This window comes from Cnephaeus nilssonii, assembly GCF_951640355.1.
Source record: "Cnephaeus nilssonii genome assembly, chromosome: 7".
NCBI classification, from domain to species: Eukaryota; Metazoa; Chordata; class Mammalia; order Chiroptera; family Vespertilionidae; genus Cnephaeus; species Cnephaeus nilssonii.
Window position 1 is genome coordinate 80,808,788 of NC_137078.1, and position 144,179 is coordinate 80,952,966.

Sequence of the window (144,179 nt, forward strand, 5' to 3'; positions counted from 1 at the left end):
CTTGATCATAGATTATTAGACAGGTGTAGGTTTAGGTTTGTCCTAAACTGGGCAAATCAGGTGTTTCCTTTCCTTTTCTTTTCTTTTTTCTTTTCTTTCCTTTTCTTCTCTTTTCTTTTTTATTGATTTCAGAGAGGAAGGGAGAGAGAGAGAGAGAGAGAGAGAGAGAGAGAGAGAGAGAGAGAGAGAGAAACATCAATGATGAGAGAGAATTATTGATCGACTGCCTCCTGCACGCCCCCTACTGGGGATCAAGCCCATAACCCAGGCATGTGCCCTTGACCACAATAGAACCCGAGACCCTTCAGTCCACAGGCTGATGCTCTATCCACTGAGCCAAACCAGCTAGGGCCAATCAAGTGTTTTCTAACTTCATGTGCACTGGGGAAGCCATAATAGTGTATGAGTAGTGTATGTGGGAACAGAGGAAGCCAGTTTGATGAGAGAAAAATGGAGCAGTCATGTAGAAAAATGTAAGGCAAGAAATAGTGGGGCCCTAAGAAACAACAACGGGGGAAGTTGCTGCTGCAGATTTTCTAGTCCCAGCACCTATTGACTATACTTGTCCAGTGGGGTTCAGTGAGTTTCTCCTGTGTCCTTTCAATATAAATAACCCTTTATTAATTTGGCTTGGGCGCATTACTGTTCCTTGCTGCCAAATAGCCCTCTTCCTAGAACAGATCTCAAGTGCACAACTTCTACTTTAACTTAAAAAAAAAAAAAGCCTAATGTAAAGATTGACACGTTAAGGGGAACAATTATTAAAAACTGAATTAGAAACTATTTGGCCATGGAATAGGTCTTTCAGAGTGTTTCCAAATTAGCATCTGCACACCGAACATATCCTTGAGGTAGAGCATCATTCATTCATTCATTCATTCATTAAAAAATATTTAGTAAATAACAAGTAACACTATGTCCCAGGTACCATACTCCATACAGGGACACAAAGAAGCAATATAAACAAAGTCTCTGCTTATAGGAGCTTGCGTTCTGTTGGGATCACTTTTATATATATATATATATATGTGTGTGTATATATATATATATATATATATATATATATATATAGATATAGATATAGACATATAGTGAACATAATAGTAGTATTAAAGAATTGAAACACATTTGATTTAAACACATTAATCAAACAATTTAAATTTATAAATAAAACCTAATATGTCTTAGGAGCTGTTATACACTCTCTTTATCTATTAATCAACTCATTTAATTACTACATCACCCTTCTGAGGCAGACTATTATTATCTCTGTTTTTCAAATTAGAAAATTGAGGCACAGAGAAGTTAAGTAACCTGCCTAAGGTCACACAGTTGTTAAGTGGTAGAGCTAGGATTTGAAATCAGTCTGCCTGGTGCCATGAATAAAATCCTAAGTCAGGGATGGATCTGCATCAGTTGTCCTGGTCTCATCTGGAGGGCCAGGAAGCTACACAGATCTAAACAGTCACTAAGAATAAAAAGCCTCATCAGACATCTCTGAAGCTAGAGCAGGGCACAGAATGAGGACCCAGGGTACTGGAAAGTAGCCCTGGCCACTGCCTGTCCCACCTCAGGTTCTGCACAGCCATCTGAACACCCCCAGACCTGCCAGCCTGCTGAGCTCTGTAGGGAGATTCCTGCCAGATCACTCACATGGACAGCTGCTTGTCAAATGCCTCAAACAGAGGGCCAGCCAGCCCAGGACCTGCATCTCCTGACTGTGCTCTCGGTTCTTTCTTTTCCAGAGTATTCATAACCAGCTACTCTGGTATAAGGGTTTTCTCACATCCATGCCTTCCTTATCAGCCCCTGACCTGACTGCACCGTTTCCCACTGGAGGATGCTAACCGTCCCCCGCCCCCTGCCCAATTCTCCCACCTCACAATGGCTGCAACAACTTTGCTAAAACACATATCTGATTATGTCATGCTCTTGCCTTAAAAACAATGGCTCCCTGTAAGATGTTACCATTAGGGGAAATTGGGTGAAGGATATCTTGAAACTCTTAGCACTACTTTGCAACTTTTCTGTACATCTAAAATTATTTCAAAAGGTAATGGCTCGTCACACTCTTTACGCTGATATCCAAGATCCCCTGGCAAACCCCTGCTTCCCTCTGCCTTCCCACCGTTCCTTGAGGACGCCATTGTGTTGGAAATCTCAATACCATTCATTACATTGAAGAATGCTCTTCTTCACACCCTTAGCTTTCCATCCCGTCAGCCTGGTGAGCTCTTAGCCAATTGTTTTCATTTATCAAACATTTAGGTAGTACTATGTGTTACTATGTATGTAGTGCCAGTGCTATGTTCTAAGCATTTTACAAACATTAACTCGTGTAATCTTTACAGCAACCTCATAAGGGAAGTACTATTAATAGCCTATTTTATAGATGGGGGAACGGAGGCACCGAGAAATTAAGTAACATGCTCCAAATCACATGGAGTTTGTATTTTAACCTAGGCACTGTGGATCCAGACTTTATGCTCTTAGCCAGTACACTCTGCTGCCTTTTCAGCTCTCAGACTTCAGCTCAAATGTCACCTCCTATGGAAGCCTTCCTTGACTCCTTTCCCACAGTTACTCTTTTCCCCCACTGTCAGATCCCATAGCTTTTTGTTCATTTATTCATTCATCAAAACATTTATTGAGCACTCACTATAGTTTATCATTTTATAGACATTGGGAATCTATCCATCTACAACAGTCTGCAGGATCCTATTTGGGAAATCCTCTCTCTCTCTCTCTCTCTCTCTCTCTCTCTCTCTCTCTCTCTCTTCCTGTGGAGTACTCCTTCAAGGTGTTAAGCTTTCTAACTCCTTTACAATCTTGCACAGAATCTGGCATGCACTTTGTCTTTAGTAAATGTGTCTTGCAGAAATAAATGAATCCTTATCAAGAATGGTGATGACAGTAATGATAATGTTAACCATTCAGATGAATCTGCTGTGTGACTGAGACAGTGTGGGCCAGGGGCCAGGTACATCGTCACAGTCGAGCCCCAGGCCAGGAGGCTCCTCGGGAGATGACAAGTACCTTCTGCATGTAGACCAAGCCGTTGTTGTCACTGCGATTATTTCTACCATTAGTGTTGGTGTTATGCGACAGTATGGCAGGTGCCAGCAGCAAGCTGGCCCGCCACACTTCCTCATGGCAGGAGAAGCATCAGGGAAGCAAATGCTCTTAGAAGACGAGCAGCAGGGAGGATGGGCTTTCAGCCTGGAGTCTCCGCAGTCCGAACATCAGTTCTGGGTGGTTGGGTCAGGACATATTTGCATTTTACTCCTGTCTCTAGGTATATCAGAGAGTGGGGACGTAGCAGAGGAGTGCTATGGAGCAGGAATCAGATTAAAGAGCCCTGATCAAGTGGACTTACCAGCTTTCCTTGGATCAAAGCCTGAAGGGTGATGAGGTAATTAGGGGTGGGCTTCAGGTGGAAGTTGAATTTGGGATGAGAATGGGAGTGGGACAGATAAGGCAGGTCTTAGCCTGGTTGTGAACTTCTTTTTAGTCCCACACCCTGGGAGGAGCACACCAGGCTTCCTCATTCTGTATAATCTCCTCGGGAACCAGAAGTCAGGTGGCACAAATGATACTTCAGATGTTAGTGTAGAATCCTCCTACATTCTCTATGACTTTTCCTAAAGGACCCTGGAATCACAATCTTAAACGCTTACATGTTTTTTAGGCCATTAAAATTCTCCAGAAGTCATTAGGTCCATTCGCCTGCCTCTGGGCAAGAGGTTGAAACAATTCTAGATGGTAAATAGCAATTGTTTGCCAGTGATGCGCTTGGTGCAGTCAGTTTCAGACTGTACAAAGCAGCAACAGATCTCTGATCATGAACCACTTCAATTCTACTGGTGCTGAGTCAGCTCCTGTGGGACCTACAAGCAGAGTTATGTGTTTGGCTATCAGCAGATAATGACCATCCTGGTCTCTGGGGGTAATGAAACTGAGTATCAAAAAAAGACACCCTGACCGGTTTGGCTCAGTGGATAGAGCGTTGGCCTGCGGACTGAAAGGTCCCAGGTTCAATTCTGGTCAAGGGCATGTACCTTGGTTGTGGGCACATCCCCAGTAGGAGGTGTGCAGGAGGCAGCTGATCGATATTTCTCTCTCATCAATGTTTCTAACTCTCTATCCCTCTCTCTTCCTCTCTGTAAAAAATCAATAAAATATATTTTTTTAAAAAGTTGAGCATCTTGGTTATGGTCTCTCAAGTGGTAAGGGGTAGAGCCAGGGTTCTAACTCAGGCTTGTTTTGTTTCTAAATACAAGCTTTCTTTCTTTTCTTTTTTTAAAATATATTTTATTGATTTTTTACAAAGAGAAAGGGAGAGGGATAAAGAGTTAGGAACATCAATGAGAGAGAAACATCCCCTACTGGGGATGTGCCTGCAACCAAGGTACATGCCCTTGACTGGAATCGAACCCGGGACCCTTCAGTCCACAGGCTGATGCTCTATCCACTGAGCCAAACCGGTCAGGTCTCCAAATACAAGCTTTTATTTTTATTTTTATTTTTGGCTGATTCCTGTGGCTAGGACTTCCAATACTATGTTGAATAGAAATGGTGATAGTGGCATCCTTGACTTGTTCCTGATCTTAGAGGAAATGCTTTCAGCTCTTTACCATTGAGTATATTAGGTGTGGGGTTGTCATATATAACCTTTATTATACTGAGATATGTTCTTTATATACCCACTTTGTTGAGAGTTTTTATCATAAAAAGATGTTGAATTTTGTCAATTTTTTTTCTCCATCTATTGATATGATCATATGATTTTTACCCTTTATTTTTTTAATGTGATGTTGATTTATGAATGTTGGCCCATCCTTGAATCCCTGGAATAAATCCAAGTTGGTCATGTGTATAATTCTTTTAATGTATTGTTAAATCCAGTTTGCTAATATTTTGTTGAGAATTTTTGCATCTATGTTTATTATCAATGATATTGCCCTGTAATTTTATTTTTTGTAATGTCTTTGTCTGATTTGGGTATTAAGGTAATGATGGCTTCTTAGGATGAGTTTGGAAGTGTCCCTTACTCTTCAATATTTTGAATTAGTTTAAAACAAATAGGTATTGATTTTTCTTTAAATGTTTGGTAGAATTCAACTGTGAAATTGTCTGATCCTGTATGGTTGGAAGGTTTTTTTAAAAAATTATTATTGTTTCAATTTCATTGCTAGTAATCAGTCTGTTTAGATCATCTATTTCTTCCTGGTTCAGCTTTGGACTGCAATATGCATCTAGAAATTTATCTATTTCTTCTTAAATTTGTTGGCATATAATTGTTCATAGTATTCTTTAATGATTCTTTGTATTTCTGTGGTGTCACTTGTAACTTCTCTTGATACTTTTATTTATGTGGGCTCTCTTATTTCTTGATGAGTTTGGCTAAAGGTTTGTCAACTTTGTTTATCTTTTCAAACAACCAGCTCTTAGTTTTATTGGTATTTTAACTTCTATTTTGTTTATTTTCACTTGGATCTTAGTTATTTCCCTCCTCTGTTTACTTTGGGTTTTGTTTCTTCTTCTTTTTCTAGTTCCTTTAGGTTTAGAGTTAGATTGTTTATTTGGGATTTTTCTTGTTTCTTGAGGTAGGCCTATATAGCTATGAACTTCCCTCTTGGAACTGCTTTTACTGCATTCCATACATTCCTAGGATCATTTTTGCTACCAATTATTTGAGGTTGAATTTCCTAGAGGCAGAACCAAAATGAGAATGTTTACTCAAGTCATTTACCTGAGGAGTGTTCTTAGGAGAAAGGGAATAACAGAAGCAAGAGGGTTCTCTCAGAAACAATGATTCTCTCTCATCATTGATGTTCGAGGGGGTGGGGGGAGCTAAGAAAGAATGTGGTCTTGGCTGGAGATTGCTTTAGATTGACCCCTGGGAAAACTCTAGAGAACAAACTATCCCATTTTAGGTTAAGGAAATAGACCTTTTATCCTTTGTCAACCAGTCATTGGCTGGGGGTGGGTGTAGGTACATAGCCTCCCAGGCAAGGATGCCTCCCATGTGGTTGAGGAGATGCCTCCCATGTGGTTTATTCTTTGGTGAAATAAACAACTGTGAGTTATTGACCAACATTTATAGCAGCTGAGGGATAGCAAATACCTCACTTAGGTAACAGGGATATGAGCAAGGCATCAACCGTATCCAATACATTAACATCCCTGAATATTTAGGGATGAGCTTCGGATCTCTAGTCTAACAGTGTCCCAACCCTGTTGTTTAAGCTCACAGGGTCTTGTGAGTGTGAGCTGCGCTGATGCTTCTATGTCAAGCTTGAGTTTGGGAGTCTTGACAAATCTGGTAGCCTCCCATATTATGGCCATGATCTCTAGATACACTACAGTCATTCTTCTTTAAAAAAAAACAACACACATTGATTTCAGAAAGAGGAAGAGAGAGCGAAAGAGAGATTGAAATATCAATGATGAGAGAGGATCATTGATCAGCTGCCTCCTGCACGCCCCCCACTGGGGATCAAGGTCGCAACCACGGCATGTGCCCCTGACTGGAATCGAACCCAGGACCCTCCAGTCCACAGGCCAATGCTCTATCCACTGAGCTAAACCAGCTAGGGATATAGTCATTTTTCATTAAGATACTTTCAAACTCTCCAAGGTCATGAAGCATTAGGATATGGCCCTTTTGCTCACAAAACCAACCAAGAGAAATACAAAGCAAATCTCTCTTCTGAAGGTCCCTTTTATAAATAAAGAAATTGAGGCTTAATGATTTTTACACCAAGGTTGCAATAGGTAGAGCTGGAACCAGAGTTAGGGGTTAATTTGCAGGCCTCCTACGACATTAGGGTCAGCAAATTATAGCTCATGGGCCAAACCCATTTCTTCCCTCCCCTCATACCTACTTTTGTTTTATTAGAATATAGAAATGGTCATTTGTTTATGTATTGGCTATGGTTGCCTTTGCACACAATGGCATCATTGAGTAGCTGTGACAGACATGGTATGGACTGAAAAGCCAAAAGTATTTATTATCAGGCCTTTTAAAGAAAAAAATTTGACTGGGCATGCTATTTCTGGAACCTCCACACACTTTCTAATTCTAAGGGTCAGTTATCCCAACACTTTAAGTGGAAGAGGAATTCTCCCTGATTCCTAGTGAGATAGCACAAGTTGAGTGTTGAAAACCCATTTTCTTCTATATTAACAAGAAGTTAAGAGAATATCTGGTGTAACTTAGCTAGAGGGAATTTCAAAAGAGTCCTGGAGAACAACCAGCTTAAAAGATCCTCAAGCCCGGCTGGTGTGGCTCAGTGGTTTAGGGTTGACCTATGAACCAGGTCACTTCTATAATATTTGTGTGTGTGTGTAGTATAACTATGTACATTTTGCAATTAAAAAAACACACAAATACAGAATGACAGAGGAAGAAGGAGGGAGGGAGGAGAGGGAGAGAGAGGGAAAAAAAAAACTTGAGAGACTTCTTTCCCAGTGGTGTTTAAGAAAAGGATTTCTAAGATGATGGATGCATCTGTGTTCATAGTGGGATGGTTGACTTAATGACCTCCTTGCCCCTGGCATCCATCCTATGATAGATGGGCTACCCCAAACTCCTCAGGGTCTCTGTTCCTTCATGGGCAGAGAGCTGGAAGAAACATTCAGAATAGAGTAAGGGCTACAAATTTCTACAGAAGCAAATGAACTGCATAGTTGCATTTGATATATAATTGAAATTGTGTTTCCATTTCTCAGGAAGCTAGTATAGCCAGTATGAAGACTGAATTGTGGATGTCAGAAACTAATCATGGAATATTTCAGCTTTTTCCAGGGTGGCTGCAAGATATAAAGGAATGGCTGTGTGTTTTCTTATTTTAAAAAATGAGTAATACTGAACATTGTAAAACAGACAAACAATACAGATGTATATAAAATAAAAAGTGAAAGCCCTCTCTTCTAATCACTCTTAGTAGAGGTAACAACTGCATATAATTTGAGGTTGGAACATCTGTAAATATATATTTTCCATTCATATTCATATATATGTGTGGGGACTTTTATTTTGTTAATCCTCACCCGAGGATATTTTTCCAATGATTTTTAGAGAGAGTGAAAGACAGAGAGAAATAGCGATGTGAGTGAAACACATTGATTGGTTGCCTCCTGTACGTGCTGACCAGGGCCCAGGCAGGGGAGGAACCTGCAACCAAAGTACATGCCCTTGACCAGAATCGAACCCGGGACCCTTTGGTCTGCAGGCTGACGCTTTATCCACTGAGCCAAACCGGCTAGGGCTGGGTTTTTAAATAAAAAAAAAAAAAAAACACACGGCATCATGCTACACATAGGAATGCATTTTCATTTTCACTTAATATATCTGGGCCACATAGAATTTAGATTGATTTTATTCTTTTTAATGGCTCCATAATATTCCATTGCATGAGTGTACAAAATGTATGTAACAATTTCTTCACTTATGGACATTTCAGTTGGTGCTCACCCTTATTTGCTGTTGCTCTGCTGCAATGAATATCTCTGCATACAAATATTTGGGTATTTGTGCATATATTTGTGTAGGACACATATAAAAGTTATGTACATTTACCTTTTTAAAAATATCCACTTGACCTCTATAAAAAGATCATGACACAATAAAAATAAAGTGTTTTTTTTAAAAAAAGGTCATGACAATTTATATTCTTACCATCAATTTACAATTTCTCAGTGTTTTTTATGTCTCATGTTACTAATTACCAATGAGGTTGCAGATCTTTTCATATTTCTTGTTTATTTGTGTTGCTTCTTTTGTGAATTGCCACTTAAACATTGTGCTATCTTTCCCCCATTGATTTGTAAGAATGCCTTTTAAGTTATAGATATTAACTATTTCATATGTTGAAACAATCTGAGTTCATATTTATGTTTTAACATTATGATGACTTTTATCAGAGAGACTTTATGTAGCCATATTGCCAATCTTTTCCTGTTTCTGGGACCCCTGTCATGCTTATAAACTAAGGTGACCAGATGTTCTGCTTTTGGCGGGACAGTCCCGATTTTTAACAATTTGTCCCGCGTCCCGCGGCGTTTTAAAAAAGTCCCGATTTTTGGAAAGAATGCACGACAAGCTAGGGAATGGCGGGAGAACGGGAAGGGAATATACGGTTTTCGGCGGCTATGTGGCTATTTAGCCAGGATATGAGTTTTATATTATTTTTGTTAATTTTATAATGTTAAACTTTAATAATAACAAATAATTGTTGAGAACTGATTATCGAGAACTGCTTATCAAAGTTCTCATTGTTGATCAGTTGTTAGAATTCGACCACCATTGTTTGGACTTAATGAACAATGGCATTTTTTGGGATTGGCAATGACGAAAACATTTTGTAACTGTCTCTCAGACGATACACATCGTACTGCGTGCTAGTAAGCTAGTTAAACAAGTGATGTCATTACAAATCAGCTATTCAGGTAATTTAGGTAAGTAATTTACTTATTTATTTCATAAATACATAAATTTTCTTGAATTTAGCAGACAGTACTCGTATTATTTATATTTTATAGTGGCGGCAATAAGTCTAGCGCCGGCCTTGAAAGTGACACTTATGACTTACGTAATGGCAAATTCAGAGGAAAAATAATACAAGTTAGTATTGTTATTATTTAGAAAGAAATATAGGATTAAAATAATTTTTAAAATATAGTTACTTTATAACAATCAAGTTAATTTAATTTATAAACTAACAATAAAATATGTTCATGTAATTATGTACCTACTTACTGTGTTTTTAAGCAATAGGTATATGATAATTTATAACATAATTTTAAATTATTTGTTTTAGATTTTTAACATAATGAGTAAGAAAAGAGGATGCAAATTCAACGATGATCTAAAAAATAAATTTCCTTTTATTAAAAAAAACAAAAGCGATTACAATATAGACCAAATTTTTAATCAAGATTCCCCCCACCCCCACCCGTTTGGCTCAGTGGATAGAGCGTGGGCCTGCGGACTCAAGGGTCCCAGGTTGGATTCTGGTCAAGGGCAAGTACCTTGGTTGGGGGCACATCCCCAGTAGGGGGTGTGCAAGAGGCAGCTGATCGATGTTTCTAACTCTCTATCCCTCTCTCTTCCTCTCTGTAAAAAAATCAATAAAATATATATATAACACCCCCCCCCCCTCCCCCCGGTCAATGGTGTCCTGCTTTACCAATGTTAAAATCTGGTCACCTTATTATAAACACATGTCACTTCCAAAGATTATCAAATTATTCTTTCTTCCTCCATTGCTTTTATGATTTTAGTCTTTATTCTTATATATTTAACTCAACCATATTTTACTTCTGTGAAAGTCGTAAATAGGGCTACTGTCAAGTTTGTTTTTCTCCAATCTGATTTGTAGGAAAGGGGTTTGGGGAGGTATTTTACCAAGCAACAGCCATCTAGGAACACACGCCTTTTTGGCGTTCACATGTGCTCGGCACTTTGCATCTAGTGTGTGACTTAATCTTCAAGCGAATTTTAAACTCAATTTATAATGAAAGGAACTGGCCCTACATAACGCAAATGCCTGCACAGCCGGCATCGCAAAGCCCTCCCAGGCAAAGGTCGGGACCAGAGCACGGGGTTGAGTAGCCTGACGCCACGCCCACTTCCAAACGCTCGCGATAGTTTTACGTCATCCGAGAGCGCCGGTAGCCGGGGCAGTCGCGCGGCCTGCGTAAAGTGAAACTGCGGTCCTTGGTGCTGTCTCACCGGTGAGGCAGAGGAGCCGGCGAGTCCCGCGTCCGGTTGAGCCTCCGCCTCCAGCCCCCGGCCCTCCGCCACCATGGAGTACCTCATCGGCATACAGGGCCCCGACTACGTGCTTGTCGCCTCCGACCGGGTGGCCGCTAGCAATATTGTCCAGATGAAGGACGGTGAGAGGAGGCGGGGGAGGCCCGGCCGGGCCTGGGTGTAGGGGCATCCGGGAGGAAGTTCGCGGGGTGTTGGGTGAATACAAGGGAGGTCCGGGAGCTGGAACCCTGCCTGTCCTGATCACCACTTGCTTACTTTTTAGAATTAGGAGACTGGCAGACAAGCGTAGGGCCTTAACATTCGCTCCTCCCAGGCCTCCTTGGTCAGTGCTTTGCTCTGGCCTTCCCTGAAAGCGCTCATGGCGAGAGTTGCCTAAGGGAATTCCGTTTTTAAGTTTTTAGCACCTGCCGAGCACCAGGCTCCCGAGACCCAGAAATTACTGATGTCGCTGCTAATGAGGTTAGTTTGCTGGCAGCATGAGGTGGGATCATGGGCAGCGTGAGACTGCGGGACTGGAAACTTGGCATTTCTCTTTTGCTGCCTGTATCCTCCTGTGTCTCAGCTCAGATCTTCCTTTTCCAGTTTTCCTGGACACTAGCTGTCGCGTTTTTCTTATATTTAAGTAGTTGCTGGAGCTCGGAGACTAGAGCCCTGTTGCTTTACTTTATGACTGCCTAAGTTATTTCGCAGTGCCCCGATTTCCTCATCTGTTAAATCAGGGAGCATTTGAGATCTTGCTTCCTGGCAATTGTGGTCAGTTTGGCAGAAACAAACTCATAAAAATCTGTTAAATCACAAGCTTGTTGGGAGGATTGCGTGAAAAAGTTTTGTGCAAATGCTTAGCACAATAACAAATACTTGGTAGTAATAACACTAAGCACTTATGTATCAGGTGCTGTTTTAAGTGATTTCCATTAATTTCATGTAACCTTTTAAGATAAACACTATTATATTACAGTTTAACAAGGGACTCAGATATGTGTATAAATAATCATAGCACAAGCTAGAACTGTATGCTGCATAAGAAAAGTGCAATCAAACTTCTGAGGTAGAGCAGCGATAGAGGAGATTGTTTTTAGGTAATCCAGAGTAAGAAGAGATCTTTCTGGTTCTAGAGATTAGGGAAAGCTTTGAGGGCAGATAATATTTCATCTTGGGTTTAAAGAATGAAAAATTACTAAATCTGTGGTTTCCTGAAGTATGTGAACAAAGGGTAAAAAAGTGTCCATCACTGCTTTTTTTTTTTTTTTAACTCTAGAACACTGGCTGGCATTCTTTTTCTTTTTCTTTTAATACATTTTATTGATTTTTTTTTAAAGAGAGGAAGGGAGAGGGATAGAGGGTTAGAAACATCGATCAGCTGCCTCCTGCACATCCCCCACTGGGGATGTGCCCGCAACAAAGGTACATGCCCTTGACTGGAATCGAACCTGGGACCCTTGAGTCCGCAGGCCGATGCTCTATCCACTGACCCAAACCGGTCAGAGCGTCCATCACTGCTTTTGTAAGTGACAGGCATTTGATTGTCAGATTGTCATCACTTGGGGTGATGGAAAGAACCATGAGGGACTCTGCTTGATTTTTGGTCTTTCTGAAGAAGAGAGAGATCTGAAAGTGGTTTGTTAAACATCTATTTTATAAATTGTTCCTCAAGTCAAATTACACTATATAAAATTGCATAACTAGTTTATAGAAGTTATATTTGTAAACCATCCTTCCCAAGGGAATAAATTTGTTTTGAGAGTAAGTCTGTCCATTATTTTGACTACTAAGACCTTTGGCATACAAGTGATGTTAGCATGAAGTAGTGTCTAAATAGAACAATAACTAAGTTAGTACCTTTACAGGTTTCTGGTTTTGTTTTTTGTTTTTTAATATATTTTTATTGGTTTCAGAGAGGAAGGGAGAGGGAGAGAGATAGAAACATCAATGATGAGAGAGAATTATTGACTGGCTGCCTCCTGCATGTCCCCTACTGGGGATCGAGCCCACAACCTGGGCATGTGCCCTTGACTGGAATCAAACCAGGGAACCTTCAGCTGATGCTCTATCCACTAAGCCAAACCAGCCAGGGCTACAGGTTTCTGTTTTATTACAATGTATATTAAATCACATTGAAAAGTAGAATGTGCTTTAACCTAATTTACTAGTATATACACAGTACTTCTAGGTGTTATAAGGGATGCAACGTATTAGATATAATCCATAGAGTGGTCTAAGACATTAAGAAAGCAAGGAAATAGCCCTGGCCATAGTGGCTGAGTTTAAGCTTTGTCCCATGCACCCAGAGGTCGAAGGGTTCTGTTGATTCCCAGTCTGGGCACATGCCTATGTTGTAGGCTCCATCCCTAGTAGGGGATGTGCAGGAGGCAGCTGATCAATGATTCTCATCATTGATGTTTCTATCTCTCTCTTTCCCCTGCCCCTTCTCCCTCTCTTGCTAAAATCAATGAAAACATATTAAAAAAGAAGAAAACAAGGAACTAAATACAAGATGATTTTGTATGATAGAAGATATCACTAGTAAGTTTTAGGTTAGGTTTTTTTTCCTTTTAAAATTTTATTTATTAAATTTATTGGGATGACATTTGTCAACACGAACATACAGGTTTTAGGTGTGGGTTTCTAAGTTACAAGATCTGTATTTTACACTGTATGCCCACCACCCATTAGGTTAGTTTTTAAATTGATGATTTTGGGAATAAGTCCTACAGGTATTCAAAGAAAAGAAAGATCACTGCAGTGTGGAAGAAAAGTGAATTTGAGTTAATTCTTTAAAAATATTTAGAAATAATTGCAGTCAACTCACTGTCTAATTTTCCATATGGTCTTTTCTGATAATAACATTTTTTTTGTGTGTTATCCCTGGCCAGTGTGGCTCAGTTGGTTGGAGCATTGTCCCATACACAGAATGGTCTCATAGTCTGGGCACATAGCCGGGCTATAGGTTCCATCTGATCGATGTTTCTCTCACATTGATAATTCTCTCTCTCTTTCTCCCTTTCCCTCTAAAATCAATGTTTTGGAATTGGCATGTGGACTTTCCCCTATTTTCATTTCATGAAGAAATTCTTTCCTTTTTAATCCTTACCTGGGGATATTTTTTTCCATTGATTTATAGAGAGAGTGGAAGGGAAGGGGGGGTAGAGAGAGAAACATCGATGTGTCTCACATTGATTGGTTGCCTCCTGCATGCATCCCAGCCGGGGCCAGGGAACCGGCAACCAAGGTACAGGCCCTTGACTGGGAATAGAAACCGAGACCCTTCAGTCTTGGGCTGACACTCTAACCACTGAGCCAAACCGGCCAGGGCTCATGAAGAAATTTGTGTAGGGTAGGCAAGAATGCTGAAAATGAATAATATTTTGGAATTATTTTTCTTCCAAGTATAAAATGAGAATGATACTTCCAGTTTTCCCAGAGAGTACTTGCTTATTAATGTGGCCTAATTCTTTAATTTGGTTATATGCCACATTTCATGTCTCTCTCCTGGCCTATATAGAATTGTTCAGAGTATTCCAACCCACACAGAATTTTCTTTTTTTCTGAATTACTATTGCATGTATAATCGAACTACATTGTGTAACACTGAATTTAATAATATTGTACATGTACAGTTTTCCCACCTATGAGTTAGGTCAACAGTCACCAACAGGTGGTCCGCGAAGTCTGAAAGGTTGGCAACCACTGTGTTAGGTAGCAGAAAGCAATAGTGTTACCATTTTGCATGCTTGGAAACCATTTGCCCAATTTTAGAGTGCCCAGCCCAGATTATAACTAAGTTCAACTGAGTTCTAGTCCAGTTGGCTTTCCACAGAATTGTACATCGATGTTCATTTTGTTGTCAAGTTGTTTCACATATATGGATCTTGTAAGTTCTTTAAGGACCAGAAATTCCCTAGAGCTACATAGGCTGTTTTCTGCACAACTCAGGGAGCTATTAGCATCTATCACTTTTGTTTTTATGTCTCCCTTCACTACTCACTAGACAGGCAATAGGTGTTTAAAAACATTTTTGGCCTTGTATTATGTTCATTTCAGAGTTGAACAGCTTTAGCATTTTAGCCTAGAATTTTAGCATCCTATATAATAAAGAGGTAATATGCAAATTAACCCTCACACCATAACGCCGTCACAAGATGGTGGTGCGCACAGTGGGGGTAGGGCCAGCTGCTCTATGCGCCTGCAGCCACAGTTCCCACGGCCCCGCGGGGGTGGGGGGTGGGAGGCCCGGCGGCTGCTCTGCATGGCCTCCACTGGGGTGACCAGGCCAGCAGGGGAGGGCAGTTGGGGGCAATCGGGCCAGCAGGGGAGCAGTTAGGCATCAATCAGGCCGGCAGGGGAGCAGTTAGGGGGTGATCAGGCTGGCAGGCAAAAACGGTTAGAGGCAATCAGGCAGGCAGGCAAGCGGTTAGGAGCCAGCAGTCCCGGATTGTGAATCGGACATCCCCTGAGGGGTCCCAGATTGGAGAGGGTGCAGGCTGGGCTGAGGGACATCCCCCCGTACACGAATTTCGTGCCCCGGGCCTCTAGTCTATAATAATAAAAGTGTAATATGCTAATTAGATCAGACAGCCGAACGACCTTCTGGATGAAGCCGGGACTACAAGGGCTGAGTCCCTTGTACAAATTTCGTGCATCGGGCCTCTAGTTTCTTCATAAATGCTTTGTAAACAAGTTTCCCTCCAAAAAAAATAAGAACAGCTTTTTTTCTCACTATGAAAATAGTGCAGACTTGTTAAGTAACTAGAGGCCCGGTGCACAAAATTTGTGCATGGGGGGGTGTGTGTCCCTTAGCCTGGCCTATGCCCTCTCGTAATCCAGAACCCCTCGGTTTAGGGTCCCTAGGCCTGGCCAGTGATCAGGGCCTATCGGGGCTTTCCTTCCCCCAGCTGCCAGCAGCTGGCCCCTCCCCTGCCATTGCCATCTGTGTGGTGCTGTCCCTCCTTACCCTCCCCCCCGCCACCAGTTGCCTCCCTCTGCGGGCGACAGGCATGGGGTGCGATCACTTGCCTGGCCTGGGCCTCCCTCTGCGGGGCGATTGCTGGCTGGCCCCACACACCCGCCAGAGCGTCGCTGGCCGGTGGCCTGGGCCTCCCTCTGCGGGGTGATCAGTTATGGAACCCCCCCCATCAATCACCCCACAGAGGGTGACCTGCGCCTCTCTCTGCAGGGCGATGGTGGGGCCCCTGACCAATCGCATCACACCCACCTTGGTTGGCCTGGCACCAGTGCATGTCACAGCGTGGTTGTCTGGAAGATTGTCAGGATGATTGTTCTGCTGTTTGGTCATTTGGTCAATTTGCATATTATGCTTTTATTATTATAGATATTTTCTTACAAAAATGATACGTATTAAATATAGTCAGTTTAGGAAATACTGATAAGCAAATAAGGAAATAAAAATTGACCATACTTTTGCTACTAGCAAGAACTTAGATGCCAGTGACATCTAATACTTTTCTGGTCCTTTTTCTTTGCATAGATAATACAGCTATAGGTAAAAATTTTTTCTTTTTTAAAAAGTTTGCAAACTAACAGTCTTTAAATCTGTAGTCTGTAACAAAAGAAAAATGTGTTTGTTTAGGAGTTTCAAAGCAATTTGATATTGTCTACAAGCACTGGGTGTGAGTGTGTGTGTGTTTGCAAGGTTTAAGCCATATTACTGGTATCCACAACTCAAACACTTGCAGTAAAGTACTATATTTGACTGTAGCATTTTGTTCTTTAAATCCTATTAAGGGATTTTGACATTTTAGAAGCTTTCAAACAGGAAACATGTCTCCCAGGGAAGATTATTCAGCACTATTTGAAAAATGAAAAGTGAAAGTGAGAGTTAAGATAGGGAGATTTAAGCTTTTTCTGAAGCTGCGGACTGAATATGGAGTTTTCTTCCTTAGGCACTAATTGCTATCTGAATATTTATCTAATCTGAATGAGTCTGGTTCACCTAGATAAGATTAGAGTATTGGAATTTTTGTGGTGTTTTAAAATAGCTTAGTGTTGCAATATTTTTTAGAATTTTTGCTTTGGCAATCATTTTAATTTTCTCTTTGCTTTGGAAATGGAGGTGGTTTACTTTTTAAGGTGATTTATTTTTTTCTTGAGGTGGCTCCTTAATTTTAATTGTAGTACCAGTTCTTTTCATATATGCTTTTGTATGTGTAAATATAATAACTAACATTTGTATTTGTAGAGACATTTTAAGGCTTTGTAATTATGAGCCTAAAAATAGTGGCCCTTGGCTTGTGATTCCTTCAGTTTCTTTGATTGATTCTGTTCTTTGCATTTCAAATGCCTTTAAATGTTTTTAACTATATTTTTAATTGTCAGCTTTCATATATAGTCACCATCTGAAATTGACAATTAATAAAATATACTGGTGGTTATAACATGGAGAGGGGAAGTGATTAATACGGTTGCCCATGAAAGTCTTCTAAAACCAGTGATTAGTCAAATTATTCAATGCAGTAATTGATAAATGTTTATATATTGCTCTATAATAGTAAATTTCTGATAAGGTAATTTCTAATACTGTGTTTTTCTTTGAGCAGATCATGACAAGATGTTTAAGATGAGTGAAAAAATCTTACTCCTATGTGTTGGAGAGGCTGGAGACACTGTACAGTTTGCAGAATACATTCAGAAAAATGTGCAACTTTATAAGATGCGAAATGGTGGGTAACACTTAGAAAGTAGCTTTGGTTGGTTTGTTTTTAACTTTGAACTGAATATTCTCTACTGGCAGTTCTACTCATGAGCAGACCAATGTGGTCATAGGTTTATTTGAGTCTTCCTATTTTTGAAACCTTACTTTTAGACTCTTCTTCAGATTGTAAAGATTTTCTATAAAAATTCAGAAAAAGGAACCATTATAATTATTTTCCTTATCTCTAAAATGGAATTGTAATATTAATGAATAGTATGTATGAAAATGCTTTGTAAACTTAAAGCTCTATGTAATTTTAGGAGTTTTACTATGTCATAAAAGAGTCCTGCCTTGCCTCTTCAGCATGTTTTTGTCTAGGAAGATAATTACGTTTTTTGTGAGATGTTTTGTGAGTTCTCTCTGGGGCTAATGAACTTTTATCTACTAGGAAAGCCCTCCTATCAAATAGTATTAGCCACTAGTCCTTTGATCCAGGAACATTTATAGTGACACTTTAGCAGAAAGAATCTTACTACCAGTTACTTACTTCACAGTTCAATAACACTTTATACACAGCACTGGTATAATGTGAAGCTGTGAAGGGACTTAATTTCAATATAATTGTATGACTAGATATCCATTCGTGTAGTTTTTTAGGCAGCAAATTTAACATCATGTATTCAATTCATAAATATTTTTGAGGGCCTCATCTATGTTAAACATTCTGCCTAGTACCACAGAGAGTTCAAAGATGAATAAGGCTCAGTCCCCACCAGTCAGGAACCTAAAGCATATGTACTTAGGTTTAAGCAAGTAGAATCTTGTAAGAATTATTTTTTAGTGGTTCTACTTTATGCCTACATGGCAGGTGAAGGATGCCAATAGTGTTTCTGAACTACAGTAGTTACAACAGTACTTAACTGTCTATCCTGGAAGAGGGAGGAACAGTAAACAAGAGTTGAGAGAGTTGTTTGTTACATAGGTTTTAGGGTCTGAAGTCTGAGTAATACAAAAATCACGTGTGGTTAAAATTTAAATTCTTTAAACGCTTAAATTACCTGTCAAGTATAGTTTTGTGTATGTCACCTTACATAGTAATTCTTATGCATATTAAAGTTTAAGAACTGAGCTAAAATAAGGGAAAGAGAAAAATCTGTATGCTGTGGTCAGACATCAAACTTTTCTGCCTTTAAGGTAACTGTCAAATCCTTAATTGTGTTTAGGGGATTAGGTGGAGAATTGGAAAGTATTCCTGCTTGTCCAGAGTTGCTTCCATTATGATTTAATATGAACTAATAGATTTGTGAGGATGAAATTTATTAATGTATGTGAAAGATCCTAGCATAGACCCTGAAACATAACTGTTCAGTAAATATTTGTTAGAATTTTAATCTAAATCTTCCTGGTATGACACTGTTGTTTAAAATGTTGTGGAGAATAATCTAATCACATGCTGAAATTGAACCCAGGACCCTTTAGTCTGAGGGTAGATGCTCTATCCACTGAGCCGCCTAGCTGGTTTGGCTCAGTGGGTAGAGTGTTGGCCCTCAGACTGAAGGGTCCTGGGTTTGATTTTAGTCAAGGGCACATACTTCAGTTGCAGGCTCCATCCCCTGCCCTGGTTAGAGAGCGTGTGGGAAATAACCAATCGATGTGTCTCTCTCACATTGATGTTTCTCTCTGTCTCTCTCCCTTCCACTCTCTCTAAAAATATCCAGTGAGGCCCTGGCCGGCTTGGCTCAGTGGATAGAGCATCAGCCTGCGGACTGAAGGGTCCCAGGTTCGATTCCGGCCAAGGGCACATGCCTGGGTTGCGTGCTTGATCCCCAGTGGGGGGCGTGCAGGAGGCAGCCGATCGATGATTCTCTCTCATCATTGATGTTTCTATCTCTCTCTCCTTCTCCCTTCCTCTCTGAAATCAATAAAGAAATATATATATTTAAAAAATAAATAAATAAATAAATAAAAATATCCAGTGAGGATATTTTTTTAACAACAACAAAAAATTTGGCATCTCAAGACCTCTTTCTTGTTTTTTTTCAACACCTATGTATTTGTACTTTTTTTCCTGCTACAGAGGAAACCACAGTCTGTTGATAAATAAATAGCTTAAGCAAGCTAGAATAGTTAAATGTCACCTTGGTTCTGTTTTGTATCCAAGAATTATGAATCAGCTATTTCACAACTGTTAGATGGGGAAAGGGATAAGAAGTAAGATTGTACTCCTTATTCTGTGTACTTTATATATTCTCGAGTGTACAAAGGGTGGTAGACTGTAAGAGTAGGAGTAGTGGAATGATTTGGGGTACTGTTATTCCTTCTGCTTTACTTTAAGTATGACTATTTATCTCTTGTACCAGGTTATGAATTGTCTCCCACAGCAGCAGCTAATTTCACACGCCGAAACCTGGCTGACTGTCTTCGGAGTCGGGTAAGCAATGTAGCAGGCAGCCTGGATAAGAGCAGAAAAATCTTCTGTGCTTCTTTTATATTCCATTATATATGAGTAGGACTTTTGCCATTTTTTGGCTTTCCTGAGCCCTTCCCATTGCTACTCATTCATTATTTAGTCTTTGTGGATTTGTTTTCTCTTTCTATGTGGTTGCTAATTAAAGCCTAGAGAGCAAATATAGCCCAGAGAATTTGGATGGTGCACACTGACATGAAGTCCTGTGATAGCTTTTTAAAATTCTTTTATTTTTTTAAAATATGGTTTTATTGATTTTAGAGAGAGAGAAACATCATTTGGCTGCCTCCTACGTGCCCCCTACTGGGGATCGAGCCCCAAACCCAGGCACAACCTGGGCTTGTGCCCTGACCAGGAATCGAACCAGCAACCTCTTGGTGTATGGGATAATGTCCAAACCACTGAGCCAAATGGGCCGGGCTTAAAATTTTCAAAGTATTTTTATAGCAAATCATGTTGCTTAATTCCTGTGGTTGAAGATCCCCACATGTTAGTAGAGGTGAAATCTTAAAAATAATAATGGAAATTTTATCTTGAGGTTGTCTGTGTCTTTCTATGACTATTCTTGACAAAGCACACAGAATTGTTCCTCCTTGCTTATTCTGGCCTTGTTGCTATCTCATAGTTATCTTTGTTCCATCGATAGCATGTTAAAAGATGCAATATTAAGTTAGGGATTGAATGTATTAAAGTTTTTGCAGGATGTGCCAGGAAAGTTCATATGATTGCTAAAGGTGTGCATTATTTCCTTCCCACAGGGACTAAGTGAATGGAGCCTTACCATGTGACCTTACCCCCTGTGCCTATTTACTCAGCTATGAAATCGAGATAACTTCCTAACCCCACAGGAGTGCTAGGAAAATGAATGCTTATATCATAATATTTAACATTCATATGACTTTTGCCCAAAGCATTTTGCTTAATAATTTAATCTGTTCGATATTCCACTGAGATATATAGTGGCTAATTCTCTATCACTGATACGGAATGAAAGGTACAAAGTGGCAAAGGGACTAGCTCCAGGTCACATAGTGCTGGCAAAGCTACGCTAATGGTGCCATAATTACTTGACTGTTCTGCCTTAATCAGCTCCTTAGTTTTTCAGTAGTGTTTCTAAAAAATTGGTGCTGTTCATATTTTTTATTAACAGTTTTAGCTTTATCTGCTCTTGCTTAAGCTGAGTTATGACAGAAATCTAAACAAGTACACATGTTATTTTTTTTTAAGTTAACTTTATTACAGATCTGTAAAGCAGTTTATTTTCTAGTGCCTAATAATACTGGATTGAGAACTTCTCAATAATAGAACTTTTTCTCAGTGCTAGCTTTGATCAAGGGATTTGTGCGATACGAAGGATCATAAAGTTTAAAGAGAAGCCAGAGACATGATGGATTGGGAGGAGGAGATAATTTTATATACTTTTGTTTTATCTGGGTGAAAGGTCAGTGGCCTTTTCTTAGTCACTCGTTCATGAGAAAGGAAAATGGGTCAGATATGACTTTTTTTGCTACCCAGAAGTTCCTATAAAATTCAATAGGGTATGCTATGGCTTTCTGTGTAAAATATTCCTCTGACTTGTCAGGCAGAACTGGAATAAGAATTCCAGCTTTGGGCACAATAAATACTTTTCATAAATGCTGCACATTAAGTGAATTAAGCTTCTTTTAGAATTAAGATAAGAGTGGTGATGTGCTTCATGCAAATGTAGTGAATCCAGTTAATCTCCTAGCAGAAATGTTTGATGTCTTAACAAACAAATATTCTATATAGGCAGTGACATAGGGCTCTAGTAAATGTTGACTACCTCTGCCTTGCGTTTCTAGGTCCAATCCCTGCTCCCCCACACTTATCAAAATAGGTTATTTGTTCTAAAATATGAGTTTATGGTTTAGTAATTTTGTTCTGGGGAGAAAGGTGATGATAGTTTTTCAGTCTTCCTGATAAGTGCAAAGTCATTAGATTTGGTACATTTACACGGTCACACCAGTTAGGACATTAGATTTATTTTAGCATGCATAACTTTGTCTCTATAGCTGAAATTGTTAGATTTCCAGTTAGTCATGTGTGTGTTTGGTGGTATTTGGTTGGGAGGACATTTATTTATCATAGAGTACATAATCTTATGTAAACTGGTTCTTTAAGAGGAAATCAGGTTAGCATGGTAGTTAAGTGTAGTCTCTGGAATTAGACTCCCTGAGTTTAAATCTTTGCTCACTGACTTGCTGACTGAGTGTCCTTGGACCGGTGCAAAGCTTAATTTTCCTACTTAAAATATAATAGCACTACTTCATAGAATTATTATAAATATTAAGTGGGATAATCATGCAAAGCTGTTAGCATAGTATATAGCATATACATCTAATTAATAAATCACTTGCTTTTATGCTGCTGCTGTTGTTTGGCTGAAGAAGCAATTTAATAGCTATAAGTTAGTTTCCTATGGGAGGTTCTTTGTTGTGCTATTTCAGTTGAACTGATCTGCTAGTTAAGAGAGGGCTATAAAAAAATTATTGATGCCCTGGCCAGTTTGGCTCTGTGGATAGAGCATCAGCCTGCGGACTGTAGGGTCCGGGGTTCGATTCAGGTCAAGGGCATATGCCCGGGTTGCAGGCTCAATCCCTAGTGGGGGAGCCTGCAGGAGGCAGCTGATCAATGATTCTCTTTCATCATTGATGTTTCCATCTCTCTCTCCCTCTCTCTTCCTCTCTGAAATCAATAAAAAAATATATTTTTAAAATTACTGATATTGATAGAGAAAATAGAAATAAACCAACATTGATAATCTATTATGTGCTAGGCTTTGTTTTAGATCTACTCAGTCCAGTGTGGTAACAAATAGTCATATGTGGTTATTTATATTTAAAATAATTAAAGTTAAATAATATTTAAAATTCACTTCCTAGGTGAGGGTTTCCTGAATTTTGAGTGAGAGGTAAACTTTTGTTTCTATAAAAAAGTATTTGTTCCTCAGTTACATTAGCCACTTTTCAAGTACGCAATAACCATATGTGGCTAATGGCTACCATATTAGACATTGAAGATAGAGAGCATTTTTGTCATCATTCTCTTGAACAGTGCTATTCTAAATAGTTATATTTGTGATCTTATGTAATGCTTATTATTACACCGTAAAATGAGTATAATTCTCATTTTACTTACAAGAATACTAAAGCTGGTTAGTAGAGAGGTTAAATATTTCTCTTATGTGTCCAGGTATATCAAAGGCACAAAAGGCTGAGAGGTAGGATTCTAACTTCAAATACCATACTCTTTTATACTCTCTTCTATATTAGTTATTGAACTAATGTTTGTGCATTTGGGAAAACATAAAATGTTCAGTTCTATTAAAATGCCAAGCTCTCCATATAGGATTATGTAGATAAGGTATAGATATGTACTCATTGTAGGTATTCAATAAATTTGGTAAATAAATGTCATCCAATTACGTTCCCATATACCACTGGAAGTATTATTATGCATTCATATACTGGAAGAGAATTTTATTAACGTGTTCTTAATGAATGGATGTTACTTCATGAAAGAATTACAGATCTGAGATCAGCAGGAAGAGATGAAAAAAAGACAGATTTCAGGGAAACATCAAGAGTCTTCAGTTTAGTTTTTATTTAAATGCATGTGTACATTTAAGTTGGTCGTCTCCTGGTTAGACCCTAAAGAGCAGGAAAAGCGCTAATTAGACTTTTGCTATGGGTTTGACTCCCCAATTTTGAATATTTATGAGGCTTTTTTGAGCATGGATTTTAAAGGCAAATATGCCAGATTCCAATCTCTTCTCTGATTCGTACTATTTGTATGATCTTGAATAATTATGTTTGCTGAGTTTCACTTTTTTTATCTGTTAAGAAGGAAGGGGTGATCAAATGTGGCAAATTAGGAGAACTGAGAATTAACCATTGGTTTAATAAAATATATTTGGAATGAGTGAATGATACCTCCTTGGAAATATAGTAGATATTTAATAAGTGACTCCATCATTTAAGAACTGCTGTTTGGGTTTTTAACAGGATTATTTTGAGAATTTTGTGATGACTTATAGGGATAGTTCACACGAGGCTTGTTTAAATTCTCCTTATGATTTGATTATTTGGCTATAAAAGGGAGAGTGATAAGCAATGGAGCCATTTGTTGCTTGAAATGAATTATGTGGCATGTTTGGTATAGCCCATCTTAATGCCTTAAAATGTTCTGTTATTATTTACCAAGATCTCTATTTTACATATGTGGAGACTGATATATGAACCAGTGAAATCTAATATCCTTGGGGAATGTCATGTTGGGGCAAGGCTTAGAGCAGTGATTTTCAACCTTTTTCATCTCGTGGCACACACAAACTAATTACTAAAATTCTGCGGCACACCAAAAAATATAATTTTTGCTGATCTGACAGAAAAAATAGATATACTTTTGATTCTTTCACACTGAATGGTTATTGTTGTGTTGACTGTTGTCATTCTTTAATTTGACAATCTAAAGGAAAAGAGGTCCGTGCCTCTGACTAAATAGTTAGTTAGTGCATGTTGTACAACTTCTTTCAGCACACAGTGTGCCTCTTGGGGCACACCAGTTGAATATTGCTGGCTTAGAGCAGAATGGTGGCCTCCATTGTGTGTAATCTTCAGGGCTTTCCTACTGCTACTCACTGGCCAAAGTATTTTCATAGCACTTTTTCTGAAGTGCGTGGTGAGCCTTTAGTAATTTGTCTTTTTGTAGGTCTATACTTGTAAATGATTAGTAAGTAAACAATAGAAATAATACGTTGGAAAAACATACCCAGCCTCATATAGTGGTTTTCAAATTTTATTCAATGAAGCTGCCTCAGGAATCTCACCAAGGAAGGCCAGTGTGGCAAAACTTTAGTTCTGCTTCATATATATCAACTCAACTGGTATCTATTTTATGTGTTGGGATTCCGTTCATGATTTTATTTGAAAAAGTGGCTTCACTATCCCCTTAGTGAAAGGGAAAGAATATGTAGGAAAAAATTTCAGGTATAATTCATTTCCAGAAGTGACCATGATTTGTCCCAGGACTCTGGCCTGAATTTAAGTGTGTTTGGTCTAGTTCAGTGGTCGGCAAACTGCGGCTCACGAGCCACGGTTTGCCGCTCTTTTGACTAACGAGTTTGCCGACCACTGGTCTAGTTAATAGGCATGTATATTGTGCTCCTGTCCTGGAAGAATCCTATTGTTTTGAACCTTCTATTCTGACCATTAGAGTTATCGTCCTCTTGCCTTTGGTGGCTGGCACAAAGACATCATCTATTTATATTGATATAGTGAGGTCATGTGACCTTATGAACAGATGGCCCAGGTGAAACCTTGACTTTTTAGGTCTTGTCCCCTAAATATGGCCAGCTTTTGTTACATGTGATTAAAATGTCACTAACAAGGGTAATTTCACATGCTGTTTGGCAAATGTGGTTAGCAGGATGTGACATGACACAGCACTGCCTTCTTCCTCCAAGTGCCATCTCCCTTGAGGCCTTATCTCCCCTACTCGCCCCTCTCTCACCCATGCCCAAGCTTGCCTTCCAGCTCACCTGCTCCAGATGGGCGGCACAGTGGGAGGACACTGGCAAAGGCAGATGTGTTTATTTTCCGGAGACAAAAAGTTGTGCTGCCGCAGATGGCAGTGCCTTGAAGCAAATGGCAGCCTTTGACACTGCTGCCACATAGCCTGGGCATCTTGACAGACAGAGCTGGCTTACTTTTGGTGATGGGGAAATTGAAAAAAGAAAATCAAGATGCTCATCATAAAACTCATGGAATTTAGTACAAATAGCAGTTCTATTAGTCCTGGAGAGCAATTTTCTTTTCCATGAGATTGCAATTAGTATTTTTACAAAGGGCCAAAAGTTATATGTCTGTTAATTATTTTTGTCTCCCAGCCCTAATAGGACATAAAGTAAAAACCGAAAACATATGGCTATGTTTAGGTGGGTATTCAATGATATTGCAAAAACACTTGTGCATCCCAGGTCACAGGAGTCTCTTAGGATTGGCGGTAGGTCATGTCTGCCCCATTGGAGATATTTATATTATCCAAAGCCCAGGAACAAATGTGCCTTGAAATTGAGATGCCTTAATTACTATGACAATACTTTATGTTTATAGTGTTTTTCTACCAAGAAGAATAAGAATTCTGATAGCTGCCCTTTTTAAGCAGTTTGCTTATACTGTCATTAGGGCTTGACATAGTCAATTAGGAAGATAAAGACTTAGATATTGAATCATTATACTTACTAGTCTCTCTCCTAAGAAAAAATGGCTTAAGAAGATTCTTCTTTGAAAGTTACTGGCTTTATCAGGAAACCTTTTATTTCCTTCTTTTTAAAAAGTATGTGCTGTTTTTCCCAGCCCTAGTGCTGATAGAGTTAGGAGTTTGCAGGTGTAAAGTCCTCCCCCTCCCCTTCCCCATCTCTCTCCAGGGGGTTATATGTGAGAAGGTGTTGCTTTCTCACTCAGAGAGCATATATGTGCTACCCTGTTGGATGCCTGCTGTGAGCAGAGAGAACCCCTGTTCTGGTTGAATGGAATGATGCTATTGGGTGGCTGGGATTATGCAACCCCATAATGCCAAGTATCCACTTAAAGCATCTTTCCTACCCACAGTGGAGGTAGAGCAATATAGGTAATTGGTCTAAATTTGTGTTCTTTTGAAACTTGTGTCTTGAAAATTATATGATTTCTTATCATGGTATGGGTTAAGCCAGGAGCAGCAAAGTACTGTGTTTGCTTAGTAAAAACCCAAGGATATGTTCTTATTGATTTTTAGAGAGAGAGGAAGGGAGAGAGAAACATCAATGTGAGAGAGAGAAAAACATCTATTGGTTGCCTCCCATATGTGCCCCGACTGGGTTAGGTTTGTGCCCTAAATGGGAATCATCCTGAAACCTTTCAGTATACGGGATGACACTCTTAACCAGCTGAGCCACCTGGCCAGGGTAACATGCTTTTATTTCTTAAACTAGAGGCCTGGTGCACGAAATTCATGCACTGGGGGGGGGGGTCCCTCAGCCCAGCCTGCACCCTCTCCAATCTGGAACCCCTCAGGGGATGTCTGACTGCCTGATTGGACCCTAACCCTCTCCCAACCGCTCGCCTGCCTGATTGCCCCTAACCACTTCTGCCTGCAGGCCTGGTTCCCCCCCCCCAACAGCCCTCCCCTGCCAGCCTGGTCGCCCCCAACTGCCCTCCCCTGCTGGCTTGTTCGCCCCCAACTGCCCTCCCTTGCCAGCCATCTTGTGGCGGCAATCTCGTGACCACATGGACCAGCTGTCAGTAAGGCAAAGATGAAACAAAAGGGAAAACTGAAAGCGCAGACCAAGGGGTTTTGTAAGAGAATGTGTTAGGGTTAGGCACAGTGGTTTTCTAATGATATTTGGAGCAGGGTCAAATAGTCCTTCTCCGAGACTCCTACTCCTAATTTTTAATCTGTTTTAACTGGTAGGGTACTACATACAAATCAGGACTCTACTGATTGAATAACAGACATAGATAAATATCTTTGTATAGTTTTTATTATATAGCTAACATCCAAAATAAAATAGTTTGTTAAATGCAGCTGAGGTTTTTAGGGGAATGGTAAGAGATTGAAACTAGAGAGGTAGTCCACGTTATGAAAACTTTAATGAAAAAGCTTTATGCTAACCCTGGCCGGTTTTCTCAGTGGTGAGAGCATTGGCCCATGGACTGAAGATTCATGGGTTCTATTTCAGTTCACGGTCCTACCTCAGTTGCAGGCACAATTCTTGGCCGGGTTGGGTTGCATGCAGGAGGCAACCAATCAATGTGAGATCAGTGTTTCTCTCTTTTTGTCTCTCCCACTCCCTTCCATTCTCTCTAAAAATCAATAGAATAGAAATTTAATTTTCTATTAAATGCCTGGGTGAAGATTAACAAAAAAGAAAAAGCTTTATGCTAAAAGCAGTGGGGCTCTGGAAACTTGTTGGCTATGAGGGGTTAACATCAAACGAAATTTAGTTAGACCATTGGCTGCTCTTTGGTAGAGCTTTTGGGGAAAGAAGCAGGGAGACCAACGAGGAGCTTCCATGTCCATTGAAAAAGCAGGAGTAACTTGTGTTGGACCTAGGCTGCTGGTGGGGGGAGCACTGTGTTCTAATAGAGGGTATCCTTAAATAGCCTTCTCCCCAAAATTTCCTTAATACTCTTTTATCTAGTTGCTATGGACATCTGAAACATATACAATCATATATAGTCTTATTTTTCCCAGCAGATTTATTTACTTGTTTGCTTATTTTTATCCTCACCTGAGGGTATGTTTTTATTGCTTTTACTGGTAGAGAAAGAGGAAGGGAGAGAAACATCGATCGGTTGTTTCCCTGTACCAGTATGTGCCCCAATAGGGACTGAACTTGCAACTTAGGAATGTGTCCTGCCCAGGAATTGAACCCACAACCTTTTTGGTGCCTGGGACAATGCTCTAATCCAGCGGTCGCCAACCTTTTGGACCTCATGGACCACCAGTGGTCCGGGGGACCACCAGTTGGCGACTGCTGCTCTAACCAATTGAGCCAACTGGCCAGGGCAGCAGACTCATTTATTAACTCAGGGAGATGCATCAGCTCTGATGTTCAACATTAATAGATACTCATGGGCATGTTTAGGATGTATAAGTTAATATATGCCTTGTGTACAAAGCATGTCTTCTGCACTTGAATTTTTGAGAACTGCCTTAAAGGTATATGGAATCTTACATTTTCCCTGGAAACTGCCAGCTCATTAAAAAAAATAATTCAAGTGGCCTTGTTGCAGACATGGTGTTGTTGGTTTTGCCATTGCACAATCAGCAATTTTATTTTGATGTTATTTGGAGAAAGCAGTATTTTTGATTAGCAAGTAAAATTAATGTAGAAAACAAATACTGTGTTAACTAGTTGGTATAATAAGGCATCTGTGCCATGTTGCATTTCAACTCATTAAATTTCTAAACTTCTAATTACAATAAGATTACAACTTTAATAGGAGAACATTCAAACTTGGGGTTAGTCATGGCTTTAGAGAAGTAAAATTTAAAGAAATTTTGGAATTATTGAAGGGGAACTCTAAAATTTAGTTTTGCTAAAAATGGAAATATATACAATATTTATTTATTTATTTTTGCTCCTAAAATTCAGATTCAGTTGACATTTATTGGTCACCTATTACTTACTAGGCCATCATCCAGGAACTTTTAACACAGGGAGCGTTTTTAATTTTTCACAGCTATCAGGCAAGCAGTGTTATCTCTTACATTCAGGTGGGCACTTGAGGCTCCAAGGCCAGGTCACTACCACAGGTAACACAAATATCCTATATAATAAAAGCGTAATATGCAGATCGACCAAACAGCAGAATGACCCGTCGCTATGGCGTGCACTGACCAGCAGGGGGCAGACAATTCAGAAGCTGCCCCCTGGTGGTCAGTGCGCTCCCACAGGGGGAGCGCCGCTCAGTCAGAAGCTGGGCTCATGGCTGGTGAGTGCAGTGGTGGTAAGGAGCAAGGACTGCAAGAGCCCTGGACAGAGAGGGATGTTTGACTGCCGGCTTAGGCCCGATCCCCCCTGGGGGGACATCCAGCAGGTGGACATCCCCCGAGGGGTCCTGGACTGTGAGAGGGTGCAGTCCAGACTGAGGGACACCCCCCAGTAAATTGATAAGGGCCTAGCTGGTTTGGCTCAATGGATAGAGTGTCGGCCTGCAGACTGAAAGGTCCCGGGTTCGATTCTGGTCAAAGGCACGTGCCCGGGCTGTGGGCTTGATCCCCAGTGAGGGTTGTGCAGGAGACAGCTGATCAATGATTCTATGATCAAATTCTCATCATTGATGTTTCTATTTCTCTCTCCCTCTCCCTTCCTCTCTGAAATCAATAAAAATACATTTTTTAAAAAGCGATAAAGGCACATTTGATCTCAGATCTTCATGGTTTTGTTTTGTTTTGTTTTGTTTTTCCCCACAAAAACACATGCCTATCTAACAACTTACGGCATCTAAAAATCATAGGTTATTCAAATAATTTAAAGGGTGTTTTTTAAATTTTTTAAAATGTTTTTTATTGATTTCAGAGAGGAAGGGAGAGGGAGAGAGACATAGAAACATCAATGATGATAATTTGCCTCATGAACATTGGATCGAGTCCGAAACCCCGGACATGTGCCCTGACCAGGAATCAAACCATGACCTCCTGGTTCATGGGTTGATGGTCAACCACTGAGCTACACTGGCCAGGCTAAAAGGTGTTTTAACTTTAAAGTTTAGAATGTTGGTTGTAAAAAAATAAATGAATGAATGAACAAAAACAAAATTTGGTTGTAAATGCAGGAACATTCCTGCGCTTAAGTTCAAGAACGCAATCATTATAAGAATTTTTGCCAGTGTGTTAAGCAAAAACATTTGAACATAAGTTAATCATTATTAAAGAAAAATGAAGACTATTTTTACATTATGATTTTTGTATCTGCCAACATCAGATATACTAAATATACTTTCAGAGTATGACCTAAGGTAGAGAAAAGAAAGGGGAAACCTTGGTTAGACAGTCTCACTTTCCGAGTAATGTTTCTTTTATTTTGTCTTGGGGTTTGATAATGAAAGGTTTGCTTTGTTTGAGACACATTTGCTTCCTCTTTTTCTCAATTTAGTGTGAGAATTTATAAACATGGGCCAGTTTGGTTTTTAGTGCTACAAAAGATAAATGTATCTGAAACAGGAGAGAGAAAGAAAAGCCAGACAGTTGGTTTAACTTAACTTCCTTGTTGTGAAGTTCAGTATAGTTTTCCAATCCCGATCAGTCACAGAATTAATAGGAAAATGTTTTCACCTTCCAACTTCATAGCTCACTATTTCAGACTTAGAGGGCAGCCTTTCTGCTTCATCTGTCTTCTTTCACTTCTTCACCTGCTCTCTCTCCAGTCCTACCTCTCACCTTTCTCACTCACAATCTCCTCTTCATACCAAATCACTTGCACTTCCCCTAACCTGCTGTGGTTCTCTCTAGTATTTGTGCCTTTGTCCATTCCACCACTTTGCTGATCATTCTCCCCTAAATATACTTCCACATTTCCTAGTGGCATTCTTCAGGGACACTTTCTCTGTACTTTCCCACACACATACATCACCCTCAGTTTTGTGTTCTCATGACAATCTAGGAATACCTCTGAAGTTTTCTTCACTGCCTTCCACATGTAAACATAGGAATGTGTGTTTGTGTAAATGAAACTTTTATTTTTTTTTTGTTAACATTTATTGATTGTTATTTATTAAATTCTTCTAAAAGAGATATTTTTATCAGCCCCATTTTCCTGATGAGGAGATGGAGGCACAGACAAAACAACCAAGTTCCCAGCTGGTAAGTGGAAGGGCTAGGATTCGAACCTTGCAGGCTGAGTCCAAAGCCAGAGATCTCTGTGCTGCATCAAATCTCTGCTAGAAACAGGGAGCTTTAGGAGGGGCACAACAGGGCACGGTGGGAACTGTCACAAATAGTGACTGGATTCTACCTTCCTTAGCTAATAGCCTTCCCACTTCCCTCAGGGTAAAAGTCCAGAAGGCCACAAGGCCCTGCATGACCCCTCCCTGCCCTCACCTCCTCCCTGTCTTCACCTCACTCACTCAGTTCCATCCAACCACATAGGGCCCACTGTTTCTCCAATATCCCAGGCACAGTCCAACCTCAAGGCCTTTGCACTGGCTGCTCCCTCCACCTGAAACCTTTTAAAAAAAAAAAAATTCAGCATTTGGAAAACAAAACACTTCTGTGGGCTGATTGCTGTCCGAAGGAGGGCAGTTTGCGAGGCCACAGAGGGCTTGGTAGTAAATAGTAAATGAAACTTTTTTTAAAAAAATATATATTTTATTGATTTTTTACAGAGAGGAAGAGAGAGGGATAGAGAGTTAGAAACATCGATGAGAGAGAAACATCGATCAGCTGCCTCCCGCACACCCCCCACTGGGGATGTGCCCGCAACCAAGGTACATGCCCCCGACCGGAATCGAACCTGGGACCCTTGAGTCCGCAGGCCGACGCTCTATCCACTGAGCCAAACCGGTTTCGGCAGTAAATGAAACTTTTTAATTGGCTGACTCTTCATTCAGACTCATGATTGCGGCTGTACACTGTTTTCTCTTTTCAGGTACCTCTGGACAGCTCAACTTAAGCTCATTTGGGCCACAAGTTTTTTCATTTGCTCTACCACTTTTCCCCTTATTGAGATTTCTTTTAACAACTCTTTCTCCCTTATCCTCTAGTCTACTAATTAGTAATTCCTGTCAGTTCTATCTTCTGATATTTCATGTCTTCCCCTCTATCCTTACTGCTTCTGCAGTGTTCTAAGACATGAAAAAAGGCTTGGATTGGCAGGAGGATGGGAATAGTTTTCACTGGCTTCTCCATGGATTATAGACTGAAGTTCAACTTTTTTAGGAAGCCAATGCCAGTATTCGTCAGTTCCTCTCATTACATTTCCTCTCCGCTTGCTGCTGGAATTCACTAGGTATACATGTCCCATATTCATCACTACCCAGATAGTCCATGTTTCTCTGTTTATTGGCCTTCACATATGCTGTTTCTTTCATCTGGTATCCTTTGTACCCTGTCTGCCTTGTGAGCTCCTTCCAGATTCAGGCTTCCATCTTCATCACCTGGCATAATGCTTCTCAGAGTAAATGCCAAATAACATTTATTGAATCTATAATATATTCACACTAGTGGCCAGGTGCACAAAATTCGTGCACATAAAGGGGAATTAATTAGAGGAAATATTTTAATATTACTATTTGCCCTTTCTCTATAATTGAAGTGTCAGAGATGAAAGAAAATTAGTAAAATGTATATGAAAATTTTCCTCCTGTCAGAGTCTGGGGCAAGCCACGGGACCTAGAGTCAAGTCCCCGCCCACCACCCGCACATGCTTCGAAAATGCAGGAGACCCAGACCCGTCTGGCCCCACCCCCATTGGGTGAGACCCAGACCCGGCCGGCCCCACCTCCGTCAAGCCCCTGTGGGCAGGGGGCACAACCTCAGGTCCCCCAGCTCAGTGCCAGGTGGGGGACGCAGCCTCAGGTCCCTCAGCCTGGCGCCAGGTGGCGGGGGGCGCAGTCTCAGGTCCCCAGTCAAGCCCTGCTGGGTCGGGGGTGCAGCCTGAGGTTCCCCAGCCTGGCACTGGGGTGGGGGGCATGGCCTGAGGTCCCACAGAGGGCTTGGTAGTAAATAGTAAATGAAACTATTTAGTAAACATCAAGCCCTGTGGGGCTGGGGGTGCAACTTGAGGTCTCTCACCCTGGCCAGGCGCCATGCAGCTTTAGGTCCCTGTTGTTCGGTCATGACATTACGACATCCTTGCTAATTTGCATATTTATTATATATATAGATTCCAAATGCAAACTGAAATTGACTGGGGCATCTGTCCATTTCATAGTCTCAAATCTTGCATGACTTGGTTGAAGCCTTTTATAAACTGTACATTTATACTTAAGGCATAGTCATTGTTATTAGGGGGAAAAAAAGGATTGCTGATTTCCTTTAAAAAGGCTGTGTCAAAGAGGATACAAATGATGCTGTATTGCTTAGGCATTAGGGATAGATAGTTCTTCCCCAGCCCTATCTCCATCCAGAAAACCATAATCTTTTTTTTTTTAATATATTTTATTGATTTTTTACAGAGAGGAAGGGAGAGGGATAGAATGTTAGAAACATCAGTGAGAGAGAAACATCGATCGGCTGCCTCCTGCACACCTCCCACTGGGGATGTGCCCACAATCCAGGTACACGCCCTTGACCGGAATCGAACCTCTGGGACCTTTCAGTCCGCAGGCCGACACTCTATCCATTGAGCCAAACCAGTTAGGGCAAGAGAACCATAATCTTTTAGAGCTAGTAAAGGTACTTGCTAAATCAAGTTGGATGTTGCTGAAATCTTTGAGATCTTTTTGTTTGAAATGGTGAACATTGCAAGTTATATCATCAAACCCACCTAAAGCAAATAGCTAGTAAATTCTGCTTGTTATTGGAAACTAGGGGCCCAGTACACAAATTCATGCACCTTGAAAGGAGCTGTGAGCCACGAGGCTGTGGTGGGCACAGAGGCAGGTCTCGGCCCATCCTCTGCACCCCAGCCCGACCCCTCCCGCCGTGGCCCCAGGTCCCCTGTCTGCCGGCAGCCCCGCTCCCACTCCTCCGTTCCCACACGCTGATGGCGTTGGCCCTGCTTGCACCTGCTGACAGCATGAAGCAATTGGAGCCGGCGCCAGCAGCGGGTGCCGGCCCGATCGACCCTCAGCAGCAAGGGGAGGTGGAGAAGACCTGAGAGGTGATTGGGGCTGGTAGCTGCACCAGCAGCAGGTGTGAGCGCTGGGCGGGACCACGGCCCATGGGAGCAAAGAATTTTCAGTAACCGACACCCCGCCTTGGTCCGACACCCCCGCTCACCTGCTCTACCATCCTGCCGCGGCCGACGCCCAGCATGTTCTGCGTGACCCCTGGTGGTCAGCGTACGTAATAGCAACTGGTTGTTCAGTTGTTCTGCTGTTCGGTCTATTTGCATATTAGGGTTTTATATATATAGATAAACTCTTGATTTAGAGTTCAGAGCCCAGTATAAGAAGATAATAATTCATCCATCTTATTTGTTAATGAAGTTGAAATTTTGGGCACTGCAGAGCAGTTAAGGGGTTGGTATCTATTTATCATCACATGTATTTATTGAGTACCTCCTATATATCTTACATAGTTTTAGACCCTTTAGACCAGCAGTCACCAACCTTTTGGACCACATGGACCACCAGTGTTCCACGGTCCACTGGTTGGTGACTGCTGCTCCAAAGGTTTTCTTAAACCAGCAGTTGCCAACCTTTTGGACCTCACGGACCACTGGTTGGTGACCGCTGCTTTAGAGAAGTTATAATGGTCTGGTGTTAAACCTGCCCTTTTTAAACTTAAGATATTATTGGTCACATAAGATGTAATGCATGACATGGAGAACAATAGATGCTGGTATGCAAAGTAGTACATTCTGAAATATTTGAGTGTGAAACTGACATTTACATATTGAATCATATTTTCACACTAATTTCCATTTTGTAGAGGCAGCATGGTTTTCTAGAAAAGCACACAAGACTTGGAATCAGGAAGTCTGAATTCTGATACTGACTGTAACACTAATTAGCTGTGTAGTTTAGGGCAAGTCATTGTCTCTTCTTTGAGCTGAGTCCCCACATTTGTGAAAGAGATGTTAGATAAACCATTTGAGCTTTTAGGTCTCTCCTATCCATGAGCTGCATTTTTGTGAAATATTCTCAGTGGCAAAGATCGAATTTTAGGCTGCATTAAAAGAAATAGCAGGCACTTCCCTTCAAAGCCCAGTCTTTGTTTAGTGTATTTAGAAGCCTATTTATTAAAACACTGTCATCACTATATAAGTCCTTTGTCCCATTAATAGTTCTGCATCTCCTTCCAAATTACTGTCCCTCCAGGTATGGAAGTATGCTTCACATACTGCTTAATGTTCCAAGGTGCAGCACATTGCAAAAGAAGCTGCACTGTTTTCCAAGGCACCTCTCAGCAATGTCGTTCTATTCAATTAGAGGTGGCAAAGGCTGGCCCGGCTCCAAAGGAAGACTGTCAATTCCTCTCTTTTTCTGTGTCCACGCTCAGCAGGATGCTTCCTCACGCCCACTTCTCTCCCCCTTGCTGTGACTTTGGCTTCCGCCAGATGTCACACTGCTGCTTGTCACCACCCAGATTCTCATCAGTGATTTTGTTGTTTCAGTGTATTTATCACAACTGTTTTCTTTAGCTGTAAAATTTATGGAATTTCACACTCTTCTTAATCACTACAGTGTTTCTTTTTCATGAAAGAGGAAATATGCAAGGAGTTGGAGGGAAAAGTTTCATTTAACTTAAGGAAAGTTTACATGTGTGTCCCATGTACATTTCCCATTCCTGAATGTAAGTAAGTGTACACCTCCCATTCCTGAATGTACAAGAGAACCTTGTACACCTCCCATTCCTGAATGTACAAGAAGTACAAATTGGTGGTTACAAAACAGTCACAGGGATGTAAAGTACAGCATAGGGAATATAGTCAATAATATTGTTGTGTACAGAGTAGAACTGAGCTCTCAAGTTTACAGAGTAGAACTGAGCTCAGTTCTGCAGAGCTCAGAGGTACTTGGGAAGTCCATTGCAATCCGAGAGAAGTGCATAAAAGATGTGTTTATTGGCTGATTCCCCTGACTTAAATCATATTCCTTTTAGCAGCCAAAAAAAGGTGAATAATTTTATCTGCCCTCTGTGGAACATCTTCATAATCTTATTATCTATTTAGACCTGTTAAATAATGTAGTAAGATCCTAAAAATAATGATGTTGGTAGTAATGATGGTAACGATAACTAGTTATATTATTAGTATATAACAAGCATTACATAGAGCACTTTATATTTATTTATTTAAACCTTGCCATATTCCTATAATGATGCACACTGTTTTGCTTTGTGTTTTTTATTGATTACTGGTTCAATTTAATTAGTAATTATCTGTCTGTGCAGATTTTCTATTCATGATTTAATTTTGAAAGTTTATATGTTTCTGGGAATTTATCCATTTCTTCCAGGTTGTCCAAGTAGTTAGCATATAATGTTTTTATTTTATTTTAATTTTTCATTTGCAGTATATATTCAGTATTGTATTAATTTCAGGTGTAGAGCATAGCAGTGCTCGACAAACTGCGGCTTGCGAGCCACATGCGGCTCTTTGGCCCCTGAGTTTTTAGCAAAGGCCAGCTTAGGAGTACCCTAATTAAGTTAATAACAATATACCTACCTATATAGTTTAAGTTTAAAAAATTTGGCTCTCAAAAGAAATTTCAATCGTAGTACTGTTGATATTTGGCTCTGTTGACTAATGAGTTTGCCAACCACTGGCATAGTGGTTAGACAATCATATCTTTTACAAAGTGTTCCCCCTGATATTTCCAGTACCCACCTGGCAGCATACATAGTTATTACAATATTATTGACTATATTCCCTATGCTGTACTTTACATCCCTGTGACTATTTTGTAACCACCAATTTGTGCTTCTTAATCCCTTCACCTTTTTCACCCATCCTCCAACCCCCTCCTCCTGGCAACTATCTGATGTACTCTGTTTTTATCCTGTTGTATAGATGAAGAAGATCTTAAAATGACTTAAAGCTCTCCACTTTAAAAATAAGTTTATGTCATGTATTTTTTTAAGGGAGGAAAAGATACAACATTTGTCTAGGTTATTTTTTCCCCCACTTGTAAAGAGGGAAAATTTGATGGTACCTTATTTTAGAAGCTAAAATTCATTTTGAATACTCAGGATGGTTCATTTAAAAAATTTTTTTTTAATTTTTTTTTAGTATATCAGATACAACTTTAAGCATGTTGGTATTTGTACTGTGAACTGTTCCATGTTTTCAATGAAAACACTAAAAATGAGAGATTAGGTTAAGTGACTAACTTTTCTAAAGCCACACATCTGGTAATAGAGCCAAATTTCAAATTCAGCGTCTAATTCTGCAGTGTAGCCCAGCTGTTTCTTCGGAGATATTTATTTATGTTCTTATTTAATTCTAAATGCTTGACCTGTATCCTAAATTTTTCTTTACTTAGCAGCCCATGTTAAAGGGAGGTAGAAAGAGAAGAACACAAAAGTCTAGCAAAAAGCAACTATATTTGTACATTCAGAGAGAGGCTGGCCTTTGATTTAAACTTGAACCAGTTCTCAAAAGTAGGACTTGTCACTTTCTGACATTTGTTTAGTGGTTTTTTTAATTTTTCCACTTGTGATACTAGGCATTAACTACATATATATATTAAAACACATATAGTGCATTCTGGTATGATTATTATTCATTCAACAAATATTTATTGAGCATACACTATATGCTTATACATCCTTGAACAAGCCAGACATAGTCCTGCCTTCATGGAGCTTATAATTTGTATAAATATTTGAATAGATAGGTTGTGTCTTAAACATACTAAGTATTTCCCTAAACATACCACGAACAGTCACATGTGTTGTATGTTGTAAGACTAGCACAAAATTGAATGTTTTGGAATTTGTCTCATTCCAAGAAAACACTAATGAATCAGGAGTATAACAATCAAAAATCCATAACTATGGCTTAATCACTTGGAATGTCATGATTCTTAGAGGAGCAAGCGAACGACAGTACACAACACTTTATTTGAAATTTTAAAAAACTAGTGTGAACCAGGGATCTTTGATGGAGCATTGTCAGAAGAATTTCAGAAACTGCAAGTTGTTACACAGATGTATTGATTTAATTAGTCTAGATAACACCATTTATTTATGCTTAAGCATCTCACACATGCAAAAGTTGGTAATTCGAAGTCACACAATAATTTGTGAGTTATCTTCTGTACCACGTGTTGTAGCTTCTGAATACCAACTTTGACAAGTGTGTGTGTCAGATACTTAAGCATAAATAAATGATATTATATAGAACAATTAAGCAATAGAGTTTGCTTTAGGAATTCTGTTGACATAATTTATATATATAAAAGCCTAAGCAACTGTTACGACCGGAATGACCGGTTGACCAGTCACTATGATGCGCACTGACCACCAGGGAGCAGATGCTCAACATAGGAGCTGCCCCCTGGTGGTCAGTGTGTTCCCACAGCGGGAGCCAGCTCACAGCTAGCGAGTGGAGCAGTGGCACCCAGCCCCAGCTTGGGGTTTCGCCTGGCCACCTGCCGCTTAGCACACGGCTACATCCCTCGTACCCTATAAGCCTGCAGTTACAACCTCCAGAGAACTGTTGAAGCGAAGCACAGATACTCAGAGTAACCAGAACAAGCCTAATATCACCGCCGGGCTCCTGGAACTCTACCTCAGGCATCGAGATCAAATCTCATCCCTTACCGATTGCCCTGGAGCTACAGAGGAAGACAGCAATATAACAAGGTGGCAACTGACAATCAGGGTAAAAGTAAAAAAGAGATGGATCTGAAGGGTGGGGGCATGGTCAACAGAGCACCCCCGCCCCCCAAGATCCCTAACTTAGTATTATTCACCTCGGAGTGTCTCTTATCCGGCTCCAAGCGTCGGAAAGCATCCAGCATGGCCCAAGGCATCCACCAGGGACGTCCTGGCGGGCAAGGCCTGACCCTGGCAGCAGAAGGGACATTTGGAAATATTTTTTCAGGAAGCTGCGGGGAGGAAGACAAACTCCCCATGCAACTTCCCAGCGGCTCACAGGGACGTGGAAACTCCCCAGGCACACTAGCATGGGCTCCCAATTTCCTTTCAGTGTGCACGAATGCATGCACCAGGCCATTAGTTTCATATAAAATCTTTTGGTGGTGACTTTTTAAATGACATTGTTTTAAACACAGTGTAATCTAATAATAGTATGGGCAAGATCCTCATTGGAGACAGGACATATCTGGGTTCTGCTAGTTAGGCCTCTTTGGATATCTGGGTGGATTCTTAACATGCCATTGCATCTTGATAAAATTATTTTGGTTAAGCATACAATGGATGTTCTGGCCAGTGAATGAAGAAGAGTAGAGTTATCCTTTTAGCAAAAAGATGGACTTACTTTGTGATAGTTATTTTGTGAGTGTATTATTAAATCTCTTGGGGAGAGAAACCTGTTAGAATACTCTCTCTGTCTCTCTCCCCTCTTCCCCCACCTCCTTCTCCCTCTCTCTCTTCTCTCTGTCTCTTCCTCACTGCTTCCCTCTCTCCTTTGCTATTCTAATTTTACCTACAAGAATACCAAGGTATTTTGTTTGCCTCATTTTGTAGTATTGTTTTCACACTTTAAAAATGCTATTAATTATACTGTATATATATTTTTTCTTTAATTTAAACAGTTTTGCTGTTTAAAGTGGTAAGCTGTCAAAAGGAAATAGCTAATATACTAGGAATTTAGGTAGCATCTTTTCTTCCAAAGTTTGTGATACTTCATTTCTATTATTTGTTCTCACCATACTCCCTAGAAGATAGAAAGGGGAAAGATTAATTAACCCAGTTTTACACATAAGGAAACAGAAGCTCATAGGGGTTAAGTGTCTTACCCCTAAGGTCATATGTACTCAAAACATAGTCACAGAATGCAGCAGAGAATTCCAGAGCCTGGCAGAGTGTAGCACACTACCCACTGGGAAATGTGATAGGCAGGTAATTATTTTCTCAGAAGACTTGACTACTGCTGGTCAATTCTTACTCCTTGGAGATTATCAGCCATCTTATCCTCAAGGCAGAAACTTGTTTGCAGGTTAGATCTACTCTATAATCTTGGGGAGATGTTACTTAGCACAACTGGCTTGGAATTTCAAGTAAAATAATATGTTTTCATGTGTTCTAACATGGGTTTCTTCAGGCTGCCAAGTGCCCATGTTAACCAGTGTTCAAAGAATGTAAGATGTCACTTTTATGACCATTAGCTGTTATTACTTTACTAGAGGCCCAGTGCACAAAATTTGTGCACGGGTAGGGTTCCTAGGCCTGGCCGGCAATCAGGGCCGATCTGTGGGGCGACCAGCGGGACAATTGGGGGGGCCCCCACTGGCACCCGCCTTGGCCGGCCTGATGTTGCCCGTTCACTGGCCCCACCCCCCAACCTCCCCGCCACCACTGGCACCCACCTTGGCTGGCCTTTGGGCTGGGGGCAGCTCCTGCGCTGAGTGTCTTCCCCCTGGTGCTCAGTGCGGGTCATAGTGACCGGTCATTCTGCCATTCAGTCAGTTTGCATATTAGGCTTTTATTATATAGGATGCTGTATGATAGCGGGGCATAAAGGTATTCAATTTCATTTAAGGTGCTCTTAATTGAATACATAAGTTTAAGGATGAGCACATAACCTTGGGCAAGGCCTGCTCACTGAGGCAAATGCAAGAGGGAAAACACATTTTGCAGAGAAAAAGGAAGCTATGTAAGATAAGAGTTATGCTGCTGATGCCTGGGGGTATAGGCAGGCTGAATTTAACATGGAAAATGGCCCAGCTGGTGTAGAAAAGAAATAATCCACTTGGACATGAAGAACAAAGCAGACTTAGTCAAGGTTCTCTATAGGAATTTGCATTCTTAGACTTGCAGGTAAAACAAAGAAAGATACCTAAAAAACAAAACAAAAACAGAGAAAGGAGATCTATAAATCCAAGTTATAGTTACTTTTTATTTGTCTCATTGATAAAAATTACTTCTTTTATCTTAGGGGAATGTTAGATAAACATTAGCTAGAAAAATATTAGCATTTCACCTAACTCTACAGTTCTTCTATGTTTTTTAAATTATTATTCATGTACTTCCATTATTATTGTCTGCATTAAAAGTTTAGTGATTTAACCTAAACATTTGAGACCTACTATCCTTCCCCTGCCCAATAATTGTTTCTAATAGAAGGGCATACTGTTAACCACTTAAGATTTGGGTTCAGGTGCTAGGCCTGAGCCTGTTTATTTAGGATGATGTGGTTTGACACTCTCAGAATTGTGTTTGTTGGTTTCACCCATTAGGAGAGACACGAGAACACCCATGCTTTGCCTTTGAAATGCTTTTGTAACAGGTTCTGGTCCATAGGCTTTAAGAAAGCAGCTTTTTCATGTACCTGAAAGTGCTCCATGTGTTCTTCTGTTCCAAGAAGACAAGTGGACCTCTTACCACATTCTGTGTCCTTTAGGGTTCTCTAAATTTTACGGTTTACTTGGTTGCTGCTATTTTTTTATTCATCAAGACTTAGAATGTTCCCGTTTGTCATAGGAAGCGATGTTGGTGTTACTCCTTTGATGATCACTTTGCCATGTCTTTCTTTTGCAGACCCCATATCATGTCAACCTCCTCCTAGCTGGCTACGATGAGCATGAGGGTCCAGCACTCTACTACATGGACTACCTGGCAGCCTTGGCCAAGGCCCCTTTTGCAGCCCATGGCTATGGTGCCTTCCTGACTCTCAGTATCCTGGACCGATACTACACACCAAGTAAGTTCCAGCAATCTAGGTAGGGAAACATAGCAGAGCTCTGTCCTCAGCTGCTTCCTGATTTTGTGCACTACCCCATGGAGTTGGGTGGCCAGGGCTTAAATAGAGGAGAGATCCTAAGAAGTAATGCCCTCTCGAAGCTGCTTTCTCCTGTGGGTCAGTACACTTACTGAAAAGCTGATAAAAGTCCCTCTTGAGCTTATGAGGATGAACAGGTTCCCCAGCATGACACCTGAGGATTTCTTTGTTTCAATGTCAGAGCTTTTGAAGGCCATAAGTCTAGGCCCTTCCCTTGGTTCTTATCACTTAATTAGTGACCCACTGCACAAAATTCGTGCACATTTAAAGGGAATTAATTAGAGGAAATATTTTAATATTGCTGTTTGCCCTTTCTCTATAATAGAAGTGTCAGAGATGAAAGAAAATTAGTAAAATGTATATGAAAATCTTCCTCCTGTCAGATTCTGGGGCGCGCCACGGGAACCAGAGTCAAGTCCCCGCCCACCCACGTGCGCCTCGAAATTGTGCCAGACCTGGCCGGCCTCACCCCCATTGGGCTAGATCCAGACCTGGCTGGCCCCACCCCTAGATCCAGGTCGCCTGGCCCCGTGCTGGGGCAGGGGGCGTGGCCTCAGGGCCCCTGGCCTGGTGTCAGGGCCAGGGAAACAGCCTGAGGTCCCCCGGCCCGGTGCTGGGGAAGGGGGCGCTGCCTGAGGTCCCCTGTCAAGCCCTACTGGGAGTGGGGGTGCAGCCTGAGGTCCCCCAGCCTGGCGCCAGGGCTGGGGGTGTGGCTTGAGGTCCCCTGTCAAGCTCCACCAGGCGGGGGGCGCAGCCTCAGGTCCCTGCTAATTGCTTGTTAAGGCTCATTACGGGAACTTGTCCTCCACTATAGGCACAGCCATCTGTGTTACCAAATCCCTGCCTCTGCTGTGGGTACGGCCATCTTGTTATGGTGTGATGGTCAAATTGCATATTTCCTCTTTATTAGATAGGATGGCTGCCCCCTCCTGCAAGATAAAGCTGGCTCTCTACTTGTCAATAAATTGTCAACTTGACAAAGCCTCTGACATAGAGATGCTTTTGCGCTAAGTTCTAACTTCTTTTTTTTTTTTAATTTAATAAATCTTTATTGTTCAGATTATTACAATTGTTCCTCTTTTTTCCCCATAGCTCCCCTCTACCCAGTTCCCACCCCACCCTCTGCCCTTACCCACCCCCCCCACTGTCCTCATCCATAGGTGTACAATTTTTGTCCAGTCTCTTCCCGCACCCCCCACACCCCTTTCCCCCCAAGAATTGTCACTCCAATCCCTTTCTATGCCCCTGATTCTTATTATATTCACCAGTTTATTCTGTTCATCAGATTTTTTATTTACTTGATTTTTAGATTCACTTGTTGATATGTATTTGTGGTTCATAATTTTTATCTTTCCCTTTTTCTTCTTCTTCCTCTTCTTAGAGAATACCTTTCAGCATTTCATATAATCCTGGTTTGGTGGTGATGAACTCCCTTTAGCTTTTTCTTATCTGTGAAGCTCTTTATCTGACCTTCAATTCTGAATGATAGCTTTGCTGGGTAATCTTGCTATTCATCACCTTGAATATTTCTTGCCACTCCCTTCTGGCCTGCATAGTTTCTGTTGAAAAATCAGCTGACAGTTGTATGGGTGCTCCCTTGTAGGAAATTAACTGTTTTTCTCTTGCTGCTTTTAATATTCTCTCTTTGTCTTTTGCTCTTGGCATTTTAATTATGATGTGTCTTGGTGTGGTCCTCTTTGGATTCCTTTTGTTTGGGGTTCTCTGCGCTTCCTGGACTTGTAAGTCTATTTCTTTCATCAGGTGGGGGAAGTTTTCTGTCATTATTTCTTCAAATAGGTTTTCAGTATCTTGCTCTCTCTCTTCTTCTGGCACCCCCATAATTCAGATGTTGGTATGCTTGAGGTTGTCCCAGAGGCTCATTACACTATCTTCATATTTTTGGATTCTTTTTTCTTTTTGCTTTTCCAGCAGAGTGTTTTTTGCTTCTTCGTATTTCAAATCTTTGACTTGATTCTTACGATCCTCCGGTCTGCTGTTGGACCTTTGTATAATATTGTTTATTTCAGTCAGTGTATGCTTAATTTCTAGTTGGTCCTTTTTCATATCCTCGAGGTTCTCACTAAATTTATCAGCCTTTTCTAGGAAATTCTTGAAAAACCTTATAACCGTGGTTTTGAATTCTATATCCAGTAGTTTGCTTTCCTCCATTTCTTTCATTTGTGATCTGTTTCTTTGTCTCCGCATTTTGGCTGCTTTCCTGAGTTGATAGAGTGGCTTTGTGTGCTAGGTGTCCTATAGGGCCTGGTGGCTCAGCCTCCCCAGTTACCTGAGGTGGACACTCTTGGTGCACCCCTTTGTGGGCTATGTGCACAGTCTTGGAGTTAAGCCTTGATTGTTGTTGGTATCACTGGGAGGAATTGACCTCCGGGCCAATTGGCTGTGAGGATCAGCTGTGTCTACGCTGGGAGAACTGTGCTGGAGACACCCTTATGAGACAAGACTTGCAAAAGCCTCTGTGCTTAGCTTGGATGGAGCAGAGTCTCAGAGCGGAGCAGACAGCCTTGGCTTCCCGTCAGGCCTGCCCCTAGAGGCCCCTGGGTCTCAGTGTCCTGAGGCAATTGCTGCAAGCACCTCTGAGAGAAAGCCGCCCTTGAGCTTCGCCCGCTGCCAGACAGTCCAGCCTCTCCCCAAATGAGTCTGGGTCCCCAGAGTCTCGCCCGGAACTGGAGTTCAGTGCAGTCAGGAGCTTTTGTCTCCCTCCCGATTGAGAAAGCCAGCCGCGCACTCAGTTGCCGGTCCTCTCTGCCCGCATCCCCGCACCTCTGCCTTCTGCAGCTCCTCTGAGTCTCAATGTGCCTTTCTCTCTCCTTCTAGTTGTAGAATTTCCACTCAGCCATCTTTCCTGTGGTTCTGGGTGATGTCCATTTTGTCTTTTAGTTGTAGTTTTGAAATTGTTGTGCGAGGCAGCAGTTTAGGTGTTTGCCTATGCCGCCATCATGGTTTATCAAGTTCTAAATTCTGACCCCAATCCCAACTTTGACTTTAGCCACTGTGAGCATTAGACATTTGGGAATCTCAGCTTTTACAGGCTATAGATGCAGTAGAGATAACCACCTCTCTCCTTATATTCTGTTATTCCCTTATTCAATCCGGCTTATTCATTCCTTTTTGGTGCTGCCCCCTCACTCAACCCCAGCCTTGCCAGAGCTCACATCCTGAAAAGAATCAGCCTGGCCTCCTGGTGACTGTTTCTTGATTTGGCAGCTGTCAGTAATACAGCTGATTTGCCCACCAATATAACCACCAACCACCCCTGAAGCCTAACTGCATAATATGTCATCCCGGTTTGACATGCCCATGGATAGTTCCTTTGGCTCCTATTTTATGAGAGTCTCAGCCCCATCCTATGAATTCTCTTTCCATTGTTAAACTGAGAACCAGCTGGGAAAGTGAGGCTGAAACTCTGGCCCTGGCTTTCCTTTTCCTGATTTGCAGCTGGCTAAGGCAGATGGAACTGGTTTAAGCCCTGGTCTAAAGGGGGTGTGGGAGTGAGGTGGCGGGGGTGGGGGGGGACGGGGGCTATAAAAAAGAGGCAGACTGCTGGACTTCTCTAGAGGCAGGCCCCAGCCATGGGAGGCAGAATTCCGTCATGCTTACCCTTCTCTATAGCAAATCAATTTGCAATGGCTTGTGGCTGCCAGAGCATTGGGTCTGGGGCACCCTCAACTGCATATGGAATAAGTTTGTTGCAAGCTAGAAGGCTAGGCATTTTCCCCCTTTTCCGTTTATGTGACATGCTGACCTGAGGAAGTTTGAAACTTAATCAAAAGTTAATGGCAGTACCTTGAGTGCTTGGCCTCTGTATTCTCTTTCAGATCTCTCACGTGAGCGGGCATTGGAGCTTCTCAGGAAATGTCTAGAGGAGGTGAGTAGCTCCCGTGGGATTCTGAAAGGACTGAAAAGAATGCTTTGTCTCTCTTTGCCAGTGTTGTTCCCATTCCTCCATTACATTTTTTCTGATCCTTGCCAGAAGGTGTAATAAATACCCACTAACCAGATGTGAAGTTGCTGCCAGGGATAGAGTTTGGTTAAGCTTATTTTTTCCTCACATGGGTCATCTCCTCATCGATGTCAATGTTTTACAATTTAATTACTTTTCTTTTTGGTTCATCCAGACCAGTGGTTCTCAAATTTTAGCATTATTATAATCATCTGAGGAACTTGTTTTTAAAAATCAAATAGATTCAGCCTCCCAGCCCCTTCTGATATGTTTGTCCTGGTGTAGAGCCTGAGAATAGTTTAACTAGCAGGCCCAGGTGATTTTGCTACAGGTGGTAACGGGGCCATTACTGGAACAACTGCTGCCCTTTATACCTGCTTTATTCTTGTTCCATCTGGAGTTGCTAGTGTCTGCTCCCCTTAACAGTGCATGAGTCCTGGAGAGGAAGCCTCTCCTGAGAATTCCAAAGGTCATAGAAAGCTTTGGGCAGAGGGGAGAGTAGCCTTTACTTTATAAGGCCTCAGATCCCACCCAGTCTAGTACTACTGCTAAGAGTCAGAGGCTTTGTGTTGGGGGGGGGGGTCTGGGGGGGGCGGCGGGGTGTGGAGGATGAGAAGGAAAAGAAAGCAGCTCCCTTAGGCTTTTTCATTCTTTTACTGTTCTTGTGGCCTAAGGATTAACTTGAATTCGTAGTCTAGTGAGAGAGTGGGAGGATGAGAGCAAGTGGGTGGGGGGGATGCTTTGAACATAATGCCAGTTTGCCTCTTACACAAGCCTGTCATTTTCAGCCCACAGTGCCCCCTTCTTCCTCTTGTTTGTGAATCCCCTTTCCAAAGCCGATGCTGAGAATAAACTCATGTAATTTTCTTAACCATTCAGCTGAGAGGTCATATTAGCCTAGCCGGGCAACCCCAGTGTTCAAGGAGCTGCCAGGAAGAAGCCACTGGGATATTAAATGCTTTGAGACTTTATTCCTCATAAATCCTAAAGGTGATCATATTAGAAACCCACATTTCCTTATTGTTACCTTTTCTTAATCTTGAGTCGTGTTTCTGGATAATAGGAGTCATCAGAAAGAGAGGATTCTGAAAGTGAACTGGTTGTTGCTGTCCAGTTCTCAGTAGTAAAGGAGATGGGAAACATCCAGGGAGGGACTGCTTAGGCCTGGGGATGTGGACATTTCTGGGGTAGGCTCCTCGGGAAATAGGAACTTCGTGCCTTTTCTCTGGAGACTATTACGTGAAGTGTCCAGGACAGGTAGCCACAGGAGCAAAAATTTCCTCCAGCTTGTCCCTCAGTAATCTCCAGCCAGGTTAGTGGGACTGTCTGCTTCCATGCACACAAGACCATGCAGCTCCTTGGAACAGTCTCTTAAGCAGAGAGTCTTATGAGATGCAGAATTGTTACTTTAATGATAGGTCAGCTTGGATTAGAGGAGACAGAAGCCGAGTTTGTTCCAAGAGCAGTTGGGCCAACATCCTTCCCACCACCCCTCCAGCTACACACTCAAACACACCAGGTCCTGATAATATGGGTGGGTGACTGGAGAAAACTGTTAGGACCTAGGGGTACATTGCTTTGGTCCAAAGCTTATTCCTAGGGCGATCACTCTTTTGTTGGCTTATCACCTTGGAACATTTTAAAAGAGAAGTGTGGGTTTACCAGGCTGATTGGTAGAAGACTGTGGGGAACAGATAGACTGTCTCATTCTTTCATCAGCTGACTGGCCAGAGACAGACTCCCAGCTGCGTCTCCCAGTTTTTGCTCACCACCTTCCAGTCAGCTTTCAGCTGCAGTTTGGGCTTTCTTCAGTGTCCTAGTCCCAGCAGCTCCCACCGGAATATAAGCTTCACAGAAGCAGGGATTTTTATCTGCTTGTGTGCCCAGTGCCTCACTCAGAGCCTGGCCCATCAGTAGTGCTCAGTAAATGTTTGTTGACTGATTTCCTTTGTGTCTCTCTGCAGCTCCAGAAACGCTTCATCCTGAACCTGCCAGCCTTCAGTGTTCGAATCATTGACAAAAATGGCATCCATGACCTGGCCAACATTTCCTTCTCTAAACACGGCTCCTAACAAAATGCCCTCTCTCCCACTTGCCAGGGAACTTTTTTTGATGGGCTCGTTTATTTTTTTCTACTCTTTTGACGTGCACTCTTGATAGATGGTTAATTCAGAATAAAGCTGACTATGGATAAATTGAGCTCTCTAGTTTGAATCTCAGTTTACCTGCCATCACCTCAGGAAGGAAATGGAGAAAGGATTATCTGCTTGGACTTTTGGTCGAGACTGTCTTTCCTCCTGTTACTTTCCCTTTGTTCATGCTGTAATTGCCCCTTAGCAGCCCAACACCCCCACATTCTATTTCACTGCCTGACTTCTTTCCCATCTAGCTCATTCGTATATCATGCTGGCTAATGTCTCATTCCTTCTAAAGCAGTTATTCTTTCTTCCCCCTAAGCTAAAAAAAATTAAAATAATTAATATGAATAGGTATTACATGCACTTAGTAAAAATATGCACACAGTACAAAGACACAGTAAAAAAATGTTTCTCTTGTCCCTAAAATTTGATCACCTGCTTCCCCTCCCAGAGGAAACTTCAGATATGCTGTTCCAGTATAAAATGTCACATGCACACACACACCCTCTTTTAAAAATAAGGCTGCACTCACTCCCAGGTTTCAACTAAGTAGGTTTGGGGTTAGGAATACTTAAAGCTTCCCAAATAATTCTTATCCTCAGTCCTGACAGAGAACCACTGGATTGAAGTTTCTTTGAGGCAGTGATCCTCAAACATTAGCACACATCCCAGTCCTCTGGCGGGCTTAATTAAAACATAGCTTTCTGGGTCCTACCCCTATAGCTTCGCATGTTTGGGGTGTGGCCTGCGATTTTGCATTTTCTAACATTTCCAATTGTAAGATAAACCCTATTTTATCCAATTCTGTGCTACTCTTAATACCACATAAAGATAGGGTTTGGGTTCACGTGAAGTGAAATATCATCTCTAAGATACTACCTGCAGATCAGAACATGTGTGTTAATAGTGTTAACATCAGATTTAAATGTCACACACTTTAATACACCAATGATAAATGCTTTATACCATAGAAGAAAGTTAATTATTGTATAAATGAGGGAAAAGATGATTCATATGACCATAGCTAGTTCAACCTTCAGTACCACTGTTTGAAGTGGGTTGAAGAGTGAAGTGGGGTTAGGGGTATAACAGTCTTTCAGAAACTTTACTGCCAGGGAAATATATGGGGAAAGGATTTATATTTTGTAAGATAAGAGATCCTAGAACATGTGTGCTTTGGGGAATGATCTAGTAAACTAGTAAGAGGGAGAGACTGATGATGCAGGAAAGAAAAGATGCCTAAAGAGTGAAATCCTCAAGTAGACGAGAGAGCTAGGTTAGTATTGCCTTAAAACACACACACCCACAGTCACCAGCATTCACACTGACACACATACAGACCCACCACCCATGACTGACATTCGCACAGGCCCACCAAGTTACAATAATGTACATACAGACCCAGGAGTCACTTCACACACTCACATAGAACTAAAAGCCACACTGACAAGCCAGGTAGACCCACCATCTGTACCCCATCTCACACAGGCCCCTCCTAGGACTCTCCCTTGGGAGGCAAATCCAGGCCTGGGCTGAAGGAGGACAGTGGCGGGGGGGGGGGGGGGGGGGGGCAGGCCGCGCGCGCTACACATCCAATGGAAAGGTTTTATTAAGAGAATGAGAAAGCATTCTGAGATTGGGGAGGTGCATCAACCCGCAGGGTCAAAGGAAACATCAACAAATACAAAATCCCAGCGACAACCTCAGGGTCCCTAATACATCTTTCTTCCCTCTGGCTCCCCATCCCCCAACACTCCTTTGAACAGAAACACCTTCTCCATCCTGGTCTGGCTGGACATCTTGGAGCATGAGCAGAAAATAGTAAAACGAATCTTTAACTTGGGATAAATCATTTGCGCTGGACATTTTAAAACTTTCAAATTTAATTACAACACACAAATAAATAGGGCAGACAATGACGGGGCTGTGAAGTGCAGCCTGGATTCAAGTTCTACAATTTGTGCTTTGTCTTCTTTGTTCCTGCCCACTTCTTTCCAAGAGTGGGAGGGGTCCAAAGAGCCCATTGGAGTTTTCCTGCCAGCACCCCTTTTTTGAGGGTCAAGATTCTGGGATGAAGAGTGCCAACTCTTCAGTAGCACCTCTGGTTTGCCAACAGTTTCCCTCCTGCCATCAGTAAAAACAGCAAGGCCTTGGACTTAAAAGAGTACCCACCACTGCCCAAGCACCCTCATGGGGAGGGCTCAGCCCCAAGAACCATGCCAATTTCCTGTTCAAGCACTTAGCAATCCAGGGTCAGAAAATTGCAAACAACAGGGCCCTTATCAAACCACCACAGAGGGGCCATCCCCACCTTTTCCAGTCCAGGCCTCTAACTTGGGGGTCCCTGGATGAATGCTCTCTTTTGGGCCTTACTCCAACCCCACCTTTTAATCCTTTCAGGCCCACCCCGAGGAGCTAAGACCTCATTTCAGGCCTTGGGAGTCCCTTAGGGATGGGGCCTGGGAAGCGGTTATTTCCGATGCTTGGCATCCTTCTCTGAAGCTTTAGTGTCACCATGCCCACTGCCCGCATTGCTTAGAAACATCTTGTCCAGCCCCTTGAGTGACTCCAGCAAGTAGTTCTGGAAGGCAGTGAGGGCAGCACAGATGGCTGGCCCACCGAAGCCATGGGTGATGAGGCTAAAGTGTGTCAGGCAACTCTGCACTCCGGGCTCCAGGATGAGAGCAGGGCGGCTGTTGCCCAGTGGCGAGCGGTCCTGAGCCATCAGGTCTGCAAACTCCTTGCAGATCTGCCTGGTGAGGGAAAGAGGGTCAGAGGTCAGAGGTCTGAGCCCAGAGAAGGACCTACCATGTTCTAGGTACTTTATCCTATCTAATAAAAGAGTAATATGCAAATTGACCGTCACTCCACACACAAGATGGCTGCCCCCATGTGAACACAAGATGGCCGCCACAAGATGGCCAGCAGGGGAGGGCAGTTGGGAGGGACCAGGCCTGCAAGGGAGGGCAGTTGTGGGTGATCAAGCCTGCAGGGGAGGGCAGTTAGGGGTGACCAGGCTGGCAGAGGAGGGAAGTTGGGGGCGACCGGGCCTGCAGGGAAGGGCAGTTGGGGGGGACCCAGGCCTGCAGGGGAGGGCAGTTAGGGGTGACCAGGCCTGCAGGGGAGGGCAGTTAGGGGTGACCAGGCCTGCAGGGGAGGGCAGTTAGGGGTGACCAGGCCTGCAGGGAAGGGCAGTTAGGGGTGACCAGGCCTGCAGGGGAGGGCAGTTAGGGGCAAACAGGCTGGCAGGGGAGCAGTTAGGCATCAATCAGGCCGGCAGGGGAGTAGTTAGGGGGTGATCAGGCTGGCAGGCAGAAGCGGTTTGGGGCAATCAGGAAGGCAGGCAGGCGAGCATTTGGGAGCCAGCAGTCCTGGATTGTGAGAGGGGGGATCAGGCCTAAATAGGCAGTCGGACATCCCTCGAGGGGTCCCAGATTGGAGAGGGTGCAGGCTGGGCTGAGGGACACCCCCCCATGCACGAATTTCATGCACCGGGCCTCTAGTCTATATTATATTTATGATTGTTGACCCTGCCAATAGTCTGCAAATGATTATCATACCCATTTTACAGAAAAGGAAACTAAGGTTCAGAGACATTAACTGATTTGTCCCACAGCTAGTAAATAGCACATGCCAATACTCTAGGATCTTTCTTCTTGTGGACATCCTGCCCATATTCAAAGTCTAGCTCTAACACCCTTTCCAGGATACTTTCCTTGATCCACTCTCCCAATCCTACTCCCACTCCAAATACCAGTGCCTCACAGAGCTTTGAAGTTATTAGGGAACAATCTAGAATATGCCTTGAATAATTGAAATAATAGCTCATAGTGAACATAAATTGAGGCCTACCATAAATGCTGTGCCAAGTGTATCATCTCACTTAGTCCTCACAACAAATCTATACTCTTATTATTATCCCATCGTATGATGAGGAAACTGGTTTCAGATAGATTAGATCAGCGATCACCAACCTTTCGGACCTCACAGACCACCAGTGGTCCGCAGGCCACCGGTTGGCGACCACTGAGTTAGATGACCTGCCCAAGTGGCTAAGCTGGGATTTGAATCCAGCTCTAGTTTGCAGCCATTATTTGTTTCTTTGTGCATCTTGTGTGTGGCTCAGGCAGAAGAATCACCCCTGTCTCATCTTTGTGTCACCATGGAACCCAGTCAGCATCTTAGATTTGAGTGGGACCCAGGAAGTGCTTCATGAGTTGGCTGGTTAATGAGTGAGGTGAGCCCTGCCCTAGATGTGTTTCATCAGCTACAATATGAGCATTCTCAAAGGTCTCATGAGGCATGGAAGTCCCTTGAGTCTGTGATTTCATTTCTGCCCAGGGGACTTGAGGAAGCCTCAAAGAGGGGAGGGTAGAGTTGCGATTTGAAAGACTGCATTAGGTGGGGGTACTGGCTGCTGTTCTAAGCAGGAGAGCAAGCCCAAGGGTGGGAGGGCAGGAGAGATCAATTGGAGTCGGTAGGGTTTGTGTGGACTGGATTGTGGGGTCCTCATAGGAGTCTGGACTTTACCCAATGGATTGGTCATTTTCAATTTTTTTTTTATTCCTTTCTTCTCTATATCTCACTCTGTCTCTTCTTGCACTGAAATTCTTTCTAAAAACTAAGTCTTAATGGAATAGCAGTTCATTAAACAGACCCCGAAGCATCCCCACAGAACCTAATTTGAAAATCAATGCAGTAGCAATGGGAGCCATTGAAGGTTCTTGGGCAGGGGAGCAGTGCATGTGCAGGGTATCAAGGAATAGTGGGGTGCTGGAGTGAAGATCCAGGAAAGAGATTAGAAGACTAGAGCTGAGATGGCAGCATGTGAAGGGTGGTGAGGGAGGCAACAACAGGAGTTGTGGAGAGGTTAAATGTGAAGTAAGGACAAGGGGTGATCAACCTGGGGCCCGGGTGGGCATGGGTGCTCTCATGGAAATCACTGGAACAGAAGGGCTGATGGGTAAGGCTCAAGCAGAGGGAGCAAGACCATGGAACCTCAGAGCCATGATGGGACTAGGGCTGGTGGTGTCATGGGGCAGTGTATGGGAGCGTGGCACAGACTATGTAAGCCTGTCTGTGACACCATTTTTGCTGATTCACAGAACCCAGCTATATTCATATATGTCCATGTGTGCTCTGTAGCATGCACAGCATTGAGTGTAGGTGTGCCGTGTGTGGTGCCACTTGTGCCCATGCGTGGGGGTCTGTGCATTGCACCTGCATGTGCCTGTTCATGGCACCCACGACAGCCTGCGCATTGTGTCCAAAAATGCCCACACTCACTTGGCAGCCAGCAGCATGTTCTTGCGGCTGTGCAGTTCCCCAGGGTCAGCATGCTGTCGGCATAGGTACTCGGCAGTTGCCTTGGCTGGGAACTCGGTCTCACAGATATAGCCAAAGTCTCGGGCCAGGTGTATGGCTTCTCCTGGGAGGAGGAGAGGCAGACAGATGAGCTGTCACTATAGCCAGGTGTACCTTTGAGAATGGAGCACCACCTTGAACCTTGACCCCCTGGCCAGGGCCCATCCTACCCCATCTTGCTTCTATAGATACCTTCCTCTGATCTCCCACTCCAGCAATCCCACTGCTGTCCCTTGGGGCCACTAGGGATGGACTCTGAGTTCAGGGATGGGAGCTGAGCCCACCCTGTATCCCGAAGCTTGAGCTCCAGATAACCAAACCCAGAGTCACCAACCTCCAGGGAAAGTACTCTAACCCTTTCCCTCATCCAATCACTGGCCACTCCTCCCCACCATACACACACATGCTCTCTATTGCATGGGCACGTGCATACACACACACACACAAAGGCTGTACATACATATCATACACAGCACTTACTCATACATGACAGAGAACAAACATGTGACTAAACATACCCTCCTGCATTGGAGACAGTCACACACAGTCACACTGGATGACACAGGTCCCCTCGTGCCTCAGCGCCCACCCTCAGGCCTCACTCACCCTCCACCAGCGAAGTGAGCAGCGTCACGTTGGCGGCCTTGCGACGGCCAGCTGGCAAGTTGAGCCCAATCTTCTCCAGCCGTTCCCGCAGGCAGCGGCCTCCATTCTTGGACTTGGCCCTTCACGTGCACAAAGAGAGACAGACACACACACTATGAAGACGAGAGAAGCATGCAGGCTAAGTGGCCTTGTTGCTTCCACCAGCCCCTGCTGAGGCGCGGGTCTGGCCCTGGGGACAGTCTGGGGCCTCTTTCAGCCTGGCCCCAACCTCTTTCTAACCTCACTGGCTTTGTAGCCAAGATGGAGGGTAGGGGGCCTAGCTCCAGGAGCCCCTCATTTCTCCCTAATCCTCTCAGTAGCAGGATAGCCCAGGGTGTGGCAAGATAGGCCTTTTTTCCCACCTTCGCATGCCAGCTAGGCCATACACAGCTACCCAGGGACCCATAGACCTTTATACAGATACACTGGGACAAGCAGACACACACAGATACATATAGATACATACACAGATGAGCGCACACCGAGGGCCAAGAATAAACACACCCCAATAGAGACAGACATACAGAGATAGACTCAGACACCAGGCACACATAGGGACACAGAGACAAATGTTCACACAAAGTCAGGACCTCAGGGACATGTACAGGCACTCAGACATTCACATGAGCCCCTCTGGGATGCTCGAAGAGACCAGGAATAAGGAGATACTCCCATACCTGCACAAATGCAGCCCCCACATGGAGGTACATACACGTCTCGCTCCAGATGTATATGTCATCACATACACACAGGGTAGGACACACTCCATCTAACACATCCCACTGAAAGTAACACAGGAAACTCACATTCATGGAACATATCTTCCTAGCCACCCCCTACACCACACACACACAAACATGCACTCATGCATGCACACACATGCACACACCATCCTCAGGCACACCAAGACTCAGCCCTATCTAGGCACAAAGATATGCACAAAGAGAGACAGACACACAACTAGGAGATAACTACGGACCCCAAAACACACACATCAGAGAGGCCTTTGCTCCACAGGGGATGGGCTTTGGGTCCTGGGGGTCCCTTTTCTAGAGGAGGGGGTGAGAGGAGCACCCTTCTTCCCGGACCCAGCCTTGTCCATCCTGCCCAGGATGGGTGAGTCCTCCAACCCTCCTCTATGCCCAGGCTTCTTCCTCCACACCCCACCCTCAAGGCCTCAGACCTGCAGTTGCTGCTGGGGACCTGGACCTCCCCTCCGGGAGACTGAGGCATAGGTGGCCCTGCGGCTTTGGGTGAGGCTGGACCCTCTTTGATCCCCTGAGGAGGTCTGAGATGGCCACGGATTTTGGCCCAAGCACTGTGCAGGGAGCTGTGGGTTGGCCTTCCTACCTGCGAAGGACACCACCCAGGAGTGAGGCGTTGAGGCACTCGGGAGGTGAGAGTCGCCGCTGGACCTCCCCCACTGTCACCTTGTACTTGGATGTCGAGCTGAGCAGTGACAGCCGGCCTGGCACGGAGCAGAAGACCTCACTGGGGTTCGTGATGCCGCCAACCAGGCTGTCTCTGGCCAGTGAGAGGGCCGAGAGGCTGCTGGCTTTGGAGGGGATGGGGACTGTGGAGCAGAAGCAAGAGCAAAGGAGAAAGACAACACTGAGCCAGGGACTTCAGGACACTAGCAGCTGTGGAGTGAGCACTGTGGTGGAGCACCCACCCTGAGCTGAGCACCAGGCTACATGCTGTGCACACAGGCACATTTAAATGCCCCAGCATCTTTCAGAGGAAGGTTCTACGATCCCTGCTTTACCAAGGAAGAAACTGAGGCACATTGACGTTAATGTGACTCCGCCAAGTTCACTCAACTAATGGGTGGTAGACACTGAACCTAGAGCTGTCTGGTTCTTGAACCTGTGTTCCCTTCACTAAGCCAGGCTGGTTCCCTGTTAAAAACTCAAACAACCCCAGCAGACTCTTGGGGTTTGGGCATGTACGACCAGAGAGGGAGTGGGAATGAGGAAATGGGGTCTGAGCTGGAGGCAGGATTCTTGGGTCACTGTGGCGGGGCCCAGACAGATCAGGGCAATCACAAGGAGTCCCCAACCCCTCCCTGCCCACTTGTGATCCTATGTCTTCACCTCCGCCAGAGTAGTGAGGGGACAGGGAGTTTGCAGCCCCATTAGGCCTCCAGCCCTGGCCCCTTCCTGCCAAGTCACTCTGGGATGCTCAAGGAGACCAGGAATAAAGAGACACCCTCTGGCCCCCTCCCCTAAATGCTCTTTAATTATCTACCAACAGCCACAAAGGGCAGAGAAGGAAATCTGAGAAGTTGATTTTCTAAAACCCACTTGGACATCCTTGCCTCTAAAAGAAAGTTCTTCCTGCAGTCTAACCTCCATCTTCCTGCTTAGCTTCAGAGGGAAGGGAGAACACCTGAGACACTTATTTCCCCTGAGGCTTAGCTTCTTTCAAGGAAGTGAAAGCCTTGGTGTTAAAAAAGAAAAAAGCAGCTCTTATGTGTGTGTTGGTGGGGGGGTCATGTGGGGAGTCTGGGGCCAACAGTTATTGAGCACTCACTCTGCTATGAGCTTATACAAACAACCTCACTGAATCCTCAGAACAACTCACAAGGGGCTACTGGTACATTTATTATTCCCATTTTACAGGTGAGAAAACTGAAACCCACAGAGGTGAAGTAGTGTGCCTGAGATCACACAGCTGGTAGACTTAGAACCAGCAGAAAGCCCTGGGCTGTGGTCTCAAAGACAGAGCTCTTAGCCCTCCAGCCATTCGGCAAGTATTTGCTGAGTGTCTGTGTGCCAGGAGCTGTGCTGGGCCTTGGGAATGCAGAGGCAGACAAGGATGCCAGGACCTAGCCTGGCAGAGTACCTCCAGCTTTTCCCTCTCTGGGTGTGCATTCCTCCCTTCCCCTGTCCCCCAGCCAGAAACCTCAGGGATGCCCTTCACACTGCCCTCTCCCACCACATCCCATCCATCACCATGCCCTAGGTTTCCATTTCTCCACGTGCGCTGAATGTGGCCACTGCTCCAGGTATGCACAGACACTCACTTCCTGCCTGAATTTCAGCACAATCCCTGCTCTGGTCTCCCTGCCCTGCTGCAGAGGGAACTTTCTTAAACACACATCACTCCCCAGCCTAAAACTGGTCAGTGTCCAGTCAGTTCCCTGAGAGACAAAGTCCAGATCCATAGCTGGACACAATGATGTCCCCTGTCCTTCAGGAGGTACCGACTCTACACCCAGTGCTTTACATTAACAGCTCTGGGGAGTGGATGCCATTATCCATCCCTATTTCAAAATGAAAAAACTCAGTTTTGGCACAGCAATCAGGAGCACAGACTCTGATCATGGACTCCAGAGCTCACATCCTAACCATCATCATACCCTACTTCACCCTCCTTTGTAGCCTGCCCATGCCTACCCCTCTTGCCTGGTCCCCCACTTACCCTTTAGCCTCTTGACCCACACTGACCAACAGAAGTGTACCGTGAGTCATGTATGTAAATTTACAGCTTCTCAGAGCCCCATTTAAAAAAGTAAAAAGAAACATGCAAGGTTAATGTATTTTATTTACCCCATTATATCAAACATATAATCATTGAAACATAATCAATATATTAAAAATTACTACTGGGCTATTTTACATTCTTTTCTTATTCTTAGTCTTCAAAATTCAATGCGTATTTTACACTTACATCCTATCTTAATGCAGACTAGCCACATTTCAAGTGCCCACTAGCCCCATATGGCTAGCGGCTCCCACAGGAGATAACACAGCTCTAGACTTCAAAGGGAAGCACAATAGGTAACCTGTCAGAGAGATGTGGGCGACTGGTGACTGGCCCTGCCCTGTGCAAAGCTGCCACTTGGCTCTTACCATGCTGGACATACCGACATTGCCGGATATCCTGGTTTGTTTGTTTGTTTGTTTTTGCTGGTGAGATCAGGACTCTGGATTTCTATGAGAAATCTCTGTATTTTTAAACATGAAAAAGTGCTCAATGTCATTAATCATTGGGGAAATGCAAATTAAAACTATACGGAGATACTACTAGGATGGCTATAATAAAAACAATAGACAATATCAAGTGTAGGTGAGAATGTGGAGCAACTGGAACCCTTACATTGCTAGTGGGAATGCAAAAGAGAACAGCCACTTTGGAAAACAGCTTGGCATTTTCTTAAAAAATTAAACACAAACTGCCCTGGCCAGTGTGGTTAAGTGGTTAGAGTGTCGGCCTGTGCACCAAAGTTTCCAGGGTTCGATTCCCAGTCAAAGGCACGTGCCTGGGTTGCAGGTTCGATCCTCAGCCCCGGTCAGGGCTCATGTGGGAGGCAGCCAATTGATGTGTTTCTCTCACATTGATATTTCTTTCTGTCTGTCCCTCTCTCTTCCACGCTCCCTAAAAATCAATGGAAAAATACCCTCGGGTGAGGATTAACAACAACAACAAAAATTTAAACACAAATTTACCATAAAATCCAGTATTTCCACTTTAGCTAAAAGCAATGAAAACATATATCCACACAAAGACATGTATGTGAATGACTATAGCAACATTATTCATCATAGCCAAAAAGCAAAAACACCAAGTAATCATCAACTGATGAATGAATAAATAAAATGTGTTGCATCCATACAATCAAATACTTGCTCAGCAATTTTGAAAAAAGAAGTACTTATACATGTTACAGTATGAATGAACCTCAAAATATTATGCTAAGTAAAAGAAGCTAGATGCAAAAGTCTGTATATTTATATATTCCATTTATATAATATATCTAAAACATGCAAATTTGTAGACAGAAAGCTGATAGTGATTGCCTAAGGCTTGGGGTGAGAATAGGGATTAACTACAAATAAAGGAATTTGGGGGTGATGGAAATGTCTAAAAATGAATGTGGGTATGCCCTGGCTGGTTGGCTCAGTTGTTTGTAGTGTCATCCCATACACCAAAAGGTTGCAGGTTGGATTCCGAGTCAGGGCCCATACCTAGGTTTTGGGTTTGATCCCCAGTTGGGCGCGTATGGGAGGTAACTAATTGATGTCTCTCTCTCAAAAAAAAAAAAAAAAAATCAATGAAACATATCCTCAGGTAAGAATTTTAAAAATGGATGTAGTTATGACTATGCAAATAGAAATTTACTAAAAATCATCTTGATATAGTCTAACAATGGATGAATTTTAGGTATATAAGTTTTATTCAATAAATGGGTAAAAAAATGCAAGTTCCAGGGATTCTCATTCAGTAGATGTGAGGTGGTACCCCAGAAATCTGCATCTTTTAACAAGTACCCCCAAGGGATTCTGACACCGTGGTTCCTTAGACCACACTCAGAGTATCACTGTCCAAAGCCTGAGGGGGCGGGACAGCAGGAAGAAGGCAGACAGGAGAGGTAGTGACCCTCCTCCCAGCCCACCTGCGTTTCCTCATCTCCCCAAGTGGGGCCTGCTGGTTAAGTTTCCTTCTCACCAACTGCCAGAGGGGTTCTTTTATTTTATTATGTATTTATTTTACATATTTTTATTGATTTCAGAGAGGAAAGGAGAGGGGAAGCGACATAGAAATATCAATGATGAGAGAGAATCATTGATCGGCTGCCTTTAGCTCCCCACACTGGGGATTGAACCCACAATCCAGGCATGTGCCCTTGACCGGAATCGAACCTGGGACCCTTCAGTCCACAGGTCGACACTTTATCCACTGAGCCAAACTGGCTAGGGCCAGAGGGGTTCTTTTAAATATAGTTCCTACCCTTCACTGCCATGCTCTACACTGCCCTCTGATACCGCCCAAACTCTCTGCATGGACACTGGTTTTTCAGCCTCTCTTTGGGGCAGACAGTGGCCTGTCTGGGAGGCAAAGGAAGCAGGGCTGAGCGAGTGCAGGGTCCGATTCTGTCTTTACGTAGTAAAATTTTGATATTTTGTTTATCATGGATTTTTTGCATTATTTTTATTTTAAAATATTGCATTAAAATATATTATGTATCTAAATCTTGCCTCAGAGTGAGTACCTCACCCTAGGCCTGGCCCTGCTTGAATATTCATTTGGAAGCCCACACCCTCCCCGTCTCCCTTTCCTTCCCCAGAGCCAAGAGGAGCAGAGGGGAGGTGACTGTTTACATCAGCCCCCAGTTTTGCCCCAGAGATCCCCCTGAGATTGGAAGATGGAGCCCAGCAGAGAGGAATTCCCCACCCCCAAGGAGGCAACCCACTCTCCTCAGAGGGAAGGAGGAATATCTCAGTTCTCATCTCCAAACCACTCCCCTCCAACTTTGACTATAAACTGAAACCCATGGAGATGTTTAGCCTTTATAAGCGGTCTGGCTTTTCCACAGACAGGGCATTTGCACGCGCTGTGCCTAGTGCAGTGAGAGCAGCAAGATCCTTTTTTAATGCAATATTTTAAAATAAAAATAATGCAAAAAATCCATGATAAACAAAATATCAAAATTTTACTACGTAAAGACAGAATCGGACCCTGCACTCGCACAGCCCTGCTTCCTTTGCCTCCCAGACAGGCCACTGTCTGCCCCAAAGAGAGGCTGAAAAACCAGTGTCCATGCAGAGAGTTTGGGCGGTATCAGAGGGCAGTGTAGAGCATGGCAGTGAAGGGTAGGAACTATATTTAAAAGAACCCCTCTGGCAGTTGGTGAGAAGGAAACTTAACCAGCAGGCCCCACTTGGGGAGATGAGGAAACGCAGGTGGGCTGGGAGGAGGGTCACTACCTCTCCTGTCTGCCTTCCTCCTGCTGTCCCGCCCCCTCAGGCTTTGGACAGTGATACTCTGAGTGTGGTCTAAGGAACCACGGTGTCAGAATCCCTTGGGGGTACTTGTTAAAAGATGCAGATTTCTGGGGTACCACCTCACATCTACTGAATGAGAATCCCTGGAACTTGCTACACCCCCTCCCTCAATGCACTCAGACTTCAAAACCCATCAATCATTCATTCAACAAACACCCATTGGGCGCCTAGGGAGCCGCTTCCTAGTGTCTCCTCCAGGAACCCTAACCCTAACCTCAGGCCCCCACCGCTTGCTTCTGAGCTCCCACCACCACCTGCACAGGCCCTCTCACTGCCCTTCTCAGCCAGAAAATATTCCTGTCCCGGTCTGTCTTCCTCTCCACGCCCGCCTGCTTTCTGTGCCCCTAGGACAGGTCGCAAAACGGGAGGAAACAAATGTGGGCAGAACATGGAGGGCTCCCTGCTTCCCCTGGAGTCCGCTGGGACCCCACCTGCCATTCATTCTCTAACCCACACCGTGGCTTCAAGGGGCTGCCCACCCGAAGTGTGTGGTGGGGGCGGGGCTTCGCCTCCCGGGCCCCCCAGGGTAAGTGCTGGAGAGCCAAGATTTTACAACCAAGGGCTGGGCCCCGACAACTTCCAGGCTCCCTCCCCCACCCCGCCAGGAGCCCAAGGCAGGAAGATCGCACCGCTTTGGGGACAGGCCGAAGCTGCCTGCCTCCTTTCTCATCCACCATCCAGAACCCCAACCGTCCTGCACACACAGTCGCCCCTCCCGCCGGAGCCGGGAGATGCTGGGGGAATCGGAGGCTTCAGCTAGCCAAGACGGATTTCCCATAAATCCAGGGCCGGGGCCGGAACGAGGTCCCCACAGCTGCCGGCAGGTGCCAGACGAATTCAGGACTCCCCAGGGGCTCCCTATGCCTCGGAAGGGCCTGAGGGCGAGGCAGGGCGCTAATTCAAGGCCCCCAAGGAGCTGGTGGCGGGACCGAGTCCCGCATTGCCAGCGGAGGACCCCAGCGAAAATGGCCCGCTGCGAGCAGGGCTCCAGCCAGACCACCGGTTTAGCCGAAGAGCACAGCCCCAGGTCCGGACCCGGGGGACCAGCCTCCGTATTTGCAAAGCCTGACCGCACCGGCTTTGACGTCCAGGACGGGGTGCCCAGGGCGCCGGTTACCCAGCTCATTCAGCCACTGACCCGCTGCCACTGCGGTCCAGTGGGTGGGTGCGCCTGTTCCCGCAACACCCGCGTGGCACCGACAACCACATCTGCCTCCCCACCTACCCCACCCCACCCCACCCCACCGCCCCCAGCCAGCACAGCAGGACTCTGGGCAGTCCTGGCCTCACTCACCGTGTTATAGGGACTGCCTTTGGGGACGGCCCACACCTTGGACCCGGGATTTGTGGAAACTGATGTCCTTTGAGAGAAACCAACTCCCTCCTCACAGCCAGCCCTCCCACCCTTGCTCTGGTCTGGGGATTGGGGTGTAAGGTACCCAGAGAACAGGCTGATTTTCTACTCTTCCCCAGGCAGAAGTCCCCAATCCCCTTCCCAAAATGCAGGGGGCTAGTCTCCCCCCCCCCCTTAGGTCTCCCAGCCCCTCCAGCCAAGGCACTGGACACCAAGACCATGGTCATAGCTCTGGGCTGACAGAGCTTCTCCTTCCGAGGGGTTAAAAAAAAAAACCCACACAACTAAGCCATCACACTGCCCACCCCAAAGAGCTAGGTCCCCACTTCAGGCAGCCAGGTTCCCGGAGTTCTTCCAAACCCCGGCTCCAGGTCACAGCCCCAATACCTGGAGCCCTCCTTCTTCAAGTTCAGGAGGTCTGTCCCCTCAGCTTGCCCACACACCCTTCAAGCAGTCCAAGTAATTCTCAGTCCAGTCCTAGCTCCTCCAAGTCCATCCCCAACCCCCACCTCCACTTCCACCTCCACCCCAGCCTCTGCTGGGAACAGGTGGAGGGCAAACAGAGCCCGTGCTTGAATTCACTCTTGAAAAACAGCTCGAGCCAAATCCCACTGGAGCAGTACCTCAGATTTGTCTGTGCCTCTGGATTCTTGCCCCGCACCTGCCCCAAATCTAAAGAGCCCGCCCAAGGCCTAGACCCCTCAGAATCTCTGTCTCTGTTTTTCTCTGTCTCGTTCTCACCTTCTCCTGGCACGGCCAGAACTCAAGCCAGAAAATTCACTTGAAACCCATGTCTTTTTCTAGTCCATCTCCTTCCCCCTCCCCCCCCCCCCCCAAAAAAAAATACACAGGAAGTGACCCTCACATGCTTAGAGATCCTCAGTACTAAAGATCAAATTCCGGGACACAATGAAGACCCTGATACACATATAGAAACCCCCAAACACACGGAAATGTACACCAACATGATAGAAGCGCACCACACACTCAACAACGGAAACACATATACCAAGAAATACCGGAAAGACACCTAGGAAAGGGACATGCAGGACCTGAACTCACACTGACACCCAGGAGCAGGCAGGCCCTCACTCTGGTGCACACACCAGCTCCCTTAACCGTAGATGCCCCCGCTTGGAGAGAAAATTCCCCAGGGAAACGCAAGATTTACCACCGCCTTCCCTCCCCTCAACTCCCCATCACCCGCCAAAGCCCTGCAGGGAAGAAAGAGGGCAGAAAGCCCTTGCCAGGCTAGCAAGTGGTAAGGCTCTGTAACGTGGGAACAGCACCTCCATTCTCACCTCTTAGGAAGCAGGGAAGTGGTTTAACTCGTTCTGCAAATTAACTCCAGATCCACAAAAGCGCCCTCCCCTCCGTAGGGAGAGGCCAGGCCCCCGTGAGGCTGGACTGGCGGGCAAGTTGGGTGAGCGCTGATGGACTCGCTCACCACCCCAGGCCGCAGGCTCTGGGACCAGCTCACCAACCTGCGCAGTTGCCCAAGCTCTGGCCGCCCCGCCCCCACCCGTCCCCACCCGCCGCCCTCCCCGCGCCTCCGCTGCCCCTCTACTGTGCGGAGAGCGCCCCGTGGCCACCGAGCGGGGCGGTGACGCACAGGAGGCACGCTCCACGGGGAGAGAAAAGGGGTCTGTGCGCCCAGGGCCTGCACCATCTCGCCCGACTCTGCCCTGGCAGGTGCATGCCACTCCTTACCTTTCTTGATCACCGACTGGTCCAGAAGGCTCACTCCCGAATCATCCATGGCCTGCAAATAGGAGAGGCGGTGGTAAGAGTGGTTGTGGACCCGGTGTCCTTTCGCTTCCCGAGCCCCGCGGTCCCTGGTCCCTGTCCTGCCTGCTCCGGCCAACGTGCACGACGGTCGGGTCGCCTGGGGTGGGACCAGGATTCGCCCAGGCTCGGCACCATCTGTGCGGCCCATCTGGGCCCTGGGTACCTCACCGTTGCCGTAAGGGAATTTCGAACCTTAGGGAATTTTGACTCTCTGCCTCTCTTCGCTCTGGGCTCAGGCTGCCTCCGCAGACCCGACTCGGCATAGATGCCCTACGAGGCCCAGCCGGGAGGGAGAGAAGTGGCTCAGCCCCTTCCCATTCATTCCGCGGAGGGTGGCCGCCATCCAGGCACCGCGAAGAGACTCAGTCCCTCCCCGCCGCCGTGCGGGCCAGGCGGCACCTGGGCCAGGACCTGGCCACATCCCAGGAATCCTGAGTGAGAAGAGGCAGGCGGGGAGAAAAGCTGGTGGCCCGCGTTCGGCCCTCTACCTCCAGCCAGGGTCCTAAATCCGGCCCATCCGGGACAATCCCGGCCTCACCTGCAAGTCCTCCAGGCCGGGCGGCGCCGCCAGCCCGGGGAGGCCGAGGGGCGTGTCCGCCAGGCCGTGCGCGCCGTCGGCCAGGCTGTGCAGGAGCCGGGGCACCGCGGCGGCGTAGTCGCGGCGCGGGTCCAGGCCCAGGGAGCGGGCGGGCGGCGCCAGCAGGCCCGGCGGCTCGTTGTGGGCGCGGGCGGCGGCGCGGGGCGCGGCCCAGGCGGCCTGCGGAGGCTGCGGCTGTGCCAGGGGCGCCAGGCCGCCGTACGGGTCGCCCGCCAGGTGAGGAAAGGCGGCGGTGGCGTCGGGCGCCTGGCCGTAGGGCAGCGGCGGCTGCGGGTAGGGCGGCGGGAAGTAGGGCGGCTGGAAGTCGGCGGCCGCGGCCGCGGCGGGCGTGTGGCAGAGCGGGGGCGCCGGCCCGTAGGCCGCCTGAGGCAGGGACGACAGGCGGGCCCCTCCAGCCGCCGCGCCCAGCCCGTCGGGGCGCTCCTGGAGAAGGAGAAGGGCGCGTTAGGCCATCGCCCGCAGCTGACAGGGGTCCGGCCCAGAAGGACCCTCCTCCTGGACAGCTCGCGAGGGTCCGGCTGCCGTCCTACCCGCTTCCCGGGGCCCGAGGTTTATCTCTGGAGACCGGCGCTCACCGTCCTCAGCGGGCGGGGCCCCTGCGGCCCCCTCCCTCTGAGATTTCGTTGTGGGAGGAGGATCGGAAGGTCCAGCACTCAGGCCCCCTGCTGTCCCCGCACCCCGGGCCCCAGACTACTCACCATGGGGGAGTAGGCGTGCACCAGCATGGGGCAGGTAGCGTGGGGTGCGAGGCGTGGCGGCGGCGGAGCCCTCGCCCGACGGCCAGCGGGCGGGAAGAGGTTCGGGAGCCTGCACAGCCCGGGGGGGATCACTGGGTGGCGGGAGTGGAGGTCAACCCAACCTGGAACCCAGCGGGCGTCGGGTCCTCAAGTGTGGGCGGCCCCGGGCGAGTCCATGGGGGCGGGACGCGGGCCAAACGGGCTCTGATCGCACTTGGAAAAGTCGGCCAACGGGTGCCCGGCGCCCGCCCTTCTTCCTCTGAGCGCAGCCTGCTCCATGCACTCCAGTTATAGCGGCGGGGGCGCGCCGGGCCTCCGGGGGCGCGCATTAAAGAGACAAGCTGTGGCCGCTTCCTCCCTGCTCCCCAGCGAAGGCTCCGGGGGAGGCGGGGCTTTGGCGCGACCCCGTGGGGGTGAGGAACGCCTGGGGAATCCAGTCCCCGCGGGTCACCCAGCTGCTGTGAAGCAGAGGATTCAAGGCTGGGACGTAGGGGCTTTACTGCTTCGTTGCCTTTGAGCAAAGCACCACTGTTCCTCAACCTCAGCTTCCTTGTCTGTAAAATGGGTATCCGTCTTTTCTCTAACCACCTCACCTCGCCGTGGATGAGGTGGGCGATCGTGAATGTGGAAGAAGTTTGTGAGCTGTAGACTCAAGGCCACCGGCTCACGTGTATGCGTGCGTGTGCGTGTGTGTGTGTGTGTGTGTGTGTGTGTGTGTGTGTAGGGGCCATCAGTCTCTCTGAGTGTTTCCAGATCAAAGCGCCTCTGAAGGTGCCCACTTACTCCAGGAGGCTTCCCTGGGGTTGGTGGTTCCCAGTGCCAAGCCAGCGCCTGAGTAAGCTGGAGAGGACCTCTCCAGACAGAGAGAGTTGCCTGGGACTGGGGTTGAGCATGAGTTCCATCTGAGGAGGGCCTAGGCTGGTTGAAGGTGGGCCTGTTGAGTGAATCGGTGTGTAACTGACACTGTGTGGAGGGTATGTGATCCTTACACTAGCATGCACAGGCGGTGTTACCATGGCAAACACTGGGTAGCTTTCAAACATGTTCCAGTCTCTGTGGTCACTCTATCTTTCTTTTTCCCAAAACCCAATCCTGCCCTCCTGAGAGAAACAGGGACAGAGATGAAAGAAAGGGAAATGAGAGGAATGCTAAGGGGAATAAGAATTATGAAGGAAGATGTTTTTTAAAAGCCCGAAGGTGCTCAAACCAGGGTATAATAGAAATAGTCCCAGCAAACATTTACTACAGAGTGTGCCAGACTCTGTGCTAAGTACTTAATGAATATTGAGCTATTTAACCCTCACAACAGCCCTATGAGATAGAAAGCCTTATCACCCCCATTCTCAGGTGAGGAAAATGAGGCACAGAGAGGTGAACTGACTTGCCCAAGGTCAAGCATCTAGTGAAGTGCCAGAGCCTGGATAGTCCGCTTCTAAGCCTCTCTCTGTGCTCAGAATTCCTCTTCTGTGTTGTCTGATACTCAGGTGCCTAGAATTTAGTCCTGACTTCAACTGACCTGTGATTCTGGGCAAATCCCTCTTCCTCTCTGATCTCAGTTTCTGCAACTTCAAAAAACAACAATAAAGTAGGGGAGGACAGAGAGGACTAGATGTGGGAGACAGAACATAAAGGTAAAAAAATTGAGATAGAGGAGAAGGGGAAATAGAGGAGACACCATTAACCCATGAAATGTAGGTGAAGGAGACTTGAAAGGGGTGTCCCAGGAGGTGCTCAAACATGGAAGGTGCAGAGCTCAGGTCTGGGTCATCTCAGCCTAGGGGTCTGTGGGGTATGAGGAGGCTAAGAACAGCTAAAGAGTCACCACTAAGAACTTTCCAGAGGTTGGCACCACCAGCTAGAGTGGAGGATGAAACAGAACTGGGCGGCTCTGCAGCCTTTGTGCCCAGGGCAGATCAGAGGTCAGGAGTATGCTTGTATGTGTGTCTATATATGTGGGGGTGTGAGTCTGTGGTGAGACCACCCTCAGCTTCAGCAAAGGACCTCAGAAGTCAGGCTTCAGGACAGGTGTATGTGTGCTGATGCATGGCATGCAGGTAGGTAGACCTCTTTGGGAGAAGTCCAGGTAGGCAAGGCTGTCACGCCTGTGCCCAGCTGTGGGATCCCCTGCTTTCTCCAGCAGGCTTGGGGAGGCCAGAATGACAGGATGGGCTGCCTGTCCAGTGGCCTCCTTGGGTTTCCTCACCCTACTTCCCTGCAGCTAAGACACCCCCCTTTTTACCTTATTTTCCCTTCTTTTCTGGCCACTTCTCAGTCTTCTATTTCCTCCCTTTCCTTCCTCATCCTTAGTGTCAGTTATTTATCCTCAGAATTGCAGCTTCTGCCTTTTCTTCCTATCTGCAATCTTCACGAGCCAGTTCATCCCCTCTCAAAACTTTAATGACTACCTGCTGTTATCAGGTAGCCATTCTGGCCTCCCCGTCTGCTGTTATCTCCAGTCTGTATCTCTCACTAGAAATCCAGACCCTTAGGTGCAATTGCCAGTAGGATACTTCCTCCAGACATCTTGTTGCCACCATCTGAAACTTGCCAAGTCCAAAACTGAACCTCAACACCTCCTTCACCCCACCAGCAACCCCTACCTCCTTATCCTCCTGAGTTCTGTAGTTCCATAAATGGCACCACCATCCTTCAAATTAAAAATAGAGTCATCCCAGACTTTGACTCTGACCTCCCCCACCCATAAGCTGCTCCTCATGCAATGTTGTCATTTCTAACCCTTAAACATATCTCTCCACCCCTCTGTCTGCACCTTAAGCTACACTCTTTCTCACAGACCACCAATTCTCAAAGTGTGGTCCCTGGACCAGCTTCACCTACATCGTGTAGGAATGTGTTAGAGGTGCCAGGTCTTGGACCCCACCCCAAACGTGCTGAATCAGTATCTTGGGGGGGAGGGTGGCAATCTGTGTTTTAATAAGCCCATATAAGGTAGATTCAAGTATAGTATAGTCTGTGAACTACTGCCTAGCCCTAGACCATCACAAACCTGCTAACTGGTCTCCTGCCTTCACCCACATCTCTTCTCATCCAATTCCAATTTCATTCAACAACAGTGACTAGACCATGCAACCTCCCTACTGAAAACTCTGCTGAGGCTCCTCAAGACCCATCTTCTTCAGGGGGAAGCTTAAACATTCTAACCAGCATTCCAGGCTTTTCGTAGCTGCAACTAATTTTCCTTTCCTGCCTCATGAACTACTTCACAAGATGAAAGGAGAAAGAGAAAACGTGTCCTACACTGGGGTTGATGCATGGCAGGTGCTCAGTGAATGCATATTAAATAAATGATAAATGAATCAATGGATGAGTTTATGAATCCTTCTGTCTATTGAGCATTCCTATAGGAAGCTTCCCTGCAAGCATGGCCCTGGGTAGCTAGAACCCAGATATAATCGAGAAAGTCATCTGAGAAAGAAGTGATTTTGCTTATGACTACTGGAGAGAGGGATGTTATCCATGGTCTGCTGCTGATTTGGGGGACTCCTAAAAATTTAAGGGTCCTATGGCTGCAGACTCTGCTGCCCTTCTCTTTCAGGGCCCAGGGACTCTTCATTCTCTCAGGCATGGACTGTGCTGGTTTCTCCGGGACACATGCACACATGTGGAGGCCTGAGATATGCATGGGACATACAACATGCACAGAGATGCTCATGGGAAACACATATACCACATGGGAACACAGGACATATATTGACACATAGGTGTATATGTTCAAACATACATACATCCCCATTGGCATATTGCTCTTCCCCCCGGCTCAGAATTTTCCCTCTCTTTTCAAAAAGTGAGTTCGCATTTGGACTTTTATGTAAAGAAAAAACTCAGGCCTGCCTCCTTTATTGTGACACAGCCACCCTCTTCCCATCCTTTGATAACCTCCTGCACTGGGCCTGGCTGAGTACAGGATGGGGGAAATCTGGCACAAGGAGATGCTTAGGCTCCACCTTGTGGTTAGATCTCACAACTGCAGCTGGGGTCTCCCTATTTCCCTGGAGGCTGAATTACCTGGCCTCTCCTAGTTAGCCTAACCCCTCCCTATTCCAGAGGCCAGAAGTCTCTGACTGTCCCTCGCTAAAGTACAGACAGAACTCAATCGGCCTTGTATTGTGAGGCTTTCTCCAGCGTTTGGCTCCCCCACTGCATGAGGGACAGTACTTTGAGAGCAGGGACCATGAGTGGTTGCCACTTGCTTTGGGGGCTCTTCTCTTTGAAGTTCCCCAGCTGATCTCAATCACTCCCATGACTTTAAGGACCCTCTATAACAACAACTTACAAATCTGTTGCTCATCCAGACCTGTCTCAACTCCAGAGCTCAGAAAGCAACTGCCCCCTGGATATTCCACAAGTAGCACAAATGCACCCTTTACATTTAGAGCTTATATTTTGCACCACCCTGTTTCCCAGTGTTCCTCATGACAGTGACTGGCCTTATCCACTCAGTAGCCTAGATCAGGAATCTGGAAGTCATCTTTAGCTTTTCATCCATCTTCACTTCCAATGAACCACTATGCCTTATTAAATAACTCCTACCTATATTCTCTCCATCCTCACTGCAGCTGGCTTAGTTCAGACTTACTACCTCCTCTCAAGCTCTGTGCTTCAGTTGTCCCTTACAGCCAAAATCATCTTGCTTCAATGCAAACTGGATCACATTCAATGTGCTCAAAAGTCTGCAGTCTCAGCATGATCCCACATCTAAGCTTCTTAGCACAGCACAGCAGGACTTAAGATCTGGTTCATGTCCACTCATCTTCCACACTCCCCACTCATTCTCCACTAGAGCATTAATGACCTACTTGCAGTTCCCAAGCTTATATGCCTTACCTGCTGTTCCTCTGCTTGTCTACCTGGCAAGCCCTCCTCATCCTCAGGTCTCAGAGCAAATACTTTTCCTGGACTTATTCAGCCAGGCCGAGGGGCTCTCAGGCTCCAGCCACACTTTAGTTCAAACCCCCATATGGGCAACTGTTTATACATTTAGGAACTGTTTGCTGCCTTGTCTGTTTCCCCTCTAGATTTTAAGCTGCTTGAGAGCAGGGTTTGTCTTTTCATATTTTTCAGGGATTTCAGGGAATCCATGCTAAGAACGTGACTTTCTGTACATCCAGTAAGTAAATAATTATCCCTCTCTGTCTATGCATAGCCAACCATAAGGAGGCATTTAGGACATGCTTAGAGAATGCTAGACTTGAGGGCCTAGAGGGAGCAGAGTCTGCAGAGTGCGGTCCCTGAGCTGGGCTGGCTCCAATCTGACAGCTTTGGCTCAGGCCTGGTGAGGCAGTGGGTGTTCTGCTTATCTCCTGCTGAAGTCTCAGGCCCTTCCCCTTTCCACTTGCATAGAACAGAGGTGAACAGCTGGTTGCTTGAAAGCCACATTTGGCCTGCAGATGTCTGTTGGGGTAGTAGTGATTGAATTTTAAAAATTATCAACATTTGAAAGTCAGATTCCACATAAAAAGTAGAATTTCTGAAATCTCTTTAAAAGTTGGAGGATGTGGCCCTGGCCAGCTTGACTCAGTGGTTAGAGCGTCAACTGGCAGACTGAAGGGTTGCAGGTTTGATTCCCAATCAAGGGCATGTACCTCAGTTGTAGGTTTGATCCCCGGCCTGTCATGCGCATTCAGGAGGCAACCAATTGATGTGACTCTCTCACATCAATGTTTCTCTCTCTCCCCGCCATCTACTCTCTCTAAAAATCAATGAAAAAAATATCCTTGGGTAAGAATTAAAAAAAAAATTAGAGAATGTGGCATTGCCACTTGGCAACCTGCTGACACGGAGGGACAGCATTTCTTCTGTACAGAAGGTCACCAGGACCCCTGCTAGGCTGGTCACATCAACACGAGTTTGCAACCCTACACTAGCAATGAAGGGTATGAGCTAAGTCAGATGGCCTGCTTGAAGTCCTGGCTCTGGCACTTAGTAGCTGTAACTTGAGCAAACCACCTACCTATGCCTAAGTTTCTTCACCTGTAAAATCAGGACAATGCCTGCTTCATAGGATTCTTGGGTGGGCTGAATAACATTTGTGAAGTATGCTTAGTAGGGCTTGTGTTCAACAAATGGTAGCTGTGATCTGCTGGGACCTGAGAGAGAGAAGATGCAGGATAGACCACACAGGAGCCATCTTGTCACCAATGAACATTTATTGTGTCCACATGTGCACAGCTTTGAACTTGGCGATCACAGAACGCACTGGGGATAGGGGGGTGGGGAGAGGAGGGAAGCAAGGAATCAGGTGTGTGTGTTGGGGTCCCCTTGTGTTCCTAAGAATGGTAGTCCCTGCTGGAGCCGCCAGTCGCGTCTCTGCAGAAAGGAGTCATAAGCAGGGGTGGGATTTAAAGCCAGGCACCACGATGGCGATGGGGTGCAATCACTACGGAAACATGCGGTTTCTGGGGAAGTGTCCCTCCCAGCCAGGCCAGACGGCACCAGCGGGACAGAAATCAGATGCTCAGGTGTCCAAGCAGATAAGGACAAGCAAAATAAATAACCCCCCCAACCCTCATCATCACTCTGCTGCAACATGACACAAAAGCTTAAGAGACCAGGACCCAAGGGCTTCTGGGTCCCCTCAAGGAAGCTCAGGTGGAAGGTTTGCCCCCTCCAGGCCTGTCTGCCCAGATTTCCTTGGACGGATGGGGCATTTCAGACGCTGGGTCACTGAAGTTGATAGGAAAAACTGCAATGTCAATGGCCTGAACCTGCTCTCTGCCCAACAGGGCCAAGGGCAAGAATAAAATGGCCAATTTAAAGGATATGGACCTGGGAGGCCAGAGGGGCACCACAGCTTAGGGGAGCCCACACCCTGGCCGGCAGGGCATATGGGTTGAAGCAGCCAGCTCCTGCCAGCCCTGCCACACCCTGGGGCCTCCCTCCTACGGGGGAGCCAGATATTGGGCACAATGACACCTAGTGCCCCCTCCCTGGGGGCTACTCCAATCTTCCCCGTCCTGGCGGGGACAGCCACGTTGATTTCCAAGACAACCCCTGCCCCCGAGTGGCCCCAGGGGGCGGGACGCAGTTCCTTACACTTGAAGGGTGGGCACCATGCCCTTGCCCTTGAAAAAGCCAGAAAGCTGGGGTGTTTGGGGGAGGAGTTTGGGGAGGGGAATCCAGTTTGGGGGCTTCAGGGAAGAGGCCTCCTCCCTCCTTCCCTCACTGCCCACCCCCAGGTCTGTCCCCAGTGGAAACCCCTCATGGCTCTGACAGGCATTGCTCCAGGGCAGCCATGCGGTAGTGGCTGGCCGTCTCCTCACCCGCCTGCAGCCTCATGGCCTCCCGGCACAGCCGGTTGGCCCGGGCCAACTCCACCAGGACACCCTGATAGGCGGCAACCATCTCAGGCTTGACGGAGGTGGGGCTGACGCTGCCGAGCAGCTGGAGCAGCTCCTGTGGCCAGCGGGAGCGCAGGGCAGCGGGGGCCAGCCAGGGCAGCAGTGGCACGCAGCCAGTGAAGGCCTGCATGCCCAGGAACCAGAGCTCCTGCAGATCGGCCCAGATGCCCTCATAGTCAGGGGACAGGGCCAGCACTGCCTGGTCTGAGCCAGGTGTGGCCCGTGCCACGTGGGACTGGGATAGAAAGAGGATGGCGGCCGCGAAGAAACCTCTGGATGCTGGTGTTCCCTGAAGAGCTGGAAGGCAAGGAGTGGGGGCATTAACCAGAGGGGCCAGCTGCTTTGCCAGACCCCTACTTTCCCTTTCTATGTGGACACTCAAGGAGCGAAGCATAGCCTGGAATGAGCCTTCCTGGGTTCAAGCCCTGCCTTTGATTTCACTGTGTGACCTTGGGTAATTCACTTTTCTGGGTTTTGTTTCTTCACTTGTAAAATGAGACCTACAGTAGTACTATAATCTTAAATATCTGCTGTGAGAATTAAATGTAATAATCTTGGTACACTCAACCTCATGGTCAGACCTTCCTATAACCTGAGTAGTGACAGGAGCCCTGCTGGGCCTAGGGCTCCTCAACAGGCTGAGGAAGTAGCACCAATTTGATTCTTGGGCCAGAATAGGGCGCCAGAGGGGACCAGGAGCTTGTGACCCAGCTTTGCTTACCTGCTGGGCTGGGGGTCACCCCTGCACTGCAGACTCTCTCCCAGAGGCTGTTAGTCTAACCTGGTGGCATTTGTGGGTGAACCAGCATTGGGGCTCTGCTCAGGGCCTGTGGTGGTGATGCTTGGGACTGAGGGAATTCAGGGCTAGAGAGCAGGGGGGCTCCTTGTCCTGTTGCTGGGTACCCCCTTGGGATCCTTATAGGGAACAGGCAGCTGAGGGTACAGGCTCAGTACACCCTGTTTCCAGGCATCTGCTCAGCTCTTCCAACCTGACAGATGGGGCACAGGGAACAGGCAGGGACAGAGGGACCTAAGCAGACACCCACGGCCAAAGTGGGAGACACAAAGGGCTGTTAGGGGCTGCCCCTCCCCCTGCACACAGCCAGAGTAAAGCAGGGTTGGGGAGGGGGTATGTGCAGAGGAGCACCAAGCACTGAAGCTTGTCACAAGGGAGGTGAAGTGCCAGGCAGAGAAAAACCTCAATGGAGAGGAGTCAGGTTTCTGACTCAAGGCTGGGGGTGGCTCCACCTTGAAAACACTGGATTCAGATTCCTTGGGCTGCTGGATTTCTGAGTAGGCCTGTACTTACACCCACCAGACCTTGCCTTAAAAGTCTTCAGAAAGAAGAGAATATTATCATTTTGCGAAGAAGGGTAGGGTGGGGTTGGAGATGGAGACATAATTTAGAGAGTTCCTCTGATTGGAAAATTCTGTAAAACCATTTTCTGAAAATGGTGACATGTCCAGTAGCCAGCAGGTCCACCCAGCCGTCTGCCTCCATCCATTAGGACTGGGTCCCCAGGACTTACCTGGAGAGGTGCTAAGGAGCCGGGCCATGAGAAGGCCCAGGGTGGCCACGTTGGCAGCGAGAAGCAGCCTCCCCTGCTGCTGCACTAGTGCAGGTAGCGACGTCATCAGGGTGTTCATAAGAGATGTGAAGCAGGCATCTCGCCTGGGAAGAAAGGGAAGTAAAGATGGCGGGTGGGGGAGAGTTGATAGAGTCAGACCAAACCCTGGGAAAACTTGGGATCCTGGGGTCCCGGTTTCACCATGCCAGGATTTGGCAAAAAATTAGGCAGCAGGGTGGAGAGTTCATTTGGGCTCCATTCATGGCATCTGGGTTATGACTAGAAAGGGCAGATGTGCCCAGAGGGATTCCAGAGATGCCACATAATTGTGTGGGTGGTTCAGTATATTGAGACCCTTTCATGCTAACACTAACAGGAACACATGGGCACAGGGAAGCAAAGTAGATGGAAGTTTGGGCAAGTTTGAGCAGTACCCCCTTTGCTTCCTCCAACCTCCTCCCCAGCCTCACTTGATCAATCCTGGTGCAGTGACCACGAGGTTGAGGAAGATGTGGCAGCAGGTCTGCAGGCCGATCTCCACGCTGTCAGGCAGCACTGAGGTGTCATGGCCAGGGGACGTGAGTTCCCACTGCTGTAGGAAATACTTGCACAGAAGCGAGGGTGCCCCCTCCTTGATCAGGATCTCCCGTGGCCCATCTTCAACTGTCAGGTGGCACCAGCCGGGCAGAAGGAGCCTGGGGATATGAAAGGGACAGATGTGTGAGGAGTGGGGAGAGATTCCCTTTTTGGGGGCACCCCACTTAAGAGAAATGGAAGTAGGGGAGGAGGATACATCCTCATAGATACCGCAGAAAAAGTACAAGCTTTGGAGATGCACAGGCCTAGGCTCAGACTTGGGCTCTGCCACATGGTGTGAGTGTGGGCAGTGACTTTAACCTCTTTGAGTCTCACTTTTCTCATCCTGAAGATGCAGATGAGACTGATGTCACAGATTTGCTCTGTGGATGTAATGAGATCATTTTTTGGTAAAGGGTATAGAAAAATGTCTGGCATGATATTCAATAAGCAAGAGTTCTCTCCTAATAGAGCGATCTGGGGTTGACAAGTGAGACTTGGCAGTCCAGGAGTCCTGTGGGAACAAGCCTTCTCAGACAAACAGAAACAATCCTCAAGGCAGTCTCCAGTCAGGAAGTGTTGACTGGAGAGGAGGTGTCTACGTGTTACACTTTTCTTTAAAACAGTCTGGCTGGACAAACTGCAACTACAAACTCACCGGAGAGCATCCCCTGGCCAGGTGGGCCCTGGAGTGGTGGGGGAGATGGCCAGGGTGGCCACCTGCTGAGAGAGGTCATTGGCTTCCTCAGCCTCCTCATAGAGGGTCTTGGCATAGCGAACGAGGAAGGGCAGCAGTTGGCAGACCTCCTTGCGCAGGGATGAGGTCTCCTCAGCCAGCCAGGCACCCAGGATCCGCACCGAAGCAAACACAAAGGGCTCCTTCTGCTTCTCCGGCCCCACCTGTAGCCACAGGACCCCTTTGAGATGGAGCAGGATCCCTGCCTGGACAGCATGCCAGCCAGCTTTGGAATAACAACTAGAAGGGAATTCTAGCCTGGACCCTCAAAGGCAGGCCCTCAAGGCATGTCTGCTGAGCCAACTGGATTATACATGTCATGCCCTTGTACTTGCTGGGACTCAACGAGTATTCCCCTTGTCCTGACACCTCTAAAGTACCTCAGGCCAAAAGGAAACTTGGAGGTCCAGAGCTAAGTAAACACTTGCCTCTATAGCAGCTCTGAACTGGGAGGAGTTAGCTGAACTTCTACAGAGAGCAGGAACCAGGCAGCCTCGCTCCTTTTCCCTACAGGGTTTCAAGTTTGTATGTGCATGTGTGTAAAACAATGCTACAGATTGAGCAGAACAGACTGCTTCAATTGTGTGTGTGTGTGTGTGTGTGTACTGGGGGGAGAGTTGGGAGTGGGAGGTTACTGTGTTATGTGCGTGTGTGTGTACTGTGATGTGAGTGCACATATGGTGTGTGGTATGGTGCTTGTGTGGAGGCACAAGGAGGGAGAGAGAGGAAGGCTCGGTCACACACTACATCCAGGAGTGCTGCAGGATCAACCCTCGGTAAGAACATCTTCACTGTCTCCCCATCACATGGAGGGGCAGGAGTTTTACTTTCCCCTTCCCCATGCCTACTGGCTCCCCCGACAGTGGGTTCCCTCTGTGAGTCACTGCACCCTCACCTGCTGCAGGTAGTGGATGACAGCCCCGATGGCCTCCTTCATGATGCTCACAAGCTGCACCTTCTGTGGCTCCTTAAGCAGTGACTGCTCACAGCGGGTGCATTCCTGGATCCCCAACTCCATGAGGGCATAGCAGGCAGTCACCACATCCTCTTTTACCTCTGAGCCCGTCTCCTCCAGTGCCAGCCGTACCTCCACGCATGCTAGATTCACCAGCAGGGCCAGGAACTTGCTCCCGGAGCTGCCCGCCGGGATCCAAGTGGAGCCACAGGCGTGCGCCAGACGGGCTGCCAGCTTTAGTGCAGGGTTGCGCTGCCAGGAGCTCAGCTTGCTGCCGAGGATACGTGCCAGCCCGGCCTGCAGATCCCGGAGGCATTCAGAGGGCACGGTTGTCGGGGGCAGAAAGAGAGGCAGCAGTTGGCAGAGCTCAAACTTGCTGGCATCTTCGGCTTTCTGGAAATCTTCACTGAGGCCCCGCAACACCGCCAGCAGGTCAGGCTCCGCCTCCTTCCAGCACTGTGTCTCAGCAGCAGCCAGCAGCCCCACCAGAAGCGCCAGGGCTTGGTCAAAGCCATAGCCATGCCCCAGGTATGCCTGACACAGGGCAGACACAGTGCCACCAGCAATGAGGTGCCGGGGCCCACGGGGTGTACCTGCCACAGCTGTCAGGCATTGGTAGGTGTCATCGATCATGGAACGGCGGGCAGCATCATCAGGGTCCCCCCTAGCTGTGAGGAAGGTGCCAAGGATGGGGATTTTGTTTAGGACCTGGGGATGGGCGGCCAGTTCAGGATCACTGCAAAAGCAGGCCAGCAGGGCCACACCCAGGGCTCGGAGAACGTGGTCGGGGCAGCCATCCGGCGCCTCCTTGGTGGTCAGGAGACGATTGGGGAAGGTGAAGCCCACGGCATCAAAAATCCGCCGCCGAGTTTTGGCATCGATGTCACCTGCTTTGACTGCCTTGGTCACCTGAAGGGGGAGTATGTGCTATCAGCAGGATGAAAGAGGTGGCAAAGACTGTCCCCTTGTACCCTGGGGTGTTGACTCTAGCAGGATTAGGTTAAGTAATGGGACTCACTCTGGGATCAGGAAGCCTCCCAGAGATAATTTCATCCAGCTCCTTCCTTCTCCCTGGAGACAGAGAGGTGTGACTTCTAGGACCCCTCATCTATGATTATCTCCGTGGAAGGGAGGTCCAGGCCTCCTCAACTAACTGCTCTGCCATTTCATCACCTGGTCAGTTAGGAAGTTCTTCCTGATGTCTAATCTAGATGCCTACAACCCGAGTTGGAAGGGGCTTAGAACTCAGTATTTAAAATCCTCCAAGGATTTAGAGTCCCTTCCTAATTGCTCCCTCCAGCAACGTCTCTGATCCATTCCCGCCACATTCTCAGGGGAAATGGCTCCTGTGTCTCGCCACTCTGCCTGTCAAAACATTTCCCCTTACATTTCACCTAAACACCTCCTCTGCTGCAGTGTGAGCCCTTGACTCCAGAGCCTTCTCCTTGTTGCCATGGCAAACAAGCAGCGGGCTGTACTCCCTCCTCCCTTCACCCCCCACACACCAACCCCCCTCTTCCCAGCACTGCAGCTTCTGCTCTGCTGTCCCCAGCTTGGGTTTCTCCAACAGGGTTAAGCCCAGAGCCAGTTCCCTTATCCTCAACCTCCCTACTGCCACCCTGGCCATCCCCCTGGGACCCCTTCCCAGTCACTTCCAGTCCTGCTATCCTTTCCACCCCCAGAACAACCATCCCCAGCACTCAAGTACTCTGCACTAGTTACTACCTGCTGCTGTTACCCTATGAGTCAGCTCCCATCTGCTCTGGGATACCCCAGAGAGCAGACCTAGGCAGCCTCCTCCAAAGCTCCTAGGGCCACAAGCATTATTCACCCCCCTTCTCCCCCTTTGCCCCTCTATTCAGTCCAAAGAGGCATCTTGAGTCTACTTTGGTGACTCCAGGGTTGCCAGCACCACCTACATATCCTTGGGGATTTGCTGACCCCATTCCTAGGGGGCCCAATCACCCAGCCCTTCCCACCTCCCAATTTTCAGTTAGCTCCTTACTAGCAGCAGGGCTGCAAACTGCTCGCTGTCATTCTTGGCCTCACGGAGGGCTCCTAGGTAGCGCTCCAGGGTGGGGTTTCGGCCCTCTGCCTGGTTCAGAGCTGGCTCACAATCCGAGGCCATGATGCCCGTCTTGCCCAACTGTGAACACAAGAGGGACTGAGCATCCCTCTGCAGAGGAGGGGCGGGGGCGGGGGCAGGGGTGGGAGTGGAAGATGGAAGGAGGGATTAGCACAGTGGGAGGGATGGGCTCCTCAGGAGTGACCTCCCTTTAAGGGGCTGGACCTTCAAATCTTTAGGGCATGAAGGGACCCTGGTCCAAGGTCACCTCCAGAAAGCGGGAATGAAAGGACCATGCATCCTGCTGCTCAGTTGGACAGCTCTCCTCACCAACCTCCTGGGAGTGGGAGGGAGCTGGCCCCACAGTTCAGCTGTCCCCTGGCACCAGAAGCCTAGTTTTATCTCCCTCCACTAAGGCACACAGGGAGGGAGTGGTGAGGACAGACAGGTAGGAATGGAGACATAGAAGAGTGAAGTTCGATTATCCGTACTCAGACTGACATGAGGGAAAAGGGCACCCTACGTTTCCTTTCCCCTCCCTTCCTCAAAAAAGGCAGGACAAGCCTCAGCTGAAGTGAGGATGCAGGGCGCACAATACCAAAGGCTTGGAGGCCCCTCTGGGGACCCCACCCCTCCATCCAGGGCTCTCGGTCGCCCCCGCAGGCTCCTTGCCTCCTCTCCTTTCCCTCCCTCGGGCAGCAGCAGCAGCAGCAGAATTAACCCCTTGCTCTCCCTCTCCTCGCCCTCCCCGCCTCGCTACCAGCCGTGGATGCCGGCAGGGGCTGGAGAAGCAAGAAAGGGTCCCGGGTAGCTCCCAGGACAACGGAGAATCCAAAAGCCGGATAATCGAAGAGGGGCTGCTGAGATGGGGAGATGAGAAGGGGAGAAGGGTTCCTGGCAGTCACCACCTGTCCGGCCGCAGCCAGGTCACAACACGACATTGATGAAGTCACGACAGGGCGGCGATGAGATCACACTTCACGATGGTGCGGTGATGTCACGGAGATCACGGCAAAATCACAAGGGACAGCCCCCAAAGATGAGAGGGCAAATTAAAAAAAGAAGAAAAAAAGAAGAAGCTATATATTTGAAAAGAGCTGTGACAAAATGGAGTCTCGACAGGGCACGATGGTGTCGCGATATGGCGCGATGGAGTCACGATAGGGTCTCCGGGGTGTGTCGGCGTCGATCAGCGCCGGCTCGGAGAGGCCCCGGCTGGGATGCAGGGGAGGATCTGGAGGGGGCTGAGCTCACCAGGCTGCGGCCCCGAGCGGCGAAGTCCTCTCCGAGCGGGCGCGATGCTCCGGGAGCCTGGGGCTGCTGCTCACACCGCGTTGCCCACTCCCAGCTCCCGGCGGCTGTAGCTCCACCCCCACCCCCCGCAGCGCTCTCGACCAATCAGAGGCGTCTTCACTCCGGGCCCTGGCCAATAGCACGGAGGGGCGCTAAGCCGTCGAAGGTGCTGCCGCTGCCGCCATCTTGCTTGTGGGTATTGCCCGAGACTGGGGCCCGGGCGCGCGCAGGGCAGGCGAAGGTGCAGACCGCTCTGGAGTGCGGGAGGCGACGGCCTGGAGGCTCGGGTTCCTCAGCCCGTAGGTAGTTCTACCTCCCAGACCTGCCCCTCCTCCCGTCGGTCTCGCGGCTGGAATTGACTTTCCTGGGGGGTAGGGTGGGAGGGCTAGCTAAGCACGGAGAGTGTATTTCCGGGTTGCGCCCGGAGGTGGGAGGAGGCGGCGTTTCCGGCCGCTCTCGCTGTCCGGGAAGGCTGAGGCGAGAGGGAGCTGCTGGGTGGGAAGCCCGTGCTACCTTCTTCCCCTTCCTCCCCCTCCGGGTGAGGGGAGCGGAGGTGGGGTCCCCACCCCATGGACCGGGAGGAGGCGGAGGCGCCCGATAGCCGGGGCCCCGCTGTGTGGCTCTGAGCCCTGGTAGGTGGCCCGAGGAGGCCGGCTGCCCGGCCGAGGACCACGAGCTCAGGGGAGGGGCAAGCGGAACGGGCTATTTCTGGGGTGCGCTGCGGGTTGACGGGACCCGGAGGTGGCGCTTCTGGCCCGGCCAGGACTGCCAGCTGCTTCTGGCTGTATAGATGCGGAGGTCGGGTCCCAGGCTGCACTCCTCTTCCCAGGCCGGGCCTGGCCTTGCAGCTCCCTCCATCCCCTGAAGGACAGCCCGGCTCGGGGCGCCGCGGTCTCAGCCCCCTCGACTTGTGCAGCCTCGCCCTTAGCTGCTGTCTCAGGTGTTTGGTGTTTCCACCTAGATAGAAAGTGGATGCAGATTAAGGAGGGCGGGGCTGAGCTCGACGTGTAAATTACTCTGCGGAAACCTGCCTTATCCAAGACTTGGACTTGGGAAATTATGCCCCACGGAGGGGGTCCCGTGGGGGCTGCAAGGGAGCACAAAGGTGAAATGAAGGAAATCAGAAGAGAACCAGGCAGGATTCCAGGAAAGCTTTGCCTTCTCTCACCTCATGGTGGTTGTGCCCAACCGACATTAGATGCAGCAGGTGAAGAGAATTAGCTGACTCGTGTGCTTTCTTATATGATTAACAGACTGGAAGCTAGGAACAAATTGGATAGACGACCCCCCCCCCCAAACAATCTGTTCATTTCCCCAGCTATTTGGAAAACAATGTCTGCAAATATAAGCAAAGCTATTTATTCATGGCAGTCTGTTCTGTAACTTTCTCAAACATCTGAGACTTTTTTTTCTTTCTTAAAGGGAGCTTTATTCTTGATTACTCACACCAACTGAATAGGCTGTTCAAACATATCTTATCGCTGTGTACATAAATGGAGTTCCACGTATATAGCTGACAGACTGAACTATGATACATTCCCCATCAACCTGAAGTATTAAGTAAACATTACCCCCTGCTCTGTCTGAACAGCTGCTGCAACAGAGTGCTTTTATTTCGGGTGTACTTGTAACGCCCCAAATGCCAGAACTGTTGCAAGCTTTTCTAGATTTTCATTTGTCAAGTATTGTGGGGGTGTGCGTTGTCTCCCAGGGCTGTTACCGTTGATTCTATAACCAACCATTTGGATCTTGGTGAAGTGTTGTTCCTGCCCTGGTCAGCAAGCCTTCCACTAGACCCAGCAGTGATTTGTGCCCTTTGGCAATTGTAGGTTTCATAGGAATGACTAGTTGGGAGTTCTTAGCATAGCTCTGCCTCTCTCTTATGCATGATTTGTAAGACATTGTACTTTTAATCAGCTTGCTAATTCAATAGTGTTTATTACTCCCATTTTCAAAACCTATTCATTTAGTGCTTCTATCGCCCACCTGTCACGCTATTATTGATAACAGGTGCTGAGTCACCTTGAGTTTAAAATCCTTTTGTGGTAGACTGAAATTGTTGCTTAAGATACATGCACACACACTCTCTCTCCCATTACATCTTAGGAGGCTAGAGAAGTTGCTGGATATACTAGTACTTTTAACTTAGGCTCCATTTATTAATCTCTTGAGCATGTCTCTGGTGCACACACCTTTCTGCCCCCTTTCCCCTAACATACAAGTACAAAACAACTAGAAACAGGAATGGGTGGAAGTGAATGAGAAAGATGAAGTCCTTCGTATGTTTAAGGCTCAGTGAGAGCCTTTTCTTGGTTGGGCTGTATCTTACTTTTGTAGCCGTGTGTGTGTGTGTGTGTGTGTGTGTGTGTGTGTGTGTGTTTGTGTGTGTGTGTGTGTGTTCGAATCAAACACCAACTTCTGGCGTAGGGGATGACTCTCCAGCCAACTGAGCTATATAGGCCAGGGCTTGGACAGAAAGTTTTTGAATGGCTTCTTCAGAACTTGATCAACTCTAATAATGTTGACAGGATTTATATAATTATATGATATAGGGAAGTTGTGTAATACAGAAGAAATTAATGGAAAAATCACTGTTTTCCTCCTGAAAGGGACATAAGTCAAATAGCCCCTAGATTCTAGAGTAGCCAGCACAATATCTAGCCCACAGAAGGGGCTCAGTAAATATTTGTTGAATGTATGAATTCAAGTCAGGAATTGCAAATGATTCTAGGGGTCAGGGAGGTGACATTGAAGTATACATTGGATAAAATTTTAAGATAATAGAGGTGGGGGCAGTAGCAAACTGGAGAGTATATGCCCTGCCTAAAGACCATCACATTAAATTAAAAAACAAAAACAAAAACATGGCTACATAAAACCTTCAGGTCCAACCTCATCTTTTCATAGATAAGAAAGTGTATTGGTCAAAGCCACAAAGCTGTTAGCAGAACTGGTACTGAAACTCAGATCTTTTTTTCAGGCTGGTATTCTTTCCATTCTTCCACATAGCTGATTTACTGTTAGACTAGAAAATAATGGAATACAAGGTGTTTCCGTTTTACAGTGGATTCATTTCACATCCCTTGCTATCTTTTTATCCTGATAATTATAGGCTATGTCAAAGCTTAGGTTTAAAATTTATGGGCAGAGATGAGCAGTGAAAGACAAACTTGAAATTTTTCTTCCCCCTAATTTATCATGTTCTCTATCTAGCATGCCACATTTCTAGGAATCAATTATTAATTACTTGGCATATTATTTCTTCTCTTTCTCTCCCTCTAGTGGACTGGTTCTGCCTATCTGGAAGGCAATGGAGAAGAAGCTGGGAGTCAAGCCAAGTTCTGCTTCCTGGATTTTATCAGGATTTTGTTGGCAGACATCTGTGAAGTGGTTGAGAAGCCTGCATCTGTTTTATATTTGCTTCTGCTTCAGTGTGCTGTGCTTGTCAACAGGTACCATTTTCTTTATAGATTTATTAAGGTTTTTTAAAAAGGGCATTTTGTGTGAGTCCTTCAGTTCATTTTAAAGACTATATAGGGAAGTTGGTAAAACAGGGGGCAGAAAAGCAGTGTGCTAATTGTCAGAAACGGGCTATTGGTGGACACTTAGTTGGAATTATTTGTTTTGTTTTGGTACTAACAATTAAATTGGGTTCTTTCTCATATAAGAGAATTGGCACAGTCATTTGGAGATTTGTTGAGGTGTAATGAAAAGAGAAAAGTTTCAGAGTTGGACAGACCTGACACCTGGACTTGGAGCTGGGTATTTCCACTTAATAATAATAAAACTTTGAGCAAATTACCTGTTGTCTATAAGGAAGGTAAGACCTACCTCATAGTTTGATTTGAGAGATAACATAATTAAATAGTATGGTACAGCATCTGAACATAGGTGCTTAGTAAATGATACTTTGCTCCCTTTCCTAAAAGAATCAATGTTACAGGGAGAATGTGTTCCTTGCTTTTCCCATAGAAAGGGGTTATGCTAATCCTCTCTAATAAGATGGTAATATGCAAATTAACCATCACTCCGCTACATAAGCCATGCCCACCAGCCAAGCCACGCCCACCAGCCAATCAGGGCGAGTATGCAAATTAACCCCAATCCAAGATGGCTACAGCCACAGAGAGCAAGGTTTCCCATGTAACAGAGGAAGCCAAGCTTTCCATAGCCGTTGCAGGCCTAAGCCTCCACTCAAGCTACAAAGTTTCAATTATAGAAGGTAAACAAATTCAAACAAATGGCGGCAGAATGGAGCTTGAGAGAGCAGGCCAGGGTTGCCGGCGGCAATAGGGGAAGCAAAGCTTTCCACACACCCTGGCCGGGCCCACCCACTTAAGGCTACAAAGTTTCAATTGTAGAAGGTGAATTAACTGCCCCAGAAATGGCTGCCGCCCAGAAATGGCTGCCGCCCCAGGCTACAAAGTTTCAATTGTAGAAGGAAAATAAATTCCAGATACCAGGGCCTCCCCTTGGGTTGCCAGGGGGCGTGGCCGGCCTGCAAACCGCCACAGGCCCCTCGCTCAGGCCGCCCCACACCCCAAGGGAACCCCATCCTGATCCGGGACACCCTTCAGGGCAAACCAGCTGGCCCCCACCCGTGCACCAGGCCTCTATCTTATCTAATAAAAGAGTAATATACAGATTGATCATCACTGCAACACACAATATAGCTGCCTCAATGTGGTCAAAGATCCTGCCCCCATGTGGACACAAGATGGCCACCCCAAGATGGCCAGCAGGAGAGGGCAGTTGGGAGGCACCCGGCCTGCAAGGGAGGGCAGTTGTGAGGGACCAGGCCTGCAAGGGAGGGCAGTTGAGAGGGACCAGGCTTGCAAGGGAGGGCAGTTGGAGGTGATCAACCCTGCAGGAGAGGGCAGTTAGGGGTGACCAGGCTGGCAGAGGAGGGAAGTTGGGGGCAAACAGGCTGGCAGGGGAGCAGGTAAGCATCAACCAGGCTGGCAGCGGAGTGGTTAGGGGGTGATCAGGCTGGCAGGCAGAAGCAGTTAGGGGCAATCAGGAAGGCAGGCAGGCAAGCAGTTGGGAGCCAGCAGTCCTGGATTGTGAGAGGGATGTCCGACTGCCCGTTTAGGCCCGATCCCATCAGGATCGGGCCTAAACGGGCAGTCGGACATCCCTCCAGGAGTCCCAGATTGGAGAGGGTACAGGCTGGGCTGAGGGACAACCCCCTGCCGTGCACGAATTTCGTGCACCGGGCTTCTAGTAGATTTTATAAAGTATGTTTTCCTCCTAGAGATTATTTCACCAGCTTAGAGCGTCTTTCCAGAAAAGAGTGCCAAGAAAGCTAGATTTCGCCCTGGCCGGTTTGGCTCAGTGGATAGAGGGTCGGCCTGCGGACTCAAGGGTCCCGGGTTCGATTCTGGTCAAGGGCATGTACCTTGGTTGTGGGCACATCCCCAGTAGGGGGTGTGCAGGAGGCAGCTGATTGATGTTTCTTTCTCATCAGTGTTTCTGACTCTCTATTCCTCTCCCTTCCTCTCTGTAAAAAAATCAATAAAATATATTTTAAAAAAAGAAAAAAAGAAAGCTAGATTTCAAAGGATATCCTTTCTTTTTTTTCTTCCCTTCCCCATTCAGTTCATTCGCTGACATTGTTTCTTTCAGAGTATGAAATGTGAGAAAATAGCAATTTGAGAAAGACTTCCGAGTATGCTGCCATTCTGGGTAGTGACCAGAAAAGGGTTCTGTTATAGAGACCACTGTCTGGGATAACTAATCAGCCTTTTGCTCCTATAATTACAAAGGTTTCTATTGCTTTCCTAAAGGAATTGGTGGTCATGATCTTGAGACTCAAGTAATTGCTGTATTTAGCAATTTCAGTAACATCAACTTTGGGGTTTTTGTTGTCTTGCAGAGGTGGTTGATGATTGCATAATTATAGCACTGGAAATTGCAGTTGACAGAAAGCTGACCTAAATGTTTTTTACCTAGATGATGCTTTGCTGGGACAGCTATTTCAGGCTAACATTTTATGTAAGATCATTTGAATTAAATAAGTTACTGAATTGGCACCATCAGAGGGGGAAAACCACGTTTTTTGGAATGCACCTACAGTATTCAAAACCCCTGGTTACAAACCTTACATATCTTATCTCATTTAATTCTCAGGATAAGCCTAAAACCAATAGTTTTATTCTCATTTTATAGATAAGGAAATTGAGGCCAAATGACTTGACTAGGATCACATAGCAAGAACATGATAAAGCCAGGATCCTAAACCCAGGTTTGTCCGCTCTAAAGCTCATGTTCTTTTTCGATGCTACTGTACCTTCTAACTACAGGTGATCTTTTGGAGGACCAAAGACAATTTTTTTTTTTTTAATTTTTTTTTTTTTAAATTTTTTTATTAAGGTATTATATGTGTACATATCTTACCATTGCCCTCCCCACACCCCACTCCCATATATGCCCCCACCCCCCAGAGTTTTGCATCCATTGGTTATGCTTATATGCATGCATACAAGTCCTTTGATTGATCTCTTATCTCCCCCACCTCTCCCTAACCTTCCCCTTGTAATTTGACAGTCTGTTTGATGCTTTACTGTCTCTGTATCTATCTTTTTGTTCAAGTTTATAATGTTCTTTATTATCCATAAATGAGTGAGATCATGTGGTATTTTTCTTTCATTGACTGACTTATTTCACTTAACATAATGTTCTCCAATTCCTCCCAGGTTGCTGCAAATGATGAGAATTCCTTCTTTTTTATGGCAGCATAGTATTCCATTCAAAGACAATTTTTTTACCCTGAACCATGATATTTGAAGGATTCCAAGTACAGAGAAGGAAGAAGCATTTCCTAGTTTTTCTGTATTTTTTGGGCTAATATTTGATTAGACATTGTACTGTGGGCTCCTTGGGTTAGTCTTAATATTCCTGAGCTGGGTGCTTAAAAACAGCATCCTAGTGAGCAGATTGAGTATTAAGGTACAAAGTTGGTATTGTTAAGAGTGGTTCTAGTGGGGATTAGATTGTACTACTTGTGTTTTAGGAAAGTTTGGAACTTTTACCATGAAAGAACCGAGAATCGGGTGTGTTCAAACTGAGTGAACATGCAAGTAACACATGACAAATTTTTTATATATTTTAATTTATCAGATCTCTTTCTCATCATTTTTTTTAAAAAACAACAACAATATCCTAGTAGAAAAAACTGAGTAAAGGACATAAACAGAGAGTAACATAAGTAAGAAATTAAAATGACTTACAAACATTTAAAAAATAATCATTCTCATTACTAACTAAAGAACCACAGATTAAAGTGACATAATTTTTAATCCACCATATTGATGAAAATGAATGTAAAAATATCTAATGCTGCCAAGGGGTGATGTGGTTGCCCTTATATTGTGCTTGGGAATTTGAACAGTGAGTTTTTTGGCATAAATATCAAGATCTTCAAAATTTTTATGCTCTTTGACTTAGTAATTCCCCTTCTAGGAATTTATCCCAAGGACACATTTAGAAGGAGAACATTCATTAACACTCACTTATTCTATGTTGCATAACATTGTATATCTTCCCTACAATTGAAAGTTGTGATTGTTGGGCAGTTGTATTCCTTGGCAATGGGAATGCAAGAACAAAGACACAAAAGTGTGAAATAGCCTGGTATATAGTGGAAATTCTACTATTATAAGCAGTTTAGTGTTGCTGGTATATAAAGAGCAAAGCTGGAATGGCAGCTCCTGAACAGGTAGATGGTGCCCAGGTCACGAAGGATCTTGTATGCCATGCAAAGCAACTTTGATTTTAATCTTTTTAGGTAGGTGGTCTACAAATTTTCTTGATTATGTACTCTAATCCATAAAAAAGTTAAGGATGTACCCCAATATGTGTTTGTTCATATGTTATAACAAGTACCATTGTACTGGCAAAAGCAAAAATGTAAAGGGATCAACTAAAAAATATATAAATAGCACTAATATTTTCATATTCCAGTGATTTGTCTTGTGCACCTCTTTTAAGCAAGCATTCTACCTTAGAGATCATTGCTTTAAGGAATTAGGAGCTATTGAAAAATTTAAGCAGAAGAAGAATTCTGGTAAATTTCTTGATCATTTTGCTGGGATATAGAAGAATGATAATAGTGGGGATTGAAATAAGATGAAAAGGGGAGGGATGTCAGGACTAGAGTAGGATATCTATTAAGAAGTGAATGAAGTAGTCCAGGAGAAAATTGATGAGGTTGTTTTTCAGGGAATTTCTCACTGAAGAGAGTAATTTCACTCAATATGAAGTAGTGCTAAATAGATGGGTAGAATTTAGGAGTTCTTTAGTAAGATATTAGAGGAGGATATATATATATATTTACTGAGATATAATTCCAGAATATTTCATTAAACCTCCCTCCGCTAAAAGAAACCCAGTACTAATTAGCAGTCACTTTCTATTCCTTCTTCTCCCTAGCTTCTGGAAACCGCTAATCTATTTTCTGACTCTGGATTTGCCTATTCTGGATATTTCATATAAATGAATTCATACACTATGTGATCTTTTATGTCTGGCTTCTTTCACTTAGCATGATGTTTTCAAGGTTCATTCATGTTGTAGCATGTATCAGTACTTCATCCCTTTTCATGGCTGAATAATATACCACATTCTGTTTATATACCTAGGAGTGGAATTGCTGGATCATATGGGAATTCTTTAACTTTTTGTTTTCTACAGCACCTGCACCATTTTACATTTACACCAGCAAAATATGAGGGTTCCAGTTTCCCTCTGTCCCCACTAACACTTGTTATTGTCTGTCTTTTTTATTATAGTACAGGATGTTACTGAAGTTTAGAAAAATGAGGGAGGGCTTCATGGAGGAAATAGAACTTGGCTTATGCATAATACATATATAATTTGCAGATAAACAGTCACAGTAAGAAACAAGGACTGGTAAAATAACCAGATGGGTACAAATTATTCTTTTGTTCACTTTTTTAAAGTTACATATTTGTTCAACAAATATTTATTGAGCTAGACATGTTCTTTGTGAGGAATCTCTAGCCAGTTCCCTGACTTAGTCTTTCTTCCCAGCCAGTGAAGCTTTCTGAATGCAGATAGACCACACCAGACATCTAGTGAGGTCTGGCTTCTGCTCAAACCTCGGTTTTTGCCAAGGTAACCAGTGACCTTCTAGTTGGAGACCTTTATGTGTTTTTTTTAAAAATATATACATTTTTATTGATTTTAGAGAGGGAGAGAGAAAAATAGAAAGATTGATGATGAATCATCAATCAGCTGCCTCCTGCATGCTCCCCACTTGGGATTGAGCCCGCAACCCAGGCATGTGCCCTGACCGGGAATCAAACCATGATCTCCTAGTTCATCGGTCAACGCTCAACCACTGAGCCACGCCGGCTAGGCAGACCTTTAGTTTTTATTGTAGTTAACATCTCTGCTGCATTGCATACTTCTTTCTTGTGACTTTCCTTGGTTACCTGAAGTTACACCAGACTTTACTTTGTTCTTCCTGCTGATGCATTAAGCTTTCTAATTATTCTTCCCTCATTCCCTTCTTAGCTTGTCCCTTAAATGTTTTGTTCTTCATGGTTCTGTTTCTACCCTTTTTTGTCTCATTCTTGTGTGCTCTCTCTGGGCAATCTCATTTCCCCCCATAATTATAACCTATGTGCCCACTACTCCCATATCTATAACTGTTCATTCACTTCTGTCTGGGTTACAAACCATATAGCCACTTCTATGTTATACATCTGTAATTGGATGTTTCAGCTACCTCTAACTTTTTTTTTTTTTTTTAAGTTTTTTATTTTTGCCCTGACTGGTTTGGCTCAGTGGATAGAGCATCGGCCTGTAGACTGAAAGGTCCCAGGTTTGATTCCGGTCAAGGGCATGTACCTTGGTTGCGGGCACATCCCCAGTGGGAAGTGTGCAGGAGGCGGCTGATCAATGTTTCTCTCTCATCGATGTTTCTGACTCTCTGTCCCTCTCTCTTCCTCTCTGTAAAAAATCAATAAAATATATTTTTAAAAAAGATTTTCATTTTTACTGATTTCAGAAAGGAAGGGAGAGGGAGATAGAAATATCAATGCTGAGAGAGAATCATTAATTGGCTGCCTCCTGCATGCCTCCTGCTGGGGATCAAGCCCGCAACCCAGGCATGTGCCCTGACTTGGAATTGAACAATGTGACCTCCTAGTTCATAGGTCAACGTTCAACCACTGAGCCACACCGACTGGGCACCTCTAACTTTATATATAAAAACTGAACCCATGATCTTTTAGCCCTTTTCCTCCTTTTTTTATCCCCTACAACCATGAAAAGATCACCTTCACTCATATTCTGAGGTAGAAATCCCTGAAACATTCTATACTTCTTTCTCTCCTCCACATTCAAATCACTGTTTGAGGAGTACCATCTCACGTTTCCAGGCAGAGTGTTCCATTCCTCTGCATGTGCTGTTATCATTCTGCCTGATGTACTCTGATTCAGGTAAACATAAAGCTCCTTTGTAATGCTTTCCCTGGGTACCCTCAGTTGAACTGTTCTTTAATGTTCTCATATAGTGTCTGTACATCTCTGCCACATTTTACTGTGGGGTTTTAGACTTTTGAAGAGAGGTGTGAGTAGGTCTTGCTCTGGAGTGTGGCCTACTCTAAGGTGAAGCCTTCCTGGTGTTTGCTGATCTGCAGTGTTAATGTGATTTCTTTGCTCTTGCAGAGCTGGAATTCCAAAATGCTTCTGCCTTCTTCCCCCAGCACTGCATGACTTCTGGTGATTCTGTTTCCCTCTCAGCTCTGTACCATCTACATCTAATAGACCTCAGTGGTCTTGCCCTCTGCATTTACATCCCACCCCTCAGCCTGATAGTAGACCCTCCCAATGGACTTCTGGGGCCCTGCCCCCTTTTTTCACAGTTCCTTCCTCTTCATTGTCTTACCACTCAGATTCTAGGCAAGCTCAGATGTCTGCTTCTTGGTCTCAGTGAAGCCCCTGCTCTGTTTGGGTTCCAGCTTTCTGTGCCCTGGTTGGGAAGTTGTCCCCCACAGAGAAATGGGCAATTGTAGGGCTCACTTCAAGTGTCCCTTATTTCAAGGGTTATTGCCTTGCACTGCCTCTTATCTCCTGAAAACAGTTGTGTATATTCTGCCCAGTTTTATAATAGATGGCAAGTCTCGTACTAGTTACTCCGTCATGGCTGTGAGTAGAAGTCTACTGTGATTACCTGCTTATGTATCTGCTTCATGAAACTGTCTTATTCATGAAACATGCCAAGCATCTGGCACATAGTAGATAACAATAAAGGTTTGCTGGTTTAGCTTAAAGATAATGCTGGAAATAGCACCATGTTGGAATACACATGTTAAGGAGAATCACTCTTTCCTATTCTGGTTTTCAGTCTTAGCCCATTAATTAAGGACACTTCACTTCCCAGGAGGGAATAATATTTGGAAGGAAAGTCTTCTTTTTCCTACCTTTTCTCTGACTGTCGTCATGAATGGAAGACTGATTTTCCTGATTGGTGAATTTGGAAAAGAATCCTGTTGTATGAAATGACCAGTCTTCAGGATTTGTATGTGTTCTCTCCCTGCCATGTTCTAACTGGTTTGTCCATGGCAGGACAGCCTGCATTTGTACAATTGGTTAAATTTCATTCTGCATAGGAAAGTATTAGAAAGCGTATTGTGATTGTACATCTAAGCTATGTTCTCCAGTCACCTTATCGCTTCTTATAATAATGATGATATTTTGATCTCTGTCTACCTCTTACTGCCACGTTTTATTTTTTAATTAGTCCCAATCTCTGGGTGGAAGAGAATAATTATCACCCTCAAACCCCACAGAGACTGCAGATGGGACAAAAACAGCTCCTGGTTGGGCAAGAGGTCTTTTCCCCACTAATTCTCATTTTGATCTCATAACTGCTTATATTTGCCCCTGGCAGACAGAAGGCACCTTCTTTGTACCTGCCCTATTCTGAGGGCTATAGCCCCTTTGTACCAGTCAGACCAAGTGGTATCATTTTCTTTTAAGAGAATAATATATTTTGAACATGCATTGGTCTTATCTTCAAGAGAAAAGCATTTTCAGGAGACTTTTTAGGTGGCATTATATCCCTGCTCTTCTTGTATCTGCTGGGCACCTAATTTAAGGTGAATGACTAATGGAATATGTCTCACAGCAATGAGCCTTCAGCAGGAACTTTCTCCTGCCAAACTGTCCTATATTCTTCACTACATAGCAGTATAGGGAGGTAATAAATTATTAATCCTAAATCTGTCTCCTCAGATTGTAGGATAATGACTTGAGTACACGGCAGCTGGGGGAAGGTAGAGTGTTCTGGTTGTTAACACAAACTATGCAAGCTTTTTTATTCTAAAAGTCAGCTAGCATTGAGTAAGTCAGTGGTATCTTGTTATATCACAGTTTAATTGCGCTAAGTAAGACGAGTCAGAATCCTCTAAAGTTAGCCTCTCTCCCAGTGAAATGAAGTAATTGTCTCTTGTTTGAATACTTTTTAGTAAAAGATAATCATCTTAAGTCCTTCTCTCTATCTTGGAAAACTGTAGTTTTGGTGGGTTCTTTTTGCCTTTTAGAAACATGCAAACACATTTCCTAACAAAGTAAAGAGGGATAAGAAAATGACATAATTGGCCAGTAAATCCAATATAACTTAAAAATTTTCTTAAGTTGACTTTCCTCAGGAAGTCCTCAAGGGAGAAAATAGTAATATAGTGGAGGAGCTTATAACAACAAAATAACATTGCAGGGCCAAAGCAAGGCCTTTTGGCTTATTTTGGAGATTGTGTAAAAATCTTACTTACTGGAACAGCTTCCAATTCAAGGCATTATTATGTGGAATTGGCCGGAACATGACCAAGAACTATGTGTCTGGTTAGTGTTTGGACATTTTTTTCTCAGCTGAGTAGTATTGAAGAAATTGGGTCAAAATGCATAGCTTTTGGTTTAAGGGCCAGCATTTTGAACTTTCTTTCTGATCCTTTATCCAAGAGCTTCCTTTAAAAAAGTCAGCCCATGTGGTTAGCATCCTTTAGACACTTTTGGTTCCTGACAGTACAGGATTAGTTTTAGAGAGAAGTTAAGAATTGATCTTGATCACCTACCTATTCATCAACTAAGCAAGAGACAGAAGGCACTCAGGAGTAAGACAAGCCTGAATGTGAGTCCTGTTCTATTATACTAGAGGCCCGTAGCACAGAGATTCATGCAATAGGCCTTCCTTTCCCTGGCTGCCAGCACCGGTTTTCCTCCAGCACCGGGACCCAGGCCTTCACTCTGGCCACCGCCTTCCGTCTTCGCTCCAGCCAGAGCCTTCAGTCTTCTCCACTCCAGCCGGAGCGCCGCTCCTGAAGCTCCCTCCGCCCTCCCCCTCATAGCAGGCATCCTGCCCCACCCAGCCACTCTGTGCCTGTGTATGCAAATTAACCCACCATCTTTGTTGGGTTGATTTGCATACTCACTCCTGATTGGCTGGTGGGCATCACGGAGGTATGGTCAATTTGCATATTTCTTTTATTAGTGTAGATACTGGTTAGTGTTTCTGAAACCCACCTTTCATCAGTTTCCTTATCTACAAAATGGGAATGACAGTGCCTCTCATAGGATTGTTGTGAGGATTAAATAAGATGTTCATGCAAGTGCTTAATCTACTTCCAGGTGCATAAATAAAAATTCAGGAAATGTTAGCAGAGTCATTATAATAACTATATATATAAGGCTGATATGGTTAGTGTCTGACCATCCGGGTAATGACGTCACATAGCATTGCCTGGTTTCCTCTCCCTAGCGACTAGTCTCCTTGCAGTTTCTTCAGCCAGGAACATGACTTGCTTTATAGACAGGTGAAAACATTTCACACTTTAACCAAATGTCTGTGAAGCGTTTTCCCATTTGATCCTCGCAAGAGTCCTGGAGTAGGTAGTTAGGAGACTCAGTAGAATCCTATTTTCTTTTCATTAGATGGAAAACGGAGATTTAGAAAGCTTATAAACTTGACCCAACTGAAAAGAAGTAAGAAATGGTGGACCTTGAAAATGACTTCAGGTTTTCTCACTGCTCAGAATATAGTCAAACACTGCTGCAGTTAAATATTTTACCCTTTGTTCTCCCTGTGTGAACTACAATAGTAATCTGCTTCGTGTTGATAATTTACTGCTGTGTTGCTGACAGTTACCTGAAAGAGAAGTTGGGGTGCTTCACTGGGCTGGAAAAAGTTTAGCTAAGTCAGAAAGCAGATCTAATTAAGCAAGTTTATTCTATATATATAAAAGGCTAAGTTGACTCACACATGCATGATACATATAAAGCTCTCACTGGCGCCAATTGCATGCGTGTGTTTCGATCTGTCATTGTCGATTGTGAATTTGGTTGACACTTCTATTATAGAGAAAGAGTGAATAGAGATACTAAAATATTTCTTCTAATTAATTTCCTTTCAATGTGCACAAATTCGTGCACCAGGCCACTAGTGATCACATAAAATCCTGTTTGGTTAAACTCTTGTCTAATTCCAGGATGACCAAGTGGGCAGCTGGCTTCTTTAAACCTCTTTCTAGTGGGATCTCAGTCCCTACAGTTTTTAAGTATAATGTAGGAGACCTAGCCTTTCTTTCTTTCTTTTTTTTTTAATCTTTATTGTTGAGAGTATTACAGATGTCCCTCTTTTTTCCCTGCATTACCTCCCTCCACTCAGTTCCTGTCCTGCTCCAGGCCTTTACCACCCTATTGTCTGTGTCCATAGGTAATGCATATATGCATATAAGATCTTTGATCTCTTCCCGCCCCACCCTTCCCTCTGGGAATTGTCAGTCTGTTCCATTTCCATGCCTCTGATTCTATTTTATTCATCCGTTTATTCTGTTCATTAGATTCCTTATTAGTTTATTTTGACTTTTAGATTAAATTGTTGATAGATATGTATTTATTGCCATTTTATTATTCATATTTTTATCTTTATCTTTTTTTTTCCTCGTCTTAAAGAATACCCTTCAACATTTCATGTAATGCTGGTTTGGTGCTGATAAGCTCCTAGCTTTTTCTTGTCTGTGAAGCTCTTTATTTGACCTTCATTTTTAAATGATAGCTTGCTGGGTAGAGAAATCAGCAGTCTAAAGGATATTATCCACATGGGTTGACTTTTTTTTAAGGAAGCTCTAGATTGTAGGTCCTTGCTATTCATCACTTTGAATATTTCTTGCCACTCCCTTCTGGCCTGCATAGTTTCTGTTGAGAAATCAGCTGACAGTTGTATGGGTGCTCCCTTGGAGGTAACTAACTGCTTTTCTCTTGCTGCTTTTCAGATTCTCGTTTTGCCCTAGCCAGTTTGGCTCAGTGGATAGAGCATCAGCCTGTGGACTGAAGGGTCCCAGGTTTGATTCTGGCCAAGAGCACATGTCTGGGTTGCGGGCTCGATCCCCAGTAGGGGGCATGCAGGAAGCAGCCGATCAATGATCCTCTCTCATCATTGATGTTTCTATCTCTCTCTCCCTCTACCTTCCTCTCTGAAATCAATAAAGAAATATATTTAAAAAAAATTTTTTTTTAAAGATTCTCTTTCTGTCTTTAGCCCTTGGCATTTTAATTATGATGTGTCTTGGTGTGGTCCTCTTTGGGTTCCTCTTGTTTGGGACTCTCTGTGCTTCTTAGACTTATAAGTCTATTTCTTTCACCAGGTAGGGCAAGTTTTCTGTCATTATTTCTTCAAATAGGTTTGCAATATCTGGCTCTCTCTCTTTTTCTGGCACCCCCATAATGTTAATGTTGGTGTGCTTGAAGTTTTCCCAGAGGCTCCTTACACTATCTTCATATTTTTGTTTTCTTTTTGCTCTTCTGATTGGGTGTTTTTTTCTTCCTCATATTTCAAATCATTGATTTGATTCTCAGAATCCTCTACTCTACTGTTGAATCCCTATATATTATTCTTTATTTCAGTCAATGTATGCTTAATTTCTGACTGGTCCTTTTCCTTTCTCTTAGTGTTTGGCTTTCTCACTAAGATCTTTGAAAATCTCACTAAGTTACTTTCAGGTCTCTTGAAGATTCTTGAGTAACCTTATAACTGTGTTTTTGAACTCTGTATCCAGTGGCTTGCTTTCTTCCATTTCTTTCATTTGTGATATGTTTCTTTGTCTCGCATTTTGGCTGCTTCCCTGTGTTTGTTTCAATGTATTGGGTAGAGCTGCTATATCTCCTGGAGTTGGTAGAGTGGTCTTATATAATAGGTGTCCTATAGAGCCCAGTGGCTTAGCCTTCCTAGTCACCTAAGCCAGGCACTCTAGGTGCACCCCTTTGTGGGCTGTGTGCACAGTCTTGTTGTAGTTAAGAATTGATTGCTGTTGGTGTCACTGGGAGGAATTAACCTGTAGGCCAATTGGCTGTGAGGACCAGCTGCGGCTACCAGTGGAAGAGCTGCTGTACAGGAGACACCCTGATGGAGCAGGACTTGCTTCAGTGGGGCTTTGGTGCTCACTGAGTCTGTCCCTTGAGTGTGCTTATGGATGTGTGGAGTTGTAATCTGGTATGGTCTGACGCTGTCCACTGGGTGCACTGGCTCTTGGATCTCCAGGGAGGTGCAAACTCTGCCACTCCTGGGGCCACTCTGCAGGAGCTACAGAGAGGTCTGCAGATTTCTCCTATTTGTATTGTGTTTGTAAATGCCTAGGCAAGGCCCAGCTGTGAAGCAAGGAAGGCTGGTGCTAGTGCCAGGTCTTGGGCCTTTTATTGATAGGTTTGGGGCACCCTGACCCAGCTGCTGCTTGTTTGAGACATTTAGCAAAGTCTGATGCAGGAGCAAGGACAGGCCATTCATATGCAAAAGTCACTGCACACAGGTTGGGTAGGGCTGCACATTGGATCCAGTGGGACTCAGGGAATAACGGGGGAGAGCAAACAAAAATGGCTGCCAGGCAGCCCTGTGACCTTGGAGGTCCCAGAACAGGAACAATTACCCCTGCAAGCACCTCCATCTGGAAGAAAGCTGCCCCCGAGTTCCTGCCCTGATGCCAGACAATCCAGTTCCTTCTCATATGTGTCCCTGGTGCTGGAGCTTAGAGGAAGCAGGATCTTGTAAGTTCAGTTCGTGTGCCTGCTCTCCAAGAGGAACAGCTGGGTCTCCAGCAGCCTCCATGTCACTGAGCCCCAATCCCCTCTGGTTTTTACAGCTCTTAGTTATGGGGACTTCTTTTCCCAGCTCTAGAAGTCTGGGCTGGGGGTCTGGTGTGAGGCTGGGACCCTTTGCTCCTCACAGGGCCCTCTGCAGAGACGATCTCCCTCCCAATTTAAAAAGCAGCACACATGGGTGCTGGTCCAGCCCATGCCATGCCTCTGCCCCCCCTATCCGTCTTACCATGCTTTCTTCTTTACTTCTCTAGTTGTAGGACTTCCATTCATCCAGCTTTCAGGCAGTTCTGGATGATGATTGTTCTGTATTTTAGTTGTGATATTTTTAAAATATATTTTTATTAATTTCAGAGAGGAAAGGAGAGGGAGAGAGAGATAGAACCATCAATGATGAGAGAGAATCATTGCTCGGTTGCCTCCTGCATGCTCCCTACTGGGGATCCAGCCCGCAACCTGGGCATATGCCCTTCACTGGAATCAAACCTGGGATCCTTCAGTCCACAGGCCAAACACTCTATCCACTGAGCCAAACCAGCCAGGGCTTAGTTGTAATTTTGATGTGGTTGTGGGAGGCGGCGAATACAGGTATTTACCTACACTGCCATCTATGTTCTCCTCTGGCCTTTCTTCATTGTCAGGAAAAGTAGACCTCCATTCATATAGCTTTACAGGTCTGAGGTTGGTTGAAGCCCATGACAGGGTGAGCTGTATTGTGCATTTTCCATAATTGTAACATGCCACTAAGGAGCATGACTGGCTACTTATTTCCTCCTTCAGCCAAGGATGCTTTCCCTCTGGAAGAGGACTCTTCTGCTGTCATGACACCACGTGGCCCTCATCCCTAGTTTATTTCCTGCAGCACTGATGATGTGCCTATGCTTGGCAATGCCTCGTGCTAGGCCAGGTTAGCTCTGTCTTTTGGTCGGAACAGTGTTTTGATTGGAGCTGATTCAATAGCACTTTTGGTTTTTTGTTTCAGAAGTAGCTTGCAGAGTTAGTCCCTTCCTTCAAAATGTATTTACTGGGAGCTTACAATCCTAGGCATTAGAAATGCAGTGATATGACAGACATGGTCTCCGTACTCATGGAGCTGGCAGTCTTTTGATTCCTTTGTCATTTCTAGGGAGCAGAAATTCTTTTTGAGAGGGTAGATGTTACTGGTATCAAGATTTCCTCCAAAAAGGCTGAGGCCTTCCTAGGGTCCCAAGGTAATTTGGTGACAGAGACCCATTCTTCTTTGCAGAATCCTAGGAATGTAAGAGACAAAGCAATCGATATCCCAAGCTGGTCTCAATAGAATAACCTTCTGCTAAGATTTATGTAGGTGAAGCCCCTATCTACAGTATAGTTAGGTCTCCAGCTTTCAATCCAGCCCATCCTCTCCACTACTGATAACCCACATTCCTGAATAAGCAGTGAGGGTGGCTATCTGGAGATTTAGAAAAAGTGCTACAGTTGTAGTCTTTATCCCCAGTGTGGAAGTATGTGTTCTCTGTTGATTTCATGGGTATTAGATGTATTCAGCCAGTCAGCTCTTTAAAATCTTTGCATCAGGGTGCTCCTACCTTTTTGGCATCAGGTTTGTTACTCAGGCCCTCAGGTGAACAGTTCCAATGCTTAGCATCTGGCAAACACCAAATTATATAAATCCTGAACTTCTCTGGTCAGTCACGAAAGCAAATTGTAAAATACCCTAAGATAAGAAGGAATTATAATGTCCCAGATGGTGCATTAACCATCAGAGAGGCTGGCTAGGAGAAACAAAAGCAGAGAAGAATGCTGGCCAAGGCCTCTCTGAAACTCCAACTACAGATTCTGCCCCTAAAGATAAGTGCCCAGTGTGACTCACTCCAATGCCCCTTTTACACTCTCCCAGCAAATTACAGGATTTTAAAGAATGCTCTTTTTCTTCCAACTGGCTTAACTTTATGCTTCAATTCTAAACCAAGTAGCACATTTGAGTTTGAAATAAATATGTGCTCATGGATTCTCTCTTTTAGGTAATAAAGGGAATGACTAGCATTATCAGACCTGGGAGATGGGGAGGTTTTACTTCTGTAGCTCTAATTTGAGATTCAAGCTTAAAATCTTAAAGAACTGCCATTCTGAGTGTTAAGAAATGCCCTCCCCGCCTTTTCTCTTTTTCTTTTTTTGATAACAATGTTTATTGTCCTTAACTGAGGGCAACCTGAGTCATCTGGAGGCTATGGAAGTAGGCCTGGTAGAATGAGTGTCTTAATCAGATCAAATGAAGCAGCCTTGTAGAGAGAAGCTGAAGAGTCATATTCCATTTCAGAAAGCTGAGTAATCTGTATCCTACTGGGTCAGTCTGTGGCTTTTGGCCTGAAGCAAAACAGCCCCCTGTGCTGAAGCAGTGCAAGCTTTTCTTCTACCTGTGCATTCCACCTCATCAGTCTCTTAACAGCTTGGTTTCAAAATCGCTCTCAGCTCTGCTCTCCAGAGTATGCTTCTAAGCTGAACCCTGACATTTCTTACAGTGCACTTTTCAAAAAACGGCGCATTTTCATATTACCTCTCTGTGAAAGGTCAAAGGTTGGTGTTTGGCCTCTAAGCTCAGGTAAGCAGACCTTGAGCAGGATTATTTGCCCAGGATGTCAAGGCAGAATCAAAAGTTCTCTGGCCTTTTCATGGAGACTTTCACTGCCAAGCATACCCGCCTTTCCTTTCCCAAGCTGTTTTGATTGAGCTGTTTCGCCTCCACTCTCATATTTCATGTGGGGGTTGCTGTCTTGGCAGCATGGCTGCTTCTGTCAGTGGGGAGGAAGAGGTAAAGAATAAAGGCCCTCTGTGCACTGATGTATTTTCAGGGGTTTTTCCTGTGTGCTTATGTGTGTGTGTGTGTGTGTGTGTGTGTGTGTGTGTGTGTGTGTGTGTTCTGGGCAGAATATAAGGCTATCCAAGATACATTTGGATAGCCATAAGGCTTTATGTTCTGCCTAGAATTAATGTCACTTTTGAAGCAGTAGAGAAATATTGCCATTTTATAGATGAAGATAAGGAAAAACCAGTTTCTCTGTGGTTAGAAAGAGTCCATACTAGGTAATTTGATAGTCAGAAGTATTGACCATTTGCCCAAATTTTTATTCCTGTCAGTAGAATGTGTGAATTACAATGAACTTGAAAATGGAGCTAGAAGAGGAAGATACATATAGATACCTGTCATAAAAATGAAGTATGTTAAAAGCCACACATTTGCAGTAAATAAATAAAAAATATCAAATTATCTGAATGTTAGTACTGCATTATATTATTATTTTGTTGTTGTTGTTAATCCTCACCCGAGGATGTTTTTTCCACTGATTTTTTTTTTAGAGGGAGTGAAAGGGAGGGGGAGACAGAGAGAGAAACATTCATGTGAGAGAGACACATTGATTGTTTGCCTCCCGTACATTGGGCCACGGATTGAGCCTGCAACCGAAGTACATGCCCTTGACTGGAATCAAACCTGAAACCCTTCAGTCTGGGGGCCAACGCTCTAACCACTGAGAAAACTGGTAGGGCTGCATTATATATATATATATATATATAATAGAGGCCTGGTGCATGAAATTCGTGCATGTGGGGGGGATCCCCTCAGCCCAGCCTGCACCCTCTTCAATCCGGGACCCCTCAAGGGATGTCCGACTGCCGGTTTAGACCCAATCCAGCAGTCGGACATCCCTCACAATCCAGGACCACTGGCTCCTAACTGCTCACCTGCCTGCCTGATTGCCCCTAACTGCTCCCTCTGCTGGCCTGGTCACCCCCAACTGCCCCCCCCTCCCCCAGTCTGGTCGCCTCCAACTCCCCCCCCCCCCCCCCGCCGGCCTGGTCGCACCCAACTGCCGACCCCCCTCGCCAGCCTGGTCGCCCCTTACTGCCCCCCCCCCCCGCCAGCCTGGTCGCCCCTCACTGCCCGCCCCTCCCCCGCCGGCCTGGTCACCCCCAACTGCCCCGCCTGTGGGCCTGATCACCCCATGCAGCCTGCTGCTCGGTCATTTGATTGCCCCTCACTAACCCCCTGCCGGCCTGGTTGCCCCATGCAGCCTGCTGCTCAGTCGTCTGGTCGCCCCTCACTAACCCCCCTGCTGGCCTAGTCGCCCCACGCAGCCTGTTCAGTTGTCTGTTTGGTTGCGATGGTCGCTTAGGCTTTTATATACACTGAGTGGCCAGATTATTATGATCTCTGAACACATAATAATCTGGAAACTCAGTGTATATCTTATATAATAAAAGGCTAATGTGTAAATTGCCCCCTCGACCAGGAGTTTGACCAGCAGGCAGGTCGGCCGGCCAACCGCCCATGTCCCCTCCCCCTGGCCAGGATGGTCGGACCCCACCCATGCACGAATTCATGCACTGGGCCTCTAATACACACACACACACACACACCACACACACACACTGAGTGGCCAGATTTTATGTGTTCAGAGATCATAATAATCTGGCTACTCAGTGTATATAGATAAGTCTAAGTGACCAGCCGACCGTCCGACTGGTAGCTATGACGTGCACTGACCACAAGGGGGCAGATGCTCAACGCAGGAGTGGAAACCACAGGCATGGAAACATGGAACAGACTGATGAATCTCAGAGGGAAGGAGGGAGGTGGGAGGGCAGGAAAAGATTAACCAAAGATCTTATATGCATACTAGAGGCCCAGTGCACGGACTCATGCACTGGTGGGGTCCCTTGGCATGGCCTACGCCCTCTCGCAATCCAGGACCCCTTGGGGGATGTCGGAGAGCCGGTTTCGGCCCAATCCCAGCAGGCCAGGCTGAGGGACCCCACCGGTGCATGAATCCGTGCACTGGGCCTCTAGTTTTTTAATATATGTTTTTATTGATTTGACAGAGAGAGCAAGGGAGAGAGAGAGAGAAACACTGATGAGAGAAAAAGAAATATGGATCATTAATCAGTTTCCTCCTGCATACCCCCTACTGGAGATCAACCCACAACCAAGGTGTATTCCCTGGCCTGGAATTGAACTGATGACCTCTTGTTTTATAGGATGATGCTCAACCAACTGAGACACATTATATTGATGACTTTAACTTGATTATACATTTCTAATATTTGTGATCCCTGATTCTTTATATGTGTTGTCTTACATTCAGTGCCTTAAGATATGCATACAGAATTTTAATACCTTCTTTAGGATGCTTAATTCAGATCAATGATAATATCTGTGTGTTATGTGCACACAGTTTAAGTCCACAAATACTGTCCCCATCAAAATAAAACCCAGTTCCTATCATGAGAGAATTCACACTATGGAAGCAGAGATAGATGTAGAAACTTAAAGTAGCATGATAAATTCCAGGATGCACTATGGGAGCACAAAGAGTGGGACAGGGATGAACTGAACCCTGTTCTGCAGCAGCTTTCTGAGACAAGTGATATTCTAATCCCTTTGAACTTTCTTCTACCAGATTTATTTGAAGTGTTTTTTAACCTGCAGAGCTCTTTTTACTTCTTTATTTCAGAAGGAGGGAAGAGTATGTACAGCTCTGTAAAGTCTAGAGAATAAGAGCCCTAAGAAAATTATTTCTGTACAGACACAGATTGGCTTTGATTTCATTTAAATAAACCGGCTCCCAAAAATTCTAAGAATACTAACTACTCACATAATTTCGCTTTCATTTACACACAGATGAGAAAGCATCTGTAGCTCTGCGTTTTATTTGCAATAAGCAAAAAGTGGTTTGAGATATTTAAGTATTCGAAGCTTGGTTGTATTGAGTCTTTACATGTCCCAGTTCAGCCCACTGCAGTTTTTTTTTTTTTACACTTATATAATGTTCCAAAACCAGAGATTTTTTAATGGATAAATTGACATAAACTTCTCCTCTATTGGCCATATTTGCTAAAATAACACATCATGGTTTGCTGTATTATTTCCTCCCAAGCTTACTGCTATTTTATTTAATTTACATATCTCTGCCACAATCCTCTAAACCAGCAGTCACCAATCAGTGGTCCGCGAGGTCCAAAAGGTTGGCGACTGCTGCTCTAAATGGCCTTCTCTTTAGAAACAACAAAGTCAGTCAGCACAAAAAAAGAAAAGAAAGAAAGGCATTCCCATAAACAAAAGTGCTCTGATTCAAGGTTCGCTGTGTGGGTTTCAAAAGAAGGTTGGTATGACTGTGGTGAATGCAAGCAATTTATTAGCCCTGCAGTGGGAGATAGCAATCAACTGCAGGTTCATAACAATCACATCTACAGTGGGCTGTACAGGTAACTGCTAGATCCTTGACAGCATATCTAAGTACTTTTCTCTTTAGAAAAAAACATTTTCTTTCTTTTTAGAACCATTTTTATGTACAGGCCAAAATTTGTCTGTTATCATTTGATACCTGTGATTTTTAAAGTACAATGATGATTACACAGAAAGGTGTGGGTTCCATCATGCTGTGGCTTGGAGGCGTGCTCTCCTTGCTGACAGCATTCTCCAAAGTCTTTTAGTCATAAGGTGGTGGGAGAAATAAAGAAGCAGGAAATTCTGAGTATGTCACATGTAGCAATGTAACCCCCTATTTAGTTTTTTGTTGTTGTTTTTTAAGTACATGGTTAAGTCATTTGCCTTCAATCTGCTTTTATAATGCCCTTGATGACTGGATAATTTCTGAGCAGATGACTTTATGGTAGGAGAGTTATTTTCAGCTATACCAGTGTGTTTTTAAAAATATATATATTTTATTGATTTTTTACAGAGAGGAAGGGAGAGGATAGAGAGTTAGAAACTTTGATGAGAGAGAAACATTGATCAGCTGCCTCCTGCACACCCCCTACTGGGGATGTGCCTGCAACCAAGGTACATGCCCACCAGAATCCAACCTGGGACCTTTCAGTCTGTAGGCCGACACTCTATCCACTGAGCCAAACCGGTTAGGGCCCAGTGTTTATATTAATACTCTTACTTATAACTTGGTTGTAAAAATGGCTTTGGACTAACCTTAACAGATAGGTCTTTTGAAACTTAATAGCAACTGTATCCAGTTAATGCAAACTTTTGATTAGTAAAGTATCAATCAGGTAGACACTAAGGCATTAAGATTATGATAGACTGGTTTCCATTTTGTCAATTAGGTGACTAGAACTTTGAGGGTTTTTGTGTGGGTCCTCCCCCCCCCCTCCCCCTTTCCCTTCTCATCATTACTCAAGAGAAGGGAAATTAAATGGATCTAGATGTCATCAGTAATGGATGGTTCTTTGCTTAGGTGAACTGGGAAGCCATTCTCCATTGTTGCTGTGTTCCATGATGAAAGCCCATCTTGATTGTAAGTGAAATGGAGTGGTCTGAAATAGATAGCTCAGGGAACTGAAATTTGGTTTGTCCTTTCATGAGGAAAGATTGCTTTGAGATTTGAAAGGATTTTTCAGTTTAGTGTTTAGGCAGGAAAGGCTGTTTCCTAGCTGGTTATGTTAGATGCAGTTATCTTTTTTTAATCCTCTTAGATTATCTTCAGTTTCTCTCTTTGCACATCTCTCATCGTACCTCCCTTTCATTGCTCTCCCCAATTTAATGTGAAAAGCTCTTTCTAGCCCGGCCAGTATGGCTCAGTTGGTTGAGCATTGTCCCATGCACCAAGAAGTGGTCGGTTCAATTCCTGGTCAGGGCACATGCCTGGGTTTTGTGCTCAATCCCCAGTAGGGGGCACGCAGAAGACAGCCCATGGATGTTTCTCATCGATATTTCTTTTTCTTCCTTTATCTCTCTAAAAAGTCAATAAAACATTTTTTTAAAAAGGAAAGAAGAGCTCTTTCTAATTTTTTAGTGAACTGTGAACTTTTGCTTTGTTCTTCTGTGTCTCTTCTTTTATTCAAAGAAATTAATTAACATTAAGGATCTGACTCAAATGACTAAAATTCAAGTAACTCCATATTGGAACTGACATCTTTTGCTAGATTTTGTTAGTTTAAAAAAATAACAAATTTATTTAAATATTGGAGAAATTTAAAATTAACAAATAATTCTTTGTACGCCTGCTATGTGCCAAGTGTTTTGCTGGGCCTACAAATACAGAGATGCAAGATAAAACCTCAGCATTTAAAGAGGACAGAGTGTATGAGGTAGACAAACAAATATGATCCAGTGAGAGAAATACTATGATAGAAGTATATGTAAAATATGCAGAAGAGAAGTGGGATGAAGGTTTCATCAAGGAAAACTTTCTGGAAGAAGTGGTGCCTGAACTGAAATGAAGTGTAATAACAACAAAAGTAATGGCAGCAAATATTTACTGAGCTTTTACTATATGCCAGGCATTGTGTTACTACTTTGCATGGCTTATCTCCTTTAATATCTATAATAACCCTATGAGTTAGGTGTTGTTATAATTTCTTTCTTTTCTTTTTCTTTCTTTCTTTTTTGTTCTTTTTACACATGAAGAAACCTGGAATTTTGACCCAAGATGATATAGTAAGTTGACTGGATTGAGATTCAAATCGAGGCAGTCTTACTTCAGGGGCCAAAGCCTTACCCAGACTTGTTGGGTGGAGGCTAGAAGATAGAGTGAGATGGAATCATGGTATTGATTGTCATATGGGATTTCTTTTGAAACAAAATTTTAAGCTCAGTCTTCTGAGGGTTCTCTATGAATCTCAACTTGGAGACTGGATATATTTTCTCATTAAACCAAGATTAAATGAGTGTTGTTTTCATAGTTCTTTTAACCTGAAAAGTATAGTTATTCTGCCTTAAGTAGGTAGATAACATTTCTCTCCTCTTTGGCCTGTAAATTTGGCCCTCTTTCCTTTTTTATAAATATATTTTTATTGATTTCAGAGAGGAAGGGAGAGGGAGCAAGAGATAGAAACATCAATGATGAGGGAGAATCATTGATTGGATGCCTCTTGCACGTCCCACACTGGAGATTGAGCCCGCAACCCAAGCATGTGCCCTGACTGGGAATCGAACCGTGACCTCCTGGTTCATAGGTCAATGCTCAACCACTGAACCACGCTGGCCAGGCTGACCCTCTTTTAAGGAGATGTTATATACTATTTTTCTCTTTGGCAATTTGCCACAATTCATTCAGTACCTTTGAGGTGTCTTTAGCAACAGTCTTATAGGAGAGGACTTAATCTTCTAAGTGTTCTTAACTAGAGAAGTTCTGCAAGGCCCATGTTTTGTGATTAGTCGTTGGAAGCCATTTTCCCGCCATTTAGCAGATGAGAGTTAATGTGAAGAGTGTCTGAGAGGTATCTGTTGGGCAGCTAGTTCAATAGGGAGTTTGTCTGATCAGAACGGTCTTTGGGAAAAATGGAAACATTACAGTAAAGGGAAGGGAGTCAGACTATGGATACAAAGCCTACTCATTCTTACTTAGCAGTTAGTTTAATTACAGCAAATCACTTACTTACACCATAACATTTAACAAACTGTGCTCTTAAAGCTAGGCACATAGCAAAGGCAACGAGTAGTAATTACTTTCTTTTCAAAGGACTGCTTTTGTGAGGCTACTGCCACCTTGCAATCTAACCTGTGTAGAGTTGAGGAAAAAAGTGTTCTCCTTTTGAAAAGGAGAGAGGGCAGTGGTTATTATTACCCTGTTTTTTCCCAAACTTCAGAAATACCTGATTGTGCATTTTAAAGGATTTAATTACCTCCTCTGCCTGGCTTTCTGAATATGCTAACCCCTGCAGGAGAGAACTAGTGTTGGAGAGTAATGTGAAACCATTTTTGTATTTGTTTATTAGTGGGTGTGCAGGTGACAGACACACTGACAGTCAAAAGGAAGGTGGAGGGTGCCCCCTGGGGTGGTTTGTTTTTGAACAGTTCCTGTGAGTTGTTTTTGAGATTAATAATATGCCTGCTTATCTCATTTTCATATAGCAGCCTTCTTGGCTGAGACCTGCTGCTCCTCAGAGAATGCATACTTTATTTTACTTTAATTTTTCCATCACCATTGCATACTTTTGATGATAACTACAGGAAGGCAGATTATATGGAGCCATAGTTCAGTCACCGACTTCACCAAATTTAAGGCTTCTGCCTCTACTATTTGATAATAGTTTATTAAAGGAAAGCTTTGAATGTATTCTTGATCATATTTTAAAATTATGAGAGTTCAAGAAAAGAATTTTAGTTCCAATGAAAGTTCAAAGTAAGTACACCTTTTACCTATAAAATGTCCTAACTATGTATTGTTTTCCACAGCAACTTGGTTCCCCATGCTGCTCATTCCCACCATCCCAGCCCTTCCATTGGGATGCAATTTGATGAATTTGGTTAAAGTGTGAATTCTCAAGGACCTTAACAATATCGCTCCTAAAATAGGGGACATTCTGTCTCTGCTTTCCTCTTGGCTGCCAGCCAGCACAGTTTCCAAGTTAGCTGGAGAAGTCAGGCTTGTTACCTGAGATATAAGAATGCTAGAGGCAACAGCACTATCTCTAAATAATTCCAGTTTTTCACAGCTTCCTAAAAATATTTGGTGAATTTTCTAATGGCAATAATTCATATATTCTATAGACTTTTCCACCCTGGGATTTGGAATTAGGAAACCTGGTCTGGACTTTGTGCCAGATTTATTAGAATTCTGTCTCATGAGAAGTAATAAGTAAGCATTGCTAGTTCCACAGCCTTCTGTTTTGGGAATCCTCCAAGTAATGCATATGGGAGTCCTACAGTCTCTGCTTTGCTATGGTTTTGAAAAGAAAAGGATTGGCTCTGCCCCCTGTTCTCAACTTGGTAAGCTTTCTACATGCTCCCACCAACAGTGAGTTCCAGACTTTCCCAAAGGGTTTTTTAGTCTAAGGTTCCACCTATTGTAAGCTAGGACCCCCCCACCCCCCTTTTTTTTAAGATAAGGATTTAGTATTGCTTTTGCTTAGGCCCTGGGAGCAGAGCCAGGCTATGGAGGCGTGGGCAGGGATCTAAAATTGGAGCTTATTTTCATCTTACCTTTTATCCATGTTACATCTAGAATCCAATATTGACTCTACAAATGATTCCCTGCTTCCTCCTCTGGTGAACTCTTTTTCTTGAGAGTAACAACGATGAAAATTGAATCTTGGAGAGGGTAAATTGTTTTTCAAAGATTAAATTACTAGTAGCCCTAATCAGTTTGGCTCAGTGGATAGAGCGTCGGCCTGCGGACTCAAGGGTCCCCGGTTTGATTCCGGTCAAGGGCATGTACCTTGGTTGTGGGCACATCCCCAGTAGGGGGTGTGCAGGAGGCAGCTGATTAATGTTTCTCTCTCATCGATGTTTCTAACTCTCTATCCCTCTCCCTTCCTCTCTGTAAAAAATCAATAAAATATATATATTTTAAAAAAGATTAAATTACTAGTAAATGATGGACCTAGAACTGAAACTACAGCCTGTGCCTTTTAACCATTTAAGGTGGTTAAGCATCTTTTAATCATCTAAAAGGAAGAATTATCCACTGAATGGATGAAAAAGAATTGTTTATCCCCTATATTTTTATTATTGAACATATAGTGGAACAACATTAAATAAAAAATAACTCAGTCAAGCCCTAGCCAGTTTGGTTCAGTGGATAGAGAGAGCATCAGTCTGCAGACTGAAGGGTCCCAGGTTCGATTCTGGCCAAAGGCACATGCCCAGGTTGCAGGCTCAATCCCAAGTAGAGGGCGTGCAGGAGGCAGCCGATCAATGATTCTCTCTCATCATTGACGTTTCTATCTCTCTCTCCCTCTCCCTTCCCCTTCCTCTCTGAAATCAATAAAAATATAGTTTAAAAAAATAACTCAGCCAAATCCCACTAAACATGGGAAGCCAAGAGTTCATAGTACCTCCTTCCCTTATTGGGATTAATTTTCTTAGCAACATTGTAGCTATCTAACCTCCCCAGTCCTCATTTCTTTTACTCCTGGATACTAAGTGCTTCTGACCATTTGTCCTCTCTTGGACTCTATTCCCTTGAGCTAAGACAAAGGATCAAATTGTCAGATAAGATTCACATGAATTGGAGAGCTTACCATAATTAAACTTTAATAATAATTTTAATAATACAACAATCAAAAGGTACAAGTGAGAAAAAAAGAAAAACAAAAGGTACAAGTGAAGTAGGGAGTCTGGAACATCGTGTATGTACCCCAGGTTTCCTTTCCCTCATTGAACGTGTTCTCTCCAGCCAGAGTAATGGATGAGATCTCTAACTGAAGCTTCCAGGCCACCTTATAAAGCAGGGAGTGTTTGGTTTATGAAACATTTCTTTTATATTACCAGATATTTATATAGCTTATGTGACATTCTTCAGGGAGCCATGGAAGCAAAAGAAGGCTTTTCCAGGACAAACCAATCTTGTAGCTTTCCCCAACCCTGCTTTTATCTCCTTCTCTTTCAAAGATCAGGATTTAATCAGAGCTGTTAGCAACAGCCAGGGAATTGTAATTTTTTGCTATCTACCCTTTGATGGGAAATCCTCATAATCCCATTGACCATTTTCCCTGATTGTAAATCTGTTTCCCCGAAATTCCATTGTTAAGACATCCACCATGATTTGCCTCAAAGCTTTCACCATTTTATACCAAAGATAGATAGGCAGCAATCATGTCATCAGTTCCTCATCATATTTTTCCATCCTTTGCTTTTTTCTCGTTATGAAGTGTCTTAACCATTATGATTTGTGTGAGTCAGATTTGATATTCTTGTATAACTTTGTGCTTTTCAACTCACTCGCATTTATCACCTCTCCCTTCCCAACTTTTTCACTGTGACAGGAATCTATTGAGTTATTAAATCCCCTTTATACTAAGACTTGTTAGTTAAGACATGAGAGAAGGCCCTGCTGGTGTGGCTTAGTGTTTGAGCATCGACCTATGAACCAGGAGGTCACGGTTCAATTCCTGATCAGGGCACATGCCTGGGTTGTGGGCTCGATCCCCAGTGTGGGGCATGCAGGAGTCAGCTGATCAATGATTCTCTCTCATCATTGATGTTTCTCTCTCTCTCCCCCTCTCCCTTCCTCTCTAAAATCAATAAAAATATACACATATTTAAAAAAAAAAGATATGAGAGAAGGGGAATGTTCTGAGACCTGGCTTTTTCTTGGAGAAAGGTACTGTTTTCCCTCTTGCCTGCAGGCAGTGGTTGCTCATTCTCCCATATTCCATGTACCTATGAGTTTGGAGGTGGATCTGATGTCCTTATCATTCCTCACTGTCACTTCTTGAACGTTACTCCTCCACTTTTCATGTAAAAAATCCTGCTCTTTGAGGTTTATACCATTTCCTACCGCTAATTATTACTCATCTACCAACAATCATTCATCCCTCTGATTTATTGTGGCAAATGGGGCTCATCTCTTGTTAAAGTCTTGTCATCACTCTGGATGTCTTCAGTATGACCTATGTCAGTGATGGGCAACCTTTTGAGCTTGGTGTGTCAAACTTCGCCAAAAAACTGAGCATAACTCGGGTAGTGTGTCACTTTGAGGAAAAAACTAACTCCAAGACTCTAGTCGCAAATGTTTCATCCTCAGGAGCAGCAAATGTTTCATCCTCGGCATGTGTCCGCGTGTCATCAGAAATGGCTACGCGTGTCAGTGCTGACACGCGTGTCATAGGTTCGCCATCACTGAGTCCTATGTGATACCTGGCCGCCTGATTTCCTGACTGTTCATTCTTTTTGTTGTTATTGTTATTGTATTAATTAGCAATAATTGGATATCACTGTGAGATCATTATAATTTGAAAGAATTAAACGGAGATATTGAGGACTGCAAACAGAATATGGCCACTTCCCAGGTGCTCTTCTCTTAGCAGAATTATGTCATTTTGCCTTTTCTCTGATGGATATTTTTTTCAGTAACCTCTGGAATTCTTTGAAACTAACTTCTCTGTCTCCATTTCTTGTCCAGTTCTTTAAAGAGGTTCTCAAGGGTGCTTGGACCTTTAAGTAAACTGGGAAATTTATTCTGAATCAATAGCATCAGCTTTTGCTTCTACAGCTGGTTTGGATCACCTTCTCTGGCTATGTATTTTTCAAAACTGCTCTTCTGGTCTTTTTTGTTGCTTGTTTTTACGCTTGCATTATTATTTAGTTGTATATTATTTTCCATGTGAACAACTTGAAACCTAGTTTGCCCAAACATGTATTATGCAAACATAAATAATTTTATAGTAATGTGCAGTAAACTTGAAGGCAAAAACATTACTAGAAATGAAGTACCTCAATAAGTTCAATTTACCAGGAATCTTCTTTAGAAGATATATTTTGCGCTTGTTTTGGTGCTCTCAGCTTCCTAGTTTCCCCTCCTAAAGACAGCAATGCCAATTTCTTGAATATTCTTCCAAAAATAGTCTATGTATAATATACATAAACATTATGTTCTTTTCCTCCCAACACAAATTGTAGCACACTATACATACCGTGCTGCACCTTTTTTTCTCATCATAGTGTATCCTGGATATCATTCCATATCAAGATGATATAGAGTGGTCTTATCATTCCAGTAACTATGTGGATCTTCCTTAATTTATTTAACCAGTTCTCTATTGATGGATAAGTTATTCCCAATATTTTTTAGTCTCAAACAACATACAGTGAATATCTTTGATATTATGTGTGATACTATAACTATTCAATAAATTCCAAATTTAGCTACCTTTATTCTATAAGGCAAAATTTCTTTCCTTCAGAGCACTTCCATTTGTTTGCAATCCTACATTTATTATTATGTCTATTTAATTTCTGTCTCCGTTTTCCAAGTAATGAGCTCCATCAAAGCAATGCCTAGCATGAAACAGATGCTTAGTAATATTTGTTGAATGGCTGAATGAATAAGGAGATAAGGATAATATCTAGGTGGAATATATGGACACCTTATTAATTAAACCTTAGAGGTTATCTTTTACCAGTAAGAAATAATTTGCACCTCTATAAAAATCAAATTTGCAATGTATCCATTTTCTATAAGTTAACATATAAATTGAGGCTCTACTCAATAGTAAATAGTAAGTCAAATAAAAGTACATTTTCTTAGACAGGGGTTGGCAAACTTTCTTAAAAGGTCAGATAGTAAATATTTTAGGCTTTGCCAGTCTTAGGATAACTCTGTTACAGTTACTTAACTCTGCCATCTTAGAGCAAAAACAGCCACAGATAAAACATAAATAAATTAGTGTGACAATGTTCCAATAAAACTTCATTTACATTAGTAGGCAGCATCTGGAGTTGACCCTTGGGCCATAGTTTGCTGCCCTTGATTTACTGAATGAATAGGATATTTCTTTTTTCATTCCTGATACAGTTAATTTGTCAGTACCCTCTTTTTTTCTGTCATCAGTCTGACTAGAACTTTTATCAGTTTCATCGATCTTTCAAACAACCAGCTTTTGGTTTCTTTCATTTTCTGCATTTTTGTTTTGTTTTGTTTGCTTTCTGTTTTATTAGTTACTCTTATCTCTGTCATTTTCTTTCTCTACTTTTTTTGGGTATAATTTACTTTTCCTTTTCTAGCTTTTATAATGAAAGCATAGATCATTGATTTTTTTTATTTTTGTTGTTAAAATTTAGTTTTTATTTTTCTAAATCTTTTTGAATGCATATAATATACCAGTGTCTCGGTGCACAGATTCGTGCACATTGAAAGGAAATTAATTAGAAGAAATATTTTAATATCACTATTCGCCCTTTCTCTATAATAGAAGTGTCAACCAAATTCTCAATCAACAATGACAGATCAAAACACATGCATGCAATTGGCACCAGTGAGAGCTTTATATGTATCGCACTTGTGCGAGTCAACTTAGCCTTTTATCCTATATAATAAAAGCCTAATATGCAAATTGTTTGACTGGGAGTTCAATTGCTTGCTATGACGTGCACTGACCACTAGAGGGCAGCACAAAACATGGCGGATGTTGGCGACACGGCGCTGGCAGCGGGTGGCAGTGGAGGCGCTGCCAGCCCCGATGGGCTCCAATGAGAGGGGGACTGTGACAGGATGGTGGGAGCAGATGAACGGGTGGCACCAGGCCAAGACGGGTGCCAGCGGGAGCCTGATTTTCCCACTGATCACCCTGCAGACAGGGACCAGTGGCGACGGTGGGGGGTGGGGCCACCACCCGGCTTCCAGGTGCTGAGGGAGCCAGGTGGGGGGCCCAGCCCAGATCAATCACCTGCAGGCGGAATGGTAGAGCAGGTGAGGGGGAGTTGCCAGGCCACAGCGGGATGCCAGGTGGGGCTGCGTGGCTGCAAGACTGGGGGCGCAAGCTGGGGCTTGTGAGCTGGGGCCCGATCCCCGCAGGCCAACCCGGGGGACCCCACCCATGCATGAATTTGTGCACTGGGCCTCTAGTATATGTAGAATAAATGTGCTTAATTAGACCTGCTTTCTGATTTGGCTAAACTTCTTCCAGCCCAGTGAAGCACCCCAACTTCTCTTTCAGGTAATTGTCACCAGCACAGCAGTAAATATCAACACGAAGCAGATTATTATTGTAGATCATGCAGGGAGAACAAAGGGTAAAATATTGAACTGTAGCAGTGTTTGATTATATTCTGCACAGTGAGGAAACCTGAAGTCATTTTCAAGGTCCACCATTTCTTACTTCTTTTCAGTCGGGTCAAGTTACTAAGCTTCCTAAATCTCTGTTTTCTGGCTAATGAAAAGAAAATAGGATTTTACCGAGTCTCCTATCTACCTACTCCAGGACTTCTGTGAGGATCAAATGGGATGAGGCACGGAAAATGCTTCACAAACATTTGGTTAAAGTGTGAAATGTTTTCACCTGGCTATAAAGCAAGTCGTGTTCCTGGGCTGAAGAAACTACAAAGAGGCTAGTCACTAGAGAAAGGAAGCCGGGCATTGCTATGTGATGTCATTACCCGGCGCCCACAGTGACCGTTTCTGGGCTGGGCTGCTCCATGGGGTCTTGGCAGCATGGGCTGCGATTTGGTGGGGTGTCACTCTAGGGTGGTGGCAGGGCTTGTATCCCAATTGGGGGAAGCTGAGTGTTGGTTTGTCAGCGCCAGGTCTGTGGTGCTGTTTATTTTTAAACTAGAGGCTTGGTGTGCACAAAATCGTGCCTGAGTAGCTGGCCACCGTGAGCCACCATGCCACATGAGCCGCTGGCCCCGCCTCACCGCACAAGCCACGGGCCCCGCCCTGCCACCACGGGTGGCTCACGGGCTGGTGGGGAGAGGGGGGAAGGACTGAGAGGCGCTCTATGCACCTCCTGGTGACCAGTTGTTTGGTTGCTTCTGCTTGCCTCAGCTGGGTGCCCCGCCCATCACCACTCATAGCTCGTGCCCCGCCCTCCGCCGCTCATAGCTTTCTGCCGCTCATAGCCCTCCGCCGCTCGTAGCTCTCTGCCCCTCGTAGCTCTCTACTGCTAGTAGCTTGCTGCCCTGCCCCGCCCGCCGCGAGAGCCACTGCTCGTTTGGTTGTTACGGCGTCACGGCATTACGGCCACAGGCTTTTTATAATACAGATGGCAAGTGCGCATCATGGCTGGTCCTGCATTGAGCGTCTGCCTCCTGGTGATCAGTGTGCGTCATAGCTATTGGTAGGATGGACGGACACTTGCCTTTTATACATATAAACTAGAGGCCCTGTGTATGAAATTCGTGCACAGGGGTGTGTGTCCCTCAGCCCAGCCTACACCCTCTCCAATCTGGGACCCCTCGGGGGATGTCCGACTGCCCTCTCATAATCCAGGACTGCTGGCTCCCAACTGCTCACCTGCCTTCCTTCCTGATTGCCCCTAACCGCTTCTGCCTGGCAGCCTGATCACCCCTTAACCACTCCCCTGCCAGCCTGATTGATGCCTAACTGCTCCCCTGCCAACCTGATTGCCCCTAACTGCCCTCCCCTGCAAGCCTGGTCCCCTCCCAACTGCTCTCCCCTGCAGGCCTGGGTCCCCCCCAACTGCCCTTCCCTGCAGGCCTGATCGCCCCCAGCTTCCCTCCTCTGCCGGCCTGGTCACCTTTAACTGCCCTCCCCTGCAGGCTTGATTGCCCCCAACTGCCTGTCCTCCCTTGCAGGCCTGGTCTCTCCCAATTGCCCTCCCCTACTGGCCTGATTGCCCACAATTGCCCTCCCTTGCAGGCCTGGTCCCTCCCAACTGCCCTTCCCTGCTGGCCATCTTGTGTCCACATGGGGGCAGCCATCTTGTGTGTTGGAGTGATGGTCAATTTCCATATTACTCTTTTATTAGATAGGATAGAGGCCTGGTGCACGGGTGGGGGCCAGCTGGTTTGCCCTGAAGGGTCTCCCAGATCAGGGTGGGGGTTCCCTTGGGGCGTGGGGCGGCCTGGGCAAGGAGCCTGTGGTGGTTTGCAGGCTGACCACGCCCCCCGGCGACCCAAGTGGAGGCCCTGGTATCTGGGATTTATTTATCTTCTATAAGTGAAACTTTGTAGCCTTGAGCGGAGGCCAGGGCTTCGGGAGCTTGGCTTCCTCCATCGCTAGGGAAACCCAAGCCTCCTGCTCACTCCGTGGCCGCAGCCATCTTGGTTGGGTTAATTTGCATACTCCTGATTGGCTGGTGGGCATGGCTTGTGGTGTAGTGGAGGTACAGTCAATTTGCATATTACTCTTTTATTAGATAGGATATGTAGAAACAAAAAAGCTTCCTTTAAAAATGTAAGTAAGATCATAATATATAGATTTTCTGCAACTTGCTTTTTTAACTTAACAAGGTATTGTGGGGATGTTTCTATGGCTGCACAGGGTGGTGCAAAAGTAGGTTTACAGTTGTTTGTATGGAAAATAATATAATAATTAATAAATGATAATACAAGAATAAACTCTGTTTTGCGTACTCACAACTGAAACCTACTTTTGCCTCATCCTGAATATAGAACTCTACCTTACTGTTTTTATTTAAAAAAATTATTGATTGATTGATTGATTGATTTTTAGGGAGAGAGGGAGAGACATCAATTTGTTGTTCCACTTATTTATGCATTCATTGGTTGATTCTTGTACTGTATATGTCCTGATCAGAGCTCACACCCACAACCTTGGCATATCGGGACAACACTCTAACCAACTGAGCTACCCGGCTAGGACTCTACCTCATTGTTTTTAATTGCAATAATATTCTTTTTTCTTTTTTTTTAAATCCTTACCCAATGATATTTTTCCATTGATTTTTTGAGAGAGTGGAAGAGAGAAGGACAGAGAGAAATATCGATGTGAGAGAAACACATTGATTGGTTGTCTTCTGCACATGCCCCAGCCAGGGCCTGGGCAGGAGAGGAGCCTGCAATTCAGGTACATGCCCTTGACCGGAATTGAACCCAGAACCCTTCAGTCCACAGGCCAATGCTCTTTCCACTGAGTCAAACCAACTAGGGCTGCACATAATATTCTTCCAAAAATAGTCTATGCATAATATACATAAACATCATGTTCTCACCCCCCCCCCCAACACATTGTAGCACACTATACACACCGTATTCTTTAGTAACTACTTCCATATTGATACACATTTAGAGTCTTCAAATATCTTACGAGTATGGACTATACTACAGTGAAATCCTAACAACTGAGAAGTTCCCCAGAATAGAGGTAAACAGATTTTATTTTTTTAAAGGAATAAATACTTTAATTTTTTAAATTGATTTTTAGAGAGAAAGAGGAGAGAAGAGAGAAACATCTATGTGGGAGCATAACATCAATTGACTGTCTCCTGCACATCCCTTACTGGGGTGGATCTGCAACCTGGGCATGTACCTTGACTGGGAATCGAACCTAAAGGCCAAACTGTGGGGAAAAGTCTTCCTACATAAATTACATTCATGGATTCTTTGATATTCAACAAGGCTTGAGCTATAACTGAAGACTTTCCCACATTTCTTACAGTGATAGGGTTTTTGTCTAGTATGAATTCTCTGATGTCTAATAAGAATTGAGCTCTTCGTAAAGGCTTTCATTACACCAACAAGGTTTATTTCCACCATGAGTTTTCTGATGTTCAGCAAAGGATGTATACCTGAAAGATTCTCCACATTTATTACAATGATAGGGTTTCCTTCATGTATGCATTCTTTAGTGCCTATTAAGAGTTGCTATCAGGAGCTCTTGCTAAGAGGCCTGATGAAAGAACTCCTGCCTCCACCTCTCCCTCCTGACTACCTGTTCTTTTGGGTGTGGGGGTTGTGATATTTTCAATTAGTCCTGCCTCTTTTGGCTTGTGTCCCATTAATCATGTATTTTTTCCTCAGGAGCATCTATATCAGAATCTTGAGGTCTGAGCTCCTGTATATTAGTGCTACACCCTTAGCCCATTCCTCACAATTTATAAATTCCTTTTCTTACATTTTCAGTGCCATTAGAAGCCAGCTGGCTTCAATTAAATAAATAAATAAATAAATAAATAAATAAATAAATAAATAAATAAAAACACTTTTGAAGTAATTTAACACTGAAAGACTGATTAAACCCATGCTATCTTAAAAATAAAAATAAAAGTTGAGCTCTCTTCCTAAAGCCTTTTCCACATTCATTATATTAATATGGTTTCTCACCAGTATGGATTTTCTGATGTTCCAACATAGTTGAATTATCACTGGAATCTTTTCCAAATTTATACATTTAAAAGGCTTTTCTCCACTGTTTTCTCCCATAAAGAGTAAGGGCTATCTTCTGAGCAAAGGCCTTCTCACAGTCTTTACATTTGTAGCATGTCTGACTTATGAGTTCTCTGGTTACTTAAAAAGATACCGTTCTTCCTGAAAGCGTTTGTCCATTCATTGCGTGGGGTTTCTCCCCAGAGTGAATTCTGTGATGATTAATAATTGTTAAGTGTTTCTTAAGAGAAAATGTCCACATTCAATACATCTATAAGGTTGCTTATGTGAATTTTATGATGATTTAAAAGAAATGAGATTTTCATATAGGCTATCCCACATTCTTTACCTTTATAGGATTTCTCACCAGTATGATTTCTCTCATGGCTAATATAGGAGGAATTAGATTTGAAGACTTTCCCACATTATAGTACTACTTCTCTATGGAGCTTCTGACCTCCCAGTCCAGACCAATATCAGTCATAATACTTTTTATTCACTCTTCCAGAGCAGGTCCTTCAGAAGTATTTTGCTTTAGGGCTGACATCTTTGTTTCAAACAAGTACTCCTGGACTGCAGAACTTCTCCTGCCTTCATTCAGGGCTGTGCCTCTTGCTCCAGTTGGGCAGTTAATTTTGGTTGGAAGAGAGAATCTCCACAGACACCAAATTCCCATAGTTTTCTAGCATCACATCCCTATACATGTCCACTGAATAGCATCCAGGCATCTCCATTCAATCTGAGTAAAGGCTATAGCCACATCCTCAAATGTCAAGTGATCCCTGCATCTAGGTAGTTGGTAGTCTTGGAGCCATCTGTCTCCAGGCAAGGGCAGAGAATCTTGCATAAACCAATAGTTCTTGGTGCTGGAAGTCCATAATTAAGGTGTTGGCAGGTTTGATGTTCTGAGACTTTAGGTGGAATGCTTCCTTGACTCTTCCTGGCGTTTGGTGGTCACTGTCAATCCTTAGCATTCCGTGGCTTGCAGGTGATTCACTCCAATCTCCGCCTCTGTTGTCACGTGGCCTTCTTCTTGTTTGTCTCTCTAGATCATTGATTTTAGACTTTTATGAAATAAGCATTTAAACCTATAAATGTCCCTCTAAACCAGTGATGGGCAACCTTTTGAGCTTGGTGTGTCAAACTTCGCCAAAAAACTGAGCATAACTTGGGTAGTGTGTCACTTTGAGGACAAAACATTATTTTGCAAATGTTTCATCCTCAGGAGCATCAAATGTTTCATCCTTTGGAATGAAATGGCTACGCGTGTCAGTGCTGACACGCGTGTCATAGGTTCGCCATCACTGCTCTAAACATTGCTTTAACTACATCCCACAAATTTTGATATGTTTTGTTTTAATTTTCATTCAAATATTTTCTAATTTCCCTCATGTAGTTTCAACTTACACTTGGCATAAATTAGTGTTCAAAGATTAAAGGGGACCATTATCCAGATGTCTGGAGCTCTTTCTCTGTGGAGCTTTTCCGTTTCTGGTAGTTTTGCTCTAAAATGCTATCACAGTCACTCTGAACTCTCTTTCCTCAGCAAGACATCTCTGTTTTGCTTTGGATCTCTTACCCTGTACCACAATTTTCAGCTTGCTTCTATATGGAAAGCCAAGGTAGTCATACCTTGTTTGTTTCCTCTTTTTTTTAGGTCACAGCCCTGAACTATCTGTTGTTCAATATCTAAAAACAGTTGTTTCATATATTTTGTCTGGTTTTCTAACTTCTCATGTTGGGAGGGCAAGTACTATGGCAATTTCTTCCTTAAGGGCAGAAGTGGGGGGGGGGGGAGGTCATAGTACATTTTTGAAAATATAAAATAGTAGCTTGCAGAAAACTACAATTTATTTTCATCTGTGTGGACCTCTTCAGTGTTAAACATGACAGAATTATTCTGAGAAGAATGATGAAAAATTGATATAAAGGTAACAGTAGTTACTGAACAATATTTTGATTTCAACAAAGTCTATATACACTCAGCTGTTACCAAGATTCATACCATTGGTTACTTTGTGGGAAGATGAATGAGGAAATGAGGGGTATTTCTGTAGCTCTTGGTAACTTTGGTGTTGTTTTTTTTTTTTCATAGTTGCTATTCATTATTTAAAAAATATTTTTTATTGATTTTTAGAGAGGAAGGGAGAGGGAGAGAGAGATAGAAACATCAGTGATGAGAGAGAATCATTGATCGGCTGACTATTGCATGCCCCACTCTGGGGATCGAGTCCACAACCCAGGCATGTACCCTGACCAGGAATCGAATGGTGACCTCTTGGTTCATAGGTTGATGCTTAACCACCGAGCCATGCCAGCTGAGCTATTTCTTCATTTTCTTAAGGAAGTTCTGTCTTTTTATGGCCTTCCAAATTGCCTTGTTTAGTGTTAGGGTGGTGCTAATGTATCTCTCTAGTCTTGTAAAGAACAATGGCAAGTTGGCTTTCCTAGCACTTGCTTAGCTCAGTGATCCAGAAGCCTGCCTTTATTCTCTCAGTAGCCTGGTGTCCACATTTAGTCTCTTGGACATTTAGTAGGTATTTTCTGGGAGTTAGGTTGACTTTGGATGATTATCAGTTTGTTGCTTTAGCTAGTCATAGCCCTTTTTCAGTTATGTGTACATGCAGACATATGATGATCCATCTCTTTAATACTTTGATTCTTCTGCATATTTTCTATATTACTTCTAAAATATACTTTATGTTATAATAACAGGGCCAGGGCTAGGGTGAAGAAAGAGGCACACAGGACATAAAATTTAAGGAGACACTCACTCTCAAGGGTTGGGTAAGCCAACCTTGCACTTGAATGACTCTGAGAATAAGCGCCTCCTTAAATTTTGGGCCCCAGGCACCTCTCTTGCCTTATCCTGGTTCTGGCCCTATATCACCCTGACTACAGTTGGTTATAGAGACCTATATAACAGTACCTTAAAATGAACTCTGTATAACAACTTTCATTTAGAGAATGCTCTGACTTGACTTCATCTAAGAATACAGAAGTGAAAATCAATGCTATGCCTTAAATAATTCAGCAGCCCAAAAGTTCCTCCATAAGCAGCATTAGCCAGAATTTTGGACCATTTATCTAGGTTAACCACAGTAGGTCATTGTTTTACCTATCATGACATAGCTTGTCATGATTAAAATTTTGTTAAGCTTGACTACTGGTCTGGCTGATACCATGATATGCAAAACCACCTGACTCTGGCAAACAGTTGGTTAGAACATGATAAACCTGTAACCTGCAAAAGGTCAAGCATCTGTTTGTATTGCTGCCAGTTCAGTGGGGGGCATATTCCAGCTTGTTTAGCTATCTGCTCTTCTGGTCTCTTAGTCTTCACTCTGTTCCTGAGAAACATCTTGATGCGCACGTGCGCGCCCTCCACCCCTTCCTCCATACACTGCCACCAGAATAGCTCTTTTGATTATTTTTTTTTCTGTTTTACAAACTGGATGGAATTCTCTGTAAAAGGTCTACTTGGAAGGGAATTATTTAGAGAGGAACCAGCAATGAATGTGGATCAATACTCTACAAGCTAAAATATCCTGAGCCAAAAACACTCTCTTTTGCATCTTCTGTTCCTCTTACTAGATAGCTTTCCCACTCTCTTAAAAACCAGTTTTCACAATAGCCTCAAATGTTGGTGTTCAGGATTCTTTACAGAGTAGTAGTCTGTTTTTATTTCATCTTTAAATATTTTCATTCTTTATTTTTAGATGCCAGTGAGAGCAGGTGCAAGCAGGTGAAGACACAATTTGGAGTTGGCTTGAGATCTGGGGGAGAAAATTACCTCCGGCTTCTTGAAGGAACCCCCTCTCTCCAGACATGTTGGACTGCCTGCTGCCAGGACTCTGCATGTCATGCCCTTTGGTGGTTAGAAGGGATGTGCATTCAGGCAGACTGCAACAGTTCCCAGAGCTGCCAGACTTTTAGGACAGACTCTTCCAATTCCATGCTGGTGTTTTTTAAGAAATTCCAAGCTGCAGATGACTTGGGCTTTCTACCTGAAGATGTTGCACCTCATATTCTGGGGCTAGGTTGGAGCAGGGCATCTCAGAGGAGGCAGAGCCTTCCCAGAGCTCCACTCCAACCTGCTGTATCTTCCACTGACCAGCAGAACTTAATCAGGAGGCTTCAGAAGAGAGAGAGTCCCAGTGAAGAAGTTATACCTATAGTGACACAGCATTCTGAAGTGAATGACTCCAAGGAACTAGGTGATCTGAAAACCAATGGCTCCGAAGAGGTAAGCATATTATGAATAAGGAGCAGAGAATCTGTTAAATCTGTTTTTACAGTTGGCACACCTAGGTAATGAGGCTGTGCTTGTGGCCAGTGCTCCTAGGCTGAGGAGTGTATGTATAAAGCTGCTTAGTGTCATCTTTGTGGGTGCTTCCCAGATGAACAAGGGTAATTTGACCTTAGAGATATTCACTCCATGCAAGTCTGACATTGTTTTGATAAAAGCAGAAAGTTGCTCATTATCTAGTCTAAACTGGTTGTTGGCTGCAGGTAAGTGCCATTGTGTGGGTGCTAGTCTCCACCAACAATTCTGCAGTGATTTCTGCCAGATTGCAAAACACTTGATTGATGTGGTTGCAGTCAAGTTCTCCTCCTTTTCCCCTATCTCCTGCCTGTAAACATATTCCTTATGAGGTCATTTCTATTCCAGTCTGAAGTAACCAGGGCTGGTAGTGCAGATTAAGACCTGACCTGCTGGGGCTAGGGAGCTGGATGTGGCCGTTAGCCAAGAGGTTTCTACAGTGAATTCTCACAAGCTTTGTATGCCAAAGGAGATACCACCAATAGAGTTTATTCCGCTTATTATGTTTCTTCACTGTTGATCTTCCTGGGCAAATTATTAAAAGGAATGACTCACTCCATGCTCAGTCTCCCTTGATTCCTGTGACTTATTTTTGTATTTGTTTTGTCCTAGTTGTCTCTATCAAGTTGAAGCCAGAGTGGGGAGGCAGTACTGCATGCCTGGCACTGTGTGTGCTGATCATTTTGCCATGTCATTTTATTGAATTTTCATAGCAATATTTCCAAATAGGTGTTACTAACCCTGCTTTACCGTTTCAAAGTTTGTCAGGTGAGGAAACTGAGGCCTAAAGTTAAACAGTTTGATCATGCAGCTAATGAATAGCAAACCTAGAATTGGAACCCAGATTTAATATTAAGAAAAGAACTTTCAGTCCAGTATTAGAGATTATAGACTTAGGCTTAATATGCCCATAAACATTTATAGACACCTATTATCAAGGTCAGGCACTTTTCTAAGCACTGGAGATACATAGGTAAACAAGACATGATCTGTTCCCTCAGGAAGTTTACAGTCTAGTGGAGACTCAGACATGAAAATAGATATTTACAATAGTGTATAATTATTGCATTAGTAGAGTTATATACACAATACAATAGGATCACAAAAGAGGAAGTGATCCACTTGAGCAGGGAGATGGTGTGTATGTTCAGGGAACACTTTATAGAGATGTTTAACTTATTTTTCAAGGGAAAGTAGGCTTTCACTAAGGGATTAAAGATATTATAAGTATTCTGGACAGAGGCACCGTGTATGCAAGGCTCAGTCTATCAGCAAATATTTATTGCACATTTACTAGGACAGGGTACTATATTAAAGTTAGGCACTAGGAATATTATAGTAAATAAGATAAACATGATTTCTGCCTGAATAGAGCTTACACTCTGGCAAGGAAGACAGACATTACATTTATAATAATTAGATAATTATAAGTTTGATGCAGGTTGTGAAAGGATAAATGCAGATTCTTTAAGAGCATCTAGTAGGGACCTAATCAAGACTAAGGGGTAAGGTTAGGCTACTTTAAGAAAGGAAAGTTTAATCTGAGACTTGAAGTAGAAGCTAGGGAAAGAAACAAGCCAAGGGTATTTCAGGCAGAGGGGATAACAATTTCAAAGTTTGTCACGTGGCAAGATCAAGAAGTTGAGAGACACTGGTCTTTGTCAAACAGAGCAAGAGAGCTAGTGGTGCAAGAAAAGACTTGAGAGGTGTGCAGAGCCTTAAGGCCTTCTTAAAATATTGGTCTTTATTTAAGGAGGGAATGGCATGATCAGATAGGTTTCTCTGCGGTGAATAGACTGGAGAAGGGCAAGAATATACAGGGAGCACTCAAATAGGAGGCTCTTCAAGCAAGGGAACCATTGAACTAAAAAAGGAGGTTGAAGATACAGGAAAGAGGGTAAAAAATAATCCCTCAGAGCTATGGTCCTCAAACTTTAGCGTGCATCAGAATCACCTGAAGGCTTGTTAAACATTGCTGGGCCCCAACTTGTGATTTAGTAGGTCTAGAGCGAGGCCTGAGAATTTGCATTTGTAAAATGCTGGAGAATGCTGAAACTACTGGTCTGAGAACCATATTTCAGGAACCATTGCCTTCTAGGACTGGGGTGTTAGAATCCAGAGAATGGAACACAAGAGTAGCTTTAAGCAGGAGAAGAGACATCCCCTTCATTGTGATAGGAAGGAAGAAATGCATGGATATAAGGGCAGCTAAGGTAGATTTTGAGGTTTGGTAGAGAACATTGTGGTAATTTTAATCTTGTTCCTGTTTTTTTTTTCGTTTTTTTTTTTTCAGAAGTGGGGTAGTTACTGAGAGCAGAAGCAAAGATAGCTGGAGTGGGGATAGGTGGGTAGGGGCAGGAATATCAGAAGTTTAGAGAGAGCAGTAAAGGTCTGAAATAGCCATTGTGAAGCATAGGAGATGGCAGAATAGGTAAGGAAATAGAAAGATTGCTGGGCAGCATTGAAGAAGGAGACCATGAATTTATAAGAGTGGTACTGATAGTTTGATTCATCCAAGATTGGAACTTTGCCAGTCTTGTGTGAAAGGAAACTGGGGCATGGAAATTGAGATTATTGTCAAGAGAGTGGATGAAAGAGAGAGTGTAAGAAGATAGGAAAAGAAGCAAAGATAGGTGCTGACAGAGATATGATAGAAGAGATATACCTGATATTCACAGGTTTTGCTGATAGAAAACAGACATATGGGGCACAGGTAAATGTGAGTCCTGCAAGGATAGGAGATAGTAGTCAGGGATATTTGAAGTTAAGATTTAGGAGGTGGAGAAGTGCCTACAGGATCTAGGGTGTAGCTGTGGAAGAAGGTTGCTGGGGTAGAGTGGAGAAGAAATTTATTGACGACAGGGAGCTCAAGAGAACATACTAAATGAGCTATCCATGAAGACATTGAAATAGACTTTACCATGATGATGATAATAGCAATAGCTAATGTTTATTGCGTGAGCACTTAATATGTGCCAGATACCATTCTGCACCCTTTACATGTATTAACTCTTTTAATCCATACAACAAATCCTATGAAGTAGTATTATCATCTCTAGTTTATAAATGAGGAAGCTCAAGAAAAGAAAGGTTAAGAAGCATGGCCACCCTAGCCGGTTTGGCTCAGTGAATAGAGCGTCAGTCTGCGGACTGAAGGGTCCCAGGTTCGATTCCGGTCAAGGGCATGTACCTTGGTTGCGGGCACGTCCCCAGTGGGGGGTGTCCAGGAGGCAGCTGATCGATGTTTCTCTCTCTTGATGTTTCTAGCTCTCTATCCCTCTCCCTTCCTCTCTGTAAAAAATCAATAAAATATATTTAAAAAAAAAAAAGCATGGCCAAGGCAACATAGCTAATATATGGTAGTATCAAGACTTGAATCCAGGCACTCTGCTTCTATCCAGAGTCTGTTCTCTTAAGTAGGCAAGGACTTGGGGTGAAGAGGAATTTTGAGAGCCAGATACCAAAGCCATCAGTAAAGTAGGAGTAACTAGTATGTTGGGAGATGACAGCTATGATGAGAGTTGAAGTGTAGTGCAGCAAGATGGCAGAGGAGAAGAGGTTTTTACAAAGAAGATAGAAGAGTAATTGTTTACAAAGAGAATTGGGAAGGGGAGTCAATAACATAGCAACCTACCTTCAATCCTAAAGTATGGGAGAATAAGTAGCCATCATACATGGAAACAGTATCTTCAGGGGAGGGCAGGCTTACAGTTAAGAATAGGTGGTCACTAGTTTATGGGCACTTGGCCTGTGTGGTTATACAAATCTCCACTCTTAGAAAGCCCCTGTTTTTGGTTTAATGCTCTACTGTTGTTGTCGTCTTAAAATTCTTAATAATTTTAATAGAGTTTGAACAAAGGATCCTGCATTTTCATTTTGCACCAGATCCTGCAAATTATGTAGCCTGTCCTGCAGGAGGTATAGGGAACAAAACATGAAACGACTGAGCATACAAGTGACTTATTAATCATGGAGTAGTAATTCCAAGACAATTCAATGGAATATTTGGGTGAAAGAAAAGGAGGTTGGGTCTCACAGGAGAGGAAGTATGGATGATTATAGGGGTAACAGTTTAGTATAGTAAATGTTTAACAGCTGGGTTTTCCTAGAAAACAAAAACAAGCCCTGAATTGTAGACTTTATCAATTTCATAGTGTAAATACTATCACCATAACCAATTTCAAGCTACCAACATGAACTCACTGAACACAGAGTTAGAAGAGATGGGTACAGTCAGCACACTACAGGATAATTGTGATCAATAAAATTAGAAGTGTGCTGGGGCTGACCGGCAGACCCTGAACGATGGATGAGTGATTACTCTAACACACGATTTTGTGAAAGAGAAGGGCTAAGGCACTACTTGACTATCTTCACCAAGTAGTCCCCTTCGCCTGCCTCCTTAGGTTTTTATTGTCATAACCTGTAGATACAAGTAGTAGGGTAAGTATCCTTGAGAAAGTATACGCTTCTACAAGGTCGGGTCTTTAAAGACTAAACATAGAGATTCTAGCAAAACACCCCTGGGAATCGGACTTGTTTGGAAAAGTCAAGGTAGGGGCTGCCGCCTTCGGCAAGGTCCCCTCAGAGGCCCCGACCTTTCAGAGATTCCTCCTTACAGACATTCCAACCAAGTCCCCTGCCTCCCCACAGAAGTAGACTAGTAAAATGAAAATATGGTAGATTTAGACCTGATAATCTCCTGGAAAATATGGTAGATTTAGACCTGATAATCTCACTGGAACAGTGGTCGGCAAACTGCGGCTCGCGAGCCACATGCGGCTCTTTGGCCCCTTGAGTTTTTAGCAAAGGCCAGCTTAGGAGTGCCCTAATTAAGTTAATAACAATGTACCTACCTATATAGTTTAAGTTTAAAAAATTTGGCTCTCAAAAGAAATTTCAATAGTTGTACTGTTGATATTTGGCTCTGTTGACTAATGAGTTTGCCGACCACTGTCCTGGAAGATGGTGAAAGCTCAAACTCAGTCCTTATAGACTTCATCTGTATAGACTTCATCTGAAGGAAGATCCTGTATTTTATTCTTGTTCACCAGCTGTGGGCAGTGGCAATAAATTGCTGCCAGTGAACAGGATCTCAAGTTTAATGGTCTAACATGGAGAATGGGTGTGGGGGATATTGAATTTGAATATTGAGCCCCAAAGGTGGGAGTGAGCCTTTGTGCACAGAGGCAGCATAGAATTTGGCATCTTTTGAGAACTGCAAGCATTGCTAAAAAATGGGGCCAAGTGAAGTTTTCAGATCCAGACAAGTTATGTTTGACCTTACATACTATGCTTAGGAAGGCCATGGATAGCTTTGGAAGGGTGGTGAGGTCACCTTCCTTGTACATTCAGAACGGTTAACTGGTAGGCATTTCTTTTAGGAGAGGACTTAGTGTTCAAACTTCTGTTTATGCACTGGGGAATGGAAGAGAAATGTATACACGGCAGATCTTCTCCTTCTAATTAGGGATGACTGGCTAGCAGGACTAGTTTCTAGTTTGTACTGTTTTCACTAAGGTAGGTCAAGCAACTCTGCATCCAAAATGGGAAGAAATTGTATCATAAATTGTTCTTGTCTTGCCTGAAATGTCTGCAGAGCTCTAGAGGCCCTGTGTTGTCAGTAGCATTTTTCATTCTTTTGGAAATATACATATATTGTATCCAAGAGCAGGTATTGTGGATCTTTTGCAATTCCCAAAGTGGAAAGGAATATCACCAATTTATTTCCCTCTCTCAACTTAAAGAAGGAGAAGCTGATAATGCTTGGTTTAATTACCGCTTTGGCTCTATGCCATGAACCTCTGAATTGCTAGCAAGAGGAGCCTGCAGGTTTGTTGATTTGGTACTGGAACATTTGCAGTATAAGCATTTCAGTTTCTGGCAATTAATTGCTGCCTTTGTGAAAGAAGAAGGGAGCATTCTCTTTGAGCCCAGGAAATGCAGATCCTATTAGGTTATCCCTACACATAAGGTTTGACTTTAGGAGATTGAGATCCTCCTCTCTCTACCATCCATCTCCCGGTTTCCAGTCAATAATCACAGCATTTCAACCCCTACAAGCCAGGGGCTTTCTGAGGAACAAATGACTGAGTGGGTAAATGAGCCAAGCCCTTGGACACCTCTCTGCTGCCTTTTTTTTCACCGAGGAAAACTCTTGTCCAGAGCATACCTCTCACCAGGAGATAGAGGTGTTGAGTGTGGGCAGTGACACAAAAGAGCCTCTCACATCCAAGGACAGAAGCCCCAGCAGTTCTCTTTCTTCCCTTCCTCCCTGCTTTTGTTTTGTTTTGGTTTGTTTATTGGTTTGTTTTTTTTTTGCTTGGTTGCTTTCTTTCGGTTTTTGTTTTTAAATCTTTCCTTTAATCCTTTGGGCTTGTAAAATTTTTGCCAAGGGTTCATTTATTATTGTGACCATTATTTCCTGACAAATTTGGAATCCCTCAGGACCTAGTTTTTCCCAAATTCTCATCTCTATTTATCTGAGCAGCAGACACCAAAATTTTTTTTAGCCCTAGGCCCCCCCTCAGCTCTTTGCCTGTGTAATTTGTATGGGTTTCTAACCCCTGAGTGACCTAGGCTTTTCCAATACTGTCTGTGTGCATATATTCACTAAACACTCCCCCAATCCTACCTCCCCACCCTTCTAATCTTACATGAGTGGCTTATTGCATGACGAGAAAACCTGGGCCGAAACCGGTTTGGCTCAGTGGATAGAGCGTCGGTCTTCGGACTGAGGGGTCCCAGGTTCGATTCCGGTCAAGGGCATGTGCATTGGTTGCGGGCACATCCCGGTGTGGGGTGTGTAGGAGGCAGCTGGTCGGTGTTTCTCTCCCATCGATGTTTCTAGCTTTCTATCCCTCTCCCTTCCTCTCTGTAAAAAAATCAATAAAATATATTAAAAAAAGAAGAAGAAGAAGAAGAAGAAGAAGAAGAGAAAACCTGGGCAGCTCATTTCCTTGTGTGGGGGTGTGCAGAAATTCCTACTATTGTACTTTTTCCTTTTTCTAAAGTATTAGTGCCTGAACTATAATGCCCTTTATTTTTTCTCACAACAGTTGTTTTACTTTCTCTCTTAGTATTCTGGTTCTTTAATCTGCTTATCTGATTTTACTATGTGAAATGAATTTGACATGTTTTTGTTGGCTACTTTGTAAGTTAATTAATAAGGCAAGTGTTGATTTTGGTGTGAATTTATTAACAGATCCTTGCTAATTGGCCAAACTTGAGCCACAGTAAAAAAGTCTCAAAAGTTGCTAAGACTTAGGTAACAAAACATCCCTCCCCATTTCTCCTTTCTGTGATGGTCTTAGTTTCTCCAGGGAGATCTGAGAAGACATAACTTTGAACAAACTACTACAAACTTAAACCCTGCCGTATTCACCAGCCTCATCTTTAGGTGCTAAGAATTGGCTTGGGTTATGTCTTTCATTCCCCACTGGCTTTGCTAGTGTAGGAAGACACTGTCTTTCATCTAGTAGGATTTTTGTTTGTGACAATGGTAGTTTTTATTTTAATACAGTTGTGTCTCAAATCAAAATGCTTTAAAAGCTGAATTTTTGCAAATCATCCTATATAATAAAAGCTTAATATGCAAATTGTTCGACCGGGAGTTCGACTACTCCCTATAATGTGCGCTGACTACCAGGGGGCGGTGCGGAATATGGCAGGCGTCGGCAGTGAAGGCGCTGCCAGCCCCGATGACAGTGGGACTGTGGCAGGATAGTGGAGCAGGTGAGCGGGCGGCGCCAGGCCAAGGCAGGTACAAGCGGGAGCCAGACCCACAGATGGCAACCAGTGGCAGCAGCGGGGGGTGGGGCCGCTGCCCGGCTCCTAGGAGCTGAGGGAACCAGGCATGGGCCTGGCCCTGATAGATTGCCCACAGGCAGGATGGGGAAGCAGGTGAGGGAGTTGGCACCAGGCCATAGTGGGGTGCCAGGCAGGGCTGCAAGGTTGGGGGTGCGAGGTTGGGGCTGCGAGCCTAAGGGCATGAACTGGGGCCCGATCCCCACAGGCCACCCCGAAAGATTCCATCCAGGCACAAATTCATGCACCAGGCCTGTAGTTCTTTAATATTAAGTAAACACCAGGGTAGCATGTATCTTACCAAGGAGGGTCTCTACCTGGACTGTGAAGTTATGACCCAGGTAAGTATCAGCATCCTGTGTGTACCCTGAAGTCTACTACTCAAAACAGAATAGCTCATGATGGAGGTTTTTGTTTTTTGGTCATCTTGAATTATCGTATTAATCATAACCAGTGGGGCTGGCTTGCTTGATTTGGAGAGGGTAGGTCCCAGACTGAGGGTGAGGAGAAAGGAGGAAGGAGCAAGAGGGAAAAAGAGGAAGAGAAACGAGAGATGGAGAAAGGGAACATGAATAAAAACCTTTCATCATTCTGAATAAAGCTCCTTTGAAGAAGAAATAGATGTACTCCTGGGGCATTATTATATGACTTAGAGTTTGTTCAGAATTGGGTTAGTTTTTATGATTTCTGTCAAATGCCAGAAAAAAATTGCCTAAGAAAATTTCATCCAAGTGTCCCAATCCTATATCATCCCCTAAAATGTCACTATTATTTCAGAGTTTCTGAAGTAAAATAATTTGCTTCATATCTTCTTTTCCTGTTTCTTTAAAAATCATAATCCTATATAATAAAAGGCTAATATGCAAATACACCGAACGGTAGAACAACCGAACAAACAGTCGCTATGATGTGCGCTGACCACCAGGGGCCATGTGAGTAACATGGCGGGCATTGGCTGTGGCAGGAGGGTGGAGCAGGTCAGTGGGGGCGCCAGACCAGGGCACCGGTCGCTGTCATCGGGGCGAGCCTCTGGTGGTTACTGAAAATTCTTTGCTCCTGTGCACCGCGGTCCCGCCCGGCACTTGTACCTGCTGCCGGCACCAGCCCTGCTTGCATCTACTGCTGGCACCAGCCCCGTTCGCACCCACAGCTGGCGCCAGAGCTGCTGCTCGCACCCGCTGCCCATGCCTGGTGCCGGTCCCGATCACTCAGCACCATCAGTGGGTGCGAGCGGTGGCTGCTGGCCCTGATCACCCTGAGTGCTTCTCCACCTGCCCCTGCTCCTGAGGGTCAATTGGGGCAGCAGCCGCTGCTCGCACCAGCTGACAGCACCGGCCCCATTCACACCGCTGCTGACACTGCACCATCAGCTTGTGGGAGCGGCGGTGGCGGGAATGGGGCCGTGGGGGGAGGGCCTAGGCGGGGACGCGGAGGATGGGCCGAGACCCACCCCTGTGCCTACCGCAGCCTCGTGGCCCACAGTTCCTATCAAGGTGCACGAATTCGTGCATTGCGCCACTAGTAAATAATAAAGCTGTTTCTTTAAAAATAAAACTCTTGTCTGCCTTAAAAATATTCATACTTCTACTTCTAGGAATCTATTCTAAGGCAGTAATTTCTAAATAAAGCAATGATGAGATGCTGTTTATTTAATAAAAAAGTAGAAGCTGACTAGAAAATATACATTGTGCAGCCATTAAAAATGTATATCAGGTTGTATGAATGGCTTTTATGTTACTCTCATCTACTTTCTTTTTATATATATATATTTTAGAGGCCCAGTGCACGAAATTCATGCCCAGGTAGGGTCCCTAGTGGCTGCCGACTGCTGGCCGGGGCCTCCCTTCCCTGGCTGCCGGCGGTCGGCCAGGGCCTTCCTTTGTTCCGCACCACCCCCTGGTGGTCAGCGCACATTATAGTGAGCAATCGAACTTCCAGTCGGTCAAACTCCCAAGGGGACACTTTGCATATTAAGCTTTTATATATATAGATTTTTATTGATTTCATAGAGGAAGGGAAGGGAGAGGGAGAGAGAGATAGACACATCAATGATGAGAGAGAATTCCCACACTCCGTCTACTGAGGATCGAGCCCGCAACCCGGGCATGTGCCCTTGACAGGAATCGAACATGGGACCTTTCAGTCCACAGGCCAACACTCTATCCACTGAGCCAAACTGGCTAGGGCTCTCTTCTACTTTTCACTTTAGCCATACTTGAATGTTTGCTCTTCTGTGGACACCATACTTTTTAAAAAGTTTCATTAAAGTATAATAGACATATAAACAGCTCATGTTTATAGTATACAATTTGATTAACTTTTATATATGTATATATCCATAAAACCATACCACAAAAAAGATATTCATTACCCCAAACGTTTCCTCTTGTCCCTTTGTAATCTGTCCTTATCCCTAGACAACCACTGATATGCTTTAGATTATTATAGATTTTCTAGAAATTAAAAATAAATGGAATTCTACATTATGTACTCTTTTTAAAAATATATATTTTATTGATTTTTTACAGAGAGGAAGGGAGAGGGATAGAGAGTTAGTAACATTGATGAGAGAGACATCAATGAGCTGCCTCCTGCACACCCCCTACTCGGGATGTGCCCACAACCAAGGTACATGCCCTTGGCCAGAATCGAACCTGGGACCTTTCCAGTCTGCAGGCTAACGCTCTATCCACTGAGCCAAACCGGTTAGGGCTGTACTCTTCTTTTTAACAGCATTATTGAGGAACAACTTACATCCAAAACTCACTCCTTTTAAGCATTCAGTTCAATGATTTTAGTAATCATCACTATAATTCAGTTTATTAACATTTCTATCACTCCAAAAACTTCCCTTGTGCTAGTTTGCTTAAAAGCTCTCATGCCCAGCTGGTGTGGCTTAGTAGCTGAGCATTGACCCATGCACCAAGAGGTCCCCAGTTCGATTCTCAGTCAGGGCACATGCCCTGGTTGTGGGTATGATCCCCAGTGCAGGGTGTACAGGAAGCAGTCGATCAATGTGTCTCTCTCATCAATGTTTCTATCTCTCTATCCCTCTCCCTTCCTCTCTCTCTAAAATCAATAAAAACATATTTAAAAAAAAAGTTCCCTTGTGCCATCCCCACTCCCACCCCCAGTCCCAGGCATCCACTAATTTGATGTCTCTATAAATTTGCCTTTTCTGGACTTTTTATAAATAGAACCATATACTATGTAGTCTTTTTGTCTCTGGCTTCTTTCACTTAACATACAGTTCTGATGTTCATTCTTGTATTACTAGAGGTCTGGTGCATGAAATTCATATACTTGGCAGGGGGGCACTCAGCCCAGCCTGGCCTGCACCACCTCACTGTCCAGGAGCCCTTGGGGGATGTCCGACTGACAGCTTAGGCCTGCTCCCCAGGGGGCGGGCCTAAGCTGTCAGTCAGACATCCTTAGTGCTGCTGCAGAGGCAGGAGAGGCTCCTGCCACTGCTGCTGCACTCGCCAGCCGTGAGCCTGGCTCGGGGCTTCTGGCTGAGTGGCACTCCCCTGTGGGAGTGCACTGACTGCCAGGGGGCAGTTCCTGCATTGAGTGTCTGCCCCCTGGTGGTCAGTGTGCATCATAGCGACTGGTACTTCCACAGTTGGTGGATTTGCATATTAGCCTTTTATTATATAGAATGTGTCAGCAGTTGGTTCCTTTTCATTGCTGGATGGTATTTCATTGTATGGACATCTCATAATTTGTTTATCTACTCACTTGTTGATGGATTTTTGGATTGTTTCCATATTTTGGCTACAGATAAAGCTGCTAGGAACATTTATGTACCAGTCTTTGTATGGGCATTTGTTTTCATTTCTCTTGAATATATGCCTGGTGGTGGAATGGCTGGATCATATTTTAAGTGTGTATTTACTATTTTAAGAAACTGCCAAACTCTTTTCCAAACAGTTGTACCATTTTACATCCCATTAGTAATATATGAAAGTTCCATTTGCTCTACATTCTCACCACCACTTGGTATGGTGAGTCTTTTTCATTGTAGACATTGTAATAGATGTGTAATAAGATCACATTGTGGTTTTAATTTGCATTTCCTTAATGACTGATGATGTTGAATATCTTTTCATGTGCTTATTTGCTGTCCATATTTTTTGGGTAAAGTATTTGTTCATATTTCCCCTGACTTTAAAAAATTGGGTCATTTTCTTACATATATCTTATGCATATAAGTCAGATATGTGATTTACAAATATTCTCTCTCAGTCTGTCTTGTCTTTTCATTCTCTTAGCAGTATCTTTCGAAGAGCAGATATAAATTTTGTTGATGTCCAATTTATCAGCTTTTTTAATGGATCACGCTTTTGATATTGTATCTAAGAAAGATTTTCTCTTAAGTTTTCTTCTAAAAGTTTTATAGTTTTATTTATTTATTTTTAAATGTATTTTTTTATTGTTGATAGTATTACAGATATCTCCTGTTTTCTCTCTCTTACTTACTCCCTCCTCCCAACCCCTACCTCCCCCCACCCCCACCAGGTCTTCACTACCCTATTGTCCGTGTCCACGGGCTATGTATATAAGCATATAAGTTCTTTGGTTAAGTTTTATAGTTTTAGATTTTAAATTTAGGTCTAGAATTTTTTTGTACATGGTGGGAGTTATGGGTAGAAGGGTTTTGCTGTGTTTTGTTTATTAGCATATGAATATTCAGTTGTGCTAAGCATCATAATTTTTTTCTATCATTTCTCCATTGAATTGCTTTTCATCTTTATTGAAAACTAGTTAGCCATATATTTATGAACCTATTTCTGGATTCTCTTTGGTTCCATCAATTTACTTGTTTATACTAACATCAACACCACAGTGTCTTTTTTGTTGTTGTTAATTCTCACCTGAGGATATTTTTTCCCATTGATTTTTTTAGAGAGAGTGAAAGGGAAGGGGGGGGGGGTTTGAGAGAGAGAGAGAGACAGAGTGAGAGAAAGACAGAGACAGAGACATTGATGTGAGAGAGACACATCAATTGGTTGCCTCATGCACTCATCCCCACAGAGGCTGGGATGAACCTGCCACACAGGTATGTGACCCTGACCAAGAATCAAATCTGCGACCCTTTGGTGTCTGGGCCTACACTCTAAACACTGAGCAACACTGGCCAGGACAATACCACACTGTCTTGATAGCTTTGTAATAAGCCTTTAAATTGGATGATGTAAATCTTACAATTTTGTATTTTGTTATAAAAAATGTTTTGACTATTCTAGGTCCTTTCTATTTCCATATAAATTGTAGAATCATCCATTTATTTTTATTTATTTTAAATCTTTATTGTTGAAAGTATTTAGTATGTTCTCTTTTCCCTTGTTGACCCCTTCTAACCTGCCCCCGCCCCTGCAGCCCAGGCCTTCACCCCTCCCCATTGTCTTTGTCCATGGGTTAGCATATATGCATACAAGTTCTTTGGTTGATCTCTTCCCACCCACCCACCCACCCACCCCTGCCTTCCCTCTGAGATTCGACAATCTGTTTCATTTTCTTTTTTAAAAGCCCTCTAGGATTTTGATTAGGATTATATAGGGCTGTAAATCAATTGGAGAAGAATTGATAGCCTAATAATAACAGTGAGTCTACTAATCCATGAGCACAGTATATTTTCCCTTTTATTTGAGTTATTTCTAATTTCTGTCAGCGATGTGTTGTAGTTTTTAGGGAACAGATCTCTCTTTTGTCAGATTTATCCCTAAGTATTTCATATTTTTTATGTATTATAATTGGTATTTTAAAAAATTTAGTTTCCATTTATTGCTAGTTTACAGAAATATAATTATCTTTAGTATATTGATTTTGTATCCTGAAACCTTGCAAAACTAACTTATTCATTCTGGTAACTTTTTTTGTAGATTCCATAGGATTTTCTATATGTGTAATCATGTTTCATGTTGTCTATGAATAAAGACCATTTTACTTCTTTTCCAGTCTGGATGCCTTTTCTTTTTCTTGCCTATCACATTGGCTAGAACCTTCAATATATGTTTAATAGAAGTGATGAAAGTGTACATACTTGCCTTGTTCTTCATTTTAGGAGAAATTATTCAGTCTTTACTATTAAGTATGATATTAGCTGTAGGCTTTTTAAAGATGTCTTTTACTTATTGGAGGAAGTTCCTTTTTATTCCTAGTTTTATGTGAATTTGTATCAGAAATAAATGTTGGCTTTTGTCAAATACTTTTTCTACATCTATTGAGATTTATATAGTTTTTCTGGTTTTAGTGTGTTAATGATGGTGAATAACTTGATTGATTTTGAATGTTAATCCAACCTTGCATTCCTGGGATAAATTCCATTTAGTCATGGTGTATTATCCTTTGTATAAAGTGTCATATTTTATTTAATAAAATTTTGTTAATTTTTGCATCTGTGTTCATGAGGGATATGTAGTAGTAGTTTTCTTATAATGTCTTTGTTGGGTTTTAATATCAGAGTAATGCTGGCCTTATAGAATGAGTTGAGCAATTTTCACTGTGCTTTAATTTTCTGAAAGGGTTTGTGTAGAATTGGTACTATTTATTACTTAAGTGCTCAATATAATTTTCTAGTGAAGTCATCTGGGCCTGGAGTTCTTTGTAGGAACATTTTAAACTCCAAACTCAATTTATGTAATAGCTCAGGCGTCGTCAAACTACGGCCCATGGGCCACATGCGGGTGTTTTTGCCGTTTTGTTTTTTTACTTCAAAATAAGATATGTGCAGTGTGCATAGGAATTTGTTCATAGTTTTTAAACTATAGTCCGGCCCTCCAACGGTCTGAGGGACAGTGAACTGGCACCCTGTTTAAAAAGTTTGAGGACCCCTGTAATAGCTATATAACTATTTTGATTATCGATAATAGCCCTTTTTGAGTGAGCTTTGACAGATTGTGTCTTTCAAGAAATTTATGCATTTTATCCTAGTAGTCAAATTTATTGGCATAAAATTATTAACAATATTCTCTTATTACCCTTTTAATATGTTACCTCTCCTATTCCTGATATTAGTAATTTGTGTTCTCCCTTTTCCTTCGCTCTCCTCTCTCCTCCTGATCAGACTAGCTTGATTTTCTCCAAAACAATCTCTGGTTTCATCCGTTTTTCTCTATTTTTTATTTCATTGATTTATGCTCTAATCTTTATTATTTAATTTCTTCTGCTTAATTTGGATTTCATTTGCTCTTTTCTAGTTTCTAAAGTTATAATCTGGGGTAATTGATTTGAGACTTCCTTCTTTCCTAACATAGGCATTTTAGGGCTATAAATTTCCCTCTAAATACTGCTTTAGCCACATCCTACAAATTTTGATATTTTTTGTTTACAGTTTCATTCAGTTCAGAATGCTTTAAATTTTCCCTTGTTACTACTCCTTTAACCTTTGAGTTGCTTAGAAGTATGTTATGTAGTTTTAAACTATTGGAGGGGACTTTCTAGATATTATTGTATTATTGATTGATAATTTAATGCCATTGTAGCCAGTGAACATTGTATGGCTTGAATCCTTTTAAATTTATTGAGACCTGTTTTATGGCTCAGAATATGGTTTATCCTGTTAAATATTTCATGTACAGTTGAAAGGAATATGTACCCTGCTATTTGTTGGGCACATGTTCTATAAATGTCAATTAGGTCACATTGGTTAGTGTTGTTCAGATCTTCTATATCCTTACTTCTTTTCTATTAATTTCTATCAGTTATTAGAGAGATAATGAAATAATCACCCTGTATTTGTAGATATATATGTTTCTCCTTACTGTTAGATCAGCTTTTGCTTCATGGTCTTTGAAGTCCTATTATTAGACTAGAGGCCCTGTGCATGAAAATTCATGCACTGGACGGGGAGGTCCCTCAGCCCAGCCTGCCCCCTCTCACAGTCTGGGAGCGCTCAGGGGCAGGAGGTGACCTGGTGATCAGAGGAAGGCGACACCCCATCACACCTCTGCTGCTGCCACTGCCAGCAGCGCAAGCCTCAGCCGGCCCTGGTTACCTGAGCCTCAGGCTGGCCCTGGGCGTCTGGTGGGATGAGGGGACTGGGGGACTCCAGAGGCAGGTGTGCGGAGCAACTGGGCCCGCCTGCCGCCCTGGCGGGGCTGAGGGGACTGGGCACCGCCATCTTGTGGCTGTGGGTGCAACCATCTTTGAGGGCGGGACAGTCAATTAGCATATTCCCTCCTTATTGGCTGTGGGCGCCGCCATCTTTGAGGGCATGACAGTCAGTTAGCATATTCCCTCCTTATTGACTGTGGGCGCCGCCATTTTGCGATGTTATGAGGGTCAATTAGCATATTCCATCTTTATTAGATAGGATGTGTACATGTTTAGGATTATTATGTCCTCTTGTTGAATTGACTCTTTATCATTACAAAATTACCCTCGCTATCTCTGGTAATATTCTTTACTCCAAAATCTCTTTTGTCTGATATTAACATAGCCACTCAGGCTTCCTTTTGGTTAATCTTAGCATAATATATTTTTTTCCATCCAGTTACCTTTAACCTATTTGTGTCTTTATGTTTTAAGTAGATTTCTTACAGACTGCATATAGTTGGGTATTACTTTTTATTCAGTTTGACAATCTCTGCTGATTAACTGGAGTGATTATTAACATTATTGGATTCAAATCTACCAACTTAGTATTTATTTTCTGTTTGTCCCATATGTGCTTTGTTTATTTTGTCTCTATTTTTATGCTTCCTTTTGAATTAATGGGGTATATATTTTTTTATATAGTTTATTGATTTTTTTACAAAGAGAAAGGGCGAGGGATAGAAAGTTAGAAACATCGATGAGAGAGAAACATCCATCAGCTGCCTCCTGCACACCCCCTACTGGGGATGTGCCCGCGACCAAGGTACATGCCCTTGACCGGAATCGAACCTGGGACCTTTCAGTCTGCAGGCCGATGCTCTATCCACTGAGCCAAACCGGTTTCAGCTGGGGTATATTTTTTATTCTAGTTTACCTTTTGTTGATTTCCTAGTTGTGGTAAGCAGAATAATACCCCTTCCCCCCAAGGATACCAATGTCCTAATCCAGGAACCTGTGAATATGCTGTTACATGGTAAAGAGGAATTAAGGTTGCAGATGGAATTAAAGTTATTAAACAGCTGACCTTAAAATAAGGAGATTATATTGGTCCAATTGAATCACAAGCATTCTTAAAGGTGGAAGAGGAAGTTATAACTATGGAAAAACACAGAAAGATGTAACATTGGTTGCTTTGAAAATGGAGGAAGGCAATCATGAACCAAGTCGGTGGGTAGCGCCTAGAAACTGAAAAAGAAAGGAAACCAATTCTCTCCTAAAGCCTCCAGAAAAGAACAACCCTGCCAACCCCTTCATTTTAGCCCAGTGAAATCTGTGTTGGATTTCTGTTCTATAGAACTGTAAGATGATACATTTGTGTGGTTATTAGTGTTCTAACTGATGCCCCATGAATTATGAAATTTTTATTCTGACTTTTTGGAATAGGTATTATTCCTAGCATCCATGTAAACTCTGGATACTGTGCCCTGTAATCATTTTGGGTATTTCTTTCTCTGGACTTTGTCGTTTTGACAGACATATGGGATGATCAATACTAAGTTGAATACTTTAGGGGGATTCTCTTCAGATTTTTAGAGTTCTCTCACTTTGTAGTTCTCTGCTCTCCCAGACTTCCAGCTACACCTCTGAAACTCAGGAAGACTGCCAGTTTCTCTCTGGATTTCCTCTTCCTGTGCTGTGGCCTAGAAATTTTTTCGACAGTTGTCGGGGGCACTCATAGGACTCGTCTTATTTATTTATTTATTTATTTATTTATTTATTTATTTATTTATCTTTATTGTTGGATGTATTACAGATGTCCCCTTTGTTTTTGCCCCCATTGACCCCCTGTACCCTGCACCCACCCTTCCCTGGCCTTCACCACACTATTGTCTGTGTCCATGGGCTATGCATATGTGCATATAATTTCCCAGGTTAATCACTCCCCACTATTTTCATTTCTTAGGAATTGCTTTTCATTGGTTAATGTCAGTTTCTTGACTGCTATTGTTTGATATATTTTGTCTGGCTTTTGAATTGCAGATGGGATGATAAATCTAATCTCAGTTACTCCATCTTTTTTATTTTTGAATATGATCGAGCCTGCAACCTGGGGATGTGCCTCGACCGGGAACCAACTGTGATCTCCTGGTTCATAGGTTGATGCTAACTACTGGGCTGGGCTGTTACGCCATAACAGAATTGACTAGAAGCAGAATTCTACCGTATTTTTTGTCTTTTTAAAGTTTATTTTTTACCGAATTCATTTGGGGTGATGTTGGTTAATAAAATTATATAGGTTTCAGGTGCATCATACTGTCTTTATTTATTTTTTTTGTGGGGGGTATTCACCTGATAACTACTACTCATTCTTCAAGACTCACCCCAGGTTTTACTTCTTCTAGGAAGCCTTCTCTGATACTCACTTTCCCAAATCGGACTCATATGCTCTCCTAAATGTGCAATAGCCCAAACTCTATCATTGTCTTTTCAGTCTGAGAACATGGCCCTTATTGTTCAGATTCAGTCCTTCCAAATATATCCTTGATCTTGTCCCCTTACATCTTGAGTTACTCTTACATTGTTCTCTCTTTTCATTTAAAATTTTGAAGGATAGTCTACAGTTGCTTTCCCGTCTTCATTCGCTTGTATTTAATCCTCAGCCCTGTAGAATATGGTTTCCAAGCTGCTCTTGCTGGGGTCACTGGTAACTTGACAATTGCCAAGCTTATTATTTTAAGTCCTTATCTGATTGAATCTCCCTGCATTGTTTCATATAGGTTACAGTTGTCCCTTTTTTCTTGTTATAACACTTTCCTGTTTTTTTCCCTTCTCTCTAGTTAATCCTTTTTAGTCAGTTTTGTAGGTCATTGCATGTGCTCACATCTTAAACATTGGTATTCCCACATATTCTATTTTTGATCCTGTTTCCTTTACTTACATGTTCTTCTTGGGAAAGCGCATTTATTCACATGGCTTTAGCTACTATCTTTGGGAACTTGATTCCAACTCTGGGATCTCTGTTTGAATTTTCCAGAGGTATTTCAGATTCAGTATGTCTAAAATATAACCTGCCTGTTATTTTCTTAGAGCCAGTCTATCTTAGTTTTTGACACTGCTATAGTTAGTCCCTTACTCAAGCTAGAAACATGGACTTCATCTTAATTTTTTTTCACCAAACTGTGCATTTCAGTTTCACAAATATAGAAACTTAATATTTTAAAATCTCCATCCCTCAGGGTGAATTTTCAGTAATGATGGCAGAGTAAAGTGGTCTCGTGAACCCTCCCACATATAATAATTATAAAATATGTAAAAATTGTATTTAAAGAAACTGGAAATGGTCCAGAAGCAGACAGAAGCTAGAGGAGTTTACTCTTGAAAAACAGTAATTGGGTCCTGCGTTCTTCATTGTCTGGGCCTGCCGGCTCTGGTGTCTGCTGGCTCCCCCTCGCTCGCCTGCTCCTTCCACCATGGCTTAGAGTGGTGAAAACAGTGAAAGGGCCAGGTGCCCCCGCGGCCCCTGCTTTCGCGGAGCCCAAGATCATGAAGGTCACTGTGGAGACCCTGAAGGAGAAGGAGGAGTTCGCTGTGCCGGAGGATAGCTCTGTCCAGCAGTTCAAGGAAGAAATCTCTAAACGGTTCAAATCACATACTGACCAACTTGTGTTGATATTTGCTGGAAAAAATTTTAAAAGATCAAGATACATTGAATTAGCATGGAATTCATGATGGACTTATTGTTCACCTTGTCATCAAAACGCAAAACAGGCCTCAGGATCATTCAGCCCAGCAAACAAATACTAGTGGAAGCAATGTTACCACATCTTCAGCTCCTAATAGTAACTCTACATCTGGTTCTGCCCCTAGCAACACTTTTGGTTTAGGTGTTCTTGGAGGACTTGCCTGTCTAAGTAGCTTGGGTTTGAATTCTACCAACTTCTCTGAACTACAAAGCCAGATGCAGCGGCAACTAATGTCCAATCCTGAAATGATGGTCCAGATCATGAAGAATCCCTTTGTCCAGAACATGCTTTCAAATCCTGACCTGATGAGGCAGTTAATTATGGCCAATCCACAAATGCAGCAGTTGATACAGAGAAATCCAGAAATTAGTCATATGCTGAATAACCCATATATTATAAGACAAACATTGGAACTTGCCAGGAATCCGGCAGTGATGCAGGAAATCATGAGAAACCAGGACCGAGCCTTGAGTAATCTGGAAAGCATTCCAGGGGGATACAATGCTTTACAGCGCATGTACACAGATATTCAGGAACCAATGCTGAGTGCTGCGCAAGAGCAGTTTGGTGGTAATCCATTTGCTTCCTTAGTGAGCAATACATCCTCAGGTGAAGGTAGTCAACCTTCCCGTACAGAAAATAGAGATCCATTATACAATCCATGGGCTCCACAGGCTTCTCAGAGTTCATCAGCTTCCAGTGGCACCACCAACGCTATGGGGGGCGCTGGTGGTAGTACTGTGAGCAGAGCTGGGCAGAGTTCTGCACCAAGTTTGGGGCCTGCAGTAGGAGCTAGTATGTTCAACACACCAGGAATGCAGAGCTTGTTGCAACAAATAACTGAAAACCCACAACTTATGCAAAACATGTTGTCTGCCCCCTACATGAGAAGCATGATGCAGTCACTAAGCCAGAATCCTGACCTTGGTGCACAGATGATGCTGAATAATCCCCTATTTGCTGAAAATCCTCAACTTCAAGAACAAATGAGACAACAGCTCCCAATTTTCCTCCAGCAAATGCAGAATCCTGATACATTATCAGCAAAGTCAAACTCTAGGCAGTGGTTCTCAACCTTTCTAATGCCGCCACCCTTTAATACAGTTCCTCATGTTGTGGTGACCCCCAACCATAAAATTATTTTCATTGCTACTTCATAACTGTAATTTTGCTACCATTAATGAATCATAATGTAAATATCTGTGTTTTCCGATGGTCTTAGGCTCTACAGCAGCGGTTCTCAACCTGTGGGTTGTGACCCACAGGTTGAGAACCGCTAGCAGGGTCGCCTAAGACCATCGGAAAACACAGATAAAATAATTTTATGGTTGGGGGTCACCACAACATGAGGAACTGTATTAAAGGGTCACGGCATAAGAAAGGTTGAGAACCACTGCCCTAGAGCATTGCAGGCCTTGTTGCAGTTTCAGCAGGGTTTGCAGACTTAACAACGGAAGCAACCGGCCTCATCCCAGGCTTTACTCCTGGCCTGGGGACATTAGGAAGCACTGGAGGCTCTTCAGGAACCAATGGCTCTAGCTATGCCCTTAGGGAAAACCCAAGACCCACAGAAGGAACCACGGAACCTGGACACCAGCAGTTTATCCAACAAATGCTGCAGGGCTTGCTGCAGTAAATCCTCAGCTACAGAGTCCAGAAGTCAGATTCAGCAACAACTGGAACAACTCGGTGCAATGGGGTTTTTGAACTGTGAAGCAAACTTGCAAGCGCCGATAGCAACGGGAGGTGATATCAATGCGGCTATTGAAAGATTACTGGGCTCCTGGCCATCATAGCAGCATTTCTGTATCTTGAAAAAATGTAATTTATTTTTTTTATAACGGCTCTTAAATCTTTAAAATACCTGCTGTATTTCATTTTGACTTTTGGAATTCTGTGCTGTTATAAACAAACCCAATATGATGCATTTTAAGGTGGAGTACAGTAAGATAATGAGTGTCTCTGTCTGGTTTTTCTTTCCTTGTGAAACAATGGGAATCAATGCTTTTTCATTTAAGGCCACTGCATGCATCAAACACTTCTGCATTTATTGAAATTTTTTTAAAAGACATCACCTTTTGTAGTAGGTGAACAGATTTTTGTCCTGCATCTGTCCAATTTATTTGCTTTTTAAACATTAGCCTATGGTAATAATTTATGTAGAATAAAAGCATTAAAAGAAGCAAATCATTTGCACTCTATAATTTGTGGTTATAATATTGCTTATTGTGACTTTGGCATGTATTTTTGCAAACAAAATGCTGTAAGATTTATACTACTGACAGTTTTACTTTATTTGTATACAATATATTATGCACATTTGGGAATGCATTTCTAGAAACATACTGCAGATTATCTTGAGCAAAACACATAATTAAGAAAGTAAAGATAAGGAAATACTTTCAAGTTAAGTACTTCCTAATTGTGTAAAATCTTACAGCATCTTTGATAAACATCTTTCAGCCAAAGTGCCAGTTAGGTTTGTTGACTATATAGTAGAAAAGCTGATTATGGTTATCTCTTTAAGGACATTTAATTGTACAGACAACATAATGTAACATTGTCTCAACATTCACTGATTAATTGTAAATAACCTTAATTTTTGTGCAGACTGAAGGAGCACTGTAATATAACCCAAAAGTGCATTTGTCTAGGACTTTTCAGCTTTTCCCATAGATAGTTTAACAGGCATTACAGTTTGTAATTGAAATATTGCTTTCATTGAAAGTGTCTTGATGTTTCAGTTATTTTTAATCACCATA

At 44.1% G+C, this 144,179-nt stretch overlaps 4 protein-coding genes and 1 pseudogene across 14 annotated transcripts in view; 3 read left to right on the forward strand and 2 right to left on the reverse strand.

Annotated features, from left to right (window-relative positions):
• The first annotated feature begins 10,690 nt into the window (after positions 1–10,690).
• PSMB2 (proteasome 20S subunit beta 2) lies at positions 10,691–48,134 on the forward strand. The gene is made up of 6 exons (XM_079776503.1): positions 10,691–10,902; positions 17,335–17,457; positions 19,790–19,860; positions 41,734–41,896; positions 45,811–45,860; positions 47,900–48,134. The coding sequence occupies exons 1-6, from the start codon at positions 10,812–10,814 to the stop codon at positions 48,005–48,007; spliced, it is 606 nt and encodes a 201-aa protein (XP_079632629.1). The 5' UTR covers positions 10,691–10,811; the 3' UTR covers positions 48,008–48,134.
• A 1,024-nt stretch (positions 48,135–49,158) lies between these two features.
• TFAP2E (transcription factor AP-2 epsilon) lies at positions 49,159–65,335 on the reverse strand (the record flags this gene model as incomplete). The annotated part of the gene is made up of 7 exons (XM_079776128.1): positions 49,159–50,826; positions 53,360–53,501; positions 54,044–54,162; positions 55,433–55,655; positions 63,935–63,986; positions 64,551–65,033; positions 65,309–65,335. The coding sequence occupies 7 exons, from the start codon at positions 65,333–65,335 to the stop codon at positions 50,544–50,546; spliced, it is 1,329 nt and encodes a 442-aa protein (XP_079632254.1). The 3' UTR covers positions 49,159–50,543.
• Positions 65,336–71,506: 6,171 nt separating this feature from the next.
• On the reverse strand, positions 71,507–79,951 carry NCDN (neurochondrin). The gene is made up of 8 exons (XM_079776355.1): positions 79,860–79,951; positions 79,514–79,581; positions 78,546–78,686; positions 76,481–77,449; positions 75,508–75,749; positions 74,744–74,968; positions 74,235–74,377; positions 71,507–73,002 (listed from the first exon to the last, which is right to left on the reverse strand). Exons 2-8 carry the CDS (start codon positions 79,544–79,546, stop codon positions 72,566–72,568), a joined length of 2,190 nt encoding a protein of 729 aa, XP_079632481.1. The 5' UTR covers positions 79,547–79,581; positions 79,860–79,951; the 3' UTR covers positions 71,507–72,565.
• KIAA0319L (KIAA0319 like) overlaps positions 79,550–144,179 on the forward strand; it is a 107,035-nt gene continuing 42,405 nt past the window's right edge. For 3 of the 10 annotated variants that reach the window (XM_079776345.1, XM_079776342.1, XM_079776343.1), the window contains exons 1-4: positions 79,550–80,201; positions 83,181–83,350; positions 104,234–104,293; positions 121,227–121,753. In XM_079776345.1, the coding sequence (XP_079632471.1) occupies positions 79,600–80,201; positions 83,181–83,350; positions 104,234–104,293; positions 121,227–121,753 (1,359 nt within the window). In that variant the 5' untranslated portion in view covers positions 79,550–79,599. Of the gene's footprint in view, positions 80,202–80,327; positions 80,531–80,553; positions 81,106–83,180; positions 83,351–104,233; positions 104,294–121,226; positions 121,754–144,179 lie in introns of those variants that run through there. The other 7 variants (XM_079776346.1, XM_079776344.1, XM_079776348.1 and 4 more) reach the window with 6 other exon arrangements.
• Positions 129,928–143,513, forward strand: LOC307102710 (ubiquilin-1-like; annotated as a pseudogene). The gene is made up of 3 exons: positions 129,928–129,978; positions 141,038–142,480; positions 142,820–143,513. The product of its transcript is annotated as a ubiquilin-1-like (transcript).

Coding starts and splice junctions, on each gene's coding strand:
- NCDN (XM_079776355.1), bottom strand. CDS start 79,546: ATGTCGTGTTGTGACCTGGCTGCGGCCGGACAG. Junction 75,750..76,480: donor TCATCCACTACCTGCAGCAG/GTGAGGGTGCAG, acceptor CTGTGGCTACAG/GTGGGGCCGGAGAAGCAGAA. Junction 74,969..75,507: donor TGGCCAGGGGATGCTCTCCG/GTGAGTTTGTAG, acceptor TCATATCCCCAG/GCTCCTTCTGCCCGGCTGGT.
- PSMB2 (XM_079776503.1), top strand. CDS start 10,812: ATGGAGTACCTCATCGGCATACAGGGCCCCGACTACGTGCTTGTCGCC. Junction 10,903..17,334: donor TATTGTCCAGATGAAGGACG/GTGAGAGGAGGC, acceptor TTCTTTGAGCAG/ATCATGACAAGATGTTTAAG. Junction 19,861..41,733: donor CTGACTGTCTTCGGAGTCGG/GTAAGCAATGTA, acceptor TTTCTTTTGCAG/ACCCCATATCATGTCAACCT.